At 56.1% G+C, this 136,832-nt stretch overlaps 3 protein-coding genes across 5 annotated transcripts; 1 reads left to right on the top strand and 2 right to left on the bottom strand.

The window, feature by feature from the left end:
- Positions 1-7,386: 7,386 nt before the first annotated feature.
- On the bottom strand, positions 7,387-13,739 carry BAK1 (BCL2 antagonist/killer 1). 2 transcript variants are annotated; one of them, XM_012746932.3, is made up of 6 exons: positions 13,478-13,739; positions 11,484-11,584; positions 10,458-10,593; positions 9,988-10,131; positions 8,770-8,950; positions 7,387-8,676 (listed from the first exon to the last, which is right to left on the bottom strand). In XM_012746932.3, the coding sequence occupies exons 2-6, from the start codon at positions 11,551-11,553 to the stop codon at positions 8,572-8,574; spliced, it is 636 nt and encodes a 211-aa protein (XP_012602386.1). In that variant the 5' UTR covers positions 11,554-11,584; positions 13,478-13,739; the 3' UTR covers positions 7,387-8,571. The 2 variants fall into 2 exon arrangements, with proteins under 2 accessions (XP_012602386.1, XP_020142575.1); XM_020286986.2 differs by lacking the exon at positions 13,478-13,739 and having other exon boundaries at positions 10,458-10,531; positions 11,484-11,581.
- A 31,065-nt stretch (positions 13,740-44,804) lies between these two features.
- Positions 44,805-110,061, top strand: ITPR3 (inositol 1,4,5-trisphosphate receptor type 3). 2 transcript variants are annotated; one of them, XM_012746844.3, is made up of 58 exons: positions 44,810-45,187; positions 61,966-62,036; positions 71,950-72,071; positions 73,876-73,962; positions 74,830-74,988; positions 75,181-75,279; positions 75,601-75,684; positions 77,716-77,862; positions 78,073-78,168; positions 78,666-78,716; positions 78,890-79,032; positions 79,363-79,462; positions 79,547-79,707; positions 80,308-80,449; positions 81,688-81,849; positions 82,344-82,516; positions 83,012-83,131; positions 83,506-83,688; positions 84,493-84,744; positions 84,846-84,990; positions 85,359-85,500; positions 86,166-86,365; positions 87,396-87,525; positions 88,509-88,566; positions 89,445-89,610; positions 90,529-90,693; positions 90,771-90,845; positions 91,252-91,377; positions 92,104-92,226; positions 92,302-92,502; positions 93,251-93,502; positions 93,683-93,808; positions 93,928-94,053; positions 95,207-95,327; positions 95,871-96,061; positions 96,631-96,779; positions 96,941-97,049; positions 97,168-97,258; positions 97,366-97,535; positions 98,680-98,854; positions 98,980-99,164; positions 99,297-99,497; positions 99,648-99,758; positions 100,193-100,288; positions 100,398-100,499; positions 100,576-100,662; positions 101,205-101,315; positions 101,385-101,577; positions 101,779-101,904; positions 102,688-102,860; positions 103,452-103,616; positions 104,198-104,390; positions 105,490-105,594; positions 105,664-105,791; positions 106,528-106,693; positions 107,243-107,403; positions 108,503-108,664; positions 109,257-110,061. In XM_012746844.3, the coding sequence occupies exons 1-58, from the start codon at positions 45,099-45,101 to the stop codon at positions 109,323-109,325; spliced, it is 8,016 nt and encodes a 2,671-aa protein (XP_012602298.2). In that variant the 5' UTR covers positions 44,810-45,098; the 3' UTR covers positions 109,326-110,061. The 2 variants fall into 2 exon arrangements, 1 of the variants encoding a protein (XP_012602298.2); XR_012919340.1 differs by lacking the exons at positions 103,452-103,616; positions 104,198-104,390; positions 105,490-105,594; ... (3 more) ...; positions 108,503-108,664; positions 109,257-110,061 and having other exon boundaries at positions 44,805-45,187; positions 101,385-101,510; positions 102,688-102,825.
- A 1,473-nt stretch (positions 110,062-111,534) lies between these two features.
- UQCC2 (ubiquinol-cytochrome c reductase complex assembly factor 2) lies at positions 111,535-126,090 on the bottom strand. Its single transcript, XM_012746845.1, has 4 exons — positions 125,893-126,090; positions 115,520-115,594; positions 114,444-114,513; positions 111,535-111,722 (listed from the first exon to the last, which is right to left on the bottom strand). Exons 1-4 carry the CDS (start codon positions 126,028-126,030, stop codon positions 111,595-111,597), a joined length of 411 nt encoding a protein of 136 aa, XP_012602299.1. The 5' UTR covers positions 126,031-126,090; the 3' UTR covers positions 111,535-111,594.
- Between the last annotated feature and the right edge of the window lie 10,742 nt (positions 126,091-136,832).

Genomic DNA, 136,832 nt, shown 5'->3' with positions numbered 1-136,832 from the left:
ATATAAAGGCAAAGCCAAGAGGAAAATTAAAAATATGTAAAAAATATTTTATAAAAAACATAAGAGATAAAAATTAAAATAAAGGCCGGGCGCGGTGGCTCACGCCTGTAATCCTAGCTCTCTGGGAGGCCGAGGCGGGCGGATTGCTCAAGGTCAGGAGTTCGAAAAAAGCCTGAGCAAGAGCGAGACCCTGTCTCTACTATAAATAGAAAGAAATTAATTGGCCAACTAATATATACAAAAAATTAGCCGGGCATGGTGGCGAATGCCTGTAGTCCCAGCTACTTGGGAGGCTGAGGCAGGAGGATCGCTTGAGCCCAGGAGTTTGAGGTTGCTGTGAGCTAGGCTGACGCCACGGCACTCACTCTAGCCTGGGCAACAAAGCGAGACTCTGTCTCAAAAAAAAAAAAAAAAGGAATATGTTCACTTGAGAGACGCTGTAGACCCATGACCTGGAGGAGCTCAGAGGTGGTGAATAATAGCTCTTCAAGTTTGCAATAAAAAAACGGCCTCCAATAAAACTGTATTGCAGCTCACGCCTATAATCCTAGCACTCTGGGAGGCCCAGGCGGGCAGATTGCTCGAGGGCAGGAGTTCAAAACCAGCCTGAGCAAGAGTGAGACCCCCGTCTCTACTAAAAATAGAAAGAAATTAATTGCCCAACTAAAAATATATAGAAAAAATTAGCCGGGCATGGTGGCGCATGCCTGTAGCCAGCTACTCGGGAGGCTGAGGCAGGAGGATTGCTTTAAGCCTAGGAGTTTGAGGTTGCTGTGAGCTAGGCTGACACCAGGGCACTCACTCTAGCCTGGACAACAAAGCGAGACTGTGTCTCAAAAAAAAAAAAAAAAGAAAGAAAGAAAGAAAAAGAAAATAGATTGAGAGTCTTTTAGGCGTCCTGCAATGGGAATGAGAGTATGTTATGTGTAGGGAGAAGATAAGTGATTGTGGCCAGAGGACAGATTGGTGGATAGATTGCATTGATGCCTGCCAGATTCTTCACCCCTCCCTGTATCCACACCCTTTACCCCATGAATTTGCAATTTCTTTCATAACAGAAGCAGAGACTATCCCCCCCCCTTGAAGAAGCTGAGCTTGGCCATGTGACTTGCTTTGGCCATTATGATGTTAGCCGATTTGACACAAGTAGAAGTTCAAAAGTGAACCTAGCCAATAGCAGCCCTGTTACAGAAAGTTTGATTTGGGGAGAAGGAAAGAAAAGTTTATTCATTTGCAGCAAATGAAGAGGAGGATAGAGACTCCTGTCTGAAATGCCATGGTCCTCCTTCTGAACAGAAGTACAGGGCTTTTAAAGGTTATGATCAATCCCATCTTTAGCTAATCCTCCTGGATTAATCCCATCTTTGGTTAAGATGATCTTGAGACCTCCCCCTCAGCCCCAACCCCTTTTAATCCCGCCTGGGCCCAGAAAATTCCCTTGAGCCATCTCCTGTGGCACAAAGAACAAAAGACATTCCCCTGCCCCTCCTGACCACCAGCCTGAGGCAGGGATCCAGGTCCTAGTTCTCCAAAAGGAGTTTCGGTACATGCTTCATATTTGGCCATGAATAAAGAAAACTAACTAACTAAATCAAGACCATCATACCTGCCCACATGTAGTGAAAATAAAATAAAATAAATTAAAAACCAAAAGGAGTGGGGGATGTTTTAAAGAGACAAAATATCTATTTGGCCTCTTTAACAATAAAAAGAAAAAAAAAAAAAAAGAGACAAAATATCTTAGCCGTTTTTTTCAAGCCATGTCTTCTGTTACGTATTTCCCCCGTCAATATTACTCTTCCATAATTATGGGAGGAGTGGCAACTGCTGTGTTACAGCTTGAAGAAAAGGAACAGAAGTTTATTAAATTGATTTTTTGTTTTTGTTTTTTTTTCAGACAGAGTCTTGCTCTGTTGTCCTGAGTAGAATGCTGTGGCGTCAGCCTGGCTCACAGCAACCTCAAACTCCTGGGCTTAAGCCATCCTCTGGTCTCAGCCTCCTGAGTAGCTGGGACTACAGGCGTGTGCCACCATGCCTGGATAATTTTTTCTATATTTTTAGCTGGCCAATTAATTTATTTCTATTTATAGTAGAGACGGGGTCTCGCTCTTGCTCAGGCTGGTCTTGAACTCCTGAGCTCAAGTGATTCTCCCGCCTCGGCCTCCCAGAGTGCTAGGATTACAAGTGTGAGCCACTGCATCTGGCCAAAAGTTTATTAATTTCACAGCAAATGAGGGGGACATCACTCAGCATTTGTGTAGAGCTGGCATGAGAAAGCAGCCTTGTCAGTGGAAGAATACCTGGCTGCTTGCGCCAGCCCATTACAGGAGATGTCTGAGGACAGCAATCTGGACACTTTGGCCCTGTGGGTATCACAGCGCCCCCTGCTGGAGGAGGAGGTGATAGAGAGGGAATTATGCATGGAATACTCAGAATAGTCCCCAGTCCCACAGTAAACTGAGCTGGGGGTGCCCCTCTACCTGGAGACAATGGGGGGCTCCTCCTAGTTAGCTCATTGTTCAGGCCACTCAGAACGAAAGTCCACGGCCATGTTAAGACAATCTTGCCCATCATACTAGGCATCACAACCAGGGGGATCCTCCACCCCCTTACTAGGATAGCACCTGGCTTTAACCTGCCCCAGCCATTCTCACAGGTACCCGAGAAGTAGTGTTGCTTAGGTTTCTGGAATCTCATTCTTTTTCAGCAGACAATGGTAACTGATGTCTCTAAGCTCAGACCAATGTCTCTTTGCACATCCAAAATTCAGAAATGCTGGACATGCCAAACGCACTCTGCTTTTCCTCGATGTGGCCTACCTGAGACTTTAGCAAGAAAATGTTAGGAGAGGCAGGGCAAGGGCAATATATGTAACCTTAACATTTGTACCCCCATAATATGCTGAAAAAGGGAAAGAAAGAAAGAAAGAAAGAAAGAAAGAAAGAAAGAAAGAAAGAAAGAAAGAAAGAAGGAAGGAAGAGAGAAAGAGAGAAAGAGAGAGAAGGAAGGAAGGGAGGGAGGGAGGGAAGCAGGGAGGCAGGAAGGGAGGAAGGGAGGGAGGAAGGAAGGAAGGAAGGAAGGAAGGAAGGAAGGAAGGAAGGAAGGAAGGAAGGAAGGAAGGAAGGAAGGAAGGAAGGAAGAAAAAACATTCACACTCTTGAAGAAGCCTAACTACCTGCTGGGAATGAATTGGTGATGTTGCCTCCAGTGGGGTCAGAGGTCAGGTCACAGTAGGTCAGGTCAGAACATGAAAAGGTTGGTGAGCCCAGCTTCTATGCATCCAATTATCCATCAGGAAAGACTGCCAAGAACTTTACAGAGTAGGTTCATCTTACAATTTGATGGAGCAGACAGCTTTAGAGAACCGTCTTCATGTTGCATCCTTAGCTAAAGCTGTTTGTTAAAAACTTGAGTCAGTGGACACCAGGAATGATTCTAAGATTGCAAAGAAAGAATTGAGATAAATGGGCTAAGAGGTGTATTGATTCATACATCGATTCCAGCAATCGATGCCCACTCAAATGTTGCTCAGCAGATACCATACACACACTTAACCACACGTACATTCAAACCCTCACAAGCATCCATTTGGTGCCTGCCTACAGCCCTTGCCAAATCCTATACTCCAGGTGAAGAGCGATTCTGCAGTCTGAGTCACTTCAGCTATGAAGTGACTTTTCTTCTAAACATCCAGTTTTTGCTGTGTTAGTCCGTCACCTAATCTTGGTCATGTGAGGCTGCCCCTTTACTGGATCATTCATATAATTTTCCAGGGATCTGCTCCTAGTTATAGTGCTTAATGGGCCAGATGGCTACTTTTTGTTCTCTTATCTGGTGGGCTGAATCCCCTCTCCCCTACCTGTTACTTTTATATCCTAGGAGTCTGGTGTTCACCTTTAACATGTCCAGGAACTAGTGAACACACCCCAGGAGGAGCTGGGGTTTGCTGATTCTGGACTCTGACTTTTGGACACCTCCGGCAATCTTTGGTAACTCCATTCTGTCTCACACAACACACACATACACCCACAAGATTATGACTATCTATTCTGCTCAGATTGAATTAAGTCCACATTTTACAAGTGTTTTAAATCAGGGGCCTCTATACCTGTGTACACAACTGTAGCAGGATATGGTGGTTTTATTAATTTGTGCTTCATGATTCCACTCTCTTGGAAAGCATTTTCTTTTTCTTTTCTTTTTTTTTTTTTTTGAGACAGAGTCTTGCTTTGTTGCCCAGGCTAGAGTGAGTGCCATGGCATCAGCCTAGCTCACAGCAACCTCCAACCCCTAGGCTCAAGCGATCCTTCTGCCTCAGCCTCCCGAGTGGCTGGGACTACAGGCATGCGCCACCATGCCCGGCTAATTTTTTCTATATATATTATTTGGCCAATTAATTTCTTTCTATTTATAGTAGAGACGGGGTCTCGCTCTTGCTCAGGCTGGTTTCGAACTCCTGACCTCGAGCAATCCTCCCGCCTCGGCCTCCCAGAGAGCTAGGATTACAGGCGTGAGCCACCGCGCCCGGCCTTTTTTTTTTTTTTTTGAGACAGAGTCTCACTCTATCACCCAGGCTAGAGAGTCATGAGGTCAGCCTAGCTCACAGCAACCTCAGACTCCTGGGCTCAAGCGATCCTCCTGCCTCAGTCTCCTAAGTAGCTGGGACTACAGGCATGCACCACCATGCCCGGCTAGTTTTTTCTATATATATTAGTTGGCCAATTAATTTCTTTCTATCTTTAGTAGAGACAGGGTCTCGCTCTTGCTCAGGCTGGTCTCCAACTCCTGACCTCCAGCAATCCGCCCGCCTCGGCCTCCCAGAGTGCTAGGGTTACAGGCGTGAGCCACGGCGCCCGGCCAATTTAAATTTATTTATTTATTTTTTTAATATTTATTTATTTATTTATTTTTTTTTTTGAGACACAGTCTCACTTTGTTGCCCAGGCTAGAGTGAGTGCCCTGGCGTCAGCCTGGCTCACAGCAACCTCAATCTCCAGGGCTCAGCAATCCTCCTGCCTCAGCCTCCCGAATAGCTGGGACTACAGGCATGCGCCACCATGCCCGGCTAATTTTTTGTATATATATTTTTAGTTGGTCAATTAATTTATTTCTATTTTTGGTAGAGACGGGGTCTCGCTCAGGCTGGTTTCGAACTCCTGACCTTGAGCAATCCGCCCACCTCGGCCTCCCAAAGTGCTAGGATTACAGGCGTGAGCCACCACGCCCGGCTAAATTTATTTTAATGCTATTCAGATGACTAGGTCATAAAAACTTGTTCAAACAACTTATTGAGTAGTTTTAGGAAATAAAAGATTTTTTCGAATTAAAGGGTTTGGATGGTTACTCAAAATAATACTAAAACATATATGACCTAACATATACTTTCTGCAGAGGAGGTAAAACTGCGGGGGCGGGGACGGGGGGGGGGCGAATGTGAGGCTGCACCAAGCAAGGGCAGGTGTTTGCACGGCAACTGCAGAACCTAGCAGGTGACGCCTGAACGCTGCTCCTTTCCCATGGCTGGACTGACTGCGCCCAGTGGCACCAAGACTGTGAGGAATCCAGACATATTTGGTGGACACGAAGTCACAATTTCAGAAGAATCACAAATTTACGTTCTTTTTATTTAACTTCCATAACACCTGCAGAGCCCATCTGGTCCCCTTTGTCCCCACAGTCCCTGGCTTATTTTTCACGTCCTAATTTCTCACCCCCCTCCCCCCGTTTTAGTAACTCCAGAACGCACTTGGTTTATTTTATTTTATTTTTGAGACAGAGTCTCACTCTGTTGCCCAGGCTAGAGTGAGTGCCGTGGCGTCAGCCTAGCTCACAGCAACCTCAAACTCCTGGGCTCGAGTGATCCTCCTGCCTCAGCCTCCCGAGTAGCTGGGACTACAGGCATGCGCCACCATGCCCGGCTGATTTTTTCTATATATATTTTTAGTTGGTCAATTAATTTCTTTCTATTTTTAGTAGAGAGGGGGTCTCGCTAAGGCTGGTCTCGAAATCCTGACCTTGAGCGATCCGCCCGCCTCGGCCTCCCAGAGTGCGAGGGTTACAGGCGTGAGCCGCCGCGCCCGGCCGCACTTGGTTTTAGAGACTTCATCTTGGCAGCAGAATAGGGGCCGTGGAGGGGCCAGGCTGGTACAGGCGGAACCTTTTGCGGCTCCCCTTGCCTTTCCGGATGGCGCTCCAACTCCTGAGCGGGGAAGAGAAACCACAGCGCCTGCCGCTGCCCACTCGACTTTCTTCCAGCCACGGAGTCTCCCGCTCTTCGCGCAACGCCCCGGCTGTTAGCCTCAAAACCCAAGCACCGAGAGGCGGCAGGGGGTGCGCTCGAGGCCCCGCCCACGAAAGGGCACGTTTGCGTGCGCGCTGCGGCGGCGGCCATCTTGGACCCGGGCAGCCCGCCCACCTCCTGCTGTCGCTGTGGAGGCGGAGAGGCAACCCTGCCCCCTCAGTCCCCAGACAAGCCTATGGCTGGCCTGTGCCCGCGAGACCAACAGCCCCACACTCCCCTTCGGCCTCCACGCAAAACCTGGAGCCAGTATTCTGGTGGCAGATTACAGCTCCCCGGGCGACTTTGGGAAGGCACCTGTCCCTTTACCTGCAAAGCGAGAGTTTGAGCACCATCCCTGCATCAGTCACCATACTATTGTTTGGGCCTCGATGATGAACTCTCGGCATAAAGCCTGGTACATAAGTGTTCTATAAATGCTGCCGAGTTTTCCCTGTAGTGCACTGTAGCAACCACCTTCCGGCCACCACTGCCTGCTCCCTTTTCTGTGATGGCTTCTGTGCCAGTCTGAAGACCATGTGGAGGGGTGAGGGCTTGGCAAGCCCACCCCAGGGGAGTTAAAGTGAAGCTGGAGTCCTCTTGGAGTTGAATGTGACCATTTTGGAAGGGTGTCAGAAACACAGACCCGGGTGCCTGGGATTGGAAAGACTTTGTGGATTTTGAAACATTGCAACGCCCCCATGCTTGTTATTTTTATCACCCCTGGCTGCAGCCCCGTAGGGACTCCCATGCAGCATAAAACTAGAATGAAAGCCCTGTGTGTGTGTGCTGGCTGTGGGGACATCGTGTCCCAGGCAGAGCTAAGTGTGGGGGAGAAGGGCCTTTTGGCTCAGCGTGGGTGCTGGCCCCAGGGAGGGAGAGGAATTCAGGCCAGGCCTGAGGAGGCCCATGCAGGTCCTCTAACATGTGCAGCTGCTCCACCAGCCCTATAGCCAAGGCCCAGCAGTCCAGGGGTCCCAACTTCCTCCAGACCTCTAGGAGTCTGGAGGCCCAGGGTGAGATTTTATTCAGTACTAAGCCGCCCATACATGCCAGGCACGGTCAGGTTCCCGCAGTCCAGCCTGAAGGTAGCAGACGACACAGAAATTACTAGGTGAGGGGATTACACAGTTTATTTTCAAACACACTCAGAGGATGGGGGGTGGCCAGCAGGCTCCATCAGCATCCCCTCCCTGCATTTGGCTTAATCAGGAATTTTCTCCCCTTACCCCCACTCCCTAGAGCTGTGCAAGATAGGGAAGGCACTCTGACCCCCACCCTGCGGAGGGATCTAGCAGGTGAGGAGCATGGGATAGAGTTCAAGTATTCACAGTTCCCCCATCCACACCCCTGGATTACACTGTGCCCGGGGCATGAGGGAGGAGTGGTGGTGAAAGCCCTTCTCCCACTCGGAAGCGCCAAGGTGAACTCCCTGATAACCAAGTCCTAAGCCCTGTAGTCTGGACAAGGAGGGGCCTCAGCACGCCCTCACCCAAGGCCTCCGGGGATGGGGACAAGGGTCTTCACCTGCAGTGAAGTGGTTATAAGGGGCGAGGAAGGGAGAGAACTGAGAGGACCTGGGGAGACAGGCTCTTGACCTGACCGATAAGTTCAGACAGCACTGGCCTACACCCACCTCCCCCACATATCGGGCCCAGAATCCCTGAGAGTCCAACTGCAAAGACAGTATGGGGTGGGAGGAGTGGGCTCAGGGAGAACTAAGCAGGACCCTGGCCCTCCCACTCCCAGCCAGTCCTGCTCCTGGGAGACATGATGCTTAGGAAGGGCCAGGACCAGGCTAGAGTCCCAGCTTTCAGGTTCTGACCTTCCAGAAACGCTAAATACTGGGGAACATAGAGTAGACCCACTGGCCCCCATGTCCCGGATGTCCTGGCTCTGGGCAGAGTGGTGGCCGTGGAGAGGAGGGGCTGTCCCAAGGGCATTATAAAAAGCTAAAACCATTAAAAACTTCCTGGGAGGCAGTAGCTCCCAGTCTCTTCCCCCGACCACCACCAGTCTCCCCAGTGCCCAGCACACAGGGCTAAGGGGAGGCGTCCCAGAGAGCTGAGGGAGGCTATGGGCCCCCTCTGACAGGATGGGTCCCAGAGAGAGAGCCCATTAGCACCATGCAATGTTGGGGCACCCCATGACTGACCCATGGGCAGGGGCCCTCCAAAGCTGGAGTGTCCCTTTGCTAAAGCTTCTGTACTTTTGAGGGGGACCCCTGCAGGGGAGGGGGAAGGGAGAAAGTTTGGCAGGGTCTCAGCTGGGACCCCAAAGGGCCCCCTCAGGAGTCATGAGTTGAAGAATCTTCGTACCACAAACTGGCCCAACAGAACCACGGCCAGAACCACCAGCACGTTCCGGATGGGGCCATTGCCCAAGTCCAGGGCTGCCACCTGCCGGAGAAACAGGGAGGTCATAAAGAGGCAGGATACACAGGCACCCCAGGGACAGGGTAGGGCTGGAAGATGCTACCCTTGGGCACTCACCCAGCCGCCCCTCTGTGCGATCCACCGGGCGATGCAGTGATGCAGCATGAAGTCGGCCACGAAGCGGGTCACCTGGCCCAGGAAGCCGGTCAGGCCGCGCTGGTAGACGTGCAGAGCCAGGCGGTAGCCAAAGCCCAGGAGAGCCACCACACGACCCCAGTTTATGCCACTCTCAAACAGGCTGTGGGCAGAGTGTCCCATACTGTCAGTGGAGAGCCCCCAGGAGGCCCTTCAGCCTGCCCCCCCCCTTGCTGGCTGTGCCTCAAAGCCACGGAGGCTGCCCCAGCCTGGGCTCGACGTGGGAAGAACGTGGGTCTGAGAAGGGAGAAAGCTCAGGGCGTGTGAGCCGCAGCTGGGGGGCGTGGCCCCGAGGGGCAGGTGCCAAGGGCACAGACGGGGCAGAGGGCAGAACAGTGGATGGAGGCAGCAGGGAGATTACCTGTGGGCGTTGCTGCTGGCCTGGCAGCCCGAGGGACAGCAGAGGGAAAAGGACAGAAGAGATTAGGGGAGGTCCTGGAATCACAGGTGTGGGAGCTGGCCTCTAGGGACGCAGGCTGGACATTTCAGTTCTGGGCACTAATTCTAAATCTATCACCCATTCCTACCGATACCTCCGGCTTCAAATCTACCCCAGCACGACCTCTCTAACTTTGGCGGTGACTTTGTAAGTGTGCACGTTGTTCTAAGCATATTTTCCCTATTTTACAAGCAAGGAGACGGCAGACTAGGAAGTTTTACAAAGGCAGTAAGTGGCAAAGCTGGGATTTGAACCCAGGTATTTGGTGTACTCAACGACTACACCAGATTGCCTCTTGGATGCCAGATTATAGTGACTGGAAGCCATTTCCAGGAGCTGGCAGAGGTTCGCAACCTTGCTATCTCTGGTGTGATATGTGGTTCCAAGTCAGATCTACAAAGGACAGCTGTGCTCCAGCTAGGCTAGGGAGCTCTGGGGGACATCCCCACCTCGGGGCCCTTCTTGAGTCCTGATCTAATCCATCCAGCCCCTGGTATCATCTCAAAAGAGCTGCAAGCTTAAGTGGCGAGAAATGAGGGGTCTGTAACCCTGGGAGAGAAAGATAGGGGCTGAGACCACATGTGAGTTAACAGAAGAGAACTGGCTCCCACACTGGGGAGCTCACTGCCCGGGCAGGGTGTGGCATGGCGGTGACAGGACATCAGAGTGATCAGAGCCCACTGCGGTGATGGCCCAGGTACCTCGTGGCGATCTTGGTGAAGTACTCATAGGCGTTCTCTGCTGTGGGCTGCAGGTGCTCCAGCATGGCCTGGAACTCTGAGTCATAGCGCCGGTTGATGTTGTCCCCGATGATGGCGAGCTGTCGACCCACCTGCCCCGTGGTGCTGTAGGAGCAGGAGGGAGGTGGGTGAGCAGACTGTGGGGCAGCTGGGGCCAGGCTCAGAGCAGAGGGGATCTACCTGAGCTGTCCCTGGCCTTGTGCACCCCGCCTTGGAGGTCCCTGACAGTGTGCTCAGACATGAGGGCTGGGCTCAGGAACAAGGAGCAGGCATGTGTTGAAAGGGGTACAGGATCCTGGATAGGTGTAGGAGCAACACCGAGAGAAGCGCAAGACCTCCCAGGCCACCCCAACTCCCGGGACCTGCAGAGACCCCACGTGAGCCTCTACCTCCCTGAAGATGTCCCTGTGGGCCCAGGGACTGTAGCTCACCTGCTAGGCTCTAGGGGCAAGGTGTCCATCTCTGGGTCAGCGAGGGCAGCTGCCCCCTCGGCCTCCTGCTCCTGCTGATGGCGGTAAAAAACGTAGCTGCGGAAAACCTCCTCTGTGTCCCGGGCTACCTGCTCCTCTGAGGATCAAAGCTGGGAGTCAGGGAGGGAGACGGACCCTGGCAGCCCCAGCCTTTTAAGTGGTTTGTTCTGCCTCGAGGCCACATCGGTTCTCCTTAGTTGACACCTAGTGCTTACTCTGTACAGAGTGACTCCTGGCACTTTGCATTCAGCCCTCACAATGGGCCTGTGAAGTGGGTGGTCCCCAGTAGAAGAAACTTCGGCACAGGGTGTCTAAGTGACATGCACACGCCAGGAGGTAGTCCCAGGGATCTGGGCTCCAGAGTCTATTTTAGTGTGTCCAAGGTGTCCATTAGTGTTTAGGAAATGTGGGAACAAAATTTGAAACTGTAGCCTCGGGCCCAGAGAAGTCAAACGGGGAGACAGTGACAGACGTGGGACCAGGACCCCAAATCTAGGGAACAGCCTGTAGGGGCTGTGCGCTCCAGCTTCCCCGGCCACCCCCCCCCCCAGAAGGGAAGGAGGGCAGCCATCTTACTTCCTCCCCCAGTCACAACAATCCGCTCCCGCTCCCAGTGGCTCCCAGTCCCTGAGTCTGGCAGACCTGACTGAGTGATAAGCCAGTTTACTTCCTTATTTCTCCTACCCAAGGAGACAACAGTCACGCCCACTCCCCTGCCCTCCTCCCGCCCCCGCCCCTCTGCCCTGGGATGGCATTGTGCTACCGCCAGCTCCAGGCCCCTCCCAGCCTCCACGGACCCTCCCCAGCCCAGCCTCCACCCTGCCCTCTGGGCTTAACCTTGACCAGAAAGATTCTTTTCTCCTTTATCCCAAGGGGCCAAGGAGGCAGGAGAGCCTGCCCCTAGGTCCTGTGTGGCCCTAAGCACTTCTGCTCTCTCCAGACAGCCCTCCAGGGTGCGGAATGGGTGAGGGGCGGGAAGACCCTTACCAGAAGTGGGAGGCGGGGCAGCCTCTCTGCACCCCTGCCAGGGAGGACCTGGGCCTTGCCCGGATGCCATTTTTCAGGTCTCAATGGTGGGCAGCGACAGCCTGTGGGGATGGGTGAGAAAAAGCAGGGGCCTCTGACTAGGGACGCCTGAGAGGTTGCCATGGCCACATAGGATGGGTCCCCCCTCCCAGAAAGACTGGACAGTCCTCTGGGACTGTTTTTCTTACTTCGCCACCTTGAGTCTGCTGGGAGGAGCAGACCTTGAACACTACACCGGCAATCCTTTGAGGGGGACGGATAAGGAAGGTGAGGCAGCCGACAGACTGCAGCATCTGTGCCGTGTCCTCAACAGCAGCCAGGGCCTCCAGAAGGGGGTGGCTGCAGCGGGCCCTGGTGGCTCTCAAGCCCCGTTTCATGTCACTCCCGGGCAAGTGAGGCTAGTTTCAGAGGCTGGGGGTTCTTTCAGCTGCTCTGGGGGCCTCCTGCACTGCACCCAGCAAAGGTTTATCGAAAGCTTGTCACCTCCAATGACCCATGAAGGCCCCACTTCCCCTTGGCCGGCCAGAACACACCTGTTTTCCAACTCAGGCCTGTGAGCCGCAAACACTTCCTGAGAGCCTGTGGTATACTCCTGTCACTTTTGAGTATTCTCCAGGTGATGGGTATCAAACTCAAAATTTACCCAGCAGGGTAAGCGTCCCACCCATTTTACAGGTGGGAAAAGTGAGGCACATAGAGGCTAGTGCCTGAGGCCACATAGCTAGTCAGGGAAAGTAGTTTGTTGGAATCTTCATGAGTCCACATACTCAACACTCATTTAAGATTTATTTTCCAGTGTGTGGACCTCAGAGGGTGTAGTTTTCCAGGGCAACTTTTCCTATTTCCCTCCTGCCTCCCAGTGAGCTGAGGGAGCCCTCAGGAGTCAGGGCCTTCTTCCCAGCCCCCTAGCCCGCCTCACACCTCAGCCCCACCACACACCTGCTCTCCTGTCCCAGCCCCAGCTTTCCTCGGCCCAGTCCAGGCTGCAGCCCCTTTCCTGGATGTGAGCCGTTTCACTTTCAGTTTGCACCCCTTCCGAGCTCCATTTCCCCCAAAGCTGCCTCCATCACCCTGGGGGGAGCGTGCCAGCTCCTGTACCCTGGAAGGGTTCAGCCCCACCCCGGGCCCCCAAGGCCTGGGCCCCTTCACCCACGCTCCTCCCACTTACGCCTAGGGCTACTTTCAAAAGTGCCCCAAGAGCTCTCTAAGAACGGGTGGCGAAGGGGTGGACCACCTGTGTATCCACCCTTCCACCCCCTCGGGGCCAGGACAGAGCGCAGCAGACCTTCCCCTCCACCTCTGGGAGCCAGATCTTGTTAAAGGCAGACCTTGCAGGCACACCGCCACCCGGCAGCTCCTTCCTAAATAAGATGCCTTCCTTCTCCCCAGTCTCCGCACCCAGCAGCCCTAGACCGCAGGGCCAGAGGACGCTGACTGTATCCCCAACTAACTCTACCACCAGCCCAGGTGAGCAGGTAGAGCCTCAGAACAGACCCCAGAGCCACCAGCCTACGCCACCTGGGCCTGCCCCCTCCCACCGCCACCCCCGTGCAAGTGGCCCAACTTCCAGTAAGAGGAATCCACTCCATCCCTACCTCTTGGGCCCGTTCCCCAGGGAAACTTGCCTGGCTGGGCTCTAGACCCAGTCTGGGGATCTAGGGGCAGCAGGAGAAGCTGTAAAAGTTGTCCCTGCCCTTGACCTTGGCTGACCTCCACTCCCATCCCACAGACTGCTGAAGAGCCCAGTTCTCGTGGTTCTCTGGCATCCAAGGCCAGAGCGAGAGGGGAAGCTGAGTGGGGGCAGCCGAGAGAGATCAAGCCCCCGCGGGGAGGGCGGACCTGCCCGGGCAAGCCTAGAGGCTGCCCCTTCCCCCGGCGGCCGGCGGGCTCCCTGCCGCGCCCTGGGGCAGGGGCAGCGGCGATCTGCCCGCACGGGCAGGACCCTCCCAGCTTACCTGCCGGAATCCTGGCCCAAGCGGGGTGGCTCGGCAGGGCCGAGGCTGGAGATCCGAGGGGCTGGGTCTGCTCCCAGGGCCGGGGTGCGAGCGGCTTCTGGGAAGGGCGTCAGTGCATCCCCGGTGCCTGCTACGGCCTCTGTGCCCCGGCGCGGCCCGAGGGACGCGCGAGGCTCGGCGGTCCCAGGTGCGGCGGCGCCCAGCTCCAATCTGCTCGCTGCGGAGGAAGTCGCTGTGCGGCGGCCGGATGCGGGGGCCGGGCCCGCAGGCTGGGCGGGCGGCCGGCGGCCCTGGGGGCGGCCCCGCCCCGCCCCGCCCCAGCCCCGCCCCCCCAGCCCGGCCGAGCGGCTCCCGCCCCGCCCCCAGCCCCGCCCCCCAGCCCCGCGGAGCGGCTCCCGCCCCCACCGCTGCTGCGTCTCTGCTTCCCGGCTCTCACTTTGCTCTTTCTTCCCTTCCTTCTGTCAGTGCCAGTAAAACGCTAGGGCAAGGAAGTTTCTCGCTGGGTGCCATGCCCGTTAGCAGCCACTGTCTCACTGGGTCTTCCCAACAACCCTGGGAGGAGGGGCTGTAAACTATGCCAACTTTACAGATGAGCAAACTGAGGCTCACGTGTTTTAAAGTACTCTCCTGTTATCACTGACCTGGGTTCATAATCAGTTCTGTGGGCGCCTTGGGGAATAAGAATGGTAAACTGAGATTCAGCCTGCATCTCAGACCTGTGTGATTCAAAATCCTGAAGCTGGCGGGGGGCGGTGGCTCCGCCTGTAATCCTAGCACTCTGGGAGGCTGAGGCAGGCGGATTGCTCGAGGTCAGGAGTTCAAAACCAGCCTGAGCAAGAGCGAGACCTCGTCTCTACTATAAATAGAAAGAAATTAATTGGCCAACTAATATATATAGAAAAAATTAGCCGGGCATGGTGGCGCATGCATGTAGTCCCAGCTACTTGGGAGGCTGAGGCAGGAGGATTGCTTGAGCCCAGGAGTTTGAGGTTGCTGTGAGCTAGGCTGATGCCAAGGCACTCACTCTAGCCTGGGCAACAAAGTGAGACTGTCTCAAAAAAAAAAAAAAAAAAAAAAAACCCTAAGGTGATAGGCTGGTAAACAGATTAAAACTCAGTGGACTTGGATGGGGGGAGGGGCTCACACCTGTAATCCTAGCACTCTGGGAGGCCAAGGCGATAGGATAGCTTGAGCTCAGGAGTTTGAGGCTCCTTTTGTTACAAAGGGATCTGTTCGTCATTCTGTGCTCAATGTATCTTGCTCTTGCTCTGTAAACCTATCTTGTCCTTCCTCAATAAACTTCCTTTTATGCTTTTGGTGTGTCTGGTCATTCTTCGGCCAAGAGCACACCAAGAACCAAGAACAGACAAGATTGCTGGCCCCAAACCTGACAAGGGAGCTAGGTGGAAGGAACAGGAAAACAAGATAGACTTTTTTTTTTGAGACAGAGTCTCACTCTGTCGCCCTGGGTAGAGTGCGGTGGCGTCAGCCTAGCTCACAGCAACCTCAAACTCCTGGGCTCAAGGAATCCTCTTGCCTCAGCCTCCCAGGTGCTAGGATTACAGGGGTGAGCCACTGTGCCCGGTGACTTTTTAAAAAATATATCCTGGGTCGGGCATGGTGGCTCACCCCTGTAATCCTAGCACTCTGGGAGGCCCAGGTGGGCGTATCGCTCGAGGTCAGGTGTTTGAAACCAGGCTGAGTGAGACCCCGTCTCTACCAAAAATAAAAATAAATTAATTGATCAACTAAAATATATATATACAAAAAATAAGCCGGGCATGGTGGCACATGCCTGTGGTCCCAGCTACTCGGGAGGCTGAGGCAGGAGGATTGCTTGAGCCCAGGAGTTGAGGTTGCTGTGAGCTAGGCTGACGCCACAGCACTCACTTTAACTTGGGCAACAAGTGAGACTCTGTCTTAAAAAAAAAAAATGTATTCGGGAACAATGTACATATTTTACATAATTTAAAATGAAATTAATAAATGAATTAATAAAACAATTCCTAATATCCAAAAGTCAAATTAAACTTCTAGGCTGGGTACCATGGTGCACACCAGTAATCCTAGAAATCTGGGAGGCCGAGGTGGAAGGATTGCTTGAGGCCAGGAATTCAAGACTAGCCTGAGCAAGAGTGAGACCTGTCTCTATGAAAAATAGAAAAAATTAGCTTGGTGTAGTGGTGAGTGCCTGTAGTCCCAGCTACTCGGGAGACTGAGGCAGGAGGATTGCTTGAGCCCAGGAGTTGAGGTTGCTGTGAGCTAGGCAGATGCCACGGCACTCTAGCCAGGCCAACAGAGTGAGATGAATTCTCAAAACAAAAACAAAATCAGTGGGTGCTGTTTTATTTCATGAGTTTAAAAAAAGGACAAAAAAAAAAAAGAAAGAAAGAAAAAACCCAACTCAAGGGGGTCCGTGCCCGGGAGCTCCTCCCACCTGCCATGGCACCATCCCTCGGGGCTGGGTGTGGGGACATGGAGGCTTCTAGCCAAGCCCCAAGAAGGTCTTGAGGGTCCTGGCCCCGTGTGTACGGGTGGAGCTGGTCCTGGCCACAGGAAGCCAGGAGGTGCTGGGCAACCTGTCTGGGAAGGAAGAGGAGGAGCCAGCAGGGGAAGTCACAGGGGTTACCGAGGCCCCAGACAGGTGAGGGGCTAGGCTGTGGATGGGGGGCCGGGTGGGGCAGAGGCCTGGACCTAAGATGGGGGAATGCAAGTTGGGGGGGCCTGGGAAAGGGAGAGCGTGGATAGGTAAAGGGCTGGAACAAGGCCTGAGTGGGGATGGGTAGGGCCAAGAGAGGGAAACAGGGCAGGAGTGAGGGGTGGGGGGCAGCAGACACAGGGGCGGGCGTCCTCCCACAAGTGAGGGGCTGTGGATGGAGGCACCAAAGCTGAAAAGGGGTGGGGCTGGGGTGGGGAGGGATTGTGCCTGCATGGGCAGGCGGGGCTCCTGTTGCTCCCAGCTCCTTCTGCAGGCCCACAGCCCTGCCTTCCCCCCTCCCCGCCACCCTTCCCTCACATTTGGGCCTGGCAGCCACCCACTATAAAGAAGACAGACCCAGCCCTCTATCTGCTCCCCAGCCCCCTCATCACCCTAGTTGAGGGGAGGGATAGTCCCCATCTTTGATGAAGACCCCAAGGGGCAGAGGAGGGGGCTGATGGGAGACAGAGGGGGGGAACTGAGCAGGCCCATGGGAAAGCCTTGATAGGTTTTGGGGGGTCTGTGGCACATCTCTGGGCCCCACCTGCCTGTCCCACCTGACTGTACGTTGGGATTAGGGGCCACTTTACCCAGGCCCTGGCGGTGGAGCAGGAATACCAGCAGAGGGCCAGGAGGTGAGAGGTCAGCCCCAGGCCTGCCGCAGGGAAGAGGAGGCGAGTGTCTGCTTGGTGGTGGGTGCTGGCTGCAGGCACATGGCAGGCGTCAGAAATGGACCCTCTTCTTCTAGGACTTCTCAGGGGTGGAGGGCCTGGCAGGACGCAGGACACAGTCTGAGGGACTGCTAGAGTCAGATTGCCTGGGTTCAATTCCAAACTCCACCATGCCAAGCTGCCTGTTGCACTTGCCTATGGCAAGTAGCTCGACCTCTCTGTGTCTCAGTTTCCATATCTATAAAATAGGAATATAATAGTGCCTGTCTTGGGGTGGCTGGGGATTAGCTGAGATGCTCTTTGTAAAATGCCTGGACCTACGCCTGGCACACAGTAGGCGTTTGCTGAAACAATGCAACCCCACCCTCAGCTCAGCACCCATGTCCCTGCCCTTTGCTGCCAGTCTGTAGGTGACCACCACCCCTTTACAGGAGACCTCTGGTCGGCCTCTTCCAAGGTGGGGGCAGCTCCCTGGAACCGCCTCCTCAATTTGTGCACGCAGCTGCAGGAATCGGCCATGGCCAAGGTCTATGGGTGATGGGAGCGTGAGGCCTGGGGGGGCCCCTCCCACATCTGGCTGTGCCACAGGATACCTGGTCTGGGCCGGGGGAAGCAGTCCCCTTTCTTAACCTTTTGGGAGCTGTTGCCCTTTTCCTTTCAGGGAGGGCTTGCCCCACGCAGAGGAGAAAGAGGAGGACCAGGAAATGGAGGAAGAAGACAGATTATTCAAGCTCTGTGTCTCTGGCATTGTCACCCTCCAGTTACCACTGCATAAGAGTTTTGAGTCCACAGATGCAGTGGGTAAGTGCTGCTACCTCCCCTCCCCTCTCTTCCCAAGTGGCCCCCAGGCCCAGGAAGCCCCCCAAATAACTTGTCTAAGGTCAAACAGCTAGTAATAGCAAGTGGCTGAGTGTGCAATATCAGCACTTACCACCAGGTGGCACCAGAGGACCTAAGATGACCACCCTGCGGGGGCATCAGCGTGGGCCTGGGCTGGAGGCCACGCTAGGTCTAGGTAGGGTCTTCCTCCCTCAGGGTTTGGGGAACAGCAAGGTGGGGGTTGCACTACTCAAGCACCACCTTCCCCGGCCCTGAACCTTCTAACTCCTTGGGTGGGCACCTCCATCCCTGCTTTTCCCATCATGCACTGCTATGGCAGTGCCCCGAGGGTGCCCTCTCTCAGAAGAGCCTTCCTGCAGCCCCAGATGTGGACAGCAGTTGGTGCAGTGGTAGTAACATAATAGGATAAAAACCACTGCTGATATTTACACAGCCATTACTGTGGGCCAGACCCTCTTCTAAGGACCTTTTTATAAGGTTGTGACACTGAGGTAGGTCCTATTATTATCCCCAATTCACAGTGAGAAAACTGAGGCACAGAGAGGTTAAATAACTTGTCTAAGGTCACACAGCTATTTTTTTTTTTTTTTTTTTTTTTTTTTTTTTTTTTTTTTGAGACAGAGTCTCACTTTGTTGTCCAGGCTAGAGTGAGTGCCGTGGCGTCAGCCTAGCTCACAGCAACCTCAAACTCCTGGGCTCGAGTGATCCTTCTGCCTCAGCCTCCCGAGTAGCTGGGACTACAGGCATGTGCCACTATGCCCGGCTAATTTTTTATATATATATATATCAGTTGGCCAATTAATTTCTTTCTGTTTATAGTAGAGACGGGGTCTCGCTCTTGCTCAGGCTGGTTTTGAACTCCTGACCTTGAGCAATCCGCCCGCCTCGGCCTCCCAAGAGCTAGGATTACAGGCGTGAGCCACAGCGCCCGGCCGGTCACACAGCTATTAATCGTCAGAGCTGGGACTTGAATGTGGGCAGTTTGGGTTCCAGATCCCGGCTCTAGGCTCTTGGGTTGACGGCTAGAGGCGGCGCACGTACCTGCCCCTTGAATGCTCTCCCCGAAGGTGGAGACAGGCTTTGCAGGAGGAACCCGTGGAAAGTAAGTTTCCGAGGGAAGGCAGGGTGATGGAGAGATGGCATGTGGCTGGCTCCAGGTAATCAAACAAGAAAGGGCCATGGCTGGGGTGACCAGCGTCACAAGTTGCACAGAGCTCGGGTGAGGTTTGGAGAGGTGGCTGCTGCCTATTCCTTGGGTCTGCAGCAGTTTGCTCCACCTTGCTCCTGCCTGGCCCCTGACCATCTCTCTGTCTCTCAGGTTTCGTGGAGTCAGAATTGAAGAAGCTTCTGGCAGTACAAGGAGAGTTGCACCTCTGGAGGACGGGCAGCCCGGAGGGCCGGGTGCTGCTGACCCTGCCAGAGGTCACCCTGCAGAAGGCAAGCCCTGTGGGTGGCCAGGTGCACTTGCCCAGGGCCTGCAGGAAGTGGGGTGCAGGTTTCCTGTCTCCACAGGGCCCTGGCCCCTGGCTCCAGCCCCACTGCCTGGGTAGGGAAGGCACGGTCCCCTCCTGGTGGTCACATTTGTGAGTTCAGGCCCCTGGCCACCTGTGCACACACACTCCTCACCCTTCACTGTCAGTCTCTATTTCTCACTTGACTCGGAGTCACAATGTCCATTTTTAAGTCTTAACTTTGGCATTCACTTGCTGTGTGGCCTTGGGTGAGTCCCTCTCCTTCTCTGGGCCTTGGTTTCCTCATCTGGAAAATGAGGGGCTTTGTCTAGATGGGCTGTGAGGCTTTCCTGGCACCTGCAGTTCCAACCACGTTGCCGTTTTCTACCCTCTCTCTGCTGCTGCCATGCTGCTGCCACGAGCACATAGGTTCAGGGTGACCCACTGGGTTGGGCTAGGGACCACCGCCCTGCTCCTGCCCCTGACATCAGCCTTCAAAGGTTAGGCCTGTATCAGCTTCCGGTGCATTTTGATGGATCTGTGGTTGAAAAATGTGTCAATGCCTTTTTTGAGTTAATTTCCACCCATTCATCTCATCCTTGTATTCAGTGGACGTCTGTCCTGACAGTCGTGTTGGTTACAGAAGGGAAGAGCACAGGGTTCGGCGGCCAAAGGCTTTACTCAAAGTCCCTATCCTGGCATGAACTTGCTCAGTGATTTGGATATAAGCCTCAGTTTACCCACACAAGGGGTCTGTGGCGAGGACCTGGCGCGGGGACGCGAGTGTAGCCGTCGGACACAGTGCAGCTCTGCAGTGTCGGGTAAGGCACTGACTCCTTTGGCGCAGTGGCCACAGAGAGGCGTGCTGCTGCGCGGTGAGGGGCCTCCTGCGTGTTGCCCCAGGCTGCCTGCACACCCACGGCACAGGGCGCCGCTCTGTGTCCCTCTCCCACCTCCACGCAGGTTGTCAGCACCTGGCAGAGCCCCTTGCCCTCATCCGTCCCTCGCTCTTCAACCCTTCTAGTCTCCTCCCCGCCAAGCCACCCACTGAGCCAGCCTGCCCCATCCCAGGGGTCGCAGTCCTGGGGCAGCCCGGGCAGCACTGGGGGCCCTAGGGACTTTCTGGGTGGTGGCAAGTGGGGGCTCAGTCCAGCCCTCACTTTGAGGGCAGAGCTGCCCTCGGGAATCTTCCTCCTGTGGGTGCTCCCAGGGCCCTGTCCTCGTCACTCCCCCATTTCTTCTTGTCTGTCCTCAGGGACACCAAGCTGAGGGGAAGGAAGCTGCCTCCCAGCATGCGGGGGATGTTGGGGACCTGGGGGAGGGGAGCAGAGGCCGCTGAGGCTCCGCCCCAGGCTGGAGGGACGTGCGCAGAGCCCCTCCGCTGTGGCGTCCAGGACAGAGTGGAGGGGAGGGCTTGGCTGGGGTGCCCGACGCCTGGGTTTCCCAAAACCCCGAGCGAGCGGAGGGAGGAGCCAGGGTTGGTGGGGCGCCAGCTGTAGGGGAAGGGTCTGGGGTGCTTATCTCAGGGGTAGGTGGGAGGGTTGTGGGGTGCAGAGCAGGGGCCTGAAGATGCCCAGGCTCCACCCAGTATCTGCCTGCCAGCACCTGCTTCTGGAGGAGACGCAGGAGGTGGGAAGGCGGCTGGGGAGTGACGGTGGTGCTGGCCGCCGAGCTGCCTGAACCGCAACAGGGACTGGGCTCCGTCTTCTTAGGGCGCGTCCAAGGAGCCCCTAGGGCCGGGAGTCCTGAGACGACCCGTGCTCACGTGTCGGTCGATAGGGTTGGCCTGCCCGGCACACTGTCCCCACCCATCGGACTCAGGCCTGTGATGTCATCAGTAAAAACCTGCTTTGACTTTGACCTCCGTCTTGGCTGTCTTGGACCCCAGGGCAAGCCCAGTTTATCAGGTGGTGGTGGTGACTCTTTTGAGACAGAGTCTCACTCTGTTGCCCAGGCTAGAGTGAGTGCCGTGGCATCAGCCTAGCTCACAGCAACCTCAAACTCCTGGGCTCGAGCGATCCTCCTGCCTCAGCCTCCCGAGTGGCTGGGACTACAGGCACTGGGACTATAGGCATGCACCACCATGCCCGGCTAATTTTTCCTATATATTTTTAGTTGGGCAATTAATTTCTTTCTATTTATAGTAGAGACAGGGGTCTCACTCTTGCTCAGGCTGGTTTTGAACTCCTGAGCTCAAGCTATCCTCCCGCCTTGGCCTCCCAGAGTGCAGGAGCCACCACGCCTGGCTGGTGTTTTCCATTAGTCCCCAGTCTGTGTGGATGGGGCCACTGGGGCTGCCCCGGGGGCAGAGTGGAGGGGCCGCTGCAGGGCACCTGGGCGGGAGGACAGGCAGTTTGGTGAGCCTGACCTGGGGGACTGAGGGACCCATGGCCCCGAGTGCCAGGGAAGCCCCTGCCACCCACAAGCCCGGCCCCCGTTAGGAGGAGTGTCCCTGACTTCCCTCCCTCCCCAAGTTCCCAGGCCATGCTGCAGCCTCCCAAGGAGGATCCGGGAATTCTCCAGCAGGAAGTTCCTGCCCAGGCAGCCCAGGGATAAAGCCAGGAAAGAGGCCCTGGGACCCGGGACCTGCCTCTGGAAGGCTGGGCTGGGGGAGGGGAGGGCTCGGGGCTGATGCAGGAGGGGTGCTCCCCAGGCTGGCTAGGGGAGGAGAGGGACCCCGGGGCTGATGCAGGAGGGGGCTCCCCAGGCTGGCTAGGGGAGGAGAGGGACCCCGGGGCTGATGCAGGAGGGGTGCTCCCCAGGCTGGCTGGGGGAGGAGAGGGACCCCGGGGCTGATGCAGGAGGGGTGCTCCCCAGGCTGGCTGGGGGAGGGAGCCCCCGGGGCTGATGCAGGAGGGGTGCTCCCCAGGCTGGCTGGGGGAGGAGAGGGACCCCGGGGCTGATGCAGGAGGGGGCTCCCCAGGCTGGCTAGGGGAGGAGAGGGACCCCGGGGCTGATGCAGGAGGGGTGCTCCCCAGGCTGGGCTGGGGGAGGGGAGGGCCCCTGGGGCTGATGCAGGAGGGGTGCTCCCCAGGCTGGCTGGGGGAGGAGAGGGCCCCTGGGGCTGATGCAGGAGGGGTGCTCCCCAGGCTGGCTGGGGGAGGAGAGGGACCCCAGAGCTGATGCAGGAGGGGGTACTCCCCAGGCTGGGCTGGGGGAGGGGAGGGCCCCGGGGCTGATGCAGGAGGGGGCTCCCAAGGCTGGGACACGCTCCCCTGTGGGCCGGGCTCTCACGTGCTTAGGGCTGGGCACTTTGGGGTCCTGGGCAGGGACGTTAAAGGGCTGCTTTGTGGCCTCAGGAGGCATCTAGACATCTGGAGGGCCCAGTGCTGCCTAATCTCAGAAGCAGGGTGGGCGTGGGATGGGGCACACAATGAGGTGCCCTCACGGGCCATGGGAGGCACCCACATGCCTGGCTCCTAGGGATCAGATGGGCAGAAGGGCCAGGCTCTGTCTGGACATCAGAGGTGCTGTTTGCTGGGAGGTCCTGTTGGTTTCCCAGTGGGGACCCCAGTTCTTCCCTGGCTCTCAGCCCCTCAGCACACGAATGAGAAAAGGAGCTCCCACTGCCCCAGCTCTGCTCCATGTGACTGCGATCTATGGACTCTGATGTTCCCCATGGGGTCCCCACTATGTCTAGCCCGAGGCCTGTTGCAGACTTGCCGGTGGCTCATACCTATAATCCTAGCGCTTAGGGAGGCTGAGGCGGAAGGATTGCTTGAGGTCAGGAGTTCGAAACCAGCCTGAGCAACAGCGAGACCCGTCTCTACTAAAAATAGAAAGAAATTAGCTGGACAACTAAAATAGGAAAACTTAGCCAGCCATGGTGGGGCATGCCTGAAGTCCCAGCAACTAAGGAGACTGAGGCAGGAGGATGGCCTGACCCCAGGAGTTTGAGGTTGTTGTGAGCTAGGCTGATGCCACTGCACTCCCCCTGGTGACAGATCGAGATTCTGTCTCAAAAACAAAAAAGGGGGAAAAAAAGACTGTTACAGAGTTGAAGTTCAATATCAGAACAATGTAGCAGTTAATAATCACTGTGATTTTTTTTTTTTTTTTTTTTTTTTTTTTTTTTTTTTTTGAGACAGAGTCTCACTTTGTTGCCCTGAGTGCTGTCCTGTCAGCCTAGCTCACAGCAGCCTCAGACTCCTGGGCTCAAGCGATCCTCCTGCCTCAGCCTCTCGAGTAGCTGGGACTACAGGCATGTGCCACAATACCTGGCTAATTTTTTTCCTATTTTTAGTAGAGACAGAGTCTGGCTCTTGCTCAAGCTAGTCTCAAACTCCTGACCTCAAGCGATCCTCCGGCCTCTGTACTCCCAGGGTGCTAGGGTTACAGGCGTGAGCCACCGTGCCCAGCCTAATCACTGTGATTGACAACAACTATTTGTTGGCTGGCTGGCCCTGCGACCACATGCTAGGGGTGGGGGAGGGAAATGGCAGCAGCCTGGTACCTGCCCCAGCCCAGCCCAGTGAAGGTGGCTCCACCTTCCCTCCCCCAGCCCCCAGGGTACAAGGAGCGTAGAGAGGTTGGTGGTTCAGGGGTGGGCTACAGGCTTTCTCCTGGGCCTCCTGGCCAGGGCCCACGGGGTCCTTGACTGGGAACCCAAACTGGGGGCTGGTGGGAGGGCCCATCTGGACCGTCTCCCTGAGTCAGCCAGGAGGCTGCCTTGTGACCATATGACTCACCTGTGCCCTAATTGCCCTGTTAATCATTTCCTCCCAGACTTCTGGCTGTTGGGAAGGGTGTGGGCATTGGAGGGCAGCCTGTGGGCTCCATGGGAGTGCCTGGGCCCCAGGGCAGAAAGCTTGGTTCAGCGTCTGGCACCATAGATTGGTCACTTGCTCCCTCTGCTTATATTCCCTGTCTGTGCAGTAAGGACTGGACCTCCTTGGCCGCTCCTGGGACTCCTATGAACTGCCGAAGTCTGTGAGGCTGGGAAGGGTGGCGCGCTGATGCTGTCCCTGCAGCAGGAAGAGATCCATATGCTGGCACAGGCCTGGGGTCCTCTCCCCAGCCTGCCAGGGTCCTGGGCTGGTTTCTATGTGCCTGGCTTGACGCTTATGGCCAGGGACCTGCCGTGGGGGAGGCCTGTGGGTGTGTGCACAGGGCCGGGCTCTGGTCGAGGCCAACATGGAAAGAGCCTGGGCATTTCTGAAAGGCCTCAAAGGAATGCTGCAGACATACTATGGGTCAGACCTGAGCACGCAGTGGCATTTCAAAGTTGCCTTTTCTCCCTGAGCATGAGACATCTGGGGGCTGGCTGCTACACACCTCCTGCACCAGGGTGCTTGGCTGGGAGGCCAGAGGGGTCTGAAACCCAGTGCACGAGCTCAGCTCGCTAAGCTGTGCTCCTTGCCCACAGGGTGGTGTCTACCCCTCCCAAGGGGTGCCTGTTCTTTTTTTTTTTTTTTTTTTTTTGAGATAGAGTCTCACTTTGTTGCCCAGGCTAGAGTGAGTGCCGTGGCGTCAGCCTAGCTCACAGCAACCTCGAACTCCTGGGCTTAAGCGATCCTCCTGCCTCAGCCTCCCGAGTAGCTGGGACTACAGGCATGTGCCACCATGCCTGGCTAGTTTTTATATATATTTTTAGTTGGCCAATTAATTTCTTTCTATTTTTATAGTAGAGACGGGGTCTTGCTCTTGCTCAGGCTGGTTTTGAACTCCTGACCTCAAGCAATCCGCCAGCCTTGGCCTCCCAGAGTGCTAGGATTACAGGCGTGAGCCACCGCGCCTGGCCAAGGGTGCCTGTTCTAATTTGCTCAAAATGGCCAATCGGGCTAGCAGGCGCCCTGGTCATGCCCACGGGGGTTGGGCCATTATGACAGGGATTGCCAAGTCTCTGTCACTGTCACACTCCTGGTTTCTCTCTTTTGCCCTTCTCCTCCATCTTCCTCTGTCTCTCTCTGTTGGTATCTACATGTGTCTCTGTCTCTTTGTTGGTATCCACATGTGTCTCTGTCTCTTCCTTGCTGTTTCTCAAGTGGAATGAGGCAAGAAAGCAGCCCCCAGGTCCATTCTGAGTGTATTTTGGGGACTCATTGGTGGCTGAAAGGAAGACAACAGGTTAGGTCATTTGGGAGTTGGGGACAGGGTGGGTAGTTCCAGGAAATCAGGACCACCTGGGAGACTGTATGTTCCTCCTCCTGTGGACCCCTGGCCAGGACCTCCCAGGGAGCTGGTGTCCCAGGCCCTGCCTGGGATCACTGGTGGTCAGCCTTGCCTATCCTGGGGCAAGGGGTGGGCAAAGCCATCTGCATTATTTCCCAGCTGGAGAATGAGCTGGAAAACAGAAAGGCAGGGGGGATTCAACAGGGTTGGAAGTCGGCTCTGACTGAGACAAGCTCATGTGATGGCAGACAAGTCTCATACCTCTCTGACTCTGTTTCCACATCTGTTAAATGGGTGAATCACAGGCGTCTCACGTGGGCTGAATGAAGAACTGCTTGGCTCATGGAAGGTTCTCAAAGAATCCATGGAACAAATATTTATTAAGCATCTACTACATCCCAGTCCTGTTCCAGACACTGGGGAACGAGCAGTGAACAAGACATACAGAACCTGCACGTTTGGGGCCTTGCACTATTGCTAGGGGGTGTGGGTGACAAGCACTATGAAGAGGATGAGGCAAGGTAATGGGGCAGGGCCCTCGAGATGCTGTTTTAGACGGCGTGATGGCACAGGAAGGTCTCTGAGGGGTGTGTAGGCAGGGCCCGCAGGAGGTGAGGGAGGAGCCAGGGGAGCAGGTGGAGAAGGGCATCTGGGCCCAGGCCAGGGAACAGCCAGTGCGGATGCCCTGCGGCGCGGCAGCCAGGTGTGCTGCGGAACCTGAAGGCGACCTGACCCGTGGCTGGCCTTGCGGGGAGGCTGGGAGTGAGTGGGGCGAATCGGGGCGAGGTCAGAAAGCAAGTGCGGAGACGACCTCGATCGAGGGTTTTGGGGTTTCTTTCATCACAGCGTGGAGTGATGTGGTTTACATTTTTTAGGGCTCCTTTGGGTACTTTGGGACTCAGTGGTGGCATTCAGTGGGAGGTCGAGGAGGTCGCCTCACTGTGGCTGCCATTGCTGCGAAGGGGCGTGGGTTGTCACTGCCACTGGGGGGCGCCCCTTGGCCTGCGCCTCTGGGCCCGGGTGACCGGTGCCCCAGGTGGGACCTCCCGCCCGCTCGGCCGCGCGAGTCGGGCAGTGGCCCAGGCCTGGGGCGCGCGGCGGGCGGGCGGGCGGGCGGGCGGCGGGCACCGGCAGGGCGTGCGCACCAGGCGCCGCCGGCGAGTCCTGGCCCGCCACCCTGAGCGAGCGGCTGGGGACCCCACCGAGCCACTCCCGCTCCGGCTCCCCGGCGCTCGGGCCTCCGAGCTGAAGGCGGCTGAAGTTACTCTGTCCGAGACCAGAGGCTCCTCTCTGTCCTCCGGAAACTCAGTCAGCGCAGGGAGGGCCGGGACGGACCCGCGCCGAGAACCAGGCGCTGCTGGTGCGTGGGTCTGGGGGGCCGGAGGAGCGAGCGAGTCCCGCGGGGATCCGGAAGGCTTCCAGGAGGAGGCGCCACTTGTGACTTGGCCTCGCAGCAGGCGGAGGAGGTTGGCACGTGAAGCAAGGAGAGGGCACGAGGTGCCTGCCCGGGAACAGTATGTGGTGGTAGTGTCCAGTCCGCGCCGTTCCCGCTTTCCGCCTTCCTGACCCAGCCAGAACCATCCTGGACTCCTCTCTTGTCCCGCCTCCTTGTTTAGCCCACCTGTTTGTGTGGAGCCCCTGGCTCCCGCCATCCGTTCCCCTCCACACTCCCGTGCTCAAAGCCTTTGCTGGGGCCCTAAATCACAGACCCCCATCCTCTCAATGTATCTGTCCCAGGAGCGCCAGGATGCTGCTTGCCCCTCTGCAACCCCTACCCATCCTGCCCGCCCAGCTGGGCGCCCCTGCATCCCTGGCTGCGGGCTGATGGCGTGCGTTGACTCCCTCTGCCGCGGTGGTGCACAGCCTGAAGGCAGCCCCAGCGGTCGGCGGCTTTGTCTCCCTAGTCCGCAGTGTCCGGGGTGGCTGCAAGTCCAATACGTGGCGCTAGACTGAATGAGCAGAGGGCGGCTTGCAGAGAGGAGCTTAAGGACAGGATGAGGTGGGAGCTGGAAAGGTAGTCAGGCCCGGCAGGGTGGCTCAGAACTGTAATCCCAGCACCCTGGGAGGCCGAGGCAGGAGGATCGCTTGAGGTCAGGATTTCCAGACCAGCCTGAGCAAGAGTGAGACCCCATCTCTATTAAATTAGGGGGCCATGGTGGCACGCTCCTATAGTCCCAGCTACTCGGGAGGCTGAGGCAGGAGGATGCTTTGAACTCAGGAGTTTGAGGTTGCTGTGAGCTAGGCTGACCCCACGGCACTGTAGCCCCAGTGACAGAGTGAGCTTCTGTCTCAAAAAAATAAAAAGAGGCGGAGCGTGGTGGCTCAGGCCTGTAATCCTAGCACTCTGGGAGGCTGAGGCCGGCGGATTGCTTGAGCCCAGGAGTTTGAGGTTGCTGTGAGCTAGGCTGACGCCACGGCACTCACTCTAGCCTGGGCAACAAAGCGAGACTCTGTCTCAAAATAAAAATAAAATAAAAAGAAAGGAAAAGAGAAGGTAGTAGGGGCCAGACCGCATGGCTTGGTGTTCATCCTCAGGGCAGTGGGAGCTGCAGAGGTGGTAAGTCTGGGAGGGTGGCATGGCGAGATGTACAGTGGGGGGTGGAGTGGAGGGGCAATGGGTCACTTAGGAGGCTGTCCCAACAGTCACAGTGAGGGGAGCAGACTCCCGCTGAGGCGGTGGCAGGTGAGTGGACAGGAGGACAAGGAGCAGTGGTTCTCAACTAGAGGCAATGTTGCCATCCAGGAAATGTTTAGCGTTGTCTGGAGACGTGTCACAACGGGGGAGTCCCACTGGCCTCTAGTGGGCAGAGGCCAGGGATGCTGCCTGATACCCTAGGATGCTCAGGACAGCCCCCCATGACAAAGAATTATCCGACCTACAATGTCAATAGTGCGAGATTGAGAAACCCCACCCTAGAGGAAACGGAAAGAACAGCCTGTTGGGTGGAGGAAGTTGGAGTATCTCAGCCTGAACTCTTGGAGCCCCCTGAAGCCAGGCTCCTCTGTGTATTAGCTGTGCGACAGCTCTGGGCGAGCCACTCGATCTCTATGGGCATCAGCTTCCTCATCTTTAATGAGGGTGTCGGGAGGATTAGTGGCTTAGTGCATGTTCGGTGCCTAGAAAAGGGACTGCACACATTAAGCACTGTGTACCATGAGCTACTATGATTAATAGTTTAAAACATAAGTCTGCTATTCAAAGCCCTGCACTGACTCCCCATCACCAAAGCCCTTCAAGGGCCCACAAGGCCCCAGGCCGTCTGGCTCTTCCTGTTTGGCGCCATGTCCTGTTGCACTCCTTCTGGCCCTGCGTGTTCCGACCACGCTGGGTCTGCTGCTGTTGCTGCAGGCACTTGGCCCGCCTGCCGCAGGGCCTTTGCCCTTGCTGTTCCCTCTGCAGGGAGGCTCTGCCTCCAGGAATCTATGGGACTCACTGCCTCACCTCCTGAGGTTTCTGGTCAGCTGTCACCTTCTCGGGGAGTATTTTTTAACCACCCTATATTAAAAAAAAACATCTGTTACCCCTATCTCATTTTTATTTTTATATGTCTTTCATTCTTAAAAAAATTTGTGAAGTGTTTTACTTCATTCTTGTTTTTTTTTCTTCTGAGACAGAGTCTCGCTTTGTTGCCCAGGCTAGAGTGCGGTGGCATCAGTCTAGCTCACAGAAACCTCACACTCCTGGGCTCAAGCGATCCTCCTGCCTCAGCCTCCCGAGTAGCTGGGACTACAGGCACGTGCCACCATGCCCGGCTAAATATATATTTATATATATATATATAAATATATATATATAACTAAATATATATATATATATATTTAGTTGTCCAGCTAATTTATTTCTATTTTTTTAGTAGAGATGGGGTCTTGCTCTTGCTCGGGCTGGTCTAGAACTCCTGAGCTCAAACGATCCTCCCACCTCAGCCTTCCGGAGTGCTAGGATTACAGGCATGAGCCACCACGCCAGGCCTTGTTTGTTATTTTTTATTGTACTTTTTAAATATGCAGTGTTCAATGACCTATTTTTATATTTTGCCCTAATTTACTTTTTCTCAGATGGCTTTCATCATCTAACATATTGTGTATTTCATTTATTATGTGCTCATTGTCTATCTTTCTCAACCAGAACATAAGTTCCATGAGGGCAGAGGCATTGTGGCCTGTTTTGTTTGCTGCGGGGAGCCCAGAGCCTAGAACCTTACCTAGCACACACAAAGTAGTGCTTAAATATTGCTTGAATGAATGGAGTGAGCGAGAACTCCACCAGGAGTCAGAGCGGTAGGAGGGGCACGAAGAGACGGTGGAATTGTGGAAAGGAGAGGAGGGCCCGAGTGGACCCTGAGAGAGGCCTGGGTCTGAACATGGCCTGAGGCACAGAGCCCGGCTCTTCTGCCCTCCCCAGACCCTTCCACTCCGTCTGCTCCCTGGGACCTCCTGCAGGCGGCCTCTGCTCTGCTCACCAGAGCCTGGACATGGCGCCTCGAGCCCAGGCGAGTGGCCAGGCCTGAACAAAGTGTCCCTTCCCTTCTGATAAGCTGCTCCTTTCAGGGGCATGAAGGGCAGGACATGTCCTGCTGCTCAGGAAGCCCCCAAGGGCCTGGGCAGGCCCCTGGAGTGGGCAGGGGGCTGGCATCTGCCACCTTGCAGCAGCCCTGCCTGGAGGCCAGGCAGAGAGGAGTGGGGGGCAGAAGCCAGGGCTGATCCCTACCTGCCCCTCCGCGACACGCCCCGCCCCGTGCCTCATTCAGCCAACCAGTCTGTTGGGAGCCTGCTGTTCCCATTCCCGCAGGGACTGACAGCTTGAGGGAGGGATGAAGGAGACAGGCTGCCACACCCTGGGACACTGGCCTGCCTTGGCTGGCTTTGCCCTGGGCTACTGTGGTACGAGGCTGGGCTTAGAGCAGCTTCAGAGGAGCTGTGAAGGGCATGTCGGATGCTGCGGGGCCTTGAGGAGGGGACTGAGGACCATGGGCTCACCAGGCTTTCCTTCCGCCAGGTCCCCCACGTCCTCTCTGAAGATGTTTCCGCGTGTGAGCGCTGCTGGGAAGCTGTCAGTGGTTTCTAATGACCGGCTGCAGCTCGGCTTCTCTTGAACCTGAGACCCCAGGTGCAGAGTCAGCGTCTCCCACCCTGACAGGCCCCCCACTTGTTCAGCACACACTCTTGCCTTGGCCCCTCCCTCCGGAAGCTCTTTCCTCGTTGTGGCCTTCACTGTCGCTGACCGGCATGCTGGGGCCAGCTGTGTGCTCTCTGGCCCCATCTTTGAATCTGCAGCACGGGTGCTGGCCCAGGGTATCTTGGTGCTCTCCAGGGCGTGTGACCTGTGACCTCCGAATTACCACAAAAAGAGAGACCTGTTCTGAGATGTCACCTGAGATGGTTTTAAAACATGGCCACAATGGATGGGCGAGGTGGCTCACGCCTGTAATCCTAGCGCTCTGGGAGGCCGAGGCGGGCGGATTGCTCAAAGTCAGGAGTTTGAAACCAGCCTGAGCAAGAGTGAGACCCCGTCTCTACTATAAATAGAAAGAAATTAATTGGCCAACTAAAAGTATATAGAAAAAAATTAAAGAGAAAAAATTAGCCGGGCATGGTGGCACATGCCTGTAGTCCCAGCTACTCGGGAGGCTGAGGCAGGAGGATTGCTTGAGCCCAGGAGTTTGAGGTTTCTGTGAGCTAGGCTGATGCCACGGCACTCTAGCCCAGGCAATAGAGTGAGACTCTGTCTCAAAAAATTAACTAAATAAATAAAATAAAAAATAAAACATGGCTACAACATTCTTTAGTATTCTTCCCATCAAGCAATGAGATCTATGTCCCTCTCCCCACATATCTGGGAGTTATGACTGTTTCCATCAATAAAGTTTGGTGCGGCCGGGCGCGGTGCTCACGCCTGTAATCCTAGCACTCTGGAAGGCCGAGGTAGGCAGATTGCTCGAGGTCAGGAGTTCAAAACCAGCCTGAGCAAGAGTGAGATCCCGTCTCTACTATAAATAGAAACAAATTAATTGGCCAACTAATATATATAGAAAAAATTAGCCGTGCATGGTGGCACATGCCTGTAGTCCCAGCTACTCGGGAGGCTGAGGCAGGAAGATTGCTTGAGCCCAGGAGTTTGAGGTTGCTGTGAGCTAGGCTGACGCCACAGCACTCACTCTAGCCTGGGCAACAAAGGGAGACTCTGGCTCAAAAAAATTAAGAAAAAAAGAAACACCTGGCCGCCCTCCGGCTCACTTGGGTCCACAGTGAGGCTGTTCCAACCGCTGGCTAGGGGCAGGGCTCTAACGGCCCTGGTGGAGACTGGTTAGAGGACACCTCCTTGCTGGCGCCTTTCCCTCCTCCTCTGCTCCAGTGGTGTTTGGCTGGCCAACGCCATTAGTGCATGTGGCCCTAACCTTCGCCTCAGGGTCTGCGTCCTGGGGAACCCAAACCAAGACAGAGACACCAAGAACAGTCTCCAACAAACTCCTAATCCGGCTGGGGAGTGGAATGAACAGTTTTTACGATGAAGTACTACCGTGTTTCCCCGAAAATAAGACCTACCCATAAAATAAGCCCTAGCAGGATTTCTAGCATTTGCACAATAGAAGCCCTACCCCGAAAATAAGACCTGGTGATGGGCATGGCTACGCAGCGCATCTGCACAACCCGTGCTTTTTGTTGCGGAGCGGGAAAGAAGACGAGCAGCCCTTCTCATTTGCCCCATGAGAGCTCTAGTGCTCGATGTGAGAGATTGTGGCCAATGGTTCTAAAGGAAATAGAGTCGCAAGAAATTCAGGGTGGAATTCGGGGTTTGGAGAGTTATGATGATGTTCCAGAAGAAGATGATTTAACTATATTTGAATAAATGTAGACTGTTGTACTGTACTTAAAAAAAATAACACATCCCCTGAAAATAAGCCCTAGGGTGTCTTCTTGGGGAAAAATAAATATAAGATCCTGTCTTATTTTTGGGGAAACACAGTGATATGAGGGTGTATATAATAAATTTTGCAACGGAAGCCTGCCTCTGCCAAGCATGGGCTCTGTGCCAGGCAGGGCCGTGGGGCTCAGCGTGTGTTGTCTTGTTGAGCACTCACTGCGGTCCTCTGCGGCGGCTACTGCATTATCCCCATGTGATGGATAAGAAAGCTGAGGTTTAGGGAAGTCTTTTATTCCAGGGTAAGACCTAGGAAGTGGCAGGTTGGCTTAGAGAACCAGGGCTCCAAACAGGGTGGTCCCAGCGGGCTGACTGCCCTGTGGGGACAGGGCAGAGAGAGGCCAGAGGTCCTTGGTATGATCTCTCAGGAAGGGGGACATTTAAGCTGAGCCTTAAGGGATGAATAGACCTTGGGAAAATGGAAAGTCCTGGGGAGGGCCTTGGGCCTCAGTTTCTGATCTGTCAAATGGGCATAATAACAGTATCCCTCCCATCGGGCCATTTGGGGATTAAGCGAGTTGATATAGACATGAAGAGCTGTAGTAAGTGTTCTATACATGCTAATTATTGGCTATGAATGGGAACAATGTGAGCTGTCAGGTGTGGTCCTGGCTGGAGGCCTGAACAGGTTCCAGAGGCACCCTTCCAGCTCCCACTCCCAGCGCCCAGGCCCTGAAGGGAGAGAGCTGGACAAGCAAAAAGAAAAAGAAAAAAGGTTAATTTAGTCTTGGGTCCCTGCATTTGGGATTTCACTCAGCCAGCTTGGCATATTCCTCTTTTCAGTAACTCCACAATCTCTGTCACCCAATTTCCATATCCATTCCTGACAATCTGGAAGTCCTCCCTGCTGTCTAACCTCTTTTCCTCCTGCTGTGCATTTTGCCTGTGGGGACAAAGGAAGAGCTAGTGAATCTCCATAATTGGCACTGGAGTCTGCTGGAATCAGGGCAGGTGGAGCCTGCATGTGGCCCACAGATTGGTGCCCAGAGAGAACCCACCCTGGGCACAGAGGCTCTGTGTGGAGGGAGTGGGCCAGGGGCCCTTCTGGAAGGTGGAGTCAGAGGGGGTCAAGATGGCAGCTGTGGGCCAGGTGCGGTGGCTCACACCTGTAATCCTAGCACTCTGGGAGGCCGAGGCAGGAGGGTTGCTTGAGCCCAGGAGTTCGAGACCAGCCTGAGCAAGAGCAAGACCCCATCTCTACCAAAAATAGAAAAAATTAGCCAGTCAACTGAAAAACAAAAAATTAGCTGGGTGTGGTGGTGAGCACCCGTAGTTGCTTGGGAGGCTGAGGCAGCAGGATTGCTTGAGCCCAGGAGTTTGAGGTTGCTGTGAGCTAGGCTGACGCCATGGCACTCACTCTAGCCCAGGCAACAGAGTGAGACTCTGCCTCAAAAAACAAAAAAAAGGTGGCAGTTGCAGGTGGAGGCTGAAGACACAGGCCTTGGCAGGGTCCTCGTCCCAACTTCAGGGCTCCTCCCAGCCACTGCCTCGGAAGTGCTCAGGGCAGGGTCTGTGAGGGCGAAGGAAGCCTTAGGCTGGCCTGCCTCTGTCTCGGCACAACTTCTGAGTGAAAGTATTCTCCTCCCAGATTCCCTGTCTGTGACGCTTTTGCAGCATGGAGGTGATGCCTACAGGCCCTGGGGGCAGGCAAACCTGAGTTCAAGTCCCACTTTTTGCCTGTGACATCGGGCAAGGCCCTTCACCCCCCTCAGTTTTCCTTACATGAAAAATGAAGATGACTTACTGGCTGCATGCCCTTCACCAATCTGTTAAATAGCTGAGTTTCCATTCTCCATATGTAGCATGGGAATGACCCATTCGCTGTCTGATTGCTGGCAAGCCCCAGCAGCCCTGCCAGCCTCAGTTTTCTCTTCTGTAAAATGGGGACTGGGATGCGTTAGGACTGCGTACTAATCCAGCCACAGCGCCACCTAGGGGTGGGCCACAGGTGTGGGCAATGGTTGGTTATTATCCTGAATCCTCCAAGTGCCTTGGGCAGCCTTCCTCTCTGCCCCTCCGGGCAACCCTGGACAAACACACCCTGACCGATGTGTGAGGACCAATACTGGGAGTGGCTATGCTTAGAAATAAAGTGTAGGGTGGCAGCAATGCCAGGCAAAGGAAGGATCTGAGGACGTTCAGCTTGGCCCAGCCCGCATTCTGCAGGGGTCAGGAGCCGGGTCACAACTGCCACCATGGCAACCAGGGCACTTAGACCCTCAGGGAGTCCTTGCCCTCATGCCCCTGCTTTAGCTTGGAGGGGTAGGAGATACCGTTGGGAAGATGGTCCCAGTGTTCTTTGGGATTTGTTTGTTCTTGGACTCAGGCTGAGTAGAGACAGTACTTGGCAGGAATCCACCTCTGTCCTCCTGGAGCACACCCTTTGGGTCTCGGAGAGACTGACCACAGGGCCCTCCATCCCTAGGGACCCCTTTCAGGGACCCTGAGATTCTAAGTCCATTCTAAATGGACAGGGATCCAATGTTACCTGTGAAATGGGCCCAACACAGGGCTGGCACATAGCAGGTGCCCACTAAGGGTTTGTGGATGAACGAGTGATTGGAGACACCTGGAGTTGGTCCTTAGCCCACCCCTGAGTTCCTCCTCAGGACCCCCAGGAACCCTCCCCTGCCTTAGATCTCCTCTGCGTGCACAGGGAGATGGGAATGCTGGGATTAAAGTCCCCAGGACTACCCTTGGCCTCGGAGGGCAGGAGTTGGCACATAAACAACCTGCCCCCAGTGGGCTCCCCTGCCCCTGGTGGGACAACCTGAAGCTGTAGTGCACAGGCCCCGAGACGCTGCTAGCCAGTGGGGCTCAGGTGCCAACTGGGCTTGTGCTTCTGGATCTTCTCCCACATAAACTGCTACCCCAAGGCCAGGGGCTGCTTTATGGAAACTCACATGAAGCCAGAGGCCCAGCCTTGCTGTAACCCCCATGTGACCTCAAGTGAGTTAAATCGCTAACCTCTCTGAACCTTGATTTCCTTACCCATCCCGGGTCTCCACGGTGGTGAGGGTAATGTCACCGCAGGGTGGGAAGCAGTGAGTGGGCCGGAAAGCACCTGGCTGGGACTTCCTTTGGAGTTGCTCTCCCAGGATGGTGACACTGCTGGTCAGAGTCGCAGAGGTGGACAGAGGACGGAGCTGGATTCCTGCCGAGTACTGTCTCTACTCAGCCTCAGTCCAAGTATGAACAAATCCCAAAGAACACTGGGACCATCTTGCCAACGGTATCTCCTACCCCTCCAAGCTAAAGCAGGGGCATGAGGCAAGGACTCCCCGAGGGTCTAAGCACCCTGGTATGATCCTGCAATGGTGGGGACATAACATTATGCATTTGTCAAAACCCATGGAGCTGTACAACACAAAGAGTGAGTCCTAATGTAAACTACGACCTTTAGTTAATAAGCACGATCCATACGGGTCGTCAGGTACAACAAACGCACCGATGCAACATGGTGATAATGGGAACTGAGACGGCGCAAGGCGGTGTGTGGCAACTGAAGTCTATAATCAAAAAGAAAAAGAGAAACCTGTGAGCTGGACAGCATCGTGCTGGAGCCTTCCTTGGGATCGCCCCACCCTTGGGGGAGGGTCAGACCAAGAGGGTATCAGCCTGACTGCCATGCTCGCCAGCGGCAGGACAACGATCAAGCCACTGGACTCCCTCCCTGGCCCAGGATTCCAGAAGGAACTAGCCCAGCCACAACGGGACCCAGGAGGTTGGAACCCTGCAAGGTCCCGGCCCTGGGAGGCTGGGGAGGGAGGCAGAGGCAGGGGAGGATGAAAGCCACCTCCCTGCTGTTGACAACCTCTCTGCTTCTGTCAGCTAGGACACGGTGATGTATCGCAGTGTCCTATCACCCCTCAGGCGTGTTCCTTCCTGCCATGGGGTCTTTGTACATTCCATTCCCTCTGCCTGGAGTGTCACCTCCTCAGGGAAGCCCTCCTGCCTCCTGCTGGCCACCCCCCTGCTAGCCTCCTGGGCGAGCTCCAGTCTTGTATCACCACACCCCATTCTTGCGCAGCACGTGGCAAAATTGCAATATAATTTAGGCAGGTGGCTCAGATCTGCATGTGAACTTGGATTCCGAGAGGCGGGCTGTGTCAATTTTGGAGCAGCTTTCCAGTGGCCGGCACATGGCACAGACCCAACAAGCATTTGTCAGGTGGTTGGATGCAGCCTTCTCACCAGGCTGCTTGCTCAAAAGACCAAGGCTGAGTTTGGTCATCACAGACTGGAGTGAGTGCCCCTTCCGGAGAAAACCTGCCCAGCTTTGAAGGCCCAGACCCTAGGATTTTTGTAGCAGCCGGGCATGCTGGGGTGCTTCTGAGCACCGTGGTTGCCTGGGCGGTCCTGGTATCTGGTTGGGGCTGGGGGGTCTGCTCCACCAGGCCTCGGTAAGGACTTCCGTGTTCCTGCCGGGCCGGCCCAGGAGCCGGTGGGGGTGTGGTCGGAAGAGGCCGATTGCACAGTCCAGGCCGGCTGCTCTCCATCTGGCCAGCGGCCTCCCCCGCTGCCCCAGGACAAGGGCCCCAGTGTCTGCCGGCTCCCGGGCAAACAGCAGGCCTTTCTGTCCCTCCCTGCTCCTGAGAGCCTTCAGCTGTGACCCCTCCCTGCCCCTCAGAAGGCACAGCCCTCCATGCACAACCCTTCCTCCTGAATGATCCAGAAGCAGCGGCTGACAAACCCTGTGCGGGAGCACATCCTGTCTGGTGGATGAACCCCTTTATCTCAGCCATTCCCAGCCTTGGCCGGGCAGCCTGGACAGGCCTCAGGCCTGCCAAGGTGGGTGAGGGGCATGGCTGGAGGCCAGGGCCCAGCCCAGGTGGACTTGACATCATGCTTTTCATCTCCAACTCCTGTCAGACAAAGCCTGCTCCTGCCTGGCCCTGCCCCCAGGGAAGATTTCCATGCTGTTCTCTTTCCCAACAGGATCACGGGGTTGTCACTCCCTGCTTCTAACCTACCTTTATTGTTGGCAGGTGAGGTGCCAAGGCCTGGGCATACTCACGGAGGCCTGTGCCACTTCCCTCAGGCTGCAGGGTCCTCCAGGGTGTAGAGAGAGAAAGAATGGCCAGGGGCCCCTCCTTGGTAGCTGCGGCCAAGGTGCCAGGCATCAGCATGGGGTGACCTCTGAGGGCAACTGGGAGCTGTAATCAGCCTCCACTGCAATCCCCACCCCCACTCAGATCCCCACCCCCACTCAGATTCAGACCTGGGGGTGGAGGTGTCTGGCAGCTCAGCCCACCCCCCTGAGCTTCCTCCTCCTCACCAGTGGGTGTGACAGGCACTTAAACACTGACTGTTCAGCTGAGCAGGGACTTGGAGGCTTGACTTTGAGAGATCCTGATAAAAATCTCCTGCCGTATGCACATCCCATCCTTGGCCGTCCATCTAAAACAAAATTCCCCCAAAACAAACAAACAAAAAAACAGCAAAATTACAGCATTAGATTGTCGTTTCTTTAAATCTATAATATAAGAATTTCCTGGCCGGGTGTAGTGGCTCATGCCTATAATCCTAGCACTCTGGGTGGTTGAGGCGGGTGGATTGCTCAAGGTCAGGAGTTCGAAACCAGCCTGAGCAAGAGCGAGACCTTGTCTCTACTAAAAATAGAAATTAATTGGCCAACTAAAAATACATTAAAAAATTAGCTGGGCGTGGTGGTGCATGCCTGTAGTCCCAGCTACTCGGGAGGCTGAGGCAGGAGGATCGCCTGAGCACAGGAGTTTGAGGTTGCTGTAAGCTAAGCTGATGCCACAGCACTCTAGCCTAGGCAACACAGTGAGACTCTGTCTAAAAAAAAAACAAATTTCCCTTTTTGATAATTCTCAAAACAAGGCAAATAATGACGATTGCAGAGAATATTTGCCAACTGAGCCAAGTGCTTTACAAAGTATTACTGGTTATTCATGCGAGGTATTTCCTGCACCCCTCCAGGTCCACCGTCCCCTCTTCTGCACTTGCTCTGTGCTGCAGGAGGCTGAGCTTTAAGGCCTGAATCGTCCAGTGTCCTTCCCCTCTGGTTTCCCGGTAGGTTGTGTCAATGGGCGGCGCCAGTAAGAGACCAGAGGGCAGAGGAGAGAGAGGTGGGCATTTGTTCCATCGGCTCCCCACTCCCGCGCCCCGGCTGGCAGTGGCTGGGCCTTGCTCTCTGGAGGGCCGCACTGCCCTCCGCGGCACTGGCAGGCCTGAGTGGTAACAGCTCCCCGCAGTTGCTAGCTCCAGCACTGCACACCCTTGGTGGTTCCTTAACACTGCTGGACACCTGGACGCCTCTGCAGGTCCATCCGTTTACTAACCACTCTCTAGTCACCTGCTGCGGATGTGCTGCCAGTTACCTGCCAGGACCTGACTGACGGGGCTCTGCATTCTCAGTCCTCACACAAGGGTCCACAAGGACACTGAGGCCCTGAGGCGGTGGGAGCTTCTCTGCCCAGTTGGAACGCTGGAGCTGGCATTCCAGGGAGCTTGCTCCATGGCTTGCTTTTCACTTTGCCTGGGAAGGTGCCCTGGGCGGGGCCACAGATTACCTGCACCTCGGGGGAGGGGGACACTGGGAGATGGGGCGTCAGCCTGGGAAGACTGGGGTAGAGGCCCTTGGTTTCAGGGCTCCGGAGCCAGGGGCTACTTTCCAAGAAGGCCGAACTTAGAAGGGCGGGCATCAGGCTTCTGTGACCAGCGGTCCCGGCAACAGACTGCTCTATCCCCTGCTTCACCAGACCAGGACACGCGTGAGCATCGGCTGGCTGCGTCCCCCAGGCGTCTCCCCTTCAGTCCCTTGCACATGGCAGGTGTCAGCAAAAGTCTGAAGCGCACTGCTATGGCTGATGACCAGGCCGCAGGGGTGGGGGTGGAGGAAAGCTAGTTCTGTCTCCTTCCCAGCCTGCCCAGGAAGCTGAGTGTGTAAGTGTGTCTGAGCATGCAGGAGAGAGCACGCGGGTGAAAGTGTTGGAGTGTGAGTGTGAGAGTGTGTGTGAGACGCCCGGGCAGGCAGCCCTGCAGTCTCCCTGCCTGTGGCCAAGTGGTTATTGCGGCTGAGGTGCCCGCCCAGGGCAGCTTATGGCATGGGGAAGGAATTCTCTGGGAACCCCAGCGGGGCTGGGCTGGCACCCCACCCACCGGGTGACCCAGCTGGGTGGCTGCTGCGTTGGCTGAGTCAGCCCTTCTGGCCCGCCTTTGCCCCACCCCTCTGGGCCCTGCTGCCCTACCAGGAGCCAGGGGCAGAGGAAGCCCTTGAGAATGCCCGGTTATCTGCCCCAAACCACGAGACTGCCCCTGTGCACTGAGAGCCTGGGCGGGTGTTCCTGCCCCTCCCAGCCACTGGCAGGGAGGGCCAGTGAGAGCTTAAGGAACAGCCAGAGCCAATGGCGAAATCCGGGAAGGTGATGTGAACCCTGTTTACAAGTAGGACCCCGAGACCCAGAGAGGTCTGTGTCTTGTGCAGTCACACAGCAGAGCCGGGAGCAGGTCTCCAGAAGGCGGTTGTGGCGGTGGGGAAAGAGGGAGCACTGGTGGAGGAAGCCTAGGGCTCAGAGCTGGCAGCCTCCCCCCTCCCCAGCCAGGGGGAAGGTCTGAGTGCCGCCCCCTTTCCTCCCTTGCCCCTCAGGATGGGGGGTGCTGCGGGTAGTTTTCCTGGAGGTCGTCCTGCTGGCACTTGGAACTTGGGGGTGATGCTTTGAACATCCTTATTTTTATTTATTTTTGGTTATAGGCTATACATCCACATAGTCTGAAATGCAAACGTTTAAAAAAGAGATATGGTGAAAAAATGCCCCCACCTAGCCCCTGCCTCTCAGTTCGTCCCTAGAGGCCCTGCAATCACTGGCTTCCTGGGAATCCTGAGTTTGGGATTTCTTCCCATCCCCTCTGTTTTCCCTCTGGGAGAGGCTTCCTTAGAAGGTGGGGCTGGTGGGTGCTGGGAGACACCCAGCCATCGAGGTCGGGGCCTGGGCCAGGCAGACCGTTGTCAGGGTGATGGTGGTGACCTCCTTCCTGACCCTGAACTTGCTCCAGCTTAACAGTGTCCCGCTCAAGCCACTCAGGAGAGGCAGGGCTTGTCGACCCTCCTTCCCAACTCCTGGAGCAGCCCTGGGAGCTCCCCACCCTCCAACCCAGGGGCCAGATACCTGACCACGACCTGGAGCTCCCACGGTCTCCCTGTATACTTATCTCCTGGTGTAATTTATACATTTTCCACACCCTCCTTTCTTTGACAATTCAATTCTGCACAGATTTATTACGCACTTGCCATGTGCTTGGCCTGGCCTGGCCTGGAGACACAAAGCGAAGTGCTCAGTCTCCTCCACCTGGTATCTCAGTCTGCTGGGGGAGGCCGATGAGGAAGCAGAGAGTTCCAACCTAAGACAGCCCATGATATGCTCTCTGATAGAGGGGGAATACAGAAATTGCATGTTAAAAAAGTCTGACAGTACCCAGTGTTGGTGAGGACATCATTCAGTGGGCACATTGCCATGTGGCTGGCAAGAGGGTAAAGTTAGAACAGCCAAATTGGAGAACAATTTAGAAACTTCTAGGAAGTTGAATGCACCTTACCTGCATCCTAGTAATTCTACTTTCTAAGTTTCTATTCTAGAGTAGGGGTTTTCAAACTTTTTGACAGGTCTCCCAGCCTGGGCAATATAGTGAGACCCTGTCTTTACAAAAAAATTTAAAAATTAGCTGGGGGTGGTCACCCACCTGTAGTCTTAACTACTCAAGAGGCTGAGGTGGGAAGATAGTTTAAGCCCAGGAGTTCAAGGTTACAGTGAGCTATGAGCCCACCACTGCATTCCAGCCTGAGTGACAGAATGATACTCTATTTCTCAAAAAAAAAAAAAAAAAAAAAAAAAGAAAGAAAAGGAAGAAAGCAAGAATGAAAAAATACATCATGACCCAGCAGAACATGCACACCACACACTCACAATAAGCTTTTCGCCCTGGTAGTTATCCTGATGATGGATAACACACATTGATATTTTCTAATCAGTTTTGAATTTTAAAAATGCTGATCTTCACCCACTAAGTTGATTTTCTAACCCATTAATGGGCCTCAAGGCATAGTTTGACTAACACTACCCTTGATACAATGATGCATGTGTACAAGGAGACAAGAATATTTACTGCAACATTGATGTAATAGCCAAACTTAGGTCTTTATCTAAGACCCATCACCAACGAAATGGATAAAAAGATTGTGATGTGGTCAGGAAGTGGACTGTCACACAGCAGCTGCATGTATCACACAGTGTGAGACCATCTACACAAAACCTAAGATGTTGCTAAGTGACACCATACATTGCTTATGGATACGTTAGTATGTGTTACAAGCATGAAAACCTGCACGCAATGATGCCCGCCCAAATCAGTACAGTGGCTATGCCTGGAGGGAAGGGAGGGAGGTACAATTGGGAAGTGTGCGTAGGGAACTTCAACTGAATGTTTAAGGTTTCATTCTTTAAAAAATTAGAACAAAATTTTGCAAAATACATAGATTCGACCAAACTGGAAGAAGAGTATAGGGCTTTCACTATATTTTTAACTATTATTTTTTAAAATAGTTCATAATAATATTTAAAAGATTGAGCCCCAGTACTTTAGGGAAGGAGACTTTATTCTGACCATGGGAAATGGAAAAGGGGAAGTTGTAGAGGGAGCCCTGGGTGCAGGAAACAAGGGTGGGAGTGGATGGGGGCCTGGGAAATGGGAATGACATTCACTCTCCCGCCTGGGGCTGCCGTGCTGAGAGCTTACACTCCCTCACATGGGACACTCTCCCCATTTAGCAGAGGAGGAGACAGAGGTTGAGAGAACTGCCACGGGAGAGTGGCAGTGCTGGGACCAAATCCAGGCATATAAGAGCCTGAGTTCCTCACCCGACCACGGTTCCTGCATGAGGAGCAATCCTGGTGGCCGCAGAGGGTGCAGGGGTGGGGAGCAGAGGGCACAGCCAGGCAGGCTGCGCGGGGCTGGTTCACTGGGCTAGGGCATGCAGACCTGTCCTGTGGGCGATGGGGAGGTGCAGGCGGCCTCCAGCCTTCCAGCAGGGGCGCGAACCCACTGGAGTTGTACCATCTGCTTCTTAAACTTTTTTTTAACCAGCTGAACCTTTCTTTAACAAACTCTAACTCTAAAGCCAGAGCTTACGGTGGAGCTGACTTGGCAGAAGCAGGTGATGGGGCACTGGAACCCAGGGGTGGCTCCTGTGGAAACACCACAGACATCATGTTCCAGGAAAATTCCTCGAAGCAGTGTATGTGGCAGGAGGCTGGGAACAGCTCCCCACCAGGACCTCGGTCAGGTAGAGAGGCACGCCCCTCCTCTGCGCCTCCTGGCTGGTGGAGAGAGAGGCTCAGAGCTCTCCCAGGCTGGGGGAGGGGCGGGCAAACCAAGGGCATGTGCTTTGGGCCAGACAGGCCTGCAGTGGAGTGACCTCCCCTCCTGGCTGTAGGACAGGGGCTGAGTTATGGAACCATCAGTTGGCATCTTAGGAGCGGAAGGAGATGGACCCCTGGCTGTGGCCGGGGCAAGGAAGGCACAAGCCCTGAAGGTATTTCCAGCTCAGCTCTCTCCATCCGCCATGTCCAGAGGAGAAAAGGCGACTGGGCCCAGGCTGGCAGCCTGACCAGAGCCTGGTGCTCAGCAGAGGCCTGACCCATAGTAGGCCTTCAATGGAATAAATTGGTATTTTCCCTCCTGATTCCCGGGAGCAAGTGAAACTGTGGGGGTGGGCGCTGGTCCTTCTTAGCGGGGGCCCTAGGGGTGGGCAGCTGCAGCTCAGTTAGCCTGGGGCAGTGGAGAGTGCTGGGCTAAGTTTCTGCCTCCAGTTGCCATGAACCTGCTGTGTGGCCTTGATGTTTGGTACTCCTCTGGGTTTTGGTCATCTCTTTTAGGCACAGTGGCCTGGATGAAGTTTTTCAAAGGGCAGTTTGCAACCCATGTGGTACACTTTTAAGGGCAATGTGGTGGGTTACAGCCAGTTGCAGCAACAACAACAACACAACTGACACAGAACAGAAAATATCAGGCCAGGCGCGGTGGCTCACACCTGTAATCCTGTACTCTGGGAGGTGAAGGCAGGAGGATCTCTTGAGGTCAGGAGTTTGAGACCAGCAAGAGCCAGACCTGTCTCTACTAAAAATAGAAAAATTAGCTGGGCTTGGTGGCACTGGCCTGTAGACCCAGCAGGATGGCTTGAGCCCAGGAGTTTGAGGTTGTTGTGAGCTAGGCTGACGCCACGGCACTCTAGCCAGGGTGACAGAGGGAGACTGTCTCAAAATATAAATAAACAAAATAAAATAAAGAATAGAAAATATCGCAATGCATCACAGGTCAAAAGGGTAAGTATTGTTTTGTAAAGCTATTATTGTTTCAGTTATATACAGATGAAGATGTGGACTAGGCTGATGTAAAACTTATTTTTGACAGTGGGCTCTGGTGAAAAAACCGTAGAACACGCGACTCAGCGATCCCAGAGCTGTCCTCCCTCCCATTTTCTAGGGGTCTTTGTAGAAACACGCACAGCCTGGGCTCTCTTGCGCGCCCTCGGCAGCTCCTCGCTCTGAACTGTCTCCACCCTCCCCGGGTCTCTCTTCCTGCTTCAGTCCCCGCGTCCCCGCCTCCCTTTCTCCCAGGGACAAACGCCCCCCGCCCCACCCCTCAGGAAGCGGAGGGGGGGTCGCAAGGGAGCAAATGTGATCGAATGGGGGTGGCAGCGCGCGCCCTATCCCGGAGTTCAGACTAAAGGACTAGGGAGCAACACCCACCCGGGGAACAGAACGGAAAGTAAGCGAGCCGGGACGTGAGTTCGAGGGCAGGACTTCAGGAGCAGAGCCCGCCGGCGGCGCCGCGGCGGTCCCTCCCAGAGGCCGGCACCCGGACTTGTCGCTGTTGGCGCTTGGGTGCGCTACTAACTAGCGAAGGTAACTCCCCCTCACCCCCACTTTTTTTTTTTTTTTTAAGGAAAAAAGGAGCCAAGTTTTGCGGCCAACTCCTGGAGAGGGAGCGGCTGCGCCGGTTCGGAAGTTGGATCTCTCTGTACACAGGAATGCGGACAGAAGAAAACAAAACCCATCCCATTGCTGCATTTCCCCTCCAAGCCCGAGCACTTCTCTTGTGCAATGAAAAGGCTTTTCACGTTGAGAAAAATGAATCCTGACTTGCGCTGCAAAGGGATGAGCGCGCCTTTGGGCGCCAGACGGCTCTCAGCCGGGCGCGGAGACCGCGCGGTGGCCGCAGGGCGGCGGCGACCAGGACGCTCTGGGGCGCGTCCTCAGCGCGCGGCTCACCGCAGTGCCTGCGGGGCGCTGGACTCCCCATCCGCGGGCGTCCGCGCTGCTTTTCAGCGACCCGAGGGCCGGGAACAGTCCGGGGAACCCCGAGGGCGGAGAGTACCCGGCTACCGCTGGGCCTCCCAGGGGTGGCAGTTCCGCGAGCCTGCGGGAGCCCCGGGACTGCCCGGACGCAGCGTGTCCGGGGAGTCCGGAGGGTTGGCGGCGCACTGGATGTCCGGGAGGCCGGACCCCGGACGTGCGAGGGGCGCTGGGAGGCGGGCCGGTGCATAGGGTGCCGGCGGGCGGGCCGCGGGGGGGGGGTGTTGGGGTGTGGCCTTCCCGCCTCCCGGGCGGAATTTGCATGTGTGTGGCGGCCCCAGACTTCCTGCTCCTTCTACGCTGCAGGTACGGGCGGGCCGGGCCGGGCTGGCGGCGGCAGGCGCGCCTAGACGTGGGCACCTCCTCACCCGGACCCCGCGCCGCGTCGCGCCGCCTCCTGCTCGGTGGCCGCCAGCCCGCCCCGGCCACGCCGAGCGCCAGGCTCCGACGTGTGGACGCGCCCCTCCCCGCTCCCGGCACCCAGTCCTCCGTACTGAGCCTGGCCACGCGCCCCTGGGCGCCCCTGCCACCCTGGGCCCCGGAGGGACGCAGCCATGAGCGAAATGTCCAGCTTTCTCCACATTGGGGACATCGTCTCCCTGTACGCCGAGGGCTCCGTCAATGGCTTCATCAGCACTTTGGGGTGAGTGAAACGAGCTGGAGGGGGACGCGGGCGGGGAGGGGTGCCGTGGGCCCTGGTGCCAGCTGCGTGCGTCCCGGTCCCGGACAGAGGACCTGGACGTCCCCAGCCCCAAGAAGCTGGGAGACGGCTCTCCTTCTTTTAGAGAAAGGAAGTGAAGTGTTTGCTCAGGTAGGAGTCAGGCGCCGGCCCGAGCTGGCAGGAGGTGCCCCCTCGGCGAAGCCTCCACCCTCCACCCTCCCGCGCGCGCCTTTCTTCGGAGGGGCGGAGGGGGCGAGACTTCCTCTGCAGGTGGTCGCGGGGCGGGCCGGCGGGAGCCTGGAGCCTGAGCTGGGGAAGGGCATCCGGGCCTGGACGTGCGCGGCTCTGGGGGTGGGGCGGAGCTGCGGGGGTGGCAGGCTCGGCTCCTGCCCGGAATCCTCTGTTACCCACGCTGTGGTGCTTTTGAGGGGTCGCCTCAAAAGTACAGGGGGCTCCCTGTACCGCCCCCTTCAGTAGGAGTGTCTCTCAGTCCTGGCCAGCTGTCCCCCTTCTTTCTCCCCGCTCTTGCAGACAATTTCCTGCGCAGGTCATCTGGCGCCCCTGGGTCCCTGGTCCCACGTTGTCTCCAGCACTTTACAAACATTAATTAATTCTGGCTGCCACCCCCCAGGGTCTGGGCTGGATAAACAGGGAATCAATTCATGTCTCTTGCCTGTAGCAAGGGTGGGCAGGGGAGAAAATCCGCAGAGAGAATGGGCTTATCTTCAGAGAAGCAGTTGGGTGAGTCCCCGAGGATGGGGAGGGGAGTGGACTGTCCTGGCTCCCCTGGTCCCTTGCAGGGCTGTTGGCAGTTAAGCTTTAGTCTTGCTGGGTAGGGACTGCATTGTGGGTTTGGAGGGCTGGCTCTGCTAGCAGGGAGTTCCCACTGGGAATCCCAGCGTGCCCTGCTTGCCATACCCCCGCACCCTCCAGGGCTCTTTTATTCCCCTCCCCATTCAGATGTGGAATCCCTGGCCACTGGTCTGTCCACTCCCACTAGATCTGACTTCTGGCCAGTTCCCAGGAGGATGGGGGTGGAGCCGCATCTGGGCCAGCATCTGTGCAGGCCTCCTGCAGGGAGCAATGACCAGGCTGCCCTGAGGCCAAGGCCTGCACACAGTAGGTACACAGTGGGCACTTACCATGCTGAGAGGAGGAGGAGAGGGTGTGGTGGTCGTGAGAGACGTGGGGCCAATGGTGGAGGTCCCTTCCTAGTATCTGAACAGCACTGGCGACTTTTGGGAAATGACTGTCTCCTGTGTTGCTTAGTGCCTGGCTCAGGGCTGAACACATAGTGTGTGGTTTTTAAGCACCTGTGAGATTGAATGGAACCAGGGAAAACATCTTATTCTTGCTTCCCCTGCCCTCACACAGGCCTCAATCCCTATAAGGGGTTCCCTCTGCTGCCCCCTAAGGGAACTTGCACCTTGGCCCTTCCTGCCCGGGGGAACTTCTGGATCCAGTCCATGTTGATCCTGGGGCAGGTCCGGGTGACCTCTGAGATCCCCTCTGCCCCAGGGTGCACCTTCCCTGGGCAAACAGCCCCAACATCTCCTGACTTTCTACCCACCTTTCCAGCCTGACATGTGCAGGTCTCATCTTAATTTGGGGGTTTTCTCACCACCTTCTTCGTACACTGCAGCCCCAGGAGCGTGATACCACTCTCTGTTCCTGCGGCCTAGCCTGGCCCGGTCTCTTTACCTTTGTTTCTGTGTTGCTCCTGCCCTTTAGTCAGTCTCCACCTGGGTAAATCTGTCCCACCCTCTAAGACCTAGTGCAAAGTGACCTCTTTTGAGAGATACTACTTCCCCCACACCCTGGGGCAGAATTAACCCTTTCTCCTCTGTGCTTCCAGACTGCTTTGGACAGACTGCTCTCTGGTGTTAATCGTTGTTGGTGGTTTCCCTGTAGGCCTGTCTAATGCTGGGCACTTTACCAGGATTAACTAATGACATCATTTATATATTCAGCACAGACACAGGCACTGCACTGGGTGCTGGGGACTGAGCGGTAAGGGGCCGTGCTTCTCACTTCTGAGGAACTTAGAGTCAAGGAAAGAAGGATTTGTAAGTGATGTAAGTTGTTGATACTCAAAGTATAGTCATCAGTCCAGCAGTTTCAGCATCACTGAGAAATACAGACTCCCAGACGCCATACCCAGTTCCACTGAATCAGAATCTGCGTTTCAATTAGATCCTGGTTGCAACACTGGTGTGTTAAGGTGTGGAGGTGCTCTAAGTGATTCTCTGTCTGCTCCATCCTCCCTAGAATCTTCCTGTCTCCATTCTCAAATCTGGGTCTCCTCTGCCTTTCTCGAGGCTGTTGGTGCCCATGTCTGAACCCAGAGGCTGATTTGACTGAGTACTCATGCCAGGTCAGTGGCAAGTGGCCAGTGTCCAGGAGGTGCCCGCAAGGGCTGGTGAATGAATTTGTGGAAGACAGGAGTGGCCTTGGTGGGCCGGTGGGCCAGGTCATCTGGGGAGATGGGAAGGGGACATTGGTAGGGGAGGGAGGCTAGGGCAGCCTTCAGATTGCCAGAGCTCTACAGGTTGAAGTAGAGGAGGCCAGTTAGAGCCTTCTAGTAAATTAGAGGTCCTGGTGAAGATTGCACATTAACTTTGGCTTTGGAGCACAGGAGGGGTCTGGGGAGTGGATCCTGGAGTGGTTGAGACTGCTGGCCAGCACGGGAAAGCAGGCCCACGCCTGCTCTTGGCAGGAAAGCCTGGCCAGTGCCACTGCCTTGCCCCTCACCCCAGGCGGGAACAGCAGAGGCCAGCTGATCAGGGCCACCAAAAGGTGGCAGATTTAATGTAGCCTCAGGCCACGGTTCTGGGAAGAACTGGCCTTAGGAACACATGGCGGACCCTTCAAGATCTCCCAGTTCTGTGAAGATCTCTTTTGAGTTCCCAGAGGGGCATCCCACACCCACAGGGAGTAAGCTCAGGAGAGCTCTCTTAAAGTTGAGCTCCTAATGTTTACCAAAGTGCCTCTGCCCACTGGGGCTGGGCCACGGAACACCATTTGGGGGCTCTCAGGGCCACTGGATCTGGTTCACCCCAGGCTCAGTGATCACAGTGAGTAGGGTCAGAAAGGACCCCTGCCTCTTCCCCATGGAGTTCCCTGTCCACCTTCCAGCCTGACCTGCTTCCCTCAGAGGCCCAGGAAGTGTGGGGAGAAATGTAGAGGAAGGCCCAGGTCCCCAGGGTCAGGGTCCTTGTGTTGGGAGCCTCAGGGCCATGGCTCTCAGGAAGGGTGTCTGTCTCACCACTAACCTGCCATGTGTTTTGTCTCACTTTGTTGCCTGGGCTAGAGTGAGTGCCATGGTGTCAGCCTAGCTCACAGCAACCTCAATCTCCTGGGCTCAAGCGATCCTCCTACCTCAGCCTCCCAAGTAGCTGGGACTATAGGCATGCACCACCATGCCCAGCTAATTTTTTGTTCTCTATATATATTTTTAGTTGGTCAATTAATTTCTTTCTATTTTTGGTAGAGATGGGGTCTCGCTCAGGCTGGTTTCGAACTCCTGACCTCGAGTAATCCACTTGCCTCGGCCTTCTAGAGTGCTAGGATTACAGGCGTGAGCCACCGCGCCTGGCACTGCCATGTATTTTTGACAAGGCCCTGCCTTCTCCGAGTGTGTTTCTGTCAGCCTGCATGGAGCTGAGGTGCTCTGGCTGTACCTGACAATCTCCTGGGGTTCTTTAAAAAAACCCCAGCTCCCAAGTCCCAGGCCTGGCCAGCTGTATCGATGCCTCTAGCGAGGGGTCTGGGTGTGGGATTTTTATTTTATTTTTTTTAATTTTTTTTTGAGTCAGAGTCTTGCTTTGTTGCCCAGGCTAGAGTGGGTGCCGTGGCGTCAGCCTAGCTCACAGCAACCTCAAACTCCTGGGCTCAAGCGATCCTCCTGCCTCAGCCTCCCCAGTAGCTGGGACTACAGGCATGTGCCACCATGCCCGGCTAATTTTTTCCCTATATATTAGTTGGCCAATTAATTTCTTTCTATTTTTAGTAGAGATGGGGTCTCACTCTTGCCCAGGCTGGTCTCGAACTCCTGACCTTGAGCAATCCACCCGCCTCGGCCTCCCAGAGTGCTAGGATTACAGGTGTGAGCTTTTTAGAAGCTGCCTGGGTGATTTTAATGTGTGCCCAGGGGCTGGACTGCTGACCTGAGGGCCCGCCCAGGCTGGTGGGCTGTGGGGAAGCCTGTCTGCTGCGGCTGCCTGTCCCTCAGCCTGGAGATTCTGTCTTTTTGTCCTCATCAGACTTCATTAAATCATTCAGCAAACATTTATGTGCCTACTATGTGGCAGGCACTGTTTTAGACCATGGGCAATCAGTAATCGAGACTGGTCCAGCTTCTTCCATTCTGTGCAGTGGGAAGTTGGAAGAGATGGTCTGTAAGGGCCCTTTGAGCCTCACGTCTCAAAGACACATGTAATTCTAGGAGGAGGACTGCCCCTCCCATGCCTCCCACATTCCCCGGGCAGATTTCAGACCTGCCTTGGCTTTCACTTACTTGTGATTTCACTGGAATGAGATGTTACACTTCTGTTCTGTACCCCAAGGCAGGATCTCTTCCACACCTACCTTGATCCATGCAACTCATTTTTTTAAAATATATTTTTTCTGATAAAATGTGAAAAACTCAAATAAAAAAATTATCTGTAATACCACTTCAACTTATATTAGCATTCTGTATTGACCTTCTAGACTTTTATATGGAAATGAACATTTACAGATGATATCTAACTATCCATATGGCTTTACATCCTGCCCTTTTTCAGATACAGTAAGCTGTATTTTCTCATGCCAGCACACTATTGTTATGGCTGCATAGCATCCCATAATATGCTGTGCCTTAATTTATTTAAGCATTAAATAAGCATTAACTCTAGTATTCAGCATTCAGGCTGCTTCTAAATTTTTGCTGTTACAAACCACTTGCCCTGAACATCCTAGTCCATACATGCCTGAACTCTTGTCCGGTTATCCTCTCGGATAAATTCCCAGAAATGGAGATCAAAGAGAATGTGCATCTTTTACCTCATAGGCTCTTTCTAACTTTGCGTGTTTCTCTGGTGGTGGAGGGGGGTGGAAATGAAACTCTCTGCCACAGAAAGTCTGACCCATGTCACATGTCTGAGTGTGGCCCGGGGGCTGGGGAGTGAGACCGTCCAGTCTCTGCCCTGGAGGCTGGCCAGGCCCCAGGCAGCACCAGGATGTGACGGGTGGGGGGTGGGGGTGAAGTGGAGAGAGGCTGGGTGAGGGGGTTGGCTGAGGATAGAGCCCCAGTGTCCGCCTTGGGACTCCAGGGTCTCAGGCTGCTTCCAGCTCCTTGGCCTGAAAGAATCCTGCTGTAGTCACTTGCTCACACTCTGCCCTGCCTTGCATTCCTGACCTCATGTCCCCTCCCTGGCTTGGCTTGGTGGGGCGGTGGCTTGGGTTGGGGGTGGGGAGATTTGCTGAATTTCAGGGTGAGGCCACACCAGCTTTCTGCTCTCAACTTGGGGGGAGGTTTCTGGGTTTCTCTGCACACATGTCTGGAGTTGCTGCGTGTCCACCTCCAGCCTTGCTCGTGTGCGGGGAGGAGGGGGAGGAAACCTGAGGGGAGGGAGGGGCGCAGAGCCCAGATCTCCAGCAGCCTCATCACAGCCCTCTGAAGGTGAGCTCTGAGCCCTCTGGGTATGTCAGGCCAGTGACACCAGGGCGAAAGTGGTACCCAGCATTCCAACCTGTAGTCAGGAGTCCCTGCAGTCAGCACCCCGGGCTTAGAGAGCCTGGGCACATAGCAGGGCTCGGCACAGAGGAGGTTGCAGGGCCTTTCAGACCAGGGACTGAGAGATCGTGGGGGCAGGAATGAGGCTGGGCGTTCACAACACAGTGAGCCAGAGTGTGGGCTGGGGATGGAATCGGGTGGGGCCACATTAACAGAGGGATTTCCACCTGGGAGACAGGCAGGAGGGACTCGTTGCAGGGGCTTTGGTGAGGCAGTAAATGATCACAGTGGTGTGTTTTTTGGTGGCAGGTGGGCAGAGCCAGAAAGGGCAGCAAACACAAATCTCAGCCCAGGAGCGGCTGCAGGCTTGAGGTAACACCTGTGCAGATTTGGTTAGCAAATGCCTCTCCCCGTCGCTCCCCCAGGCAGCCATCGCTCCTCCCTCCAGCCTGCAGGAGAGCCGTCCCCCGTATCTGAGTTAGAAACTGATGACTGCAGGTGTGGGGTGATACAGGCCACGGGAGAGAGAATTAAGTCTGTCTGAGAGATGATGATGATGATGGCAATGGGTGGACTTTACAGATCATTTCCAGTGGGAGACTCTGGCCTTCGTCTGTGCTGTCACTTTGACCCTTTACCACCAACCTGACGCATAAATATAATTTAGAAAAAGTAAAGAGAACCATTTAGAACACCAGTCTGCCCACTATCTAGGCTTAATAATTGCCCACATTTTGTCATATTTGCTACATCTATTTTTTGTTGAAGTATTTTGTGGTCAGTTACATACATTGCATCTTTTTTCCTCTAAATATAAAGGTGTGCTCCTATGTAACTGCGGTGCTGTGATCACATCAATTAATAATTCCCTAATAGCATCCAATGTCCCATCCATGGTCAGATATGCCCATCATCCTCTGTCTTTTTTTTTTTTTTTTTTTTTTTTGAGGCGAAGTCTTGCTCTGTTTCCTGGGCTAAAGTGCTGTGGTGTCAGCCTAGCTCACAGCAACCTCCAATTCCTGGGCTCAAGCAATCCTCCTGCCTCAGCCTCCTGAGTAGCTGGGACTACAGGCATGCTCTACCATGCCTGGCTAATTTTTTCTATATATATTTTTAGTTGTCCAGATAATTTCTTTCCATTTTTAGTAGAGACAGGGTCTCTTCTTGCTCAGGCTAGTCTTGAACTCCTGACCTTGAGCAATCCTCCCGCCTTGGCCTCCCAGAGTGCTAGGATTATAGGCATGAGCCACTGCATCCGGCCCTCAGTCTGTCTTTGACCACTGGTTTCTTTTAATCAGGAGGCTGTCAGGTCCACATGTTAGACTGGTTGTAATGCCTCTTAAGTCTCCTTTAAGCTAAAATAGCGCCCTGCCACCACCTCCTTTCCCATAGGACAGTTCTTGACAAGGCGGGGTTGTGGTGTACACGGCCGCCCTTTAGGATTGATTTGGCAGGCCTGGCCTGAGGGTCTGCCCTGCTGAGGTTCCTGCAGCCCCGCTGACTGCTTCGCAGTGGGACAGCCCGACAGTCCAGTTGGGGTTATGGGCAGCGGGAGAGGCCTGTGCAGGCTGGCGGCCTGGTTGCGCCTCTTCTCTGTCTCTTCTCAGCTTTCCCTCTCCTGTCCTGCTCCCTGTCTTCTCTTTGGCCTTACAGATGTGTCTTCCCAGATGCTCAGCAGCGCTGGAGACAGACCCCAGGACTGCCAGAGCCCACCCAGTCCTGAGAGCTAGAAACCCAGGCCTGAGGCAGAGGCAGGTGCCTCGAAGGCTGGCACACTAGCAGGGCCGGGCTAGCTGTTGGGCCAAGGTTAGCTGTTTGTGCTATCTCCATTGCTCCTGGAGAGACCCTCGGGGCCCTCCGAGTGTGCAGCTAACTGCACCTTCTAGACTTCAAGTTCTCAGAAGTCTTTAGCTGTGCTCATTTTTTTTTTTTTTTTTTTTTTTTTGAGACAGAGTCTCACTCTGTTGCCTGGGCTAGAGTGCCGTGGCATCAGCCTGGCTCACAGCAACCTCAAACTCCTGGGCTCAAGCAATCCTCCTGCCTCAACCTCCTTAGTAGCTGGGACTACAGGCATGCGCCACCATGCCCGGCTAATTTTTTATATATATTTTTAGTTGTCCTGTTAATTTCTTTCTATTTTTTAGTAGAGACGGGGTCTCACTCTTGTTCAGGCTGGTCTTGAACCCCTGACCTTGAGCAATCCACCCGCCTCAGCCTCCCAGAGTGCTAGGATTACAGGCGTGAGCAGCTGTACTCATTTTAAATTCCATGTATTCCATATACTGCCTGGTCCCTCCAGTGGCACAGGGTGAAGCCTTGGTAAAGGTAGGTAGAGGTAAAGGAAATGGATGCTTTTGCAGGGAAGTGGACATTAATTTCTTTTCTCCAATGAGCTGGGGACCCCAGCCAGTGAATCTAGGTTCCTCTCTCAGCATTCCTATCTCACTCTCACCTACTGGGTGTGACTTTGGGTTTCTGGAGTAGTGAGTCCCTCGGCGGGCGCCCTCATCCACCACCAGCCCATCCCAGCGTTCTGACAGTGCCTGCTGTTGGGAGTGGCCTCCTAGTGCTGGCCTGGATCTGTAGAGTGGTGGCCAGTGCCCCGGGCTAGAAGTCAGGGGACCTAGGGTCTGGAACTGGCTGCTCCATTAACTGTGTGACCTGGATTGGTTCAGTTTCCCCTCCATACCTCAGTTTCCACAGCTGGTGAAGGAGGGGGTGTGTAGGGTCCCAGGAAATTCCCTTAGTCTGTGATTTCCCCCTCCCAGGGCTGCTCTGAGGGTGGTGCTGGTTTTGATTCAGGCACCTTGATAGTCACCTGCCCCACTTCTGTTTAGCTCCCTTCCTCCTCCTCCTTATCTAATCTTTCCAGACTGCACTGACCCGCCCTGCTGCTTTCCCATGGCCCCCACCTGGATCTCAAAGTCCACCTTGGGCCGAATGGGGCCCCCTAGGTCCTGGGATGCAGCTGTCTTTCCTTCCTCGTTCAGACCAAAGTCTTGGGGTGCAGACCCCATGGGCATTTCACAGACAGCACCCTGTTCTGTATCCTTCTAGAGCAATCCCTAAGCCAGCTCCTCTCTGGAGTGTCCAGAGCTCAAGCGATCCTCCTGCCTCAGCCTCCAGAGTAGCTGTGACTACTCTGCCCACAGGCCTCCAGCCAGGCCCCTTTCCCTCTGAGCCCCATCCTCCCTGCCCTCTGCTCTTCACATTGGCCCGCCTCTCACAGCAGGGACTGTCCTCAGGGCTCCGGGGCCTCTGCTGGGCTGGCCCTGATGGGGGAGGGATTGTGATGCACTGGTATAGACTTGGCTCTGTCTTCAGGGCACTCAGCGTGGTGGGCGTGAGGTTCTGGAGGCTGGGGACCACACCCAGCACACAATAGGCTCGCAGCAGGGTCTGGTGGAAGAGACTCGGTTGTGTGTGTGCCTTCATCTGACCGGGTGTGGCTCAGGGCGCTCCTTCCACTCTGTGGGCCTCTCGGTGGACTGGAGTGAGAATGGAAGGAGACATTGCATGTAAAAACGATTTATACATTAAAGGGTTCTCACGTTGGAGGGAGGGGTGCCATCAGCTCTTAGATGGGGCACGCGCGTGCTGGGAAGGGGCCGGAGCCCTGCAGGAACCGAGCGCCCGGCCTGCCGAGGACTGCCCCAGAGATGGGGCTCGGGACGGGGCGAGGCGGGACGGTGACATCAGCGGGCTGCCTGCGGGGCAGGAGCGGGCTGAGGGGACCTTCGGGAGCCAGGGTGTGTGAAGCGCCGCAGCCACTTTCCCCTGGAGAGGTCGGCTGGGGCGCAGCGCCAGGTGCGCACCCAAGGCGGGCCCCTGCGGCTGCACTAGTTTAGTAAACACAGTTGACCCCAGGAGGAAGAGTTGGGGTGGCTAAGACCAGGGACGCCGATGCCGCCAGGTGGGGAGGGGTGCCCCGGGCCGCCCTCCGCAGACTGCCGAGCCGGGCGGGAGGGAAGCGCGGGCGCAGGCGTCGTGTCGCCCCGCCCGGCGCGCCCGCGGAGGCCGGCGTCCTGGCAGCGCTGGCGGGCGGGCGATGGCCGCACGCGGGCGGCGAGTTTCGCTTGGCCTCGGGGTCGGGGACCGGGGCGGGCTCAGGCTCACCCGCGCCGCCGGCGACCTCCGGACCCTGCTGTCCGGGCCTGGGGACCTGGGGCCCAGAACCGCTCCTACCACGCAGTGGCTGGGGGATCTCAGCCTCGCCTTCTGAGCACCTCCTCCTTCAAGACGTACCTGTCTCGGCCTCACTCTGGCCCCAGGCCGCCTGGCCCATCCGATAAGGGCTTTCTGCTAATCTGTAAGTGCTGGCGACTCCCCTCCCGCCAGCACCTTCTTGGGGGGCCTCAGTCCTAATAAGTAGGTGCAGGAGAATGGAGGGAAGGGCTTGGGCACACCTTGGGACCCTGCAAACATCCTGCTGGAGGCCACCTTCTTTGCCTACACGCCCCGGATGGGGGCTGCGCTAAACACCAGGGGGGGAACAGAAAGAGGAAGGCGCCGTGTCACCCCTTGGAGGCGGGCACAGAACGGAGCCCAGTTCCCAGGCCACCCTAGTTCCCTGTTTTGCTGGTCTTGGCCCAGGAGGATGCTGGGAGGGTCCCATCTCCTGCCTCTCAAGTCCTCCCTGCTGGCCGGCCTCACTGCCTCCCTCCCGGGCCACCCTGCTGCTGGCCCTATAGGGCTTGCTTCTCTGCCCTGCCTCACGCCCACCGTTCCCAGCCCCTCTCTGCTGCAGATCTGAGATGCTTTGCTTCCCAGCCTTGTTTAGGGTTCTCCTCCTGGTCGCCATGCTCCCCTCCTGACCTGTCCCTTCTAGAACTGAGTGGCTTCAGTGTGCACTCCTGCCTCGTGGGCCACTGGGCCTGCGGAGGGGCTGAGTTTGACACAGGGCTTCCGCAGCTGTGCAAGCGTGGGAGGGGACAGATGGACATCACCTGATGACCAGGCAGGGCTGTACCAGGGCGACTAGGAAGTGCACTCTGGCATCCAAACGTGCATGTCTTCCCGGCATGTGTGACCCAGACCAGGAGTTCCCAGGGGAGAAGTGGTGGGTTCTGGGGTGAGGGTGGGTTTTTCCTCAGACAGAGTCTCTGAGGAGCGGGACTGTGTAGCCTCCTTCCTCTGACACAGGCCTCGTGCCCTGGCCAAGATGGGGGTGCGGGGGTTCCCCGACCCTCTCTTCAGCCTTGCAACCTCCCTGCTGCCCTTGTGCCAGCACCCCCGGCAGTGCCAGGCCCTGGCCATGCTTTCTCCCCACCCTGCCCCCCAATTAAATTCATCCATCCTGGGTCCCCTCCCCTCAGGGCTTAGCTAAGAGACTGCCAGCTAATCTGATTCACTGTCTCACAGGACATTCTGTGAATTATTCAGGGCCCTGAGCAGCTCCTGCTGCTGCTTTCACACCTCCTGGGTCGGCCAAGCTCCCACCTCTCCCTCCTCTGAATTCGGGCAAAACCCACAGCTGGTACCACAGGTTGGCAACTGAAGCACCTTCTTTATATTATTACTCTTCTGAGTATGTGACTTTTCTTCCCAATGAGATTTTATTTTATTTTTTATTTATTTATTTATTTTTATTTATTTATTTTTTTTTTGGAGACAGAGTCTCGCTTTGTTGCCCAGGCTAGAGTGAGTGCCGTGGCGTCAGCCTAGCTCACAGCAACCTCAATCTCCTGGGCTCAAGCGATCCTCCTGCCTTAGCCTCCCAAGTAGCTGGGACTACAGGCATGCGCCACCATGCCCGGCTAATTTTTTTTTTTTTTGTATATATTAGTTGGCCAATTAATTTCTTTCTATTTATAGTAGAGATGGGGTCTCGCTCTTGCTCAGGCTGGTTTCGAACTCCTGACCTCGAGCAATCCGCCCACCTCGGCCTCCCAGAGTGCTAGGATTACAGGCGTGAGCCACCACGCCCGGCCTATTTTTTATTTTTTATTTTTGAGACAGAGTCTCACTCTGTTGCCTGGGCTAGAGTGCAGTGGCGTCAGCCTAGCTCACAGCAACCTCCAACTCCTGGGCTCAAGCGATCCTGCTGCCTCAGCCTCCTGAGTAGCTGGGACTACAGGCATGTGCCGCCACGCCCGGCTAATTTTATTTTAGTTGGCCAAGTAATTTATTTCTATTTTTAGTAGAGATGGGGGGTCTCACTCTTGCTCAGGCTGGTTTTGAACTCCTGAACTTGAGCCATCCGCCTGCCTGGGCCTCCCAGAGTGCTAGGATTACAGGCGTGAGCCACTTCGCCTGGCCCCAACAGATTTTAAACTCCCTGGGTCAGGGACCTTATCTTTTGCTTCTTGTCTGCTTCACTCCACAGCTAGTAAAGTGAATTAATTCACTTGGTATGTATTTCCTGGGTCCCTGCTCTCCACCAGGCAGGGGTCTAGTGCTGGGGACACAGCAGAGACACAAACAGACACATCCCTGTTCTCATGGAACTCATATCCCATGATGCAGGGTGAGGGCTAGGAAACAAAATGAGTGAAATATGTAGCCGGCCAGGGGGTGGTAAGTGCTAGAGACCAGTGAGGGAGGGCGTAAGGAGTGCAGGACTGAGCAGCTTACAATTTTAAAAGTAATGGGGGCCGGGTGCAGTGGCTCACGCCTGTAATCCTAGCACTCTGGGAGGCTGAGGCCCTCAGATTGCTTGAGGTCAGGAGTTTGAAACCAGCCTGAACGAGACCCCGTCTCTACTATAAAGAAATAAATTAATTGGCCAACTAATATATATAGAAAAAAATTAGCCGGGCATGGTGGCTCGTGCCTGTAGTCCCAGCTACTGGGGAGGCTGAGGCAGGAGGATTGCTTGAGCCCAGGACTTTGAGGTTGCTGTGAGCTAGGCTGACGCCATGGCACTCACTCTACCCTGGGCAACAAAGCAAGACTCTGTCTCAAAATAAATAAATAAATAAATAAAAGTAATGGGGAGGGTGTCTGTGGGAATGTGTCCCTTGAGCTGAGATTTGAAGGAGATGAGGGTGTCTGGAGGTGGAGGATTCCAAGCAGCGGAACGAGCCAGTGCCCAGTCACCTGGGGGGCAGGAGCCGACTGGGCAAGGGGTGGGGGTGGATCACAGGAGCCTTTCAGGCCACGTGAGTTCTTCTTTGGCTTCACTCTGAGATGGGTGGCTCTGGAGGGTTCTAAGCAGAGTGCTTGCCTGATTTGTTTTTTTGTTTTTGTTTTTTTTGAGACAGAGTCTCACTCTGTTGCCTGGGCTAGAGTGAGTGCTGTGGTGTCAGCCTAGCTCACAGCAACCTCAAACTCCTGGACTCAAGTGATCCTCCTGCCTCAGCCTCCCGAGTAGCTAGGACTACAGGCATGCGCCACCATGCCCGGCTAATTTTTTCTATATATCTGGCCAATTAATTTCTTTCTATTTTTTTAGTAGAGACGGGGTCTTGCTCAGAGACAGGGTCTCGATCTTGCTCAGGCTGGTCTCGAACTTCTGAGCTCAAATGATCCGCCCGCCTCGGCCTCCCAGAGTGCTAGGATTACAGGCGTGAGCCACCACGCTGGCCTGGCCTGATTTGACTTACCTTTTAAAGGGATCCCTCTGCTGCTGTGTGGGGAACGGGCTGTGGGGGAGAGGGGGGGAACCTGGAACCAATGAGAGGAGGCAGTTACTGAAATTGGGTGAGAACAGGTGGGCACGGGCGTGGTGGAAGTGAATGACAAGATGTCAGATTTGCATCTGTTTTGAAGGTAGACCCCACAGGCTCTGGGGGGGTAGGTGTGAGGTGTGAGGCAGGAGCAAGAGGGGAGCTGAGGACTGGGGACTGGTCGATTTGGCCCCTGCTCGTGGAGGGGAGGGAGGGAGGGCTCTGCGAGCAGCACATTCCACCCAAGCCCCTGAGCTCAGTCTGCACCTGCTGAGTTTGAGATGCCCGTGGACAGCCCAGCAGAGCTGGCAAGTAGGTCTCTGAGCCTGGGGCTTGGCAGGAGGCGTGCTGCTGCCTTTGCGCCCATGGGTGTGGCCGCGACGACCAGGGCTGGGGGCGCAGATGGATAAGGCAGGGGTGGCACGGGGCCATGCGCAGGCAGGCGGAGAGAGGAATTAGACTGAGGCCTCGCCCCTGCCTTCGCCAGGAGGTGCTGCCAGCTCTCAGGCGATGCGGGCGCGACGCCTCTGTGTGCTCTGGTTTCCCCGCCTGCAAAATGGAAATGACAGCGAAGTGGAATTGGAAGGTTAAGTGACAATACGGGAAAGCGTGAGGCGGTTAGTTCTCCTGTTCTCTGTGGGCACCCCTGGATGTCCTACAATCTGCTTCAACTCTGACACTAGCGGCCTAGAGTTAGTGTCAGAGCCCACAGGCCGAGAGTCCCCAAGGCTGCGCCACTTCAGACACGGGCCGCAAGTCTGGGCCTCCGGTGCTTCCGGCCGACCAGCTACATTAGGGGCTCCTGAAACCCCCTCTTCATGTTTAGTAATTTGCTGGCTCACAGAGCTCAGAAAACATCCGAGGCCAACATTTACTTACTAAATTACTGGCTTATTAAAAGGCTCCAGCTCAGGAGGGGTGCTCAGGGCCAGGTATGTGGGAGGGGCTGGGGGCGTCCAGGTCGCCTCTGGGGGCACCCCCCCAGCACCTCCGCATGTTCGCCAACCCAGAAACTCTCCCGGCTTGGCGCTTTTGGTTTTTATGGCGGCCTCGTCACATAGGCGTGGTTGATTAAACCATTGGCCTCTGGTGACCGATTTAACCTTCAGCGGCTCCCTCCCCTGCTGAGGGGAGGTCGTGATGCGGGTGTTGGGGCTGAAAATTTCAACCCCCTCAACCACATAGTGAGGTCACAGCCTCCCCATCTTTAGGGACTTTCCAATTGTTACGTCATTAACATAAATTCAGGTGTGTGTTGAAGGGGGCTTGGTAGGAACAAACTTATACCATTTATTTATTTATTTATTTATTTAGAGACAGAGTCTCACTCTGGCGCCTGGCCCAAACTCATACCTTTTAATCTTTATTGTTCTTGAGCTATTTCAGGAACTGGAAACAAAAATCCAAATACTATAACAAAAAATGCTTTTATCACTCTTATCCTTACCCTTTAGGAAGTTACAAGGGCTTAGGAACTCTGGCCAGCAGCCAGGACAAGGAAGATCAAATATGTATTTCTTTTATTTTTTTCTTTTCTTTTCTTTTTTTCTTTTTGAGACAGAGTCTCACTTTGCTGCCCGGGCTAGAATGCCTAGCTCATAGCAACCTCAAACTCCAGGCAATCCTCCTGCCTCAGCCTCCCGAGTAGCTGGGACTACAGGCATGCGCCACCATGCCCGGCTAATTTTTTCTATATATTTTTAGTTGGCCAATTAATTTCTTTCTATTTTTATTGTTAGTAGAGACAGGGTCTCTCTCTCAGGCTGGTTTCGAACTCCTGACCTTGAGGCCTGACCTTGAGCAATCCTCCCGCCTTGGCCTCCCAGAGTGCTAGGATTACAGGCGTGAGGCGTGAGCCACTGCAACCGGCCTGTATTTCTTATTATATCTTAATACTTTACATTACTCAAAGTGCTGGTGATTCCAAAGAAAAAAACATAGGGTCCCATCCTCAGGGGACTCACACTGTGGACATAGCAGGTGTAGAAGTAGAAAGAGACACAGCTGGGCCGGGCGCGTTGGCTCACGCCTGTAATCCTAGCACTCTGGGAGGCCGAGGCGGGCGGATTGCTCAAGGTCAGGAGTTCCAAGCCAGCCTGAGCAAGAGCAAGACCTCATCTCTACTATAAATAAAAAGAAATTAATTGGCCAACTAATATATATAGAAAAAATTAGCCGGGCATGGTGGCGCGTTCCTGTAGTCCCAGCTACTTGGGAGGCTGAGGCAAAAGGATTGCTTGAGCCCAGGAGTTTGAGGTTGCTGTGAGCTAGGCTGACGCCACGGCACTCACTCTAGCCTGGGCAACAAAGTGAGACTCTGTCTCAAAAAAAAAAAAAAAAGAAGAAGAAAGAGACAGAGATACAGCTGTAGGAGAGGCCAAGACCAGGAGCTGTAACATGGGGTAGGGGGGCCCACAGAGAGGGGCGTACCGGCCAAGGAAGGCCTTGCAGAGTAGGAGAGAGGGCCCCTGGAGAGATGAGAGCTCTGTGGACCTTGGGGGTCAACTAGAGGTTCCATACAGTTGGGGCAAGGAAATTGTGCTAGGGAGTGGGTAGTGGTCAGACCACAAAAGACCTTGCTAGCCAAGGAGGGGGCATGCAGAAGGATCATGGGCTTTGAAATTAGCTCTGTGACTTCAGGCAAGTTATTTAATCTTCAGACTCAGTTTTCTCCTCTGTAAAATGGCACTAATGACTATCCCCCCGTTGGGAAGTTGGTGGGAATTCAGAGGCAACAGATGTGAGGGTGCTGAGATAGCGTTCTCCTTTGAAATGGTGGGTGACCATCACCACTTTATCCTAGAGGCTGGGGGGCATTGAAAAGTTTAGATGCAGGGATGCGTGGTGGCTGGGTGGCTGGGTGGCTGCAGAGTGTGGCATGGGGTCTGGCTGAGAGTGGGAAGGCGTGAGACTCACTGTCCTGCCTTTGAGACCTGAAGACTCAGGCTGCTAGTTTGGAGTCTCATAAGCTCTCATCTGTCTGTCTCTAGTCTCTTGCTGTGTCTGTTTCTCTTCCTTTTTATCTTTCTTTCTGCCTGTCTGTCTCTCCCTCTCCCCCTCCTAGGCCTTTGTCTAGGTCCCTTTCCCTTTTCCTCCCCATCTGCCCACTGGCCTTTTGGTGGGAGCAGCAGGTCTCAGGGCTGTGACAGGAGTCACATCTGCAGTGTGCAACAGCCCGACTGCAGCAGAGTCCCCAGGGGGTTGGCGTGGGTGTCTCTGTGTTCTTTTTGGGGTCCTCCTACCACCACCCAAGAGAGCTTGCCTGGGGGAAAGTGGTGGAAAGAGAAGCACTTGATGGTGGGGGCTGGGCAGTGATGGAGGCAGTCTTTTAGGGGCTTGGGGAAGTCTACTGGTGCCCTGGAACCCTCCTCCCAGGGAGGGCGGTGTGAGGACATGGGTCCCTTGTGTCCCGCTGATGCAGCTGCCTCTTCCCCCAGGCTGGTGGATGACCGTTGTGTGGTGGAGCCGGCGGCTGGGGACCTGGACAACCCCCCTAAGAAGTTCCGAGGTAAGGCCCCCGTACCCCCAGGATGCCTGTCCCGGGCCTGGGGCTGATTTCTTCCACCGCCTTCAGCCCGTGGCTGCCTAGGTGGGGCACTGCCTGCAGCCTGGCTCTGCTGGCTCCCCCGTGGCCCGCACCGCCAACGCCTTGGCACAGACTCGCCTCTCCCTTCATTTTCTGGGGCCACACCCCACCTGTGGGGCGCACCCACTTCTGGCCGGGGCCATTTCCCCAACCCCCACCAGCCACAGGGCTTTCTTTGTCTGCAGGACTGGGCCTCTGCTGAGGGAACAGGGGTGGGGAATAGAGTCGCCTCGGGCTTTAGGAGGCCAAGGTGAGAGCCCCTCCTTGTGCGTCAATCTCTCATCTGGACAGAAAGGGATTGCACTCCTGGTTTCCAGGACCCTGTGACCTGGCTGTGTCCTTGGCTCTGCCCTGCTGGTGACCCCTGCGCTGGGGGCCTCTGGAGCCAGCCCTTTCTGTGCTGTGGCCTTGGGCCAGTGGTCCTTGGGCTCCTCAGCCCCTCCCGGCATCCCTGAGGGCGTCTGGGAGGGCTGAGAGATACCCTGGCTGTCACTGCACCAAGCCAGGGTAAGGTGCTATTGTTGTGCTTCCCTGCCCAGGGAGAGAGGGACTGACAGGCAGACGGGTCCTGGGTGTGGTGGGCAGGGGGCAGGCAGGAACACGCCACGCCTGCCCCCACCACAGATTAGCTGAGCTTATCCTTGAGGGATGCTGGAAAGGGGTGGCGTCTAAGGCAGCCTTGCAGCCCCTTGGCCGCTGGTGGCTGCTGGGGCCTGGCCCCATCAGAGTGCGGGCAGGGCGGGCTTCCTCCTGGCCTGAAGAGGGCCCCGCCTGCTGCTTTGTTCCTGCTTCCATCACACACGATTGCAAGCATCCGCGTGGGGGCTTTCCAGGTGGGGGGGCATGTGGGCGCCCCTCACTGCCATAGACCCTCTGCCGTTTCCGCCTGGCCCCAGCCTTTCTCCCTCACCCCCACCCCTCCCCTCCCGCTTCCCCCAGCCACACCTGCCTCCTGCTGTCCTCATATTTGTCAGCCACGCTCCCACCTCTGCTCCCACCTCTGCCCTGTGCTGGCTGTGCCCCCCCTGGAGTGTTCTTGCTCCAATGTCCATGGGACTCGTGCCCAGCAGCCTCAGGCGTCAGGGGCCCTTTCCTGACCACGCAGGTGACACTGCACCTCGGCGCCACCTCCCTTCCTGCTTTACTTTTCCCTGTGGCAGGCATCTGACGTGCTCCACGCAGTTTAATTATTGTTGTTTGTCAGGTGCCGTGCTCACTGGAACGCCGGCTCCTCCAGGGCAGGGCAGGCAGGGATTTCTGTGGGTTTTGCTTGTTCGCTGTCTTAGCTGCAGTGTCCACCACGTAGTGGGTGCCCACGCACACGTGAGGGGTAAACGCGCCCACTGGGCCCCTCCTGCTCCCGCCTGCCCCTCCCTCAGGCCTGCCCTTGTCCCACTGGTGTGACCCACCCAGAAGTCCACTGGCTGAGCTCAGCCTTGAAGCCACTGGGCCCAGGCTCTGTGGGTTTTGGGGTGCCCATGTGGGCCCCTACTGGGAGGCGCAGGTCTGATTGCACCTGCCCTGGCTCCCTGAAGGCTGAGGGCGGGAAAAGACTGGTGGCATGGCCCCTCCTGCAGCCAGAAAGAGGACAGCTTTGAAGAGGCTGTTGGAGGCGGCTTGCAGCTCCAGAGGAGGGATTGGGTGAGTTCCTGTGAGGAACTTAGTGAGAGAGACTGGTGAGGGGCCGAGGGGTGGGCTCTGCCAGGGCAGGGAGGGGAAGGCCTGTGTGGAGGTGTGCACGCAGGCAGCTTTGTGGTGTGACAGGCTGGTGACAAGGAGGTGGGTGTGGCTGAGGAACACTGGCCCTAGGCTGCCAGTGGACAGAGTTTGGGGCCAATTTTTGACAACAAAAAAGCCACTTAGCAGAACAAATGCTCCTTTGACTTCCTGCCCTCCTCCCTCCTTCCCTCTCCCCCTTCTCTTCCTCTCCATTTCCCCAAAGCCTGTGGGCAGGGCCCACCCCAGATTCCTGGGCCACCCTGGGGTCCCCATGGCCTCAGGGCCCAGCCAGCGGAGTGAGGTGGAAGGGAGGGCTTCCGACTCCATCCTCCCACCCCTTCTGCGCCCGGGGCCCTTCCTCTTCCCCCTCCTGTTGGGCACAGGGAGACCCATAGTGTAGCACTGGTCTCCACATCTCCCTCTGGGAAGCTCAGAGCTCGCACCCCAAGCCAGGCGACCCCAGGAGGGGCGTGCCTGGGAGGGACGCTCTTCCCTCACAGGAGAAATGACCCTGCTACCTTCCGCAGGGGCTGTCACCTTCGCAGCCCCTGGCCGAGGGAGCGGCTCCCGGCTCTGCCCACACCCTTGCCAGGCCAGGTGTTGTCCCACGCACCTCCTCCCAGCCTGCCCAGCCTGCCCGTGTGAAATGGCATCTGGCTGTGCTCTCCATTTGCATTTCCCTGCCCGCTGGTGATGCTGAGCGTCTTTTCATGGGTATTGGCGACTTGAAAGTTTGTTATTCTTGTTTTTTCTTTTTATAAAAGTAATACAAATACATGCTCTAGGATCTAGATGAAAGCCTGGCTCCTCCACCGCACCCTCACTCACCTCCTGCCCCCCTTCCCAGGGGTAAAAATCTGACCAGGTAATTTATCATTAAAGCATCAAAATGTGCAAATCTGCACTGAGAGTCTGCTCCTGGCTGCCCGCCCCGCCGCCCCCACGGCTGCCCCTTCGGGTGATCACTGTGGTCAGTTTCCATGTCCCCTCCAGCGTTCCTCTGTGCAAATACAGGCATACACTCAGGTTTCCCGCTTTTCTTACACAAACATGGCATTCTACATTCTGTTCTTTGCTGGTTTTGCTCTCTAAATCTGAGCATGGGCAGATCCTACTGGAGATATCCTATATTAACATATAGAAGTTAGAACTCTCTTTTGTTAAATATATTTGTTTTAATTTCATATCCTGGACAACCATGTGAAAATAACATTCCTAAAAATTACATAGTTTTATGCATTTAATAAAAGTTATTTATTTTTAATTGTGGTAAAATATACATAATGAAGTTTACCATCTTAACCATTTTAACTTTATTTATTTATTTTTGAGACAGAGTCTCACTCTGTTGCCTGAGCCAGAGTGCCATGGCATCAGCCTAGCTCACAGCAACCTCAAACTCCTGGGCTCAAGTGATCCTCCTGCCTTAGCCTCCTGAGTAGCTGGGACTGCAGGCATGCGCCACCACACCCAGCTAATTTTTTCTATGTTTAGTTGCCCAGCTAATTTCTTTCTTTTTTTTTTTTTTTTTTTTTTGAGATGGAGTTTTAGTCTGTTGCCCCGGCTAGAGTGCCATGGTGTCAGCCTCGCTCACAGCAACTTTAACCTCCTGGGCTCAAGTGATCCTCCTGCCTCAGGCTCCCGAGTAGCTGGGACTACAGGCATGTGCCACCATGCCCGGCTGATTTTTCTATATATATTTTTAGTTGGCCAATTAATTTCTTTCTATTTATAGTAGAGACGGGGTCTCGCTCTTGCTCAGGCTGGTCTTGAACTCCTGACCTTGAGCGATCCTCCCGCTTCGGCTTCCCAAAGTGCTAGGATTACAGGCGTGAGCCACCATGCCTGGCCAATTTCTTTCTATTTTTAGTAGACACAGAGTCTTGCTCTTGCTGAGGCTGGTCTCAAACTCCTGATCTCAAGTGATCCTCCCGCCTCGGCCTCCCAGAGTGCTAGGATTCCAGGTGTGAGCCACCGCGCCCGGCCCATTTTCATTGTTGTACAGCCATCACCACCATCCATCCACAGAATCTTGTCAACTTGCAAAACTAAAACTCTGTACCCATTAAGCACTAACGCCCCATTCCTCCTCCCCCCTATCCCCTGACAGCCATTCTCCTCCCTGTCTCTATGAATTTGACTGCTTCAGGCCCCTCGTGTAAATAGAGTCATACAGCATTTGTCTTTCTGTGGCTGGCTTATTTCACTTAGCACGATGTCCTCAAGGTTCATATGTGTTGTAGCACATGTCAGAATTTCTCCTTCTCATGGCTGCACAGAATTGCATTGTGAGGCTCTACTGCAATTCATTTCACCAGTCCCCTCCAGATGGGCTCTCGGGCTGTTCCCAGTCTTTGTTATTCCTGACAGTGCAGTGGTGAGGACCCTTGCCCAGGGTCACTTTGCGTGAGTGCAGGTGCACTCCTAGAGCGCATGCCGGGCATGAGGCTGCTGGGGCAGGGGCAAGGCACCTGTCTCTCTCATCAGCACAGCCACTTGCCTGCATTGCACTTGTGCCGTTTTGCACCCCACCAGCCATGCAGGAAGAGAGAGCAATGCCTTTTAACTCTTTGCTTGGTTTCGTCTCCAAATGTTATGCTTATTCCACTGTTTCTTGACTAACCAATTTTAAACAGCACGTATTCGGGCCTTCTAAGGTACATAAGAATTTAGCGCCAGCGGACCCCGCCCCCGTCCTCCCAACAGTAGCCTGTTGCAGCTGGAGATTCTCCAAGGGCCCCTTTATAAAGCCCAGTATCCCAGTTACCCCCTTTCCTTGTTCTGCCTGCTCCTCCACCGGCCTGTGTCTCCTTCCTGCGCTGCCACGCACACTTCCATTCTCACACCCTCAAGGCTGAATAACCTCTCCATCCCTCCTCTTCGTCCTGTCTTTGGTGTTTTGTTCTATTGTTCAGTCTAAACATTGAATACAATTGGAAGCAGATTATGACATTGTTTCATACAGGGCTCATACATTATTGCGACTGTGTAACTTGCTCTGTCCCCAGCTTAGACCCTCTGCCCTGGTGCCTGGTTGAGCAGCAGAACCATCTGGGTGGAGGGTGGGGAGGTGCCTTTAGAAACGCACATTCCTAGGCCCACACCAGACCTGCCAAGATCTGTGGGAGGCCTGGGAACTTGTATCTTTTGAAGCTCCCCTACCCCGGATGATTCAATGCTGTGTCAGTGGCTGTGCGTTTGTGTTTGTTTATTTTTTGAGATGGAGTCTCCTCCATGCCCAGGCTGGAGTACGTGGGGGTCTCACTCTTGCCCAGGCTGGTCTTGAGCTCCTGGCCTCAAGTGATCCTCCTGCCTTGGCCTCCCAGAGTGTTAGGATTACAGGTGTGAGCCACTGCACCTGGTGAGCTGGCCATGGCTTTTGGAGTATTAGACACCTTAGTCAGTTTTAGGTGAATATCTATTGGCTTTTTCTTTTATTTCTTTCCTTCCTCCCTCCCTCCCTCCCTCCCCGGGGGTCTTACTCTTGCTTAGCCTGGTCTTGAACTCCTGAGCTCAAGTGATCCTCCTGCCTGGGCCTCCCAGAGTGCAAGGATTACAGGTGTGAGCCACTGCACCTGGCCTGACATTTTCCTTTTTTTTTTTGTTTATTTTCTTCTTTTTTTTTTTTTCTATATCCAATGGCAGCAATCCTTTTTTTTTTTGAAACAAAGTATCACTCTGTTGCCTGGGCTACCTGGCTTCAGCCTAGCTCACAGTAACCTCAAACTCCTGGGCTCAAGTAATCCTCCTGCGTCAGCCTCCTGAGTAGCTGGGACTACAGGCATGCGCCACCAATGCCCGGTTAATTTTTTCTATATATTTTTAGTTGGCTTATTACTTTGTTTCTATTTTTAGTAGAGATGGGGGGGGGTTTCCGCTCTTGCTCAGGCTGGTTTTGAACTCCTGACCTTGAGCCATCTGCCTGCATTGGCCTCCCAGAATACTAGGATTACAGGTGTGAGCCACAGTGCCCGGCCCATTTTCCTTTTTTTAAGAGATGGGTCTTGCTTTGTCTCCCAGGCTGTAGCGCAGTGGTGGGTCATAGCTCACTACAGCCTCAAACCCTTCGTTTCAAGCAGTCTTCCCATTTCAGCCTCCCAAGTAGCTAGGATTACAGGTGCATGCTACCTGGCCAAGGTCTGGATATGTTGTCTAGGCTGGTCTTGCACTCTTGGCCTCAAGCGATTCTGTCACCTGGGCTTCCCCAAGTGCTGGATTACAGCCATGAGCCACCAGGCCTGGCTCCACTGACTTTATTTGGTTAATGAATAGCCTCTCATCTGCAGCCTCACCAGCCCTGTGCCCCTCTCCCACAGGCACGCGCCCCGGGACACACAGCCCGCACTGTGGGAAACCTGGGCCCTCCGCCTCCCCTCTAGGCCTTCGACGCTGCTGCGCCCTTGCGGCCCGTCTCTGGCTCCCCGTCCACCTTCGGACCGAAGGGGCTGCCTCTGGGCAGAGCACAGCACAGTACTGGCGTAGAGCTGTGCCTGGGGACGGGCCCAGGCCATTTATTCGTTTGCTGATGTGTTCAGCGAGCATCATGCGGGGCAAGGCTCTAAGGGGGATCCGTGTGAGAGAGAAAGATGAATGTGACACGCTCCAGGCAGTGTTTCCAAGAAAGACACAGGAGTCGGGAGCAGGGAGGGCTCCTGTCCGGCGCCACTGCTGTCCTGTGGATGCTGCGGGCGCAGTGCGTCCGCAAACACAGGCTGCGCCCCAGTCGTGGGTGCACGGTCACGAGAATGGGGCGCAAGCAGCATTTGAAGGATCGGATAGAGTAGAATTAGAATGCATTGACCATAGGAAGGTGTCACTGCCTCATTTTCTTCAGCTCTGGCCATTCTCCTGCTAAACTTGTCCGGCGAGCTTTAAATTTTGGTTATTGAAGCTTTTTTATTTCTAGAAATTCCATTTAGTTCTTTTTTAGTCTGCTCTATTACTTTTTATAGTTTCCTGTTCTCTGCAGGGATCTTTGAGCTTTTCTTTTATTGATCGAAGCAGAGAAGGCGCATCTGCTTTACAGGTGAAGTCTGTGTCTGAAGTCTCTGCAGGTCTGTGTCTAGCGTCTGTTTTGTGGGCTTGTTCTCCCCGTGGTGCCTAGCTCCCAAGGGTTCCTGTTAGCTTTGAAAAATTTGGTATGAGTCTAGAATGAAGGTACCTTCCTCCAGAGAGGGCCTGCCTCTCCCACTGCCAGACTCTTGGGGGCATCACCAAGTCAACACCACCTGAAGCTCGAGTTGGGGGGTTCTTGAGCTGTCTGGCGGATTCCACCTGGGCTTTCAGTTGCCTGTAGGAGGGTTCTGCTCTGGGCTTGGCCCTTGCCTGAGAGTATGTCCTTTAGGTCTGGTCTCCTGACCCTCATCTGGCGAAGCTGTCAAAATAAAAGTTCATGTTTTCTGGAATCAGCAAATAGCTTCAGGGCAAAAGCAGCTTGAGTGTTTCTGTGCTATGTTACCTCGTTTCTCTTCTGACCTTTGTTTTTGAGACAGGGTCTCACTCTGTTGCCCAGGCTAGAGTGAGTGCCGTGGTGTCAGCCTAGCTCACAGCAACCTCCAACTCCTGGGCTCAAGCGATCCTCCTGTGTCAGCCTCCCGAGTAGCTGGGACAACAGGCAGGCGCCACCATGCCCGGCTGATTTTTTCTATATATATTAGTTGGCCAATTAATTTCTTTCTATTTATAGTAGAGATGGGGTCTCCTGACCTCGAGCAGTCTGCCCGCCTCGGCCTCCCAGAGTGCTAGGATTACAGGCGTGAGCCATCACGCTCGGCTGAAGAGTGATTTTTAATAAAGTAATATATATTTTATTTATTTATTTTATTTTTGAGACAGAGTCTCGCTTTGTTGCCCAGGCTAGAGTGAGTGCTGTGGCGAATAATATATATTTTAGAAGTAAATGTTGGGCACGACTAGAAGATGCAACGAAGCAAAGGCTTGCCTTTAAATCATGAACGTGGCAGCCGCAGCCGTTCCCTATTGGTGTGACCGGGAGTGACGTATTTTCTGAAACAGCAAAACCTCCCGGTCACATTTGAACAGCACAAATCTTCCCTCGGTTTATGTTGGAGTTGCATCTGTAGAAAATCCGGTGCTTGCTAATGCATGCCAAGAATATTTGTGTCTCTTCGTCTGACTGTGGGCCCAGAGCGCCGCCCACAGGCGGCCACCCTGGAGCGCGCCAGGCGTCACCTCAGCAGCCTTTGAGGTGCAGGCGCCCAGCACCCCTGCGCTGCCCACTAGTGCCAGCTGTGACAACCGCTGGTACAACTAAAATCCACCCCCCAGCCCGGCCAATTCCCCAGACACCCCCTGGGGTGGCCCATACCCCACCTCCCTGCTGGGCACCACCCCCTCTAACAAGGCAGTGAGATCCACGTGGGGACAGGGCCCTGGGGGACTGGAGAGCAGGGAGGGTCTTGCGGGCTGAGCAGAACCTGTAAAGACATACTCTCGGGCCTGGCGCGGTGGCTCACGCCTGTCATCCTAGCTCTCTGGGAGGCCGAGGCTGGTGGATAGCTCAAGGTCAGGAGTTCAAAACCAGCATGAGCAAGAGTGAGACCCCGTCTCTACTACAAATAGAAAGAAATTAATTGGCCAACTATATATATAGAAAAAATTAGCCGGGCATGGTGGCGCATGCCTGTAGTCCCAGCTCCTCGGGAGGCTGAGGCAGGAGGATCGCTTGAACCCAGGAGTTTGAGGTTGCTGTGAGCTAGGCTGACAACATGGCACTCACTCTAGCCTGGGCAACAGAGTGAGACTCTGTCTCAAAAAAAAAAAAAAAAAGACACACTCTCTCCAACAAACGGACGCTCATTTCCAGGAGTGACGCCCACTCATGCCGGTGGTGCCACGGTGGGCACCCCTTGGTGGCTCCATCTGCTTATGGAACTGCCATATTTTCCCCTCCCTTCAAGGAAGTTCTGCCTTCCTGGACCTTTGGCTCTCTGAGTTTCTGCTGCCGATGGCCCCAGAGGCCTCTGCGCCGTCGTGGGCTAGATGGGAAAACCGGTCTGCTCTGGTTCCCCAGGCGCAGATGGCCGGCTTTGACCAGAGGAGACACAGCCTTCTTCTTAGAGGGGACAGGAAAGGGCTGAGGGAGGGGCTCTGTCTCTGGCCCCCCCCCCCCCCCCGCCCCCAGTGCCCCTCCAGCCTCCCGGCACAGTGTCCTGTGTTCCGAGCTACTGGAGCACGGTGCCATCAGGGACCCGCACAGTGGCACATGGGATCTCAGGGTCACGGAGGCCAACCCCTGCCCACGCCACTGTCAGGCAGCACGTCACCAGCACCCAGGACCCTCCCCCACACTTCAGAGTAGGATTGTCCAGCTCGTGCCGCCTTCGGATGAGCAGAGAAGTTGGACACCCTTTCTGGAGTCTGGACTTAGGGAAATGATAGCTGTTTTGTCCACCTGCCAAAATAAAAACCGTAATATGGAACCTGTTTCTGGAATTTTGCTTTGCCCTGTCTTAGGTCGGGTTCCCTAGAGCAGAGTCCAGGATGGGTGACTCACTGAGGAAGGGTTTCGGGAGCGGAGGGGGAGGGGCGCGTGCTTCCTGGGACAGGCAGGGGGAGAAGCCCAGGAGGATGGGGGTGTGGCTCCTCGGGAAGATGCGCCCCCGCCTGACCCCAGGGGCTGGGAGCCTGAGCTGCCGCTGGCAGTCCCCCAGGGGCTGGGCGGCTCTGTGCCCGTGTCGCCACTGATGGGGTGCCCTTGGGAGCAGGGGTGTGTAACTGCCAGGCAGCTGTGAGCAGGGCGGTTTCTGTCGGCCAAGGAAGGGGGCAGATGTAGCTGTTAGCTGCCGGCACCCGCGGAAGCTGGCCACAGACACGGGTGAGGCTCCAGGAGCCTTTGGCAGACCCCCCATCGGGAAGGGGGCACTTGCCCACCCCAGCTGAGATCCCCTGCTCGCAAACCTGCTCTGGGACTCCCCCGACTCCACATAATCCAGGATGGTGCAAATTCCTTGAGCTTCTTCCAACCACTTGCTCTCTACCTGCAGTGGGGCAGGAGGGTGGGGAGGGGTCGGGAGAGCCGAGCTGTGGGCTGGGGCTTTCTCCAAGGAAGGCCCTGAGCCCCAGACGGACAGCTGCCCCTGCCTGCCCACCACAGACTGCCTCTTCAAGGTGTGCCCCATGAACCGCTACTCGGCCCAGAAGCAGTACTGGAAGGCCAAGCAGACCAAGCAGGACAAGGAGAAGATCGCGGACGTGGTGTTGCTGCAGAAGCTGCAGGTGTGTGCGCGTGCGCAGGCGTGCATCTGTCTAAGCGGATCTGGCACTGCGCCTCTCGGCCAGTAGGGGCCCTGTGGCTGAGGCAAATGGCTTTTAAAGCCCCAATATGCAAGAGGCTGGTGTGAGCTGCTGTGAATGAGGGAGGAGGGGGAGTGGGGTGTCCTCTCAGTGACCCACTAGTCTGTGTAACTTCTTTGTGCTGATTGGAAGAAGGTACCCCTTCCTCTAGGCTGGCACAGCCCTATGCCAGGGCATACGGCTCAGTGAGTGGAATATTGACACCATGGTGCAGTGAACATCCTGTACAGCTGTAGATGGAATTCCCATTTGCTCCGGAGAACCCCATTTGAGATCCCTGCATCTAGTCTTAACCTCTCCCCTTGTTTTATGGAGTTGGAGCCTAGGGCCCTTAGATGGGACTGGCCTGTCCGTGGTCATCCCGTGCGTTTGCAGTAGAGCCCAGATGGCTGCTAGGTCTCTGACTCACCTGGCTGGCTCAGACACATGGGTCGTGTCATGGTGCTAGGGCCTGGCGGTTGTTCATGGGCTCCTTGTGGGCAGTGGTCCAGCTCCCATCTGGGCAGGGCTCAGGGTCCTAATCCCAGTTCCGATGGAAAAGAGAGTGGGAGGCTGTTGCTGTAGTCAGCAACTTTGCATCCTGCTTCCGAGACCCTCCCTCGGCCCTGGTGCCCACCCCTTGCCGTGCAGACCTTGCTTCCCTCTGTCCCCTTCCCTGAGGAGTGGGGTCTAGATGGGGGCAGGCAGGCCCCGCCCCGTAGTTGTGATGGGCTGGAAAGGGGCTGAGGCAGGCGGCCTGAGCTCTGCTGTAAATAAGCCCATCTCTCTTCCCGGGGCCGCGCTGCCCGGGCCTCCCTTCTGCTGCTCGCAGGCTGGCTGGGGCCCTGGCCCGGGTCTGGGGCATTCCCACGTGCAGCGCCACATACTCAGAACCACATGTGGTCACACAGCCGCAGTGTTGCTTTGTGGACGGTCACGTGGTCCATGGCAAGGCTCCCCAGCTGCCACCCTCACTCTGGTCTCAGTAACAGGACTGAGGGGGAGGGAAGGGCAGAGGGGCCGTTGCCCTCCGAGAGTGCCGGTCTGAGTGGGGAGACAGGGCCCTTGCACTCGTGGAGCCCCTAATCGGATGGAGGAGACATAGCCTGTGCCCCCAGAGAACCCCAACCTGATGGAGGAGACAGAGCACCTACCCTCGGGCAGTTTCCAGTCCAACAGGAGACAGAGTGTCTAAAAACATGTTGCTGATAGGTACAGACCAAACCCTTGAGGCCGCCAGAGATGGATCCATCAGAGTTGGATATGGCAGTCAGGGAAGGCTCCCTGGAGGCAGTGAGCTGGGAGTGCACACAGTTTGCGGAGGGAGGGTCAGAGGAGTTGGGGGTGAAGGAGGGAGCCAGGCAATGTCACTGCCAGCAGGGGGCCTGTGATGGGGGTTGTGAGGTCCAGTTTAGGTTGCTGGGGTGTCAGGGGCAGAGGGGCTTCAGGCCCTGCTGGCACGCCCCTCCAGGGCAGGCGGGGTGAGGGGTGAGGGTTTGGCTCCCTGGGCAGTGTGTGGTGTCCCTCTGCACGCCGAGCCCGGGCCTCACTGATTGTGGAGGCCATGGGTAGATGGCCTCGAAGAGTCGCTCTGGGGGCAGCGCCAGGAGCCGGGGTGGGGTCCCAAGGGGTCCCGGAGTCCAGGGCGAGTGTGTGCGTTTGTGCACGCGCGGGCGTGCTCGGAGGTGGGGGAGTCTCCCTCCAGGAGAGCCCCCAGCCCGCCCTCACTTCCGTGTTGTCTGCCCAGCATGCGGCCCAGATGGAACAGAAGCAGAACGACACGGAGAACAAGAAGGTGCACGGGGACGTCGTCAAGTACGGCAGCGTGATCCAGGTGAGCCCGGCCTGGGGGCAGGCGCCAGCAGACGCTGCCCTCTGCCCGGTGGCCCCGCGGACCGTGCGTCTGGGGCCGGTGTGTCGTTGCTGCGGCCTGTGCAGGGGTCACACACAGAGTCTGGGGCCGCACTGCCTGGGTTCGGCTCCGAGCCCTGCTGCTCCTCAGTAGTGTGACTTCGGGCAAGTCACTTAACTTGCTGGTGCCTCAGTTTCTCCAGTGGCAGAATCAGGCGAGTAGCAGTATTTCCCTCTTGGGATTACTGTAAGGTTACAGGAGCTGATAGAGGTGAAGTATCCAAAACAGCTTTTTTTTTTTTTTTTGAGACAGTGTCTCACTTTGTTGCCCAGGCTAGAGTGAGTGCCATGGCGTCAGCCTAGCTCACAGCAACCTCAACTCCTGGGCTCAAGCAATCCTCCTGCCTCAGCCTCCCGAGTAGCTGGGACTACAGGCATGCACCATCATGCCCGGCTAATTTTTTCTACATATATATTAGTTGGCCAATTAATTTCTTTCTATTACAGTAGAGATGGGTCTCCCTCAGGCTGGTTTCGAACTCCTGACCTTGAGCAATCTGCCCGCCTCGGCCTCCCAGAGAGCTAGGATTACAGGCGTGAGCCACCACGCCCGGCCTAAAACAGCTTCTTTTTTGTGGTCACCTGGCTGCCCGGCAGGGCGTGCCCATGTTAGTGCATGTTTGTGTGTTATCATGTGTGTGTCTGCATCTCAGTCTGTGTGTTTGTGACAGTGTGTCTGACGCTGTATGTGCAGCAGGGATATGACCAAGGGCCCAGTGGGTCCTTCCTGCGGCCCCCGCTGGGCTGGCCCCTGGGCCTGGTGACCTCACCCCTGCCCACCCGCCCCCAGCTCCTGCACATGAAGAGCAACAAGTACCTGACAGTGAACAAGCGGCTGCCGGCCTTGCTGGAGAAGAATGCCATGCGGGTCACGCTGGATGCCACGGGCAACGAGGGCTCCTGGCTCTTCATCCAGCCCTTCTGGAAGCTGCGGAGCAGCGGGGACAATGTGAGGATGGGGCCAGGCTGGAGGGGCAGGTCACAACTCCAGAGGGGCTCCCATAGTGTCTTTGATGTGGGGACTGCGTGAGGAGTGCCCATTTCTCAGAAGGGCAGACTGAGACCCACAGAGAGGCTGAAGGCCTGGCAAGAGGAGGTGCCCTGAGCTTCCCACCCTCACTGCTCCGCCTGTGCGCCACAGGTGGTCGTGGGGGACAAGGTGATCCTGAATCCTGTCAATGCGGGGCAGCCTCTGCACGCCAGCAACTATGAGCTCAGCGACAATGCTGGCTGCAAGGAGGTGAGTGGGGGGGGCGTCCACACGCCCCTGGCAGTGTAGACACCCCTCCCTGCCACAGGCTATGCCTCTAGCCCCCTCTGGCCTGCTGGATGCGCTGGACCTCCCTGTCCCTGCCCCGTCTCCCAGCATTGCCCCCGCCCTCCCCCCACAGGCTGGCAGCCCCAGGGAACAGGGCTGGGGGCTGAGGCCCTGGCTGGGAGAAGCCCCCTCCTTGTGCTGTGGTGGTGGCCGGCTGGTTCCTCCCTTCCCCCTCTCCGGCCCGATACCGCCCGGTCCCTCCTCAGTCTGCCCCACAGGATGGGTCTCTCTGTCCTTCTGCAGGTCAACTCTGTGAACTGCAACACCAGCTGGAAGATCAACCTGTTCATGCAGTTCCGGGACCACCTGGAGGAGGTGTTGAAAGGGGTAAGGACAGGAGCCCCACCACTACAGCCTGCTCAGCCAGGCTCTGCTGGACCCTCCTCCACTTCCTGCCGCCTTCCAGCCCCCAGGCCCCCAGGCCCCTGCCGCAACCTGGCTCTGCCCCACCTGTGGCCCCAGCTGGTGGCCTCTTTTCTTGTTTCTGGCCAGAAACCCCTCTCCAGCCTCTGTTTTCTGTCTTGCTAAGGGGTGTCAGTGGACAGGGAGTCCCCATGCCCCCACCTTGGGTGGGCCCAGAGCCTTAGAGCACCTAGTCTCCCCTACTCTTGCTGCCTGGACCAGGTCCGTCCCCTACCCTTTGCCCTGTGGCCTCTTTGGCAAGGAAGTGAGGCTGCCTGTTTGCCAAGTCTGGCTCATGGCCCGTGCGCTGGTCTCCGACCTGCTGGCGGCTGGGAGAGGAGGGCCGGGGAGGGCAGGGCCTGAGGGCGGAGAGAGCTGTCTGGGGCTGCCAGGAGAATCCTTTGAGAAACCCTGAAAACCAGATGTGGGGGGACGGGAGAGTTCAGAGGTGTCTTGAGTGGGGCTCCAGGGGATGGAACCAGCCTGTGGGGCACAGGGGGTCTGTGGGAGGGGTGGGCTTGGGGGGTTCCTTGGTGAGGGGAACAGGCAAAACACCTGGCCAGGGTACTGTCAGAGGGGCAGGCGACAGGTAGAGAGCAGCCCCCTGGGGAGGCCTCCAGCCCTCCTCTCAGCCAGACTGCTGTTGGACTCCTGCCCCTCCCCTGTGGCAATCCCCGCCCTGCTCATCCCTCCCACCTCCCAGGCTGTTTCCACCCATGCTCTGCTCCCCCTCCCTCCCTTAAAGCCTGCCATTCACTCAGCAGTCGAGGCCCAGCCACGCACAGCCCCTCCCGGAGCCTTCCCTGACGACAGGTCCCAGCCCGGTCCGGGGCACTTAGAAAGGAAGCGTCACTAGGCCTAACCCTGTGGCGCCACCCGGAGTGGTTTCTGGCGCGTCTGCCAGGGCTGCGAGGCCAGGTTACGGCGACTCAGAAGCAGGGCACGTCCGCCCTTGTGTCCTCCCACTGCACGGCTTGGGCACAGACACCACTAGGCTCTTCCGCAGTGGCTGGCCCGTCTCTGCGCAGTCTCGCACCCATGCGTGGCGCCCGCCGAGCCCCGCGTCTGGGCTGTGCTCAGTGGAGGGAAGGTGAAGTGCTGCAGCGATGGTAGCTGGAGCAGCCGTGCCCTGAGCATGTCGGGCCAGGCTCAGTGGGAGGAAGCATGGCCGAGAGATGAGGGCGTGGGCCCAGGCGCGACTCATGTCCCTTGTGCCACGGGATGGGTGACCCTTGGCAGGATGCTTCCCTCCCTGGCCCGAGCTCCTCCACCCATTAAACGGGGATAGTGATGTATCTACCCAGAGGGTGGGTGTGAGGATCTTGTGGAGTGGGAGGATTCTCGTGAGGTCTGCACAGTGGCTGGCACAGGTGTGCCATGTTACTTCGTTGTACGTGTCCTAATCCTCACAATTTCTGCAGGGGGGCCATAGTGTTCCCATTTTACAGAAGAGATAACTGAGGTGGAGAGATGTTAAGGAGCTTGTTCAAGGTCACACAGCTTTTACAAGCAGAGGCAGGATCTAAACTTAGTCTCCGTTTAAAGCCACGGGGACAGACTCCATGCTGCTCCAGTTCAGCATGGGGGCAAAGACACGGGCGGGGACCGCCGACATTCAGGCAGAAAGGGCCCTAGGAGACGGGAGGTCCCTCCTCCTCACGGAGAGGGTGACCGGAGAGGGGCCAGGAGAGGCTAGGCAGGGCGTCCAGAGGTCCGGATGGCGGGAGGCTGTCAAGGGAGGGTCCGCAGGAGGGAAGGCCGGGAGGGCTCTGGATCCAGGGTCTGGGACGAGGCTGTGGGCAGTGCCTGGCCAGGCCGCCCTCTGGCGCGGCTCAGCTCTGGAGGGAGCAAGGGGGCTGCCAGTGCCGCCTGTGTCTGAGGCAGGTGGGCTGGGCCTGGGAGGGTCCTGGGGCCGGGGCGCCTTGTCTGTCCTGAGCCCACACCGCCTGCCCGCAGGGGGACGTGGTGCGGCTGTTCCACGCAGAGCAGGAGAAGTTCCTGACGTGTGACGAGTACAGGGCCAAGCTGCAGGTGTTCCTGCGCACCACGCTGCGCCAGTCTGCCACCTCGGCCACCAGCTCCAACGCCCTCTGGGAGGTGGAGGTCAGAGCCCTGCGTGTGGCGCCCTGGGCTCCACCCCTCCGTCTTCCCCAGCACCCTGGGGGGGCGCCACCTCTCCTCTGAGCCCTCTGGGAGCCAGGAGCCCAGGCAGGGTCCAGGCTCCCACCTACCTGGAGACCTCCAGGCCTCCTGTGGATCTCCGTCCCCTCCCCGCCAGTCTCCCCGTCCCGCCTCACTCCTGTGCTCCCCCAGGTGGTCCACCACGACCCCTGCCGCGGAGGAGCTGGCCAGTGGAACGGCCTGTACCGCTTCAAGCACCTGGCCACTGGCAACTACCTGGCTGCTGAGGTGAGCGGGAGGCAGAGGGTGCTCCGGGAGGTCAGGCTGTGCGCGTGCACATGTGGGTGTGCAGGGGCACGTCACACATCTGCGCACATAGACACGTGTGACCGGCCCGGGTTTGTCTGCACTCACGCATTCATTTATCAAACATTATCTAATAAGTGCATGATTGTAAATGAGCCTAATAAATGCTACTGTGCACCTACTGTGTGCCAGGTGCTATTCTAGGCATCGAGGACAGCGGTGGGCGGGATCCCCAGCCTGTCCATACTGCACAGTTGTGTGTGTCGGGGCATTGGCGTGTGTTGGCGTGTGTGTGCTCATTCACGGATCTTGGAGAAGGGCCATGAAGGCTCCCCTGGGAGTGATGTGGGCTTTGGAGCTGGAGTGGTACCCCTGGGGAGTGGGGGCTGCCTGCCTGGACCAGGGCTCTGTTTGGGTGACCTTGTTTTAGGGCTGGGTCAGTGGGTACAGCTTGGCGCCCATCTTGTATCTCTGTCCAGGAGAACCCCAGCTACAAAGGTGACACCTCAGATGCCAAGGGAGCAGGGATGGTGAGGACTGAAGAGTGACCAGGGGCCCCTCTGGGGCTGGATGGGGACAGGGAGGGCCCTGAAACCCTGGGAGGGGGGCTGGAGGGCCAAGGTCCCTCAGGTGGGATCCTAGGTGGTTTCAGGGGCCTGAGAGGAGGGAAGGGCACCTGTCTGATTTGGGGTCCTCACCCCAGGGGGCCCAGGGCCGGGCAGGCCGCAGGAATGCTGGAGAGAAGATCAAGTACCGGCTGGTGGCTGTGCCCCACGGCAACGACATTGCCTCTCTCTTTGAGTTGGACCCCACCACGTTGCAGAAAACCGACTCCTTCGTGCCCCGGTGGGTATGCGCCGTGTGCCTGGGGCTGGGGCAGTCTGTCTCTGGGACTCTCCAATCTGCCACTCCTCTGACCTCCCAAGGTCCTTTGGCCTCTGGGGTCCTCGCGGGCCCCGCCCCTCTGGGGATCCAGCTCTGCAGCCCGTGGGCAGCTGCTGCGAGGGCGGCGGCTACAGCGGGCTGCGGGGCTTGCTGGGGCCGTCCCTCTCCGGCCTCAGGCCCCCACGGCTGTTGAGAGCGTGGAGAAAGGCTGAGCGTGCGGCAGCCAGGGAGGCGGGCTGGCAGGCAGTGGGTCTCGCCCGCGGTGCACTTCTGCAGCCCTGTCCCCCGCAGGAACTCGTACGTCCGGCTGCGGCACCTCTGCACCAACACGTGGATCCAGAGCACCAACGTGCCCATCGACGTGGAGGAGGAGCGGCCCATCCGGCTCATGGTGCGCCCACCGCGGCAGGGCGGGGCGGGGTGGGGCGGGGCGGGCAGCTTTCCTCAGATGCCCTGCTGACCCCTGTCCCTGCAGCTGGGCACCTGCCCCACCAAGGAGGACAAGGAGGCCTTTGCCATCGTGTCAGTGCCCGTGTCCGAGATCCGAGACCTGGACTTTGCCAACGACGCCAGCTCCATGCTGGCCAGCGCTGTGGAGAAACTCAGCGAGGGCTTCATCAGCCAGAACGATCGCAGGTGCGCAGGGCAGGGGCACCGAGGCTTCTGAGGGATCTCGCCCTCCCGGGCCTGCGTTTCATGAAGAAAGGAGTCACAGAGCAGAGGCAGGCGGGCAGGGGACAGGGCTAGGGTGGGGCAATGGGGGTGGGCATTGGTCCCGTGGGCCCGGCCGGGCCTGGGCCCTGAGTCTGAGTGCCTACCTCACTGCTCACGTAGTCCCAGACTAACCTCATGATGGAGCCACCATTACCCTTGCTTTACTGATGATGGGACTGAGGCTCAGAGGGGTTGAGCGACTTGCCCAGGGTCACACAGCTAGTAAGTGGCAGAGTCAGGACGTAAATGCAGACCCCACCCACACCAAACACCCTACCTCGTGCCCTGCGGTCCTTTCCCTATTGGAGGATGCTGAGACTCTGTCTCGGGGGGTGTGGGGCCGGCGTGTTCCGAGAGCAGTGCAGGGCGAAGCCTGGGAGGGAAGCTGTGGGCTGGTGCTGGGCTTCCTGCTTTGGGGCGGTGAGTGACCCGGGAAAGCCTTGCTTTGGGAAGGGCCGTTGCCCACGGGGCGAGTGTGTGTGGGCACCTCACACTCGTCACGCACGGTGTCCCCTTGGCCAGGTTCGTCATCCAGCTGCTGGAGGACCTGGTGTTCTTTGTCAGTGATGTCCCCAACAACGGGCAGAACGTTCTGGACATCACGGTCAGCAAGCCCAGCCGGGAGCGGCAGAAGCTGATGAGGGAGCAGAACATCCTCAGACAGGTGCCCAGGCTCGGGTGGGCGCCTCCCGCGCTGTCTCCGCGCCCCTTCCAGAACGGGTGTTGGCGGGCACAGCCTCGGGCCCGGCACTCCCAAGTGCTCTGCCTGTATCGGCCACGCGACCCCACCACCTGGAGGAGGTGCCCTTATTATCATCCCTGTTTTACTGAGGGGACAGGGTCTGAACTCACAGTGTCAGGTCCAGAACTTCTTTTAGAAAAAAAATTTCCGAGTTTTTATTATGAGAATTTTCAAATATTGAGAAGGTATTGAAAGAATAGTCCAATGAACATGGCGCACCGGCCGCCCGGGTCAGCGTCACCGCTTTGCCGTTTGGCTCTACGTGATGGTCTGTGCGTCCGTCCTTCCACCCGTGCATTTCCAGATGGCTGCTCACCCTGAAACTTCCCCGTGTGCAGCTCCCAGGAGCACGGACACGCCCTGCACAGCCACGGTGCCGCTGCCGTGCCTAGGAAGCCAGTGATAATGCCCAGTCCCTATCGGGTTCCCTGACTCTCAGAAATGCTGTTGTAAAGCTTGGATTTTAAACCAGGATCCAACTAAGGTTTTTTCATTCCTTTGAGTTGTTTTCTGTCTTTGGTCTCTGTTCCAGAAGAGTTTTTCACCCCCCCGAACCCCGTCTTTTTTATTTTGGTGGTTATGTTAACTTTTGTTGATGAGACAGGCCTGAGTCTTACCGCTTAAGCTCTGGCCACGGCTGCCTGGTCTGCCTTTTCCCTGGGCCGCAGGGCCGAGCTGCAGCGGCCCTCTGCTCTTCCCCGCCGCCGGCCGGCCAGGATCTGAGCTGCGGCCAGCGCCCGCGCCAGGGAGGGATGGCCCAGGTCAGCGCCCGCGCCAGGGAGGGATGGCCCAGGCCAGCGCCCGCGCCGGGGAGGGATGGCCCAGGCCAGCGCCCGCGCCGGGGAGGGATGGCCCAGGTCAGCGCCCGCGCCGGGGAGGGATGGCCCAGGTCAGCGCCCGCGCCGGGGAGGGATGGCCCAGGTCAGCGCCCGCGCCGGGGAGGGATGGCCCAGGTCAGCGCCCGCGCCGGGGAGGGATGGCCCAGGTCGGAGCTGCAGCTCCGGCCGGCAGCAGGGAGAGCTGGGGCTGGGAGGGGGGCCGACTCGTCCGGCTTAGAATCAGCTTGGCCTTGATGTCGGGGTGGCTTTAGGGCGGGGTCAGCTGGGACAACTAGGGGTGCAGGCAGGCGTGGGCACCTCCTCACCCTCTGTGGTCCCCAGATCTTTGGCATTCTGAAGGCCCCGTTCCGCGACAAGGGGGGCGAGGGCCCGCTGGTGCGGCTGGAGGAGCTGTCGGACCAGAAGAACGCCCCCTACCAGCACATGTTCCGCCTGTGCTACCGCGTGCTGCGGCACTCCCAGGAGGACTACCGCAAGAACCAGGTGGGCCGCCGCCGCTGCGCGCCTGCGCTCGCTCGCGCTCGCTCTCGTGGTTTGCTCCTCAGTGTGAAGGTGCGCAGGCGCACGCCCTGGGTGCCGTGGGGCCCCGGGCAGCAGGGCCAGCCTCACAGGCATGCGACCTGGCTCTGTGCTGAGGGCCTCGTGCTGGGTCCAGTGCTCTGCTGCTGTAGAGCCGGGCCTGCTACTGACTCTTGTGCAGGGCTCCATAGCCTCTGGAGCGGGCCCTGCCAGAGCCGGCCAAGGCCCCTGCCCTCGTGGAGGTGTCGCTCTATAGGGCAGAGAGACCAGGAGCTAAACGCTGTAGCATAAAGCCCCTCTTCCGCTCTGTGCTGGCTTCCTCTCCTGGACCCCCGCCTTTCTAGGGTGGGGCCCCCGCCTGTGTGGGTCCCTGTCAGGGTCTGGGGCACTGTTCTGGAGCAGAGCTGCGCATGCTCCACCCGTGGCTCTTCATGACCCTCAGCCCGTCTGTCCCCTAGGAGCACATTGCCAAGCAGTTTGGGATGATGCAGTCCCAGATTGGCTATGACATCCTGGCCGAGGACACCATCACCGCCCTGCTGCACAACAACCGCAAGCTCCTGGAGAAGCACATCACCAAGACCGAGGTGGAGACCTTCGTCAGCCTCGTGCGGAAGAACCGGGAGCCCAGGTGCGCCCAGCCCCTTCCTCCCCTGCCCAGGGCGGAAAGTCTGCTGATGCCGGTTGTTAAAATACCCAAATGCCTCTGTACCTGTTGGTAAACTGCCACCTCCCTGAGGCCCTGGTCTTCCCAGTCCCTCTCTGGGACGCTCCCAAATTTGGCTCACTTTAGCCACAAGAAGAGTGACTCCTGGGATAGCAGGAGGCCCCCAAGACCCTTTTCCAGTGGCAAAGTCAGTGCCTATACTGAACAAGTTGTTAAACATTTTGAATGTCACCCTGCCCTTGTGTCTCCTTCCCCTGACCCCTGGGCCCCCGGCTAGCCTTCCCCCATCCCCAGGGTGATGCCTTTGGGTTGTCCCTCCCTGGGCACCTGGAGCCCATCCCAGCCACCTGCAAGCCTCGGGAGGGAGCAGGAGCAGGAGGTGGGGAAGGGGAGAGTGGGGCTTCGACTCTACAGAGCCAGCCTCTGAGCCCCTCCCACACCCTGCTGTCACCACCCTAGGTTCCTGGACTACCTCTCTGACCTGTGTGTGTCCAACCACATCGCCATCCCTGTCACCCAGGAGCTCATCTGCAAGTGTGTGCTGGACCCCAAGAACAGCGACATTCTCATCCAGACCGAGTGAGCACTGCACCAGCCCTGCCCACAGCCCAGCACCCACACCTGGGCTCCAACCTGCCCCCCCCAGCTGCCTTAGAGCGGGGGCCCCGTCTGGGTTCAGGCTGGAACCGGCACCCTTGGTCTCTGCAGATACGAACCCAGTGTCTGCTATGCCCAGTTCTGTGCCCAGCACCGTGGGGGAGGGGAAGGGGCATGGAGGAGAATGAGCTAAGGACCCTGCATTTGAGATGCTCATGGTCCGTCTGGGTCCCAGGGTGGAAACATGTTCCCTGTGGGAGGTGGCACTCAGGGAGGAGAGCCGTGTGCGGCTGTCCGTGTGCAGGGGGGCCTGGCCCTGGCCCTGGTGACCTGTGACGGCTGCTGTTGGCCTGCAGGCTTCGGCCCGTGAAGGAGATGGCCCAGTCCCATGAGTACCTGAGCATCGAGTACTCAGAGGAAGAAGTGTGGCTCACGTGGACAGACAAGAATAATGAGCACCACGAGAAGAGCGTGCGGCAGCTGGCCCAGGAGGCACGGGCTGGCAACGCCCACGACGAGAACGTGCTCAGCTACTACAGGTGCCCGGCCCAGCCCCTGCCCTTCCGGGGCCTGTGGGCCTTCTGGGTAGGCCTCGGCCCGTTCCTGCTGACGGCGAGCTCTGCCAGCTTCACCAGGGGCTCCCGCCTCCTTGGAAAGAGGCGTCCCTGCCTTTGTCCCTTGCTGCGCGCCTCCTGCTGGGAAGGTGACTGTGTGGCCCAAATAGCACTGGGTGGCCTAAGGCCAGGCTCAGCACGGTGACCAGGCTTCCAAGAGACCCAGCCTGGCTCCAGACGTACATAGCTCTATTAATGACACTGGACCTTCTGAAATGCTAGCCACGAGCTGGGCTCGGTTCTGCACACTTCACCTGGTCACCCGTGTGAGTCCCACAGCAACCCTATGAAGTGTAGGCACTATCATTACCCACCTCGTAAAGTTGGGGAAATGGAGGCACAGAGAGGTAAAGGAACTTGCCCAAGGCTACACTGCCCTAAGTGGGGGTAAAGTGGTCTCTGAGGCAGCAAAGGGCACAGCGGAACTCCTGCACCCCTTTCTCCTGCCCCCTCTTTCCCGGCCTGCCCTCAGCCTGCCTGAGGCTGGCTCTTCTCACCTCACTGCTCCCCCTCCCCGTCTCCCCCTCAGCTGTCCGACATCTTCTTCCACACAGACTTGTCCTGGCTGAGCCAGAAAGTGGTTTTCCTCCTTAGCGTGGAGGGAGAGAATCTACGGGTTTTCTGTTTACCTAACTCAGAACTGTGTCCTTACTGTTACGGTGGCTGTTCGTGCTCTGACCTAACCCCCCCACCCACCTGCCGTGTTCTCACTGCCCTCCCTGCCCGCAGGTACCAGCTGAAGCTCTTTGCCCGCATGTGCCTGGACCGGCAGTACCTGGCCATTGACGAGATCTCCCAGCAGCTGGGCGTGGACCTGATCTTCCTGTGCATGGCGGATGAGATGCTGCCCTTCGACCTGCGCGCCTCCTTCTGCCACCTGATGCTGCACGTTCACGTGGACCGCGACCCCCAGGAGCTGGTCACACCGGTCAAGTTCGCCCGCCTCTGGACTGAGATCCCCACAGCCATCACCATCAAGGAGTGAGAGGCTGGAGGGTGGCGGGCAGGGCTGGAGCAGGCGCTGGGGCAGGCGGGGGCAGGCAGGTGGCCTGGGCCCTCATGCCTCTCCGCCTCCACCCCAGCTACGATTCCAACCTCAACGCCTCCCGAGATGACAAGAAGAACAAGTTCGCCAGCACCATGGAGTTTGTGGAGGACTACCTGAACAATGTGGTCAGCGAGGCCGTGCCCTTTGCCAATGAGGAGAAGAACAAGCTCACCTTCGAGGTGGCTGGGGGATGCCAGGGGCTGCGGTCCGAGGGGCTCTGGCCTGACCCCCACAGGCCCAGGCTGCACCCGGGGGTGGATTGTGGTATCCATGACCCCACTGTCTTCTGTGCCCCCAGCAAGTACAGGCGACCGCATAGACGGCTAGGGCATAAACTGCTGGGGCTCTCCAAGGGAAAGGCCTCCATTCTGGCCCTGCCGGCCCCTCCCTGGCCACTCACCCCATCAGTCCAGGACCCCGCCCTTCCGGAGGCCCCACCCTCCCGGGAACCCCGCCCTCATGACGGTTCGGGTCCAGCCCCGCCCCTAGGAAGCCATGCCCATGCGCACTGGCCCCGCCCACCTCACAGCCACGCCCCTCTCGGCAGGTGGTCAGCCTGGCGCACAATCTCATCTACTTCGGCTTCTACAGCTTCAGCGAGCTGCTGCGGCTCACTCGCACGCTGCTGGGCATCATCGACTGCGTGCAGGGCCCCCCGGCCATGCTGCAGGCCTACGAGGACCCAGGCGGTGAGGCCTGTGCCCGGCCTGGGCCACCCCCTGCCCTGCCGGTCCTCAGCCGCCCCTCTGACCAGCCCCCTGTGCAACCTGCCTCCAGGCTCTGCCAGAGGGCAACCTGACCCCTGCAACCCTGGCTGGACCAGGCACTGTGGAGACGGGGGTCTGGCAGAGCTGCTTTCCAGCACGGCTGGGTCTCGAGGGGAGGTGGTGCGGGAGGAGGGGAGACAGCCCAGCCATCGTGGAGCCAGTCTGGGAGGAGACACAGCCCTGGCATCGGAGTGTGGGGGCAAGGGAAGCACAGCCTGTCCGAGGAGACAGACGCCCCCAGGCCACGTAAACTCATCTAAACAAGAGTGTGTAGAGCCTGGCCCTTGCTTTTCAGGGCTCCTCCCACGGCCCTCAGTCCCCCATGCTCTGTAGCAGCTCTCAGGGCTCCCACAGAGAAGTCTCACCCATCTGCCCACAGAACTCACCTTGTCCTGGCCCGCCTTCATTCCCAGATTTGGCTTGGAGCTTACCTCCCCCAGGAAGCCTTCCTGGGTTAGCCCTGTCCCTTCCTTGGCAAGGCTTTGTCCTGCAGCTGACACAGTGTGCGCGCGCTGCCTACCCCGTCAGACCAGGCCGCCCCGCTGCGCGCCCTCGGCAACCCGCTGCTGCTGCTCCCTGCTCTGCAGGCAAGAACGTGCGGCGGTCCATCCAGGGCGTGGGGCACATGATGTCCACCATGGTGCTGAGCCGCAAGCAGTCTGTCTTCGGTGCCCCCAGCCTGCCTGCTGGTGCTGGCGCCGCTGAGCCGCTGGATAGGAGCAAGTTTGAGGAGAACGAAGACATCGTGGTGATGGAGACCAAGCTGAAGATCCTGGAGATCCTGCAGGTGTGCAGGGCTGTGGGGGCTGGGAGAGCGTGGCGCGGGGCCGCAGGGCCAGCCCCTCAGATCTCGGTGTTTGGTGTGGAAGACTCCAGAGTGATCTGTCTCAAGCCCAGCAGTTCTCAAAGTGTGGTCCCTGGGCCAGCAGTGTCAGGACATCCGGATCTGGATCTGGATCTGGATCTCTGGATCATGTTAGAAATGCGCATTCTCGGCCCCACCCGGACCTGCTGAGCCAGGAAGGCTGCAGATGGGCAGGCTGCTGCAGGTGGGCAGGCTGCGGTGACAAGCCCTCCCGCAGTTCTGATGTGCACCAAAGTCTAGCTCAGGCCCCCATTTTGCAGATGAGGACAGTGAAAGGGGGGCACTTTCCCACGGTCACAGGGATGTCGAAGCGGAGCTGGAGATTTGAGAGCCTACTCTGTGCGGGGGTGCCTCCCCCTGTGCTGGTCTCGCCGAGACCCTCCCGCGTGTAGTCCTGGGGAGGGGAGGACTCCTCTGTTGCCTTGCTGTCAGCAGAGGGCGGGAAGGGTCATGCAGTGACCTCCGCAAGGGACCACTCTGGCGGGGAGTTAGGGGCGGGGGCTTCCATGTCTGCACCCGGGGGTGGCCAGGGGCTCTGTGCCTCCAGGGCAGAGGCCACTCAAGGGTGTCTGCAGACCCTGTGTCCTCACCCCCACCCCTCAATGGCTTCTCCTGCTTCCTCAGTGTCCCCTCCCTCCGAGAGCCCCAGGGACGGTTTGGCTGAGCAGAATAGGACGAGAGGTGGCCTGGACCCAGGACACCATTCCCTTCCCTGTCAGCATCCAGCCTGGGAGAGGGCCTGAGCCGCTGGGCCGGGGCTCACTGCCTCATGCCGGGAGGGGCTCCATCCCCCACGACTGTGGCAGGAGCTGGGGAGAGGGTCCTGGGGCCTCCATGGACATCTGTGCGGAGGACCCTCCCAAGTGCTAGAGCCCTTTGGGGTCCCCCTCGCCCTCCTGGAGCAGGCAGGACGCCTGCCCGCGGCTCTCACCGCACCCTCCCTCCTCTCCAGTTCATCCTCAGCGTGCGCCTGGATTACCGCATCTCCTACCTGCTGTCTGTCTTCAAGAAGGAGTTTGTGGAGGTGTTCCCCATGCAGGACAGCGGGGCCGATGGCACGGCCCCCGCCTTCGACTCCACCAGTGAGCCCTGCCCTGGACCCCCCGCCCCCCTTCAGGCTGCGGCTGCGTGACTGGCCGGGATACATGGCACTGGGCCCTGGGTGGTGGCAGTGGGGTGCAGCTGGCCCCCGCTCTGCCCTGTTCTCCAGTCTGCAGAGGCCTTTTCCTGCCATTGTCTCATTTAATTGCCACAGTGATGGGGAAGGGCAGGAACCCTTCTCTCCATTTCCTAAATGGGGAAACCGAGGCCCACAGAAGCGCAGGGACTTACCCAAGGTCACAGGCTGAGTCAGACTAGGACCTGGTCTCCTGACTGCCAGCTGGTCCCTCTGTCCATGCTGGTCCTGCCGCGTAGGGCAGCGGACTGCCATGGCTCTGGCCCTGCCTGTGCCGTCCCAGCAACCCTGCGCCTCCTCCTGGGGAGGGGCAGGCAGAGGGGCTGCTACCCAGCGGTGCTGGGGCGGGTCAGCTCTCCCCGTGCTCCCCGTCTCTCCCAGGGAGGGGCAGGCAGAGGGGCTGCTACCCAGCGGTGCTGGGGTGGGTCAGCTCTCCCCGTGCTCCCCGTCTCTCCCGGGGAGGGGCAGGCAGAGGGGCTGCTACCCAGCGGTGCTGGGGCGGGTCAGCTCTCCCCGTGCTCCCCGTCTCTCCCGGGGAGGGGCAGGCAGAGGGGCTGCTACCCAGCGGTGCTGGGGCGGGTCAGCTCTCCCCGTGCTCCCCGTCTCTCCCGGGGAGGGGCAGGCAGAGGGGCTGCTACCCAGCGGTGCTGGGGCGGGTCAGCTCTCCCCGTGCTCCCCGTCTCTCCCGGGGAGGGGCAGGCAGAGGGGCTGCTACCCAGCGGTGCTGGGGCGGGTCAGCTCTCCCCGTGCTCCCCGTCTCTCCCGGGGAGGGGCAGGCAGAGGGGCTGCTACCCAGCGGTGCTGGGGCGGGTCAGCTCTCCCCGTGCTCCCTGTCTCTCCCAGGCACGGACCCACCACCTGTCCCCATCTGCCCTCTTGTTCCCACAGCTGCCAATATGAACCTGGACCGCATTGGGGAGCAGGCGGAGGCCATGTTTGGAGTGGGGTGAGGCCAGGGTGGCGCTGGGGGCGGTGTGCGGGTTTCCTGGGCTGCGGGCTGCCCCCCACCCCCCGCCTGGCCAGGCCCAGTGCTCCAGGGCTACGTGGGTGCGGCCCTCTCGGCCATCGCCTGCCTCCACTCTGGGTGGTTGTGCCTCTAATTTTGCAGCAGGGCTTGAGTCAGGAGCTGCACGGTGTCCGGGCCGCACAGCGGGAGGCGGTGTGGGCGTGCTCTGCTGGCAGGCAGGGTGGCCGGGCTCGCCCGGAGCTCTGTCCTCATTTTGGTGCCATGCTCGTCCCAGGCGTCCAGCAGAGCCCACGGACCCCTGCTCAGAATAGCAATTTCAAATTCATAAAATGAAGCACATAAAATTACAAGGGGAACCAACGGCTTTGAGCTACAGTTATCAAAATATTGAGGAAAACAAATCTGAAGTGACAGTTATATATGTGTCTCTCTATTAGCACGTTGGATAACACGCCGTCCGGCGGGTGTAATTAGCACGTTAGGTGCTGCGAGCGCCCGTGACGGCTATTGCCGACACACCACAGCTGCACTGACGGCTCCCCCCTGAAGGAAGCGCTGCGTTTCTGTGCGGGGGTGGTGAGCATGAGGCTCTGACGGCCGTGGGCCTGCGGGCGGTCGCAAGAGTCCCTGCTTCCGCCGCCCACGCAAGGGGACCCCTGAGGGATCCCAGGAGACTCGGGGTCACTAGGGGGTGCTCAGGCAGTGGCCGTTTGCAAACTGGTGAGAAGGCGTCAGTACTTTTAACAAATTCAGAAGGCTGGCGCTGCGTGTGCTGACGGGGGCGGGGAGTGTGCGCGTGCCGGGGCCGCGCCCGGGCAGCGGGAGAGCCGGGCGTGCACACGTGCCTGTGCCCCCAGGAAAACGAGCAGCATGCTGGAGGTGGACGACGAGGGCGGCCGCATGTTCCTGCGCGTGCTCATCCACCTGACCATGCACGACTACGCGCCGCTGGTCTCGGGCGCCCTGCAGCTGCTCTTCAAGCACTTCAGCCAGCGCCAGGAGGCCATGCACACCTTCAAGCAGGTGACAGACTCCCTGGCACCGGCATCAAGCGTTAGGCCTGTGCTGGGCGCTGGGATGATTGATGGGCTCCCAGCTCAGGGGGGAACTTGGGGTGCACATTTGGCATTTTCAGCCTTGCTGAGCTCCTTAAAGGTGAGGACCCAGCCTTGGCCACCTCTGTCTCCTTCCAGCGTGGCTCCGTGCCTGCCATGTCTTATGATGTGGACAGCACTTTGCAGTTTACAAACACTATTACATGCATCTGTGTGTGGAGCTTTGATCGTGCCTAGCACGCAGGTGGCCTTCACCAAGGCGCTTGCTGCTGCGCTGTCGCGTAGTCTCCACAGCTCCCGGGAAATCACTATACAAATCGGCGCTGGCCTTTAGGAGTAAGCGCTTGCCGTGCACGGGCCCTGGGCACCGGACTTGCACCATCTCACGGGATTCCGCAGCGCTGGCCGTGTGGCTACGCCACCCTCCCATGTGAGGGGGAGAAGTCAGGCCCAGGGAGCCCCCCCACCCCCGTGCCCTCTGACCCAGGGTGAGGGTGGTGGCAGTCAGACGCGGGCCCAGGCCTTCAGAGCTCAGGTTCCTTTTCAGCCAGTGTTGGGTGAGGCTAGTGTGCTTTGCCCTGCCTGTTTGGGGTCTGAGTGAACAAGTGACAGGCCACAGAAGCATGCGACACTAGTCAGGAGTAACTGAAGACAGGTGATGTGGCAGCTGAGGGCAGGGAGTGCAGGCAGGCCTGTAGCCATCAGGGAAGGCTTCCTGGAGGTGGTGAGCTTATGGCAGGGTCATAAACACTGAGTGGGATTTGACTCGGTGGAGAGGGACAGGCGGCGGTGGGGTGACGCCGGGGCGGGTGGGAGTCCTGGACGAGGGAAGTTCTCCAGGCAGACGTAGGGCCCACCTCACCAGCCGGCCCACCCTCCACCGCAGGTGCAGCTGCTCATCTCAGCCCAGGACGTGGAGAACTACAAGGTGATCAAGTCGGAGCTGGACCGGCTGCGGACCATGGTGGAGAAGTCAGAGCTGTGGGTGGACAAGAAGGGCGGCGGCAAGGGCGAGGAGGTGGAGGCAGGCACCGCCAAGGACAAGAAGGAGGTGAGCGGCTGCAGGGAGCTGGGGCAGGACTCTGGCGAGGGCTGGGCCTGGCTGACCTCTGCCCACTCTGCTCCCAGCGGCCCACGGACGAGGAGGGCTTTCCGCACCCACCTGGGGAGAAGAGCAGTGAGAACTACCAGATCGTCAAGGGCGTGAGTGGCCGAGGGTCCCTGGGCTGGGAGGCTCCCGCTGGTCCGGCCTCGCCCCTCCTCCTCTGCCGGCCACCGGCCCTCAAAGTAGACATCCGCCAGCCTTCCCTGCACGCCAGAGACAGCCCTGCCCAGGTCCAGATGGGGTTATTTTAAAGCTGAAGGAATTTCTTGAAATTCCATTTCACAGTCATATTGTTCTATTTACTTTTATGGGTGGAATTGGGTTTTTAGTGCTTCCCTGGCTTGTGACAGTCTGATTCAGTGGCTGTGACCGCCTTCCTCTTCCTGTCCCGGGTGCAGGCGAGAACAGGCTGTGGGGCTGGGCAGAGGGCAGAGGGCAGGGGGCAGGGGGAAGGGGGCAGCCCAGTGCAGAGAGGAAGGGCTCTGGGCTCACCCGTCTCCCCAGATCCTGGAGCGGCTGAACAAGATGTGTGGGGTCGGGGAGCAGATGAGGAAGAAGCAGCAACGGCTGCTCAAGAACATGGACGCCCACAAGGTCATGCTGGACCTGCTGCAGATCCCCTATGACAAGGTGCCCTGACCTCTGACCTCTGACTCCAGGACCCTGTCCCCACCTGAGCCATATACTGGTCCCTAATGCTGACCACACCAGCCTCACTCTGACCTTTCACATTGACCTGTCCCAGAAACACCTTGACCCCTGACTCCGATCTTCATATCATCTTGGCCTGTGACCCTCTACCCCTCACTCAGATCCACTTTGACCTTGATGTGTCCCCACCTCTCCCTGATTCTTGACCCTGACCCCAGCTTCTTCCCCACCCTCTAGCCTATCTGGATAACCTCAGCTGCTTCTCCACTTTGAGCCTCAGCTTCCTTGCTGTGACCCACGTTGACCCTAATCTGCCCCGGCCTCTCCTTGATCCTTGATACCATCGCTGGGCTCTCCTGAGCCCCGACTGTGACCCTCACTGGCCCTGTCCCCAGGCCCAGCCTGCTACTGACTCCAGTCTTAGTCTCGTCTCTGCCCTGGCTGGTCTTCCTGACGCGCCCCCAGTCTCCCTGACCCTGACGCTTTGCCTCGCACTCTCTCCAGCCTCATCCCCACTTTGCAGCCTCCGCTCTGCCCCCCCCCACGTTTCTGTGCTACTCTGGGGGCCTGGATTTCGCCTTGCACTGGCCTCTGCGTGGTCCCATCCCAAGCCCAGCCCACTGCTGCGCCTGTGGAGCTCAGGCCGTGGGCCAGGCCTCACCTCCGCGGTGGGCCCAGCAGCCTCTCCCTGCTCTCTGTGGCCAGGGTGACGCCAAGATGGTGGAGATCCTGCGCTACACGCACCAGTTCCTGCAGAAGTTCTGCGCGGGGAACCCCGGAAACCAGGCCCTGCTGCATAAGCACCTGCACCTCTTCCTCACGCCGGGGGTGAGGGCGCAGGGCTGGGGGCACCTGGGGGGCAGGGCGGGGACTCGCTTTCTGATGGACGCCCCGCCCCCGCAGCTCCTGGAGGCAGAGACCATGCAGCACATCTTCCTGAACAACTACCAGCTGTGCTCCGAGATCAGCGAGCCCGTGCTGCAGCACTTCGTGCACCTGCTGGCCACCCACGGGCGCCACGTGCAGTACCTGGACTTCTTGCACACCGTCATCAAGGCCGAGGGCAAGTACGTCAAGAAGTGCCAGGACATGATCATGACTGAGGTGAGGGCAGGGCCCTGGGCTGCAGGGAGATTGGGTGGCAGGTCACTCGGCTGCTGTGCCGTGGAGGGGACAGAGGAAGAGCTGAGGCTGCAGGTCTAGTAGAACTTGGGCCGCGGGCCTAATGGAACTTAGCAGGGGCCCAGTGACATCCATCAGGCACCTCGCAGAACTCAGACAACAGGCCTGAGAAAAATGCAGGAAGCACCTGCCATGTGCCAGGGACTACATGTGCCTGGGCAGCCGGCTGAGGTCAGCTCCTGGGTGGGGCAGGGTCCACGTGTGGCACATGGTGGGGACTCGGAGAGCACCTATTAGCTGAAGGCACAAAGGTGCCCTTGAGCATCTCACTGTGGGCGGGGTGGGGGGGTGGCAGGGACACGCGAACGAGATGGGAAGTGCTGAAAGCACGGTGCAGTGTTAATTATTAATTGCCATTGTTACATCGCTGTGCGTAGTCTAACTTGGTAAGGGCACGGGCGGGAGGCGTGGGGGGACTAGAGAGGCTTTCCGGGGGAAGCTGCCTCTGAGATGAGCCCAAGTGGGGCTTCTTTCTAACAAGGAGAAGGGGGACTTTCTGGGTTGAGGCGTCAGTGGCTCTGAGGGCAGAGGGCCTGAGACACCAGCCGGGGAACCTTACAAGCTCAGGCAGGGGAGGGCTTTCCTGCGCGGGGGCGAGGGCCGGAGTCAGAGTCCGGTCTGTCCCTGGTGGGCGCAGGAGAGGGGTCTGAGCACGCCCCCCCGCCCGCAGCTGACCAATGCAGGTGACGACGTGGTCGTGTTCTACAATGACAAGGCCTCGCTGGCCCACCTGCTGGACATGATGAAGGCTGCGCGTGACGGCGTGGAGGACCACAGCCCCCTCATGTACCACATCTCTCTGGTGGACCTGCTGGCCGCCTGCGCCGAGGGCAAGAACGTCTACACTGAAATCAAGTGCACCTCCCTGCTGCCGCTGGAGGACGTGGTGTCTGTGGTGACGCACGAGGACTGCATCACCGAGGTGGCGCGGGCACTGGGGACACGCGGGAGGCGGGGAGGGGTTAGGGCCAGGCCAAGGCGGCGGGCCGGTCCCGCCATGGTGGGACAGGACAAGGGCGGCGGGAGACGCCGGGGCGTGGACGCAGTGCCGTGGGGCAGCCTGGCCTGTGGCCTGCTCATGCCCCGCCCGCCTGCTGCTCAGGTGAAAATGGCCTACGTGAACTTCGTGAACCACTGCTACGTGGACACGGAGGTGGAGATGAAGGAGATCTACACCAGCAACCACATCTGGACGCTCTTTGAGAACTTCACCCTGGACATGGCTCGGGTCTGTCCCTGGGGGGCTGCGGGGCAGGGGCATGGCGGGGGGTCTGGGCAGCCCCCCAGGAGGGGCGGGAGTGCAGGACCCCACGTGTGGACCCCGGGCACCTCCCTCTCCCGCCTCAGGTCTGCAGCAAGCGTGAAAAGCGCCTGGCCGACCCCACCCTGGAGAAGTACGTGCTGACCGTCGTGCTGGACACCGTCAGCGCCTTCTTCAGCTCCCCGTTCTCGGAGAACAGCACCTCCCTGCAGGTGAGCTGCTCTCGCCAGCGCCCCTGGCCGGCTCTGCTAGGGAAGGGGGAAGGAAGACTATATTCGTATTTGCTTGTGCATAAATTATCTACGCTGTGTAACAGATTATCCCCAAATTTAGCAATTTAAAATGGCAGCATTTATTATCTCACAGTTTCTGTGGGTCAGGATTCCAATGGGAACGGTACCCTCGAACAGGAATCCCTACGTTCTGTGGGTCCAGTGTGTCCCGGGGTGGCCGTGCTCACTGTCCAAAGACAGGGGCGTGGACATGGCTCTGGACAGCAGAGCCCGCACAGTGGTCGTGATTCCTCACATGGGCTAGTTGATCTTGGCACCCCGGAAACGAAACAGGCGACAGCCTTCTGAAGTCCGGCCTGGCCTGTAGAAGCAGGAAAGCTCTAGGCCAGCGCGCGGCTGGTTTGAGTCACTGTAAAAGTCGCGGCTCTTCAGTCAGCCCCGACGCCCAGACGCCAGCCGGTCTCAGCCCCAGGCCCCGGGAATGGAGGAGCCAGGTCCCCGCGAGGGAGACCCCGCCGCGCTGCTGGCGTCATGAAGCAGCACTGGGAGGATATATAAGAAACTGATAGAAGGAGCTACGAGTGTGTAGGGGCTGGGGGGATAATGCTTATGAGAGTGATAAAAAAAAAAGCTGTGTCCCGCCCCCAGCAAGGGTGGGTTTATTTTGATGCACATCTGTCTGGGTCCCGGGATGCCTTTGTGTCCGTAAATTGTGTCAGCTTTCCCCACCTCTGGCCAGCCCCTGGCAGCAGGATGCGGGGTGTGAGGGTGGTGGCAACAGGGTGGGGAGAAAGGCCTCAGAGTATGCCCTTTGATAACCTTTTGGTTTTTGAACCATATAAATGTGTCACCTTTTCACAACATAAATTTACTTAAAAAATTTTTTAAACGGTCAACAAAACGGCCCCAGGCTCGGACCTTGGGGAGTTACTCCCGGGGCTGCCGTGTATAGCTGGGCATGTTGTGCACTGCTGAAGGGAACGGGGTGCCTTTTCCCATCTGGCACAAAGGCACATGGCAGCTAGCGAAGGCCTTGTCCTTCCACCCACGCCTATTCTCGGTGAGCCCGGCCGCTGGCCTGGGCTGTGCGGGGTCGGCCCAAGCTGCAGCAGTGGGTGGCGTGCTCTTGCAGACACACCAGACGATCGTGGTGCAGCTGCTGCAGTCCACCACGCGGCTCCTCGACTGTCCCTGGCTGCAGCAGCAGCACAAGGGCTCGGTGGAGGCCTGTATCCGGACCCTCGCCATGGTGGGTGAGTGTGCCGGCACTTCCGCTCCACCCGCCCCTGCCTGCCGCCCGCCACAGGCGCACCTGCCCTCACGGTAAACGCCTGTTCCTAAGCTCGCCCGTCTGCCGCTCCCAGTCCCCAGCGAGTCGCGTGGGGTCCAGCTGGCATCTCTGCAGTTGAGAGAAGCTATTTTCTCCTCTGTCAGTTCCCCAGAGGAGAATGCTGGGTGACATTGCCCAGCTAGAGTTTTTGTTTGTTTGCTTTAGTTTTTTGTGTTTGCGAATGGTCTCAGGCAGGAGGGGGTCTGTGGGTTGTTAGGAGCATTTGGGGAGAGGGGAAGGAAGGGGGGAGAGAGGAGGGAGGGGTCCTAGTGGAGCCAGGGTGGAATCAAAGGGCAGAACTCTCTGCTTCTACCCAACAAGGGGAAGAGAGCACCTGGGTCCCTCTAGTGGGGGCAGGGTGGGGCCCTGCAGCCCAGACCCTTGGTCTAGTTCTCGCTGTCCCGAGTGTGGCAGCTGGCCACCCCCCCCACACACCAGCCCTCCAGCACCCCTTCTCCCCACCCAGCCAAGGGCCGGGCCATCTTGCTGCCCATGGACCTGGACGCCCACATCAGCGCGCTGCTCAGCAGTGGCGCCAGCTGTGCCGCCGCCGCCCAGCGGAACGCCTCCAGCTACAAGGCGGCCACGCGGGCCTTCCCCCGCGTCAGCCCTGCCGCCAACCAGTGGGACTACAAGAACATCATCGAGAAGCTGCAGGTGGGTGGGCGGCTGCCCGTCTTGGTCGGCTCAGCAGCTGCCCCCTTTCGAAGGGCAAATTCTCAGGAGTGTTGCTTCCGCGTGGCCCCCTTCCAGGAAGGGGCTGCTTGGCTTGCCCCTCCTCCGGGGCTGCTAAGGGCAGGCTCTGCAGCAGGGGCCTGACGGGCCTCATTCCGGAAGGACCCAGAGAACCGGGGCCTGCTAGTGGGTTGGAGCTCACCCCTGCAGCACCTTCCTGTCTGTGCAGCACGTTTCTGTCCACAGTCTCGGTGGCCCGTAGAGTGTGTGCTGGGTTATCCCCATGTGGCAGGAGACCGAGGCTCAGAGAGGGCAGGGGCTTCCCAGGGTCACACAGCTAGAGGAGGGGCCGGGAGAAAAGCCAGGTCTGCGGCTCCTAGCCAGGGGCTCTGCGTGGACAGATGTCACTCTTTGTTCAGGGTGTCTCTGGGTCCAGGGTCCCTTAGACAGGCACGGCAATCTATGGGGCTGTCCGGTGTTGGGGTGGCGGAATGGTGGGAAGCCCTGGTTGTCTCTCGGGCCTGGCAGTGACCCCGCCCTGCCCACCCCAGGACATCATCACCGCCCTGGAAGAGCGGCTGAAGCCCCTGGTGCAGGCCGAGCTGTCCGTGCTGGTGGACGTCCTGCACTGGCCCGAGCTGCTCTTCCTAGAGGGCAGCGAGGCCTTCCAGCGCTGCGAGAGTGGCGGCTTCCTGTCCAAGTGAGTGCGATGCCGTGGGGTCGTGGCGGCTCAGCGGTTTGGGTCAGAGAAGTGCTCATGGGGCCAGAGGGCCTGGGGTGCTCCCACCTGGGGCAGCGTGGGGTAGTGGCTGGAGGGAGGTAGCACGGGACTGCCCTGGGCCTCCCTCTCGCCCGGCCCAGGCTGATCCAGCACACCAAGGACCTCATGGAGTCGGAGGAGAAGCTGTGCATCAAGGTGCTGCGGACCCTGCAGCAGATGCTGCTCAAGAAGACCAAGTATGGGGAGCGGGTGAGTGCCGGGAGGCCAGGCAGGAGGGCCCAGGGGCTCAGGGCCGGGACTTTCAGGCCGGCCATCAAGCGGGGCCGGCTGTGTGCGCACTTTGGGGCCTCACTCCCCACTCCTCCAGGGCAACCAGCTGCGCAAGATGCTGCTACAGAACTACCTCCAGAACCGGAAGTCCAGCTCAAGAGGGGACCTTCCAGACCCCATGGGCACCGGTCAGTACTGCCTTCGCTGCCCTGCCTGCAGGTGCCCATTCACCTAGCCCGTGGCCCTCCCCGCCCTCCCCGTCCCACCAGTGCCCCTCAAGCGGTGTCCCCCCCAGGCCTGGACCAAGACTGGTCAGCAATCGCAGCCACGCAGTGCCGGCTGGACAAGGAGGGGGCCACCAAGCTGGTATGTGACCTCATCACCAGCACCAAGAACGAGAAGATCTTCCAGGAGAGCGTCGGCCTGGCCATCCGCCTGCTGGACGGCGGCAACACTGAGATCCAGGTGCGGGGCCCGGGCCGGACTCGCGCCCTGTGGGGTGGGCGCTTCCCACGTGGGGGCAGGGCAGGCGTGCCAAGTCGCCAAGGCCGTGGGGCCTGGCTGCAGGCCTGGGTGCGGGCGGCCAGCGCAGGTCTTAGCCACCCATGGGCAGCTCAGCTCCAACCCCCCATCTGCCCCGTGTCATGAGGCCCCTCCCCGGCCCCACACATCCCTACACCCCCGCCTGGCCGGAGCCTGCCTCCTGGCTATCCTGCCCCATTAAGTCCGTTCCTGCCTCTCAGTCTCTTCCACATCCTCCTTTGTCCCCAAGTCGGGCCTACCTACCTCCTCCGGAAGCCCCACTCTCATTGCTTTATCTTCATTCGTTCATTCATTTGATAAACCAACACTGAGGCGTCCTGTGTGCCTGGCAGTTCTAGGCACTGAGCACCAGCAGCGAACAAACAGTGCAGGTTGCCTTGGTCCTTGCGTCTCAGTGCGTAAGCACAGTCCACACGTAACGTGGAGAGCTGCTGGGACGACTCGGGCAGGGGCCTCGCGGGGCGCAGGGCAGGGTGGCTGTAAACGGAACGGTGGGGAGGCCCCTGCGATGGGATTGTTTGAATGGGGGGCGGAGGTGAGCACAGGGACACACACGGGCAGAGCAGGCAGCCGGCACCAAGGCCATAGCGTAGACGTGGCTGGTATGGCTGGTGGGGCAGGGTGGCAGGCCATCATGTGGTCTCGTGGCCACTGGGAGGGTGGCTTTCCTTCTGGGGGAATGGGGTCACTGCAGGGTTTTGAGCAGAGGAAGGATGTGACTTGGACTTGAAGGGATCCCTCTGGCTGCCGTGTGGGGAGCAGACATCGGCACCACGGGCAGCTGCGGGGGCTGGAGAGGGGCTCGTGCAGGCCTCTGGCATCCCAGCGACAGCAGTTTGGCTGACAGGCCCTTCCCCTTCCGCCTCTGCTGGTCCTGACCCCTCGCCCCGCACAGCCTCAGTCACAGGGCACAGGGCTTCTGTCTCCCCACCTACTGCAGTCTGCAGTGGACACGTCTGGGGACCCATCTGCCCCACCCTGGCCCCTGCAGCAGCGAGCGGGGCCCTCGTGGCCTCACCGTGCCAGGCCTAGTGCTGAGGCTGCTCCCGCCCACGTCCATCTCCAGAAATCCTTCTACAACCTCATGACGGGCGACAAGCAGTCAGAGCGCTTCTTCAAGGTGCTGCACGACCGCATGAAGCGGGCCCAGCAGGAGACCAAGTCCACGGTGGCAGTCAACATGAATGACCTCGGCAGCCAGCCGCGTGAGGACCGCGAGCCGGCAGACGCCACCGCCAAAGGTCAGGGGTGCAGGGCAGGGGCACAGGGTGCAGGGTGATGTGGGGTCACGGGCGGAGCTGTGCACAGCCTGGGGAGGGTGCAGGGCGAGGGCGAGGGGCCCAGCCTCACCGGGTCCTGCCCACAGGCCGCGTGGCCTCCTTCTCCATGCCCGGCTCCTCGTCCCGCTACTCGCTGGGTCCCAGCCTGCGCCGGGGGCTCGAGGCGCGTGAGCGCGTGCAGAGCAACGAGATGGGCACGTCTGTGCTCATCATGCAGCCCATCCTGCGCTTTCTGCAGCTGCTGTGCGAGAACCACAACCGGGACCTGCAGGTGGGCGCCTCGCCACGCTCTGCCCCTCCCCTGCCCCGGCTTGGCACCCCCCCTGCAGCACACCGGATGCGCCCCTGGGCCGGCCTCTCCCCGCCTGCTGCAGCCTGCCGTGCCTCCCTCTGTGCTCTGCAGAACTTCCTGCGCTGTCAGAACAACAAGACCAACTACAACCTGGTGTGCGAGACCCTGCAGTTCCTGGACATCATGTGCGGCAGCACCACGGGGGGCCTGGGGCTGCTGGGGCTCTACATCAACGAGGACAACGTGGGCCTCGTCATCCAGACCCTGGAGACCCTCACTGAGTACTGCCAGGGCCCTTGTCACGAGAACCAGGTGAGCTGTCACGGGTGTGTGAGTGGCAGTCGGGGTGGCAGTGTGGACGGGAGGCGGACGAAGCCGGCTGGGGCGGGGAGGGGCTGAGGCCTCTGGAGCCAGCGCAGTGCTGAGGGGCCTGGCCCCACGTGCCCCACTGCCTCCTGCCAGACCTGCATCGTGACGCACGAGTCCAACGGCATAGACATCATCACTGCCCTGATCCTCAATGACATCAGCCCCCTGTGCAAGTACCGCATGGACCTGGTGCTGCAGCTCAAGGTGTGGCCTGTGGTAGCCCATGGGAGTGTGCACGGGACGTGTGTGCACATGTGACTGTCCAGTGTGCAGATGTGTGGTGTGTGCTGATGCATGCAGGCTGCATGTGTGTTTACATATGCATGTTTATGCGTACAGAAGAGTGCACGTGTGAGCAAACGTGCTGGGACATACAGTTGCTCTAGAAGCAAATATGTTCCAGGTTTATCCTAGGACTTCCTGCTGTCTGGGTGGTGGAGTGTGTTTGCCACGGTGGGGAGGGATGAAAGTGGGGGTGAAGGCAGGCCCCAGGTGGGGTGGTTATAGGGACAGTTCCCAGCAAGCCTGGGGGGACGGGGGTGGGAAGGTCATGACACAGTTTGGGGAGGTCGTGCAGGGTGTGGGGGGGGCCCTCAGACCGTGGCCTGCCCCCCGCCCCCCCGCCCCCCCCCCACCAGGACAACGCGTCCAAGCTGCTCCTGGCGCTGATGGAGAGCCGGCACGACAGCGAGAACGCCGAGCGCATCCTCATCAGCCTGCGGCCCCAGGAGCTGGTGAGGCAGGCGGCGGGCAGGCCGGAAATGTCGGGTGTGTCATGGGGATCGGGGCCCAGCCGGCCCTACCCCCCAGGAAGAGGGCATTCGAGCAGGTGCTGCCCCGCAGGTGGATGTCATCAAGAAGGCCTACCTGCAGGAGGAGGAGCGTGAGAACTCGGAGGTGAGCCCACGTGAGGTGGGCCACAACATCTACATCTTGGCGCTGCAGGTACCAGTTCCACCTGGGGCCCCACCCCCGGCCATGCCCCCAGCCCCCACACCCGGTGACTCTGCCTTCTCCCTAGCTCTCCAGGCACAACAAGCAGCTGCAGCACCTGCTCAAGCCGGTGAAGCGCATCCAAGAGGAGGAGGCAGAGGGCATCTCTTCCATGGTGGGGGCTGAGTCGGGGCGGAGCGGGGGCTGGCTGGGTCCTGTCGGCGGCTGGGATTTGAGGGCGGGGTTAGACTGGGTTGGGGAGAAGGGCAGAGCTGAGGCCTGAGGGTCAGGCTGGCATCTGGGATGGTGGGGCGGAGCCAGGAACTCTGGAGGACTGCCATGGGACCTGGGTGTGGCCCTAGCCCCTGAGAGCCAGGCTAGGATTTGGGGGCAGGGCCCACAGGTGGCGGTGAGTGGGCCTGGCAGCCAGGGCTGAAACCCAGACTTAGAAGGGGAAGCAAGGCCCGGTGGGTCTGGGGCGGGTCTGGAAGCCTCGTGCAGGCCCAAGCCGCACTGGGCAGGACTGAGGAGGCCCCAGCTGTCCCGTGGGAGTCTCTGGCCATGGCTCTCCTGCGCCCTCCCTTTGGCACCAGACCCCTGGAGCCGGGTCCTGGTTGGCCTGGGCCTGGGGGACACTCGCTCGGGTGCAGCTCAGAGCTGGGCTCAGGCCTGGGAGGCGGGGCCTGGGGCATGACCTCGGCGCCCTCCCCTCCCCAGCTCAGCCTCAACAACAAGCAGCTGTCCCAGATGCTCAAGTCCTCGGCGCCGGCGCAGGAGGAGGAGGAGGACCCCCTGGCCTACTACGAGAACCACACGTCCCAGATCGAGGTGGGGCTGCGGGCAGCGGGTGGGTGAGTGGCTGCCTCGGCCAGGCGTGACCAGGAGCTGTGTGCCCAGATCGTGCGGCAGGACCGCAGCATGGAGCAGATCGTGTTCCCCGTGCCTGGCATCTGCCAGTTCCTCACGGAGGAGACCAAGCACCGGCTCTTCACCACCACGGAGCAGGACGAGCAGGGCAGCAAAGTGAGCGACTTCTTCGACCAGTCCTCCTTCCTGCACAACGAGATGGAGTGGCAGCGCAAGCTCCGCAGTGAGCACCCCGTGGGCGGGAGGGCAGGGCAGTCCTGAGCTGCTGCCCCAGGCCTGCCCACCCCCCCAACCAGGGGCTCTTCCCGTCAACCAGTCTTCCTCCTGCCGGGGCCTGCAGCTTGTGTGGGCAGCGGGGCGCCCGTGGGGCGGGCAGAGGGTGGTCGCAGCACCCCACTGCAGCTTGCTGGCCCCGTCCCCCCAGGCATGCCGCTCATCTACTGGTTCTCCCGCCGCATGACCCTGTGGGGCAGCATCTCCTTCAACCTGGCAGTGTTCATCAACATCATCATTGCCTTCTTCTACCCCTACGTGGAGGGTGCATCCACAGGTGAGGGGGGGCTGGCCGCCAGGTCCTGGGAGCCTGTGACGCCCCGCCTGGGTTGGGGCAAGCCCTGGGCCCGGCCGGCCTCTGAGGGGCAGGCGCAGAGTGCAGAGGAGCAGGGCCGCACTGCCTGTGGGCTGTCGCCCATCACGAGAGACACAGGTGTGCTCCAAGGGGACAGGCAGGGACTTTGAGTTCACGGGCGATGGTGCGTGCATACGTGTGTGCACACAGAAACCAGACACGGCAGCGTCATGTGGGTCAGCTCCCTCAGGTCCAGAGGTGCGGGTGTGATGGAGGAGCTAAAACTAGGCACCGGGCCTGGCGCGGTGGCTCACGCCTATGAGCACTCTGGGAGGCCGAGGTGGGAGGATCATTTGAGGTCTGGAGTTTGAGACCAGCCTCAGCAAGAGCGAGACTCCCGTCACTACTAAGAACAGAAAGAAATTAGCCGGACAACTAAAAATATATACAGAAAAAATGAGCCGGGCATGGTGGCGCATGTCTGTAGTCCCAGCTACTCGGGAGGCTGAGGCAGGAGGATCGCTTGAGCCCATGAGTTTGAGGTTGCTGTGAGCTAGGCTGACGCCACGGCACTCACTCTAGCCTGGGCAACAAAGCGAGACTCTGTCTCAAAAACAAAACAAACCAACCAAACCAAAACAACAAAACACCAGGCACCAGGAACTCAGAGGGAAGGCTTCCAGGAGGGTGGCTTCTCAGTGCCTCTTGGACCGTGCCAGGGCGGCGGTGGGCTGACGCAGCCCCGCTCACCTGCCCGGCCCCCAGGTGTGCTGGGCTCCCCGCTCATCTCCCTGCTGTTCTGGATCCTGATCTGCTTCTCCGTCGCGGCCCTGTTCACCAAGCGCTACAGCATCCGGCCCCTCATCGTGGCGCTCGTCCTGCGCTCCATCTACTACCTGGGCATCGGGCCCACACTCAACATCCTGGGTGCCCTCAATGTGAGTCCCGGGGGACCCGGCCCAGGCCAGCCCGGGCTCACCTGCAGTGACCCGGAGCTGGCCTACTGTCCCAGCAGCCGCTGCTCTGTCCCATCCCCTCCTCTCTCTTGGGACCCCAAGTTCGTCACAGATCAGCAGTGGGGCCCCTCTGCCTCCTCCCTCTCCCTTGACAACTGGGGTCGCCTGCGCAGAGACAGACAGGGCTCCTCTGGAGCTCGTGCTGGCTGTGCACCCCGGAGGCACCGTTCCCGCCCACAGGAAAGATTTGCATGTTGTGACAATTTCCTAACAGATGGAAATATAGTGCTTTCCTAATTTTCCCAGTCACTAAAGGCCAGGGGCACCTCTGCCCCCACAGTCCTTTACCTGTCCCTCACTTTCTTTCTGGAGCCGAGGACCTAAGGGGCCTCTCTGTTCTCAGCCCCAGGAGCCCAGATGCGTTTCTGGGTGCCGCCCCTTCAGCGGTGGGCCCCAGGCTGATTCAGTCCGCTGGAGCTCCAGCCTCCGAGCTGGGCGTCCGCTGCACTCGGTGGCAGGGTGGGGATTCAGGGTGGGTGGTGGGACACTGACGCCGTGCACGCTCGCCTCCAGCTGACCAACAAGATCGTGTTTGTGGTGAGCTTCGTGGGCAACCGTGGCACCTTCATCCGGGGCTACAAAGCCATGGTCATGGACATGGAATTCCTCTACCACGTGGGCTACATCCTGACCAGCGTCCTGGGCCTCTTCGCCCACGAGCTCTTCTACAGCATCCTGGTGAGGCCCGCTGGCCGGCCGGCTGGGGCATGGGCAGGTGGGGTGTCCCATGAGTGGCTCGTGGTCTCCCAGCACCAGTCCGTCCAGTCCTTCCGCTGCTCGGCTAGGAGTGGGTGTTCAGTCCTCCTCGCCTGCCCCTGGCCTGGCCCCATCTCTCCTGGAGAGTGGCGGTTCAAGCCCGTACTTTGGAGCTGCACCAGGGGTTTGCGTCCAGGTTGGCCACTATTAGCCGCGTAACTGTGGACAAGTTTTTTAATTGCCCTGTGCCTCAGTTTCCCCATTTGTAAAATGGGATAAGAACAGCCCCTACCTTCTGGAACGACTGAGGATGAAATGAGCCAATGCATGGAAGCACGTCCAGTGTTTCCTGGCGTGTGGCGGGTGCACTGTGAGAGCTGGCGGCGCCGCCTCGGTGGCTGGCGCTCGCTCGCCATTTCCCGCCTCCCCCGTCCCTGGGCACTCCCTCTGTGACCTTGGAGCTCCAGGCTCCACCCGCCCGGCCCACCCACCTGGTTACTCCGCCTCAGCCGGGGCGCTGGATGGGCTGGCCAGCACCTCACGGCTGCCTCCCTGTCCCGCAGCTCTTTGACCTCATCTACCGAGAGGAGACGCTGTTCAACGTCATCAAGAGCGTGACCCGCAACGGCCGCTCCATCCTCCTGACCGCCCTGCTGGCCCTCATCCTGGTCTACCTCTTCTCCATCGTCGGCTTCCTCTTCCTCAAGGACGACTTCATCCTCGAGGTCGACCGGCTCCCCGACAACCGCTCCAGAGGTCTTGGGGGCTTCCTCTCCCGGCGGGGTGTGGGACGGGGTCAGGCCTCACAGGTGACTGGCGTCAGGACCACGGCCTACACACAGGGCTGTTCCCAGGCTCCCTGCCTCTCCTCTAGTCGGGGCAGGTGTGGCCCACCCCAGGCAGCCTCCCTCTTTCCTGGGGCAGACCGAGGGCGTGGGAGCGCCTTGGCTCTCAGGCCAGAGCCCTTTGCTTGGAAGCTGGCCCCTCGCGGGCAGACGCTGCCATTCACGTTGCACTCAGTGTTTGCGGGGCTGCGTGTGCCAGGCCTGGGGACACGGGGACCGCCCTGCCCTCCGTGTGTAGCCCAGAGGGCTCAGGCCTGGGAACACGGGGACCGCCCTGCCCTCCGTGTGTAGCCCAGAGGGCTCAGGCCTGGGGACACGGGGACCGCCCTGTCCTCCGTGTGCAGCCCAGAGGGCTCAGGCCTGGGGATACGGGGACCCGCCCTGTCCTCCGTGTGCAGCCCAGAGGGCTCAGGCCTGGGGACACGGGGACCGCCCTGCCCTCCGTGTGCAGCCCAGAGGGCTCAGGCCTGGGGACACGGGGACCCGCCCTGCCCTCCTTCGTGTGCAGCCCAGAGGGCTCAGGCCTGGGGACACGGGGACCCACCCTGCCCTCCTTGTGTGCAGCCCAGAGGGCTCAGGCCTGGGGACACAGGGACCCGCCCTGCCCTCCTTCGTGTGTAGCCCAGAGGGCTCAGGCCTGGGGACACGGGGACCCGCCCTGCCCTCCTTCGTGTGCAGCCCAGAGGGCTCAGGCCTGGGGACACGGGGACCCGCCCTGCCCTCCTTCGTGTGCAGCCCAGAGGGCTCAGGCCTGGGGACACGGGGACCCACCCTGCCCTCCTTGTGTGCAGCCCAGAGGGCTCAGGCCTGGGGACACGGGGACCCGCCCTGCCCTCCTTCGTGTGTAGCCCAGAGGGCTCAGGGGCATGAAGAGCCTTCACTGCAGCCAGATAGCGGAGAGCTGGTGGCCTCGGGAAGGTTTCCTGGAGGGTGTGGGCAGGGGGCAGAGCCAGGGGGATGATAAGGCCAGACATTTGGGCCTCCTGCTGACCTTGTCCATGCCCCTCCAGCCAGCCCCCTGGGGATGCCACACGGAGCCACTGCATTTGTGGGCACGTGCAGCGGGGACAAGATGGACTGCGCCTCGGGGGTCTCAGTGCCCGAGGCCCTGGAAGGTGAGAGCAGTGCGTCTGCGGAGTCCGGGTGGGGGGGGGGCCACGTCTGAGCACACTGTCTGCTTGCAGAGGATGGGGAGCTGGACAGCACGGAGCGGGCCTGTGACACTCTGCTGATGTGCATCGTCACTGTCATGAACCACGGGCTGCGCAACGGTGGCGGTGTGGGTGACATTCTCCGCAAGCCCTCCAAAGATGTGAGCACCCCCATCCACAGGCCCACGCGTGTCCACGGCAGCAGGCGTGCAGAGGCCTGTCCTCGGCCCCCAGACATTCCGTGCCGGGCCGTCTCGTCCGCACCACCCTCCCTGCGCTCCACTCCCAGCCGAGCGCGTCGCTGTTGCTGAGCTGGCCCCTGCCCCCAGCTCACTCTGGGTGCCGTGAGGAAAGACCTTGGCGGCCAAACCTCCCCCAGGGCTAGGGAAGGTGTGAGTCAGGCGGCGAGGGCTCTGCGGGGCCACAGGCTGGCATGGCGCACGGCAGGGGTGCGGGGGCGAGTCCGCCTTACGAGGAGGCCTCGTGATTTGGCCTGGGCGGCCGGCATTCCCTGGAGGGCAGTCCTCCCTAGTTGCTTGGGAGTGAGCAGCCGCCTCCCTGGCCAGACAGGGTTTCTAGAATGTGTGGGGCCAGGCGTCCGAGGGTGGGGCAGAGATTCAGAGCTGGCTCTTCCCCTCGTCAGGGGCGGAGACAGGTGAGACTTGTAGCTCCACCTCCCCACGCAAACTCCTTCGACGGGGCTTCCTCCCGCGTCTGCCCTGTCCCGCCCAGAGCCGGGCTGGGTCCGCTCTGCCATCTTCGTGGCCCCTGGGGCCTAAGGCCCTCCCTTCCTTCTGCGGGGGTCTGGGCCCCTTTGTCACAGCCCTGACCCTGCCTGAGTCTGTCCTGCCAGTGCTTGGGGACATGGCGTCCAGCCTCCCTGTCTCACCCCTGCAGGAGTCTCTCTTCCCGGCCCGAGTGGTCTACGACCTCCTGTTCTTCTTCATCGTCATCATCATTGTGCTGAACCTCATCTTCGGGGTGATCATCGACACCTTTGCTGACCTGCGCAGCGAGAAGCAGAAGAAGGAGGAGGTCCTCAAGACGACGTGCTTCATCTGCGGTGAGCCCCATTCCTGCACGGCGGCTGCGCACTGGGGCGCCTGCGGGGCTGGTGCTCATCCCAGAACCGAGAACGTGACCCTGCCTGAACTTGGCGCAGTGGAACAGGGTGGGACATCCTCCCAGTTTACAGCTGAGAAAGCCGAACCCAGGCAGTGGCCTCGAGCTTCCCGACTGGGTCCAGTGCTTTCCCACCCCTGCTATGCAGCCCTGGTCCCCTCACCAGCCACCTCGGATTCTAAGGGGCAGGTGTCTCCTGCAGGACCTCCCTTCTCCAGCCTTCCCCTGGGTTCGAGGGGTCTGGAGGGGGGTTGGCAATTCTGGCGTTTGCTTCCAGAGACCCGGGCTGCCACTGCAGGAGTCTGCAGCATGGCGGGCAGGATCTCCAGGCGCGGTGGCTCATACTTTACATAGAAGTGACCCAGATATCCCAGAGCGTGTCGGAAGCATTCGTCACGAGAACCGATGCCCGCACTGCATCGAGGCTGCACCCCTCCAGCAGGTGGCCCTGGGAGGCTGACGGTTTCATCCCTGCCCTCTGCACCCTCAGGTCTGGAGAGGGACAAGTTTGACAACAAGACAGTGTCATTTGAGGAGCACATCAAGTTGGAGCACAACATGTGGAACTACCTATACTTCATCGTGCTGGTCCGCGTGAAAAACAAGACGGACTACACGGGCCCCGAGAGCTACGTGGCCCAGATGATCAAGGTGTGAGCAGCAGCTGCGTGGGCCTCCGGGCCCAAACCGGGTGTTCTAGAGTCCAGGTTGCTGCGCACCAGGGGCCCTCGTGGCCTCGGTTTCTGAGTCCCCAGGGCCCTGGAGAAGAGTGGCCACAGCTGCCCTGGGACAGCTGCAGACACTTGTTGAAAGGTCAGCAGGGAACAGGGGAGCAGCTGGAGGCAGCCTCGGCGCGTGGGAGCCCCGCCAGCTGTCCACGCTGCGGAGGGGTCCTTGCGCTTTGGGTGTCAGGAAAAAGCCCGTGACAAGGCCGTCATCCCTGAAGGACAAGCATGGTGTCTTTGGGCCCGTGGGCACAGTGACAATGAGATGTGGGCAGGGGAGGCCCTGCCCGTGGCCCAGGATCTGTGTGTCACTCCAAGGGAGCTCTGTCTAGCTTGGCAAGGAGCGGAGCTTCCCAAAGTCGGGATGGTCCCGGGCCAAGAGGGAGCCTGGAAAATCTTAAAATGATCAGACTTAGAGGAATCAAATGCAATCTGTCCAATATCTGTAGCAATGAAGGGAGTGTGGGCAGTGGATTGTAAAGGGAGTTCTATTTGTCTTCTGAGTTTGTATGTTGAACTGATCTTTGAGTATAGGTTTATCTGTTGGGTGCCCTCTCCCTCCCCACCCCTTCTCTGTCCTGAGAGACGTGGCCGCCCTCATCCTCAGCAGAGCCTCCCGCTCTCTCAATTTGCCGTCTGTCTCACTTGCATCTTCCCTGGCGCGGGGTGTTTGTTGGGCGGGAGGAAGGAAGGAAGGAAGGAGATTCAGAGTCTGGGTGCAGAGGCCTTGCCCCCACCTCTCCTGGGGCGCTGAGAGTAAACAGATGGTGCTGACACCACTGAAGGATCAAACTCAGCCGCAAGGCCATCTAACGGAAGTCGGCCCGTCACAGTGGCAGCCAGTTCACTGCCAGCTCACTCTGGCCCTGGGGAGGGCCCAGGTCAATTCAGATTTTCCCATGACACATCCCTGGCGAGCAATTTTGTCAAGGGTGTGGCAGAAGCCTCCCCACACATTACTGTTTTTCTAGAGGCCTTCCTAGGCCTGGCCCAAGCCTGCTCACCCCACTGGTGATGTTTTTCAGAACAAGAACCTAGACTGGTTCCCCCGGATGCGGGCCATGTCCCTCGTGAGCAACGAGGGCGAGGGGGAGCAGAATGAGATCCGCATTCTCCAGGACAAGCTCAACTCTACCATGAAGCTGGTGTCCCACCTCACTGCCCAGCTCAACGAGCTCAAGGAGCAGGTGTGCACCCCTCCCTATCCTTCCCACCGGGGCTCCCTGAGGGGCAGCCTCAGCTTGCCATGTGGGTGAGGAGGTGCAGGGTGCTCCCCCACCCGGCCTCCCTCTGGGCCTCCGTTCTGGCCTGGGGTGGGAAGGCAGGTTCCAGACACTCTTCCCTCTGTGGCGAGCCAGACGGTTAGTCATCCCTGTGATGTGCCCTGAAAGAACAGGCCAAGTGGGACCTCGGTGAGGGGCACGGGGCCCTTTCTGTCTCCTGTCCCGTCCTGCAGCCGCAGGGGTCCCTGCGAGGGGCTCACTGGAGAGGGAGAGTTTAAGGTGCCCTCTGCTTCTCATGCTCCCTTCTCGTCCGGAGCACCCTGTTCTGCGTCTGGCAGCGACTGCTCGGGAATTAGGCAGCACCTGTTAGGTGGGGCGGCTTCCCAGCTGCACCAAATCAGGGGTGTGTGGCACCCTTGCAGCACCCGAGGCCCCTGGCCTGCTGCCAGGGCCGACAGCAGCTGGGTCCACGGGGGGGGGGGGTAGGCACCCTTCCACAGCACCCACAGAAAGAAGGGCACCCAGACCGGACCTCTCGGTGTCTGTTCAACCCTAGATGACGGAGCAGCGGAAACGCAGGCAGCGCCTCGGCTTCGTGGATGTCCAGAACTGCATGAGCCGCTGAGGACAGCCGCGGACCACGGGGTGCTCCCCACTGGAGACTGACTGGGAACAACACTGCGCCTTCTCTCGGGGTGGGTGGCCTGGCCAGTCCGCCGGACACCCCTGCACCAACCCAGCCTCTGGCCAGCATGGAGGGGGAGCCTCAGGGCTGATGGTCATGCCTAGGGACCTTGCAGAAAGACTCAAGAAAGTTCACTGGGACTCATTTTACCTTAATGCCTTAGAGGAGGAAAAGTCCTGGAGACCTTTGTCCCTTAAAGCAGTAACTGACATCCCTGTGTAGCCCCCTTGTGGGTAGTCAGGAGTGGGCTCATCTCTTTATCTCCAAGCACTACATCTGGCTGCTGCCTGCCGCTGGGGGAGGCGGCAGTGATTTTAGGGCTTTGTTATTTAACTTATTCCATGGGTGCTGTGCTCAGCCCTGCCCACGGCTGCACGGCTCCCTCTGTGCCTCAGACCTGCTGTAGACAGCATGGAGACCTCACCGTCCATGTGGCACTGCTTCAGGTGGCCTGATGACTCAAGCAGGGACAGCCTTGCTCCTGGGACCTGCCTCTTCCCAGGCTTCCTGGGGAAGGGCTGCATGCCCATGTGACAGGGCTGAGCTGTGCTAGAGTGGCTGTTTTTTGACTGCTTGTTTTTTCTCCTTTTGGTGAAGTGTTTTACAGATTCTTTGGCCTGAAAACTAATATGTTAATTGCCATAAATAAATTAATAAAAATCTAGTCCATTAAAAAGGGATGTGGTTCCTGTACTTCCCCAGAGGCTGTGGGGATTAATGAAGGGGGCACATTGGCCGAGGACAGCAACATGAGCCCTTCCCCACTGGTCTGGCCTCTCCAGAGATGTTCTGAGTACCATCCTGTCTCACAGCCATGCTTAACCAGGGGCTCTGGGCAGAGCTGTATTTCAGTATGGTGGGTTTCCACTGTAATCCTATTGTATTTACTTTATGAATTTCAGAACATGCTGAGGGACCTAGGTACAAACAAGGTTAAGAATCCATTTTCAGCAGCACAATTCATAATTGCAAGGCTGTGGAAACAGCCCAAGTGCCCATCAATCCAAGAATGGATTAATAAAATGTGGTATATGTATACCATGGAGTACTATTCAGCTCTAAGAAACAACAGTGATATAGCACATCTTATATTTTCCTGGTTAGAGCTGGAACCCATACTACTAAGTGAAGTTTCCCAAGAATGGAAAAACAAGCACCACATATACTCACCAGCAAACTGGTATTAACTGAGCAGCACCTAAGTGGACACATAGGTACTACAGTAATAGGGTATTGGGCAGGGGGGAGGGGGGCGGGTATATGCATACATACATAATGAGTGAGATGTGCACCATCTGGGGGATGGTCACGCTGGAAACTCAGACTTGGGGGGGGGAAATGGGCATTTATTGAAACTTTAAAATTTGTACCCCCATAATATGCCAAAATAAAAAAAAATATATATATATATATATAAAAAACAAAAAACCCATTTCCACTTTGTACAAGTAGGTGCTGTGGGCCCAGACTTATCCCGTCTCCCAGTAGTATTGTTAAAAGAAGGATGATCAAGGAAAGAAAGTGAACATCTACCAGTAAGGACAAGGTTCAATGGAATAACAAGGTGACCTGCGTGTGTCCCTAGCCAGCAAGGCCTCTGTCCTGTTTCCTTCCACAGAACCTGCCCACAGTGCAACCTGAGGCCCTCCCTGACCGAGGCCTGTCTAGAGCTTCGCTGTCCCTTAAGCCAACTTAGCACACAGGTTATTTGCAAGGTCACGGGCAGAGGCCTGAGCTCTGTCCTTTGAGTCAGTGAGGACCAGTGCCAAGCAGGTTTTTTGCAGCTCTCAGCTTGTCACCTCCCTGCTGCTTTCTGTTTGGAACAGGATGCCCTTTTAGATATTTACTGCTATTTCTGGCATCTTCCCAAGAGCTCCTACAACAAAAGGGAGCCTGAGAATCTTGCCAGGAGCCAGCCATACTCATGCAGAGGTGGGGGCTCCCGTGGCCACAGGAAGCACCTTGTGCAGAGGTCCTGTTGCCCTCCCTTGTTGGGCCCAGAGGGAAACCCGCGCTTCCTCTCCCCAGACTTCCTGACCGACGGGCACGGCAGACATCTCAAACAGCAGCTCTTCTCGGGCTGAGACTTTCTTTAGAGCAACAGGGCTTCCTTTTTGTGGAGGCTAGATGAGATTCCCAAACTATGAAGTCAGGCAGAAATTGGGGCAGTTTTATTGACAATGGCAACATACGAGATGAGACTCCACGCTTAGGTACGTGGGCGAGATAAGGACCGAGCCCAGGCCTTGTGCTTCTCCTCAGGATCCTTGGGGGCAAACTTCTCCTGCAGTTTCTTCCACATGCCTTTATTCATTTCCTTAAACTCATCCAAGGTGTCTGTAAAAGGGGAACCAAAACGAGAGAGAGACAAACTAAGGTCTAAAACTTGACAGTTCGTTGGAGTGCAGTGGTGTTTACAACTAATTGATCACAACCTGTTACAGATTCCTTGTTCCTTCTCCACTTCCACTGCTTTACTTGACCAGGCTTAATAAAATAAAATAAAATAAAATAATAAAATAAAATAAAATAATAAAATAAAATAAAGTAAAATAAAATAAAACTTGATAGTGTGACTGGCCCCACAGGGCCTGACAAGCATGCCTCGCTTTTCGGTGTTCCTAAAAAAGGGAAGTGCAGACCCAGCTTCTGAAGGGCAGATCTAATGGGGACAGCAATGATCACTCACGGTGACTGAGCACTGTGTGCCAGGCCCTGTGCCCAGCACACCACACCCTCACAGCAGTCTCCTGCCCTCGCTGGCCCTTGGCCTCTAACGGGGCTGTGCCGCCTGCTGCCCGGCTCCACGTGAGGGCACAGAAATGGCCCTGCAGTGTCCACGATGCAACCCACAGGCCCAGATGCTTCACTGAAAAACTGGGCCTGCCCCACACAGACCTCCCTAACTCCATTTTCAAATGTGGACACTGAAGCAGAGGGAGGCTAAGTAACTTGCTTAGGCTGCACAGCTATGAAGCGGTGGAGCTGGGATTTGAACCGTGGCAGTATGGGCCATGAAAAGGTAGACACCAGCAAGAGGGGTACTAGTCGGTAGGACCCTTAAGAACATGCGCCACTACGTGCAGACTTCCTCAGCCTTTGCACTATCGACGTATTGAGCCAGATCATTTTTTGTTGTGGGCTGACTGGTGCATCGTTGTAGTATGTTTAGCAGCACCCTGTCCTTTACACACTTAGATGCCAGGAGCATCTCTGGTCCCTCCCACCAGCTGTGACAACTAAAAATGTCTCCAGACATTGACACATGTCCCCTGGGGGGCCAAATCGCCCCAGTAGAGAGCCATTGGTCTAAAGTCTTCCAGGGCTGAAGTTTCATGATATCTAATCTTACTTGTATTTTAAATTTAGATATTCTCATAATATTATTTAGCTTTCACAGACTGAATTTTCATGTTAACAAAACTTCTGGAGAAAAAGAATAGCTTTTCTGAACAAAAAAGATAACTTACATTATTATTAACAATTGTTAGTGGGCTCTTGCCGAAATTAGGACACGTACTGTATTTCACCCCAAGCCCAGGATCCTGACCCAGGACGTTTCCCAAAGTTCAGGTTGCCACCTGGAGCAAAAGTGTGACACTGAGGTATCCCTGTCCACCCATAAGCCATGAGGCCTCCTTTAGCGCCTCCCATGACTCCAACCCCAGGTGGACACACACAGACCCAAACCATGGCTGAGATTCAGACCTGTCAGGCCCTCACAGCCTCTCACTGCAAGGTGCTGCAGGCCTTTTCTTGCCCCGTCAGAGCAAATATTTGGTAAGCTTACTCCACAGCGTTATAACAAAAATACGAGGCTTGCTTTGCAAACAAATTATCAGCAGATTTCTTGGCACTGAACTCGAGGCCAGAGCAGGCTGCGGCACAGGCCGACGGTGGAGACCCTACAGCTCCATCCTTCATCACTGCCGGTGTCCCCACTCACCGAGGCTTCCTTGAGGGTTAACAGGGAGAGGGCAGAGGCAGGGCCCCTGGACCCGACTCCCACTCTACTCAAATGTGAACTTTGCTCACACTCTCCAGGGCCCTCACAGTGACGCTGCGCATCCATGCTGGCAATTACATGGACCAGGGCCATGGGAGTGAATTCATACATTGAAAAAGATTTGGCCGGAGGGAGGGGGCAAAAAACAAAAAAGAAAAGAAAAGATTGCCTGGTTAAAGTGAATCTGGCCAAACATCTTCACCCCAGTTTTCCAGAGAGTACTATAATAAAAATAGAGTCAGAGTCAACACACTACAGCAAGTTATGCTACCAGGTTTTAATCTGCTCAGAAGGTAAGAGTTTCCTAGAGGGCCAAATCCTTAAAACTTAGTTGTTAAGGCTGCCAGAAGAAAAGGAAGGAGAAATTTCTACCATACCAGAAGGCAAATGTTTCAGGGCTGTGCCCTGTTAGAAAAGGTCAGCCTATTTTTGTATACAATACCCTTGTCAATAAAAACAGCAGTTTCCAGCACCTGCCCACCTCAGCCCTGGCTCCCCTGCCCCTCGGGTACAATGGAGACAGGGAGGTGCGGAGGGGATGGGCTGGCAGGGCGTTTCCTTTCTTGTTAACCAGGCTTTATCAATGACTCTAGAACACACCTTGTTAAACGCACATCTACCACAGACCACGTCCCCTGGGTCACGTAACTCTTAGGTGGATATCCCCATACACGTTTATTGAATGGCTTTTTGTTTTAATTAAAACCCTCATTGTTTATAAAGCCCTCTTAGGACCATGAAAATAAAATTATTTTCCTTCCATCCTGATTTCAACTACTTCCATTTGGCAAATATGTATTCCCCTTATTCCCTGCTGTCCAGCCTTGAATTTAAAAGCACTAAAGATAGATTTTATTTTTAAAATAATGCCTTTGACCTTCTCCACATTCTATGGCCAAAAGGCATGAGCCCTGCAGCTTCAGAATTTCCTCTGGGCTATTCCATAAGACTTTCCATCAAGCAAAGCTGTCTACTAGACAATTTCCCTTGGCTGCTCAAACAAAAAGAATCATTTGCAAACCAACCAGAAGAGGCAGCAGTGCTTTCAATACCTGTGGACAGGATCAGCTTGTACTCTTCCACGGACAGGCCACTGAAGGTGGTGTCTCTGGGGCGAGGGTACTGGTCACAGTGGCAGAGAGGAAGAGGGAGGGAAGGGACAGAAGATTAGTTCTGCTGCCTTGCTCTCTGACCACAGCTCACCGGGGCCCTGGGCATGGAGAGGCCAGGAGGCCTGGCCAGGAGAAGAGCAGCACCACCTTGAGGTCAAGACTTGGCATCACAAGAACTGGTACCGCCTGCAGGAGCTGGGTCCAACTTCACTGCACACAGGAACCCTCTCTGGAAAACGCAGGCCCTCATTTCAGAAGGTCTGGGTGAGGCCAGTGAGCCTGCACTTCTAACCGGCTCCCAGCAGTCGGACCACATTTTCAGTAGGGAGGATTTAGAAGAAATCCCTCTGTGGGCTTTTCCACCTGGCCATTTGAATTTGTGGAGTTACTGAACGTATTTTTCAAGTCTGGGAAAAACCACACTACGTGGAACTTGACAGTAATGTCAGGCCCCAGGTTTGGAAAAGGACAGAAATTTCTCAATCATCCATCTTTACCACCAGACCGTGGGGATGTATCGGTTCCAACAAAGTGGATGAGAAAATACGTAGAAGAGCCAAAGGTTGTCAAAATAATCCCAGCCAACTAATACATATATAAAAATTAGCCGGGCATGGTGGTGCATGCTTGTAGTCCCAGCTACTCGGGAGGCTGAGGCAGCAGGATCGCTTGAGCCCAGGAGTTTGAGGTTGCTGTGAGCTAGGCTGACGCCACAGCACTCACTCTAGCCTGGGCAACAAAGTGAGACTCTGTCGCAAAAAAAAAAAAATAAATCCCAGCAGCATACACTGGCTTATCAAATATATGGCTTTTATTCATAATTCTAAATAGCTTTTATTTGGACTCAAAAGCCTCTACCAGGCACTTTTGTTGACTTGGTTGAAATCACTGGTTCCATTTGAAAGTAGCATACCCACTACTCTTTACAAACAATGTATTAATATATTCAGATTTTCACTCATTCTTATTGGCCGTCCTGGCAGAGGGCTGGGAATATAAAAGACTGGCCCACTCACCTTGTGTTTGTAGTAGTTTGAATGGAGTCTCGCTAAGCTCTCATACATCTGATCACAGGCTTCAGGCTCTGTAACCTGAAAAACAAAGAACCCCCAAGAGGTGAGCATACTCCTCCCATATGTGTCTGTGCCTTGAGGAAGGACACACTTAATTAGGCATTCACATGAAGCAGGCCTGCAGCTAGCACTGGCTTCTCCCCTCTGTGGGAAGCACACCTGGCCTACAGCGTCGCGGTCAGAAACCGCCTTTTTGGAAGAATGGCTCCACCTCATCAATTTCACCGATCTGCAGAAAAATCCGATCAACCATGTAGCAAACAAACATTTGCTGAGCATCTATAACTTGACCCGCGACGCCAGCTGTCGCGAGAGATGCCACAATAGAAATGCAGGATTGGCGGGGCGTGCCTAACACAGGGGCACTGGGCAGCGTGGGCTGTGAGGGTGCAGAGGCGGCGTCCCACATGCTCAAGTGGTTAGCGTGTGACAAAAGTGAGACTATGCAGGGCTGCGAAGGATGCACGGGAGTGGGGAGCAGAAGGGAGAAGGGCGGGGCCTTCCTGGTGGAGGGGATGGCTGAGCAAAGCAGAGGAGGCAAGAATGCCATGGGATTCTTTCTGCCAGACCAGTGTGGCTGAGGGACTGAACATAAAGGTAAACAGGCCTGGGTGGGAGAAAAAGAACAAGCTTTTTGACTTAAACCTTCAATATGATATGTACTAAAGATTCTTCTATGAAAGGCAAAAAAAAATTATCTGGGTTTTTGTCTGTGTTAAGTGGAGAGCTGCTCAAATTCTATTATCTAAGGAAAGAAATACAAAGAAGCCAGTGTTTAAGATGAGAGAGGTTAATTGAAGAGAACCAGAGGACCTAGATGGGGACCCCAGTTAGGTCCTGCTAGAAAGGAGAAGGCCCAGAGCACTGAGGCCCTGCGAGAGAAGGGAAAATAAATCAATCCTCTGGGTGATCTGGGCAGAGAGAGGCGCCCCTGTTGGGGATTCCTGAGAAGACAGGCAACGTACAGACGAGAAGCGGTTTTTTGCCCCTTTCACACCTCTTTTTAATTACCTCCCCTCTGTCCGTACTATTTTTTTATTTTTTTTTGAGACAGAGTCTCGCATTGTTGCCCAGGCTAGAGTGAGTGCCGTGGCGTCAGCCTAGCTCACAGCAACCTCAAACTCCTGGGCTCAAGCGATCCTCCTGCCTCAGCCTCCTGAGTAGCTGGGACTACAGGCATGCGCCACCACGCCCGGCTAATTTTTTCTATATATTTTTAGTTGGGCAATTAATTTCTTTCTATTTTTAGTAAAGACGGGGTCTCACTCTTGCTCAGGCTGGTTTCGAACTCCTGACCTCGAGCGATCTGCCCGCCTCGGCCTCCCAGAGTGCTAGGATTACAGGCGTGAGCCACCTCGCCCGGCCCCGTACTATTATTTATCTATAATTTTTTACACTTTTCTGCCAAGAATTCTGAAGAGCTCCGTAGAGTAAAACTTTCTATGTTTTTTCTAGAATTCAAATGTTGGATTTTTTTCTAACTTAAATCCTTTCTTGAAGGCAGAGCATAAATAAATCACTTGTAAAGCATTTTAATAAGCAGCTCCACTTCTGCCTCCATGTGTGTCAAATGAGGTCCCCATTTTATAGCAAACAATAAACAGGATCCTTCCTTAGTTCCACTTGACCCATTCCCGTGTTCAGGTTACTACTCATCAGGAGATGCCTGGGTAGCCACATCAGAAGAGAAGGGTTATAGGCTGAGAAGGTGGCCAGCTTTCATTGCGGAAGAGAAAGGCATTATCTGAGTGGACAGAATGAACAGACAAGGTGAGGCTGGGGCCTCTCTGCCAGGCAGCCCTTCTAGGGAAGGTCCAGTGAACAGAATTCTGCACACATGCTTTGGAATAATGAATTTGGAACATTATTTCTTCAGCAGGACACATACAACCAAGAACTAATACAGAAAACAAAAGAACAGAAGGTATAAGACACAGAAGGAAAAAGAGAATAACACTGGCACAAAGTTTTTTGTGCACAAGATTATTAGATTATCAAAAAATAATTGTGTTATTTCATCTTCTGCTTGCTCTCATCATACCTGTGCAGTCTTGCTCGCTGATAACTTAACAGGCATTTGCTGAGAGCCTGCAGTGCTTGGCTCAAGTGTGAGCAGGGGACAATCAGGTGGATCAGTGTCTCCAAGGCTGCAGGGTGCAGTGGACTCAAACTGCCTGGGTTGAATCCTGGCACCATCACTAACCAGCTGTGGTATGTCGGGCAAACCACTCAATCTTCAACCATGAACATTTTTAAAAAATTGCCACATTTTCTTTATCATTCTCTGTATCTGTATGTACATATTTTCCTTCTGATCCATTTGAGTAAGTAGGAGCATGACACCCCTTCACTCCGTAATATTCCTAAGAAGGAAGATATTCCCTTATATAGCCACAGTTCAGTGATCAAATTCAGGCCACCTTAATATTGACACAACACTTTTATCCAATCTAGTGTCTGCACTCCAATTCTGTCAATTGTCTCAGTAATCATCTGTAGGAAGGAAGGATCTCCTACTGCATTCAACTGTCATGTATCTTTAGTTTCCTTTAATCTGGGACACTTCCTCGGTATTTGTCTTTCACGCATTGATGATTTTTGAAGCATGCTTGCCAACTTAACCTTTCTTTTAAGAGAAAAGATGGCCGGGCGCGGTGGCTCACGCCTGTAATCCTAGCACTTTGGGAGGCCGAGGCGGGCAGATTGCTCGAGGTCAGGAGTTCGAAACCAGCCTGAGCAAGAGCGAGACCCCGTCTCTACTATAAATAGAAAAGAAATTAATTGGCCAACTTATACAGAAAAAATTAGCCGGGCAGGGTGGCACATGCCTATAGTCCCAGCTACTCGGGAGGCTGAGGATTGCTTGAGCCCAGGAGTTTGAGGTTGCTGTGAGCTAGGCTAACGCCACGGCACTCACTCTAGCCTGGGCAACAGAGCGAGACTCTGTCTCAAAAAAAAAAAAAAAAAAAAAAAAAAAAAAAGAGAAAAGATAATAATAGCCCCCACTTCCAAGGGTGCTATGAGGATAAATGAGGTAATGCCTGGGCTGCTCTGAATTCTGATAAATACGAACGATTAGTTTTGTTATGGTTATTAGTACTAAATAGTTACAGTACACACAGGCCCCTAAAGAGGAAAGGACAAAGCAGTTCAAGACAACCCTGGAATGAAGCGGTGTGCACGGGGTGTGTGGGCCCATGGAGCAGTCACCAACACTGCCCAGGACTGCTGGGACCCAGGCAGTAAGTCCTGGAGAATGACCCACAGAGGACGAGCGCACATACCAAGAAGGAAGTGGGGGTGTTCCAAGCACAGGACCAGCTGACACCAACGCCCAGGGCATGACAGTGGGTCAGCCGGCATGGCTGGTGTGCACTGCCAGAGTGTGGCGCTAGAGACGGAAGTGCAGATGCACAGGAGGTATCAAGGCTTCACTCCAGACCGGATCCTAAAGGCTCTTAGCAGTCACTGAGCACGCCATGGTCCACAGCCAGGTCACTAAGTGAGCAGCTGTCTGCCACGCCCAGTCTTCACCTGATGGCCGCTCATCTGGACCTTCCCCTCCTACTACCATCCCGACCACCTTCTCCACCAAGCTCCTCGGAAAGTTCACGCACAGACTTGCCTTCCTCCCAGAGCCCCTCTCCTGGCCTCCCACCATTGCTTCCTGACCAAACCCACATTTCAATGAGACCCTCGCCCAAAGAAACCGAGCCAACCGAAATTCCCCTCCTGCTCCACCACTTCTCCAATACAAGAAGTCACCAGAGGGCTGCTCGGTGACCTCATACACACCCTCAAGGGAGGTGTCATCCCCTCGTCCCCTCATCTTTTCACATCTCTGACAGGCAGCAGGGCAGCCAGGAAGGACAGGACAGGGGCCACTCTTGCAGAGCCTTGCTCCTGTGACAGCAAACTGTACAAGGTCTGAGTGCAAAAAACAAAGTGACCCTCAGAGCTCCCTTACCTCTTTACTTCCTTCAGTGTTACCTAATTTACATAATCCTGGGAGTTCAATCAAAATCTGATAAGGAACTAAACACAAGACAGACTTGCCATCCAATTTCCTGTTTGAGGTTGGAAAGTGTCAAAATCAGGCTGTGAAAGTAGCTCAGTGGAGGTGACCCAAGTTTGAGATGTGCCAATTTCTAGCCAAGTTCTCACTGCCTAAGGAGAGATGAGCCTGGGCCAATTTGGGCTCCTAGTCACACCCAATCCAAGCTCAGCCATTAAAAAATAGTCTTGCTTACTACTTAAAAGGATATCAATGGAGATACCTGTCTAATTCCAGAAGCCTCTTGCTCACCACACACCTACATCTCATACTTTATTCAGATTTTAGCACATGCATTCCTTAATTTTGAAATATATAGTTTTTCTCATGAAATGGATTGTGCATTTTTGGAAATATGCTTAATACAAGCTTTAAATTACCTGATTTTGCATTCACACCTAATGAGATGACGGACATTTTAGGACTAATAGCAGCGCTGGGTTTGAAAAGACAGCAGTAGGGACATTATGAAAAATTCAGCACTGCTCCCTAAATGTGAATAAAATAGATGTTCAACTGACAAAGTGTCCTTTATAGCTCTATTTTTTGCTCCTTTTGCATTTCCCCTGCTCAGTCGTCAGTAAATTTCTCTTTACCATATTAAACTTTTATACATACAAATCTACATCAGTGCCGCAGGCACTGATTTCGATTTTCAAAATTGAATTTTGGGTGGTGACAGCAATTGGTACAGCGGTCCCTATTCTAGTCACACAAAAGGACACATAAGCACTTTTGGAAAAGGGTGTCGAAAATTGCTTTGCTAATTAAGGTAGAACTGGATTCAGTCCAGGAGGATCTATGAAAAAAAAGGTTTTCATGACTTGGTAATGAACTTCTGAAATGAGTTCATTCCATTATGGGAGCCTACTCCCTTCAATTCAATTGAAAATCCAGTTCTTGAGCACCTACTGCGCAGAAAGTGCTCTGCTGGGGGACTGCGGGGTATAAGGAAGACCCTGCCTGGCACTGGAGAAGCTGGCGGTGGGGCTGAGGAGACAAGATCCACTTGCATTAAAGCTCACCCGTGCCGTACCCCGGGCAGTGTAGCCGAGGGCCAGAGCTGTGCAGCACCTGCAGATCTGAGGTGGGAGCTGGGCCCAGGCTGGGCTGACAGGCAGGTGTGGCGGGGAAGGGTTGAGTTTCACTGCAGTGACAGTGCACAGGGCGAGTGAAGCCAGAGTCCCCAGCTCTGAGGAGCGTCAACCTAGGCAGGAGTGTAATGGGGATCAGAGGAGGGGCAGGGAGGACAGGCATGAAAAGGCACAGGACAAGGATGCGTCAGGCAGGGAGGGCTTCAAGGGCCTGGGAAGCCACCAAATTCTTGGCAAACTCTGTACTGGGGTTTGGGTGGGCAGGGGGCAGTGGTCCCCAGCGCACTAGTCTCAGAGGTTCTGAACCACTTCTTTTTTTTGAGACAGAGTCTCACTTTGCCCAGACTAGAGTGAGTGCCATGGCATCAGCCTAGATCACAGAAACCTCAAACTCCTGGGCTCAAGCGATCCTCCTGCCTCAGCCTCCTGAGTAGCTGGGACTACAGGCATGCGCCACCACGCCTGGCTAATTTTTTCTATATATATTAGTTGGCCAATTAATTTCTTTATATTTATAGTAGAGACAGGGTCTCGCTCTTGTTCAGGCTGCTTTCGAACTCCTGACCTCGAGCAATCTGCCCGCCTCAGCCTCCCAGAGTGCTAGGATTACAGGCGTGAGCCACCGTGCCCGGCCTGGAACCACTTCTTTATGGTCAGTTTGGGAGGCAGTGAGAAGACATCCTTGCTGAGGCTGGGGCTCGTGCTGGGGGTGGTAAGAAGCAAGGTTGGAACCATAAGCTGGGACCAAGGACCAGAGGGCACTGAAAGTCTCACAAAGTTGCCTACAACTTATCCAGGAGGCAATGGGCAGGCCTCAAAGATCTTTGAATAAAGTCGTGTCCCACTGGAAGTGGCTATCCTTTTAGGAGGAGCCCCTGGACCTTTACACATGCCCAGACAAATGCCACCCCTTGGTCTGGATATTACCTTAACTCACACGAGCTCCATTCAGAATTGGGAGAGAAAAAAATATGGAGATGTTCAGACTCCCCCTTAGATCTGGTTCTCCTCACAACTCCTATTTTGCAGTGGGCTCAATATTATAACTAAGTACAGCATAATCTGTTCTTAACCTACTGCTTACAATTGTGACTTCAAGGGGGCCAGGTATAGGGGTGAGTGACGCTGAGATGGCTTCACCATGGCCAGCATGTTCCAGGCGGTTGGGAAGCTGGCTCCCTGCCACGCTGAGGAATGCCAAAGACCACATCTCAACTGGGTGACCGACAAAACAGAATTATATAAAACCTTTGAATTGTCCTTTGAGGTGGAAAAATCATTTACATTACCAGAAACCCAAGACAACATTTAACTTCTTTCAAAGTGGGCCAGTATTATTTAAACCTGGCTATAAGACAATTATAAGAGCTTGCTGGTGGGTGAGCCCCTTCCTGGTAGCAGCATTTCCAGGCGGGCCCTCAGGGCTGCACCCTGGGCTAGATAAGCGGGTGCTGGTGTGCAGTCAGGGATCTTTTAGGAAGCTGCTTGTGCACCTAATGAACGCCTTAGAAAGATTTGCTCCTTTCTCTGTTGTTAAGTCAACAATTAGAGTTGTTTTGCCACCTTCCCTCATGTTGTGATTCTTTTATTAAGCTCTCCGAGCTCCAGGAAACATGTGTTTGTAAAGAAACTGTATTCAAAGGGGGCAAAACCCATCAACATTAACTTTAAAAAACTGCACAATAGGACGTAGGGTGTAAGAGGTGTTACATGTGTTCCTGCTTCCCACCATCACCTCCCCTCTGGGTGGGTTTAGGGTGGACCACGAGACTCCCCAAAGGGCAATCTGAAGTGGAATAAACAGAGGCAGTGGTGCTTGTACTCTGGTTTTGAGTGTGAATTACTAATTTGCCTTCTAGTGAGCCTGGCTGTTCTGCACTGGGCCTCGCTGAGGAATGCCTTTCTTTCCACAGGCACTGGGCAAGAAAAGGCAAAGAAAAGCAGGTGGGCAAACACAGGGAGGTGTTTAATTCATTGCCCAAACTCTCCATGGCCCAAAAAGGTTTGAGTGGGGAACAAGGTGAAAGGAGTGGCTTGATGTTTACAGAATAAGACTGTCCTAACAAGACATACCTTGGGAGGAACAGCAGCTGAGGATAGGCCAGGCACTGAGGAGACAATGTCACACTAGGGTCAGGCAGGCTGCATCTCTTTACATGCCTTGTCTCTAACCACCAGAGGACCCCCCAGTACATTGTTTCTTGGTCTGTAAAATGGTAATAGTAATGGCTACCACTCAGCTACACTAAGGATTAAATGAGATCACGCATGAGGAGGTATGCTGTGCACCTTTCAGGGTTATCATTAGGACACAAGAGGCCAAGAAGCCGGAGGCCTGCCTGCCTCTCTCCTCTAAAGGAATAAAAAGAATGCCTGAGCAGAGCTACCTTCCCCTCCAGCCCTGTCTTTCTGGCAACTGGCATAACCAAGTGGGAGCTCCATACCAATCAGCCAACTGGGTCTAATCCCTACCTCTTGCTGCCAGTTGAATGAAGAGCCTACCAGAACCACCTCTCTTACTCAAGGTCATCTTTATAAATGATCTGGAGGTGTCAGTGGGAGTGACTCACAGTACTGTTTTCAATTCCAGCAAGGGGTTGCTCCCTCCAGAAAGTAGCACTAAGATTTATTAAGCTCAGGTGCATTCTCTGGTGACATTAGGATAAGGTACCACAACAGTGGTCCTGAGTAATATGCCAGCTGCCAACATGATGCACTGGTTGACTCTACCAGGAATGCATTCATCAACTGCTGTGGAACCATCAACTGAGCCATGACTTGCATTTACAGCTATGACTCAAACCTGTGTGGGCCTTTGAGCAGAAGCTATTTCCCTAGGTGATGACAAAAGAGAAACCTCCTTTTTTAGCTCCTCTTATACTAACAATACAGTAGATGAATGTCACTCTCTTGCCTCCCCAAGGATCTAGCCTCTGACTGCCCACCTGTGAGCTTCCTGGTGGTGAGGACCAGGTTACGGCCCTCTTCTGTAGTTCCTGCAGTTCTCCAAACACAGTAAGCTCACAAGTCAATTCTTACCACTCAGGAGTTATTTCCTTCTCACTCTTCACTACTTCTCTTCATCTAGTTCAGCCACATCTGCAACTATATTCAAATGAACTTCATCTCATGAGCCATAACCAATCACTTATTTATCTATTCAGTGAGACATTTACTGAGTGTTTTTTATGTGCCAAGAACTACGCTAAACACTGGGTTGGAGGGAGATAAAAATGGCATCATCTCTATTCTCAGGAAGCTCACACTAAAAATATGCAGGGAGTGGAGCCCTAGAAAGTCTACGGGGTTTACAGAGTTGGGACTAGATACAATTCTTGCTTTCGAGATCTTCATGTTTTGGGCCAGTGAAGACCACCATAAACAATGTGAGGGCCCTGGCTGTAGCATAACCTGCACTTCCCCCCCAGAAGTCCTGGGCCAGATACTTCATGCCACCACCCAATCAGCAGTCCAGTCACAACGATGCCACTGGGCATGTCCTTCTTCCATTAGGTAGGCTGGCTTGGCTGTACTGGGCTAAGCTGCAAACAAAAATCATGTTCCTGCTTTGACAGGTCTTGGCCAAGTTTCACAAAAGTCATTTCTTCAGATTGTGTGGGTATGTATCTCATTTCATCTCTTTGATATCTTGCCTGAGCCCCGGCTCAAATATACCACTGCCTACTTGACATTTCCACTTGGAAGTCAGTCCACCTGGCATCTCAAGCTTAACCTGTCTAACACCAAACTCAAGATGTTCTTCCCACACCCAACCTGTTCTTCATCTACTATTTCCCATCTCAGTAAATGGCACCATCTTATACCCAGTTCCTCAAGCCAAAAAAAAAAAAAAAAAAAAAAAAAAAAAAAAAAATCTAGGCGCTATCCTTGGTCCCTCTCTTTCTCTTTATCCTACATCTAATGTATCAGCAAGTCCTGCTGACTTGACCTGCACATGACCTGAATCCAGCCACTTCCATCTCCTATACTGCCATCCTCATCCAACCCACCACCGTCTCTGGCCTTGGCTACCATAGCATACTTCTCTCCAGCCTCCTCATTCCTATTCTTGTCCCCTTTAACCCATTCACCACATACAAGCAGAACGATCTTATTAAAAAAGTAAATTGGGACACATTAGTCCTTGATAAACATCTCCGGTGGGTTCTCACTGGCCATAGATCTAACTCCTAATTAGAGCCTTTAAGACCCTACTGTGCCTGGCTCCGGATTTCCTCTGACCTCAACTCTCAGCACACTCCACCTTACTCACCACCACCCTCTAGCCATTCTGGCTTTCTTTCTATTCTCTAACACATCAATCTGCTTCCTGCCTCAGGGCCTTGCAGTGCCTGGAGTGCCCTTCCCACCACTGAACATTATTGGGTCATCCTCCTCCCTGGGGTCTTGCCTGTGTGCCATCTCCTCAGAAAGGTCTACTATAATAATATTACCCTTCTATCATGCTACCCTATTTTATATCCACGAGGGTACTTATCTGTTTTAGGTATGTCTCCTTGTTTATTGTGTCCTGAACTAGAACATAAAACTTCATATGGACAGGACCTCATCGGTCTAATTCACTGCTGTCTCTCTGGCACCCAGCACAGTTCCTGGCACATGGTAGGTGCTCAATAAATATGTGCTCTATGAATGAATGAATCCCACAGCTCCAAACTTGCTGCATAGGCTTACAGGGGCCCAGGAAAAACGCAAAGCTTGGTGGGGGCGCTGCGGAGGTCTGTGGGGATCAGCTCGGTCTATATACAACATTGCGACGTAAGGATACCGTGTCACAGGAGCAAAAAGCCTGAGATTGTCACCACCTGCGATTGGTGTTGTGGGTCTCAACTGCTTGCACCTGAAATCACTTGGAAAGCTTTTAAAAACGCTGAGGCCAAGACCTCACCCCGAGAGATTTTGATTGAAGCAGCATCTTAATTTTTAAAAAGCTTCTTCGGTAATTCCAAGGTGCAGGCGGGTGAGAACAGTGCGCAGCAGGAAAGGACGTCGTGCTCCGTAGCTCCTGGAGGGTAAGGGGTCCCCGCGCACTCGCGGCATGGGAGAAAGGCGCGCGCATGCGCGGGCCCCGCCACTAGCCCGCTCATTGGCCCCGCCCCTGCCTCGTCCTTTCCACCCCTCGCCCCAACCGCCTCCCCGCCGGTCACCTGGGTGTTCTCTCCCTCCCGAAAGGCCTGTGCTACCCGCTGCCGCAGGTAAGAGCCCAAGTCCCGGCCCCGTTTGGTCTCGTCCACTGGCCATTCCTCACACAGCTTAAGAAAGCGCCGGTAGCGGCTGGCCGCCATTTTGGGCCCCGCTAGTTCCCGCCCCTGGGGGAGGAGTCTGCGCGGAGGGGTGGCGCTTGCGCACTAAGGCTCTAGCGTTGCAGAGGCGGGGCGGGAGGAAGGACTGGGCATGCGCGTCCTCGCGGGCGCCCCGCTGCTCTCCTGGTGGGGGCGCTGCTCTCCCGTCTCCGCGAGCCGAGCCAATTCAGCCTTAGTCCTGGAACCAGCCTAGCTCCCAGGGGACAGGCAGACGTGTAGTACCCCAGGGACAGCTTTGCTTCTCTTTTTCCATGACTGCACAAGCTCCAGACTAAAAACACTCCTCCGAGACCTCTGCTATTTTGCTTAAGCCAGTAGATTTGCCTGTAAATACAGGTTGTTATTGGATGAAGATGTGTTTGAACTTAACCACTTAGCACACTCGCGTTGTTCGCGCTGCGGTTCCTCTGCGCAGCCCTGTACCTGTCACTGCCGCCTGGTGCTCTGCCGCACACAGCCCCTTCGTAGTGCTCCCCGTTCTTGTCCCTGTCTCCCAGCCCCTGTTAGTGTACCTCTGTCCTCCCATCCCCCCAGCAAGCCAGGCACTGTTTTCTAGAAGGCACAGGTTTCCTAGCCTGGGCAATGCCACCTGGGTTGATTCAGCCTAGAAAAAGTTTTTTTTTATGGTTTTTGTAATTTATTATTTTTTTATTGTGTAATACACACTACATAAAATTTACCGCCTTAACTATTTTCAAGTGTACAGTCCAGAGGTATTAAATAATACTAAATAATGTTGTGCAGTCATCACACCGTCCATCTCCATAACTCTGATCTTGTAAAACTGAAACTCTATACCACTTAAACAGTGATTTTCCCCATTCCCTGCCTCCCCACAGTCCCTGGAAGCCACCACTCTATTTTCTGTCTCTATGACAAGGGTGGGGAACCTGCAACCTTAAGGCCACATGTGGCCTTCTACCGTGTTTCCCCGAAAATAAGACCTACCCATAAAATAAGCCCTAGCAGGATTTCTAAGCATTTGCGCAAGATAAGCCCTACCCCAAAAATAAGACCTGGTGATGGGCATGGCTATGCAGCGCATCTGCACAGCCCACTCGTTTTGTCGTGGAGTGGGAAAGAAGTGCAGCCCTTCTCATCTGCCCTATGAGAGCTCTAGTGCTAGACATGAGAGATTGGGGCCAATGGTTCTAAAGGAAATAGAGTCGCAAGAAATTCAGGATAGGCCAGGCGCGGTGGCTCATGCCTGTAATCCTAGCACTCTGGGAGGCTGAGGTGGGCAGATTGCTCGAGGTCAGGAGTTCGAAACCAGCCTGAGCAAGATCGAGACCCCATCTCTACTATAAATAGAAAGAAATTAATTGGTCTACTAATATATATAGAAAAAATGAGCCGGGCATGGTGGCACATGCCTGTAGTCCCAGCTACTCGGGAGGCTGAGGCAGGAGGATCGCTTGAGCCCAGGAGTTTGAGGTTGCTGTGAGCTAGGCTGACGCCATGGCACTCACTCTAGCCTGGACAACAAAGCAAGACTCTTGTCTCAAAAAAAAATAATAATAAAATAAAAAAAGAAATTCAGGATGGAATTTGGGGTTTGGAGAGTTATGATGATGTTCCAGAAGAAGATGACTTAACTAAATTTGAATAAATGTAGACTGTTGTACTGTACTTAAAAAAAATAACACATCACCTGAAAGTAAGCCTGAGGGTATCTTCTTGAGGAAAAATAAATCTAAGACCCTGTCTTATTTTCGGGGAAACATGGTAGGTCCTTAAGTGTGGCCTTTTGACTGAATCCAAATTTTACAGAACAAATCCTTTTATTTTTATTAATACATTTTTGTTTTATTTTAAAAGTGAACGTATTTAAAATACCAAAGAATAAAATACGTTTCAATGAAATGATCCTTCCAGATTGATTGGCACAGTTAGAACATTAGTAAGCCGCAGTGCTAAAGTGATGGCTGCCATGCAAACTATTTAGTTCTAACTCCCCCACCTGACTGGCGCCACTGCACCAGGCGGGTTGGCTAGAGTCTGTTATCAGCTTTTGACAACAGTGCACTCTGTTTCTGTTTGAAGTGGAATTTGTGAATAGTTGCACAGCTCGACAGTACTTCTTTTTTTTTTTTTTTTTTTTTGAGACAGAGTCTCGCTTTGTTGCCCAGGCTAGAGTGAGTGCAGTGGCGTCAGCCTAGCTCACGGCAACCTCAAACTCCTGGGCTCGAGTGATCCTTCTGCCTCAGCCTCCCGGGTAGCAGGGACTACAGGCATGCGCCACCATGCCCGGCTAATTTGTTATATATATATCAGTTGGCCAATTAATTTCTTTCTATTTATAGTAGAGACGGGGTCTCACTCTTGCTCAGGCTGGTTTCGAACTCCTGACCTTGAGCAATCCGCCCGCCTCGGCCTCCCAAGAGCTAGGATTACAGGCGTGAGCCACAGCGCCCGGCCTGACAGTACTTCTTGATTCTATCTGCTTAGCAGCACATCATGTCAAAGGAGACCGAGAGAATGCTGAAGAAAGGAAACAGATTTTTTAATGAGAATTGGGAATTGCAATATCATCTTGTTTCTGCTAAAGATAAGATGATTTGCTTGCTTTGTGATACTGTAATATCAACATTAAAGAAATCCAATGCTCATAAGGACCACAAATATTTTATATTAGAGGGAGAGGCACAAAAGATTGCATTGCAGAAATTAAAAGATGAAAAACAAAGACAATTCTTTCTAGCAGCAATTCACATTGCTGATTCTGTTCTTCATAAAATTTAACTACCTGTTCTCACAGAGATAAAATTTTGCAGTCAAATGTTCTACCCCTGAGCTCAACCCTCTACAGGGAAAATTTTGGCTAACAACTGTCCTGGTGATAGCCAATGCACTTTAGAATGATATGGCAAATCCACATTGAATACCTCATTGAATATCTGGAAATAATGTACTGAAGCAACTTATAAAGTAGTTTATATACTACTCAGGAAAAAAGCCATTCAGCAATGTAGAAACTGTGAAAGAATGCATTGTCAAAGTTGTAGGATGCTTAGACCCTGATAATATTTCAAGGTACAAATAACTGCCTTTTTCAAGGAGAACCATAACTGATTGGCAGCATGAATTACCTTCAACTTAACAGAACAACTTCATGTAATCCTTCAAAAGGAAAATATGTATTATTCAATCACTGTGGATGAATCAACTGATACTACCAACTGAGTGCAGGTTTTATACTTCATTCTGGTCATAACAGAAGATTTTCTTTGCTACAAAGAGTTACTTAGTTTGGGCACTCTTGGGAACAGAACTCGAGGAATAGATATCTTCAACAACTTTCAAGATAAATGTCGTGAAGTTGGACTGAATTTGGTAAATTTAGTGAGTGTATATACGGAAGGTGCACCCTCCATGACAGGAAAACATGAAGGGTTTATTGCACAGATAAAAAAAATATTAACAGATCCAGATGCTCTCGTTTCTTTTCATTATATCTTGCATCAGCAAAATCTCTGTGCTAAAGCTTCTATTTTAAGTGACACTTTGCAACAAGTTATACATATTGTTGACTATATTTGTGCAAATGCAATATGGCATGGTAGTAACATGCCAAAGTTGAACAATGAGGTATTCAATATGGATTTGCTGTATCATTCTAAATTGTGTTGGCTGTCACTGGGAGAGGTGTTAGCTAAAACTGTATCTCTGTAAGAACAGGTAGTTAAATTTTATGAAGAATAGAATCAGCAATGTGAATTATTGAAAGGAGATTTCTGTAGGAATACAGCATTTTGGTGTGAGATCATGTTAAGTCAAAATAGCTTTAATATTTCTTTGCAAGGTAAAACTAAGCCTATATATGATATGTGGCAAGAAGTCCAAGCATTTTGAGAAAAGCTATCTTTTTTCAAACACTTCTTCTTCAAAAGGAAATTTTGGATGAGCATTTTCCCCGGTTAGCAAAGGTCATTGATGAGCAGGATGGTATATGTGACTCATCTGAAGAACATGCAGCTGTCATGGATCTGTCAATACAATGAAAGGTTCGCTGACTTTCAGAGTCATGGCATCACACGCAAATTAGCATTTCAGCCTCACCTAGTTGACACCAGTGCACCTACACAACTGCAGATGAAACTGATTGAGCTCTCAGTACAGGACATTTTAAAGTCATTGTTTGATGCTAAGAAAGAGCCAATTGAAATGTGGAAAAAGGCAATAGACTATCCATGCCTTTGGCAACATGGCTGAAAAATGCTTTCTTGCTTTTCAACCACTTATTGCTGCAAATCTCCATCCTCCTACCCAACCCAAATCAAGATGCTCTTAAGGTCAGAAATGACTGACACCCATCTAGAGGATCAACTGGAACTGTGGACCTCCATGCTGCAACCAAAAATTCAAATGCCTTCCAACAAAAAAGTCATCAAAAAATTAGTTAACTTTAAAATTAACAAATAGTTTTAATTTTTTGAAATTATTAAGTACATAGTAGTTTTTACAAAATAATGTACATTTTTAAGTATATCTAATTGAAGTGTCTTGAATGCAGCCTTATCGGATTACAGCTAAACAAATGTGGCCTTCCCACGTGTAAAGTTCCTCACCCGCTCTGAGTTTTCACTACCTAGGTGCCTCATGTAAGTGGAGCCGTGCGGTATTGGACCTTTGTGACTGACTGATTCACTGAGTATGATGTCCTCCCTCACGGTCCATCCAGTTGTAGCGCGTGTCGCGTTTCCTTCCCTTTTGAGGCTGGGTATTATTCCATTGTGTGTGCGCCGCCTTGGTGTGGCCGTTCGTCTATCCGTGGGTCTTGGGTTGCTTCCACATTTTAGCTATGTGAGTAATGATGCTATGAACATGGGTGTACAAATATCTCTTCAAGACTCTGCTTTAAACGTTTTTGGTATAGACCCAGAAGAGGAATTGCTGGATCATATGGTAATTCTATTTTTAAGTTTTTGAGGAATTGCCATACTGTTTTCCACAGCAGCTGCACCGTTTTACACTCCCACCACGGGTGCACAGGGGTTCCAATTTCTCCACATCCTCACCAACATTTGTTATTTTAAAAAAATTTATTCATATATATGGTTAGTAAAGTGAAGTAGTAGGAGTGAAGGAACAAAGAAATCTGTAACTGGTTGTGATCAATTAGTTGTAAACATGACTGCACTTGGATCAGCCTAGTCCAGTGCCATGTTTTTGTTAGTAGCCAACCTAATTGGATATGAGATGGTATCTCACTGTAGCTTTGATTTGCATTTCTCTAATGATTATCAAAGATGTGCCAATAAGCATGTCTTTTCATGTGTGTAGTGGCCGTTTGTGTGTCCTCCTTGGAGAAGTCTATTCAAGTTCTTTGCCCGTTTTTGTTTTTGTTTTTGTTTTGAGTCAGGGTCTCACTCTGTTGCTGGGCTAGAGTGCCGTGGCGTCAGCCTAGCTCACAGCAACCTCAAACTCCTGGACTCAAGCGATCCTCCTGCCTCAGCCTCCCGAGTAGCCAAGACTATAGGCATATTCCACCATGCCAGCTAATTTTCCTATTTTTAGTTGTCCAATTAATTTTTTTTCTATTTTTAGTAGAGACAGGGTCTCACTCTTGCTTGGGCTGGTCTCGAACTCCTGACCTCAAGTGATCCTCCTGCCTTGGCCTCCCAGAGTGCTAGGATTATAGGTGTGAGTCACCTCATCTAGCCCTTTGCCCATTTTTTTTTTTTTTTTTTTGAGACAAAGTCTCACTTTGTTGCCCAGGCTAGAGTGAGTGCCATGGTGCCAGTCTAGTTCACAGCAACCTCAAACTCCTGGGCTCAAGCAATCCTACTGCCTCAGCCTCCCGAGTAGCTGGGACTACAGGCATGCGCCACCACGTCCGGATAATTTTTTCTATATGTATTAGTCGGCCAATTAATTTCTTTCTATTTATGGTAGAGACGGGGTCTTGCTCCTGCTCAGGCTGGTTTTCCGAACCCCTGACCTCAAGCAATCCGCCCGCCTTGGCCTCCCAGAGTGCTAGGATTACAGGCGTGAGCCACCGCCCCCGGCCCCTTTGCCCATTTTTGAATTGTTTGTTTTTTGTTATTGAGTTTTAAGAGCTCTCTATATATTCTGGATATTAATCTCTTATCATATATATAATTTCAATATATTTTCTCCCATTAAAACTTGTTCGTTTTACTGAGTCTTATACATCTCTAGCTACATCACGTGTGGACTGCTTTTTCCTTTCAAAAGATTGCCCTACCATCTGGGTTTTCCGTCAGAAAGCCTCAGCCCCTCTCTGTGTCTTCATCGTCCTGTATTTAGCCTCGACCATCCCAGGCTGCAACCTTCGCTTCCCCAAACCCCTCCTTCTTGCCCTGGTACCTTGTGAAGGTGAGCCCAGGAGGATCCTGCCTTTGAGGAGCTGACTGCTGCGCGCGGGAGTGTCACATCACCGGGCACAACGTTAAAGGTGATAGGTGCTTGACGGAAGTATTGGATAAAGCTGGAGGGCTTGGAGAAAGAAATTTACTTCTGGCTATTCAGGGGAGAGTGGGAGAAAGGGCAGGGCTGGGAAGAGAGTTTACTCTGAGGAAAGATCAGTGGGTGCTTAGCCGGGCACAGCTGGGGGTGTCGGGGTGAAGACCTGTGGTGGAGAGCCTCTGGGGCCCCAGGCTGTGCAGTGCCCATCCGAGTGAGGGAGTTCAGCGGGAGTGGACGGTGAGGCGCGGGAGGGCGTCACCCCCAGAAAGTGTCCCTGATGAGCCGCACCGGGTTCCCAGCCCAGCCATGCGGCCTGCTGCAGCCTCACCTCGGCTGCCAGTGTAGCGGGAGTTCTGATGACTGCCCTGAGCGCTGGGGCAAGGGTCGTGCCCGTGTCCTCGCTGGGCGCCTAGGGCTGCGCTGCGCCCTGAGCCTTTGCTTCTGCCCGAGGCCCACCCCGGCTGGGGCTTTGAAGAGCACCTGGCTGGCCTGCAGCCGCGCTGGGACGCAGAGCAGTCCCTCTGTCTTAGGCAACAGGAAGAGTAACACTGTGGGCAGCTGATGGCTTTCGGGCCACTCAGGCAGTGCGGCCAGAGGTGCGAGGAGCGCGGGGTGCCTGGACGCGGGGGAGGCGCCAACAGTGCCTCCTCTGAGGCTCCCCCTGCCCACACCCGGTCTCCTCCTGGGTCCGCTGTGGCTGGCTGGGTTCAGACTGCCCCGCCCACCTCTCCCCCTTCTGAAGGCTCATTTTGCGTGGTGGTTAAGTAGTGAGGCTTTGGGTCTGACAAACCTGGGTTGGAATGTGGCCTTGCTCATTCATTCATTCATCTAGGACATATGATTTTCTGGGGGTCCAGTGCAAAGTGAAAACGTGAGGCCCCTTGTTAAAAAAATTAAGAATTTCAAGACAGTAACAGAGCATTAAACCAAGTGTGCGGCCGCGCAGGCCACCCGGGTGTGGACAGGCCAGAAGAGGGCGCTGCGTGCTGCTCAGCCCTTCCCCACAGGGCAGGCCAGCGCTGGGGAGACCAAGGCAGGGTGCTGGGCCTGCAGCGGCGGGGAGGGTGGGGGTGGTCTGGAGGCCGTCCCTGAGGACCTTGTGTGTGACAGAGATCCGAGTCACCGGAGGGCAGCCACAGGAAGGTGGGCAAGAAAGCAGAGGGGCAGCAAAGGCGGAGGCCTTCAGGTGGGTTATTTAATTGCTGTAAGCTCCAGTTTCTTCATCTCCAAGCGGCAAAGATGATGATGAACTAACACAGAGTGTTTGCCGTGTGCCAGGCACGGTTCTAAATGCCTTTCATATTTGACTCTTAGTCCTCAAAATGGCTGTCAGACATAAGTACTACTATTATCATTGTTACAGAGGTGGAAACTGAGGCACAGAAAGGATAAGGTCACCAGCTAGTAAGTGGAAGAGCCGGGACTTGAACCCACACTGAGAGGCTGCAGAGCCCGTGCTCTTGCCCACCCTGTCAGGTGCCTCTCCGGGCCTCCTGGCAGCGTTACCGCTGCAAACCAGGCACACGGTGTGCTTCTGTGTGTGTTGGGCGCGTGGCCAGTGCCGGCACAGACAGGACAAGGCGCGGAACAGGCCGTCGGATTGCAGTGGCTCTGGCTGATCGTCCGCTGGGCCCCGTCTCCTTCCCTGTGCCCGTGGGCAGTTTCAGCCAGTCGGGGCGCACTGCTTGTCAATCATCCAGCGCCATTCTGGGCACATTAATAGGCACTGTCTGGAATGCAGCTTGGTATGCCAGCCCCTTGGGGTGTTGATGACCATTTTAACACCCCCCTGCCACTGTCGCTCATTCACACTGAATGCAGCCTCCCCAGCTCATTGGAAACCCCCACCAGGGCGGCACCTCCCCAGCCATCTGGACGGGTGTAGAAAGGGGGCACCAGGGGGAGGAGAGTGGAGGGAGGGAGCACTGCTTCAAGTTTTCAAGTTATAATGATCCCGGTGATTGAGATACCGAATTGCACATTTAAATTGCTCGAAAGTAAAAATACCGTTTTGTAACGTTGGTGTTAATAATGTAAACATTAAAAAGGAATTAAATACTTTGCTTCATTGTGCGGCACAATTGCTCGATTTTCCCTTCAACTTATTCAACTAGAGGAAATGATTGGCTGCAATACCCAGATATGTTACCAAAATGTGGGTCTGGACTTGCATCAGAATAGTTCATCATTTAAACACCCCTGGGTAAAAGTAGCCAAAAGGGTCACCCTGCCAATAATTGCGGCCTCATTCTGGAGCTTTCTCTGAAGACACGTGTTTGAGATGTGTGGGGATAGGCTCAGTGGGGACCTGAAGGGCAGCCTGACGTATGTGATGCCCCTCGGCTCTGCTGAGACGTCTTGTCTGCCCCGGGGAGGGCCTGCCTGCATCTGCGGTGCAGTAGAAGGCACCCTAGCGAGCCCCCCAGCCCGTCTGCAGCAGCAGCCCTGCCTCGCTTGTCCCCTTTTGCTTCAAAGCACTGCTCCCTGTTTGCAGCAGGTCCAGGCGTGCATTCATCTCTCACTCAATAATATTCTTTGAGTAAAAGAATCTGACGAGAAGGACACTGGACTATAAACCCAGGCCTCCTGCCTACCTACCCCACCCTCACCCCTCTTACAGGGCCGAGGGAGGAAGGTTAAGGGCAAACCAGGAACAGGTAGATTTCCGGATTTTGTTCTTGGACTAGCTCTTGGCCTTTCTGTCGAGTTTCAAGGCAGCCTAGTGGCAGAAGGGAGAAGCTCTGAGAAACGCCTAATGAGGGGGCCCAGGCCTGGCTGCAAGGCCGCCTGCCCAGCTAGCGCTCCGCTCAGTGCTGTCTCAGGGCTGCTTCCCCCCACCCTCCCCGCCAGTGCTTGGTGCCCACACTTTCATTTTAGCTCTTTCCTTCATCTTCTGTTTTATGTTTTTGGCAACAGAGGATGCAGGTTTAAATCAAAAGTCAGAAGCTTAGAGCATTCTGAAAAGCTGCTGATGAGTGGCGTCGCCATGCCATTTGTTCTGTTAGACTGCTGCCTGCCCTTTCCCGCATGGGCTAAAGCTCCGTGCAGCTGGGAGAGTGATGGGCTGCCAGGGTGCTGCCCAGAGGCCCAGGGCTTCCTGATGACATTGCATTATGGAAAAGCTGTAATAACATTCCGCTCCTTAGTCTCCTCTTTAATCACACAGGGGACACTGGGGGACGGGAGCAGGGGTGGGGGATGAATGTCTCCCAGGCCGCCCTATTCCCCTGGGATGGGCGGCAGTGGAGAGGTTGGGTCAGGAGCAAGTTGCTCCACAGATACGGTAATGATCTATGTTTGCTCTTCAACGTCACCTGTCTTGAGGACCAAGTTAGAGTTCCTGTGGGACAGATGAGGAAACTGAGGTAGGAGAGATGCTTAGCAAATCCACCAGCATGCGGAGCACACTAATTGTATGAGGACACGGCCAGAGGAAGGATCTGGATTAGAACCTGTAGCCCTGGCATTGCCAGGCCCCTGCCATCCCCCCACGCTCCCCATTTGCTCTGTGTTGTCTCTGTTTCTCCCTCCTTAAGTATCAACTCAATATGAGGCTTATGGAGAAAGAGGCTCTCAGCAAACCCATTTCCTCTTTCTTGGCACACAGTTAAACAGCGCGTCAGACCCCTGGCATCTGGCTAGGGCCATGTGACTAACTCTTGCCCATGGGCTGTGGACGTGCCTTCCCCGTGCCGTCTAACTTTCACCTGTCAAGAGCAGCCTTGTGGATGGCCTCTGAAGATGGTGGTGCCTCACGACGGACAGAGACCGGGTCCCTGGATCACTGTGTGGAGCAGAGGCTCTCGGCCAAGCACCTTGGATCATGATGTTACATTACTGATATCTGGAGATCCTACAGCAGTTAGCCTAACTCTAACTAAAATCTGTGTGTTTCTTAACTCACGAAAGAAGAAAGCCCCCCAGTCTGGGTAGGGGACATCAGCCAAGGCTCTCACAGTCTTCCAGGAGAGGGGGAGCAGTAGAGGTAGAAGGTTCAGAGGTTCTTTTCAGTTCTCACATTCTGGGATTTCTCCATTTCCATCTTAATCTCTCTCGGTGTCCAAACACATCAGCTCCCTGTGGCCAACCCAGACCACTTGCTGTTCCCTGAGTAGAGTGCCTGATTCCCTCCCCATGCTTGTGGAGCCTTTCCCTGGAAAACCTGCCCATCTCCATCACCTTTCAGACTCGCCTCCCTCTCAAGGCACAGCGGGAACACCACCTCCATGACCACGCACGTGGCGGGGAGCCCCCGCTGCCCCCTCCCCTGGCTAGGACTCTACACAGCTGAGCATCCGGTTGAAGCACCCACGATATTTTCAGAAGGGAGTCTTAACTCGCGTTAAATTATGAGG

The sequence above is a fragment of the Microcebus murinus genome, chromosome 5 (genome assembly GCF_040939455.1).
Source record: "Microcebus murinus isolate Inina chromosome 5, M.murinus_Inina_mat1.0, whole genome shotgun sequence".
In the NCBI taxonomy this organism is placed as follows: Eukaryota; Metazoa; Chordata; class Mammalia; order Primates; family Cheirogaleidae; genus Microcebus; species Microcebus murinus.
This window is presented reverse-complemented; position numbering and strand designations above follow the sequence as displayed.

Excerpts from the sequence above, each read along its gene's own strand:
- BAK1 (XM_012746932.3), bottom strand. The coding sequence starts at position 11,553 with ATGGCATCCGGGCAAGGCCCAGGTCCTCCCTGGCAGGGGTGCAGAGAG. Across the intron at positions 10,132-10,457 it reads TTGCCCCTAGAGCCTAGCAG|CACCACGGGGCAGGTGGGTC; the intron begins GTGAGCTACAGT and ends CTGCTCCTACAG. Across the intron at positions 8,951-9,987 it reads TTCACCAAGATCGCCACGAG|CCTGTTTGAGAGTGGCATAA; the intron begins GTACCTGGGCCA and ends CTCTGCCCACAG.
- UQCC2 (XM_012746845.1), bottom strand. The coding sequence starts at position 126,030 with ATGGCGGCCAGCCGCTACCGGCGCTTTCTTAAGCTGTGTGAGGAATGG. Across the intron at positions 115,595-125,892 it reads GGGAGGGAGAGAACACCCAG|GTTACAGAGCCTGAAGCCTG; the intron begins GTGACCGGCGGG and ends TTTGTTTTTCAG. Across the intron at positions 114,514-115,519 it reads CAAACTACTACAAACACAAG|TACCCTCGCCCCAGAGACAC; the intron begins GTGAGTGGGCCA and ends CACTGTGACCAG.
- ITPR3 (XM_012746844.3), top strand. The coding sequence starts at position 45,099 with ATGAGCGAAATGTCCAGCTTTCTCCACATTGGGGACATCGTCTCCCTG. Across the intron at positions 73,963-74,829 it reads AGTACGGCAGCGTGATCCAG|CTCCTGCACATGAAGAGCAA; the intron begins GTGAGCCCGGCC and ends ACCCGCCCCCAG. Across the intron at positions 105,792-106,527 it reads TCCGCAAGCCCTCCAAAGAT|GAGTCTCTCTTCCCGGCCCG; the intron begins GTGAGCACCCCC and ends TCACCCCTGCAG.